Source organism: Paralichthys olivaceus, chromosome 15 (genome assembly GCF_024713975.1).
Source record: "Paralichthys olivaceus isolate ysfri-2021 chromosome 15, ASM2471397v2, whole genome shotgun sequence".
Classification (NCBI taxonomy): domain Eukaryota; kingdom Metazoa; phylum Chordata; class Actinopteri; order Pleuronectiformes; family Paralichthyidae; genus Paralichthys; species Paralichthys olivaceus.
In genome coordinates, this window is record NC_091107.1 from 10,612,827 (window position 1) to 10,750,911 (window position 138,085).

At 40.1% G+C, this 138,085-nt stretch overlaps 8 protein-coding genes across 18 annotated transcripts; 6 read left to right on the forward strand and 2 right to left on the reverse strand.

Moving 5' to 3' along the window:
• Positions 1-472: 472 nt before the first annotated feature.
• sar1b (secretion associated, Ras related GTPase 1B) lies at positions 473-8,842 on the reverse strand. The gene is made up of 7 exons (XM_020086022.2): positions 8,625-8,842; positions 6,203-6,278; positions 3,773-3,892; positions 3,435-3,500; positions 3,086-3,189; positions 2,554-2,685; positions 473-2,156 (listed from the first exon to the last, which is right to left on the reverse strand). The coding sequence occupies exons 2-7, from the start codon at positions 6,258-6,260 to the stop codon at positions 2,040-2,042; spliced, it is 597 nt and encodes a 198-aa protein (XP_019941581.1). The 5' UTR covers positions 6,261-6,278; positions 8,625-8,842; the 3' UTR covers positions 473-2,039.
• A 1,024-nt stretch (positions 8,843-9,866) lies between these two features.
• Positions 9,867-28,205, forward strand: sec24a (SEC24 homolog A, COPII coat complex component). Of its 6 annotated transcripts, none has more exons than XM_069539691.1 (25): positions 9,899-10,261; positions 13,118-13,684; positions 16,191-16,303; positions 16,334-16,430; positions 16,748-16,825; positions 17,361-17,423; positions 17,833-17,999; positions 18,552-18,739; positions 19,080-19,182; positions 19,703-19,829; positions 20,209-20,318; positions 20,443-20,555; positions 20,849-20,967; positions 21,697-21,752; positions 22,046-22,252; positions 22,689-22,812; positions 23,079-23,237; positions 23,384-23,557; positions 23,647-23,757; positions 24,675-24,850; positions 25,085-25,222; positions 25,519-25,623; positions 25,968-26,060; positions 26,286-26,389; positions 26,919-28,205. In XM_069539691.1, exons 1-25 carry the CDS (start codon positions 10,201-10,203, stop codon positions 27,031-27,033), a joined length of 3,468 nt encoding a protein of 1,155 aa, XP_069395792.1. In that variant the 5' UTR covers positions 9,899-10,200; the 3' UTR covers positions 27,034-28,205. The 6 variants fall into 6 exon arrangements, with proteins under 6 accessions (XP_019941399.2, XP_069395792.1, XP_069395793.1 ...); XM_069539692.1 differs by having other exon boundaries at positions 16,191-16,288; XM_069539690.1 differs by having other exon boundaries at positions 16,191-16,430.
• Positions 28,206-29,543: 1,338 nt separating this feature from the next.
• On the forward strand, positions 29,544-34,339 carry camlg (calcium modulating ligand). 2 transcript variants are annotated; one of them, XM_020086125.2, is made up of 4 exons: positions 29,544-29,866; positions 30,504-30,964; positions 31,327-31,392; positions 31,906-34,339. In XM_020086125.2, the coding sequence occupies exons 1-4, from the start codon at positions 29,716-29,718 to the stop codon at positions 32,095-32,097; spliced, it is 870 nt and encodes a 289-aa protein (XP_019941684.2). In that variant the 5' UTR covers positions 29,544-29,715; the 3' UTR covers positions 32,098-34,339. The 2 variants fall into 2 exon arrangements, with proteins under 2 accessions (XP_019941684.2, XP_019941683.2); XM_020086124.2 differs by having other exon boundaries at positions 29,546-29,866; positions 30,501-30,964.
• A 1,117-nt stretch (positions 34,340-35,456) lies between these two features.
• Positions 35,457-46,090, forward strand: ddx46 (DEAD (Asp-Glu-Ala-Asp) box polypeptide 46). The gene is made up of 23 exons (XM_020085849.2): positions 35,457-35,634; positions 35,855-36,025; positions 36,609-36,731; positions 37,071-37,158; positions 37,249-37,417; positions 37,680-37,921; positions 38,080-38,190; positions 38,302-38,467; positions 39,028-39,148; positions 39,435-39,610; positions 39,753-39,874; positions 39,980-40,058; positions 41,164-41,246; positions 41,433-41,597; positions 41,747-41,909; positions 42,111-42,304; positions 42,562-42,699; positions 42,891-43,040; positions 43,252-43,482; positions 43,734-43,952; positions 45,032-45,176; positions 45,297-45,370; positions 45,529-46,090. The coding sequence occupies exons 1-23, from the start codon at positions 35,618-35,620 to the stop codon at positions 45,574-45,576; spliced, it is 3,195 nt and encodes a 1,064-aa protein (XP_019941408.2). The 5' UTR covers positions 35,457-35,617; the 3' UTR covers positions 45,577-46,090.
• A 1,001-nt stretch (positions 46,091-47,091) lies between these two features.
• Positions 47,092-50,633, forward strand: c15h5orf24 (chromosome 15 C5orf24 homolog). 3 transcript variants are annotated; one of them, XM_020085850.2, is made up of 2 exons: positions 47,092-47,373; positions 48,938-50,633. In XM_020085850.2, the coding sequence occupies exon 2, from the start codon at positions 48,941-48,943 to the stop codon at positions 49,544-49,546; it is 606 nt and encodes a 201-aa protein (XP_019941409.1). In that variant the 5' UTR covers positions 47,092-47,373; positions 48,938-48,940; the 3' UTR covers positions 49,547-50,633. The 3 variants fall into 3 exon arrangements, with proteins under 3 accessions (XP_019941409.1, XP_019941410.1, XP_069395836.1); XM_020085851.2 differs by having other exon boundaries at positions 47,234-47,373; positions 48,935-50,633; XM_069539735.1 differs by lacking the exon at positions 47,092-47,373 and adding an exon at positions 48,105-48,334 and having other exon boundaries at positions 48,935-50,633.
• A 3,965-nt stretch (positions 50,634-54,598) lies between these two features.
• Positions 54,599-58,231, forward strand: txndc15 (thioredoxin domain containing 15). 2 transcript variants are annotated; one of them, XM_020085535.2, is made up of 6 exons: positions 54,599-54,822; positions 55,910-56,229; positions 56,581-56,727; positions 57,107-57,270; positions 57,645-57,784; positions 57,880-58,231. In XM_020085535.2, exons 1-6 carry the CDS (start codon positions 54,726-54,728, stop codon positions 58,074-58,076), a joined length of 1,065 nt encoding a protein of 354 aa, XP_019941094.2. In that variant the 5' UTR covers positions 54,599-54,725; the 3' UTR covers positions 58,077-58,231. The 2 variants fall into 2 exon arrangements, with proteins under 2 accessions (XP_019941094.2, XP_019941095.2); XM_020085536.2 differs by having other exon boundaries at positions 54,610-54,822; positions 57,645-57,775.
• Positions 58,232-59,030: 799 nt separating this feature from the next.
• LOC109628450 (pterin-4-alpha-carbinolamine dehydratase 2) lies at positions 59,031-70,821 on the forward strand. Its single transcript, XM_020085541.2, has 4 exons — positions 59,031-59,244; positions 60,425-60,556; positions 68,691-68,771; positions 70,532-70,821. Exons 1-4 carry the CDS (start codon positions 59,122-59,124, stop codon positions 70,625-70,627), a joined length of 432 nt encoding a protein of 143 aa, XP_019941100.2. The 5' UTR covers positions 59,031-59,121; the 3' UTR covers positions 70,628-70,821.
• Positions 70,822-81,720: 10,899 nt separating this feature from the next.
• pitx1 (paired-like homeodomain 1) lies at positions 81,721-93,691 on the reverse strand. 2 transcript variants are annotated; one of them, XM_020085312.2, is made up of 5 exons: positions 93,533-93,691; positions 92,397-92,451; positions 87,440-87,592; positions 86,137-86,339; positions 81,721-83,042 (listed from the first exon to the last, which is right to left on the reverse strand). In XM_020085312.2, exons 2-5 carry the CDS (start codon positions 92,440-92,442, stop codon positions 82,494-82,496), a joined length of 951 nt encoding a protein of 316 aa, XP_019940871.1. In that variant the 5' UTR covers positions 92,443-92,451; positions 93,533-93,691; the 3' UTR covers positions 81,721-82,493. The 2 variants fall into 2 exon arrangements, with proteins under 2 accessions (XP_019940871.1, XP_019940873.1); XM_020085314.2 differs by lacking the exon at positions 87,440-87,592.
• Between the last annotated feature and the right edge of the window lie 44,394 nt (positions 93,692-138,085).

Genomic DNA, 138,085 nt, shown 5'->3' on the forward strand with positions numbered 1-138,085 from the left:
ACAAGTCATCAGTTGTTGATATTTTCAGCTAAACCTGATATATAACTTATGATTAAACATTAGTCATCTCACACATGATGTAAAGTAACTATACTTACTCAAGTAATACGTTTAAGCACAATTTTGATATTTTACTTGTGTATTTCCATTTAAGGTCCTTACTTTTCAGAGTAATAGTTTACAATTTAATACACCAGCTTCTTTGTACCTTTCCTCCATAAACTGCGTCAACTTGGGGCCACTTGTTTCAGTTGTCATTGAGTTGTTAGCAGTTCCATCAAAATTGATTTTCTCCTCTTAACTATGGCACTATCATTAATTGCTGCTTATGCATTGATGCATCAATATTAATTCTAATTAAAGTGGGATTTGTTATGAACTTGTAGTGGATTATTTTCCATACTGTCGCACTGGAGCATCACTGATCTCACCCAAGACAAAAGTGACAAAAAGAATCAGTCTTCATTGTGGATCAATGTTAAAGCCTGTTATTCATTGCAAACATTTATTACATTTTTTGATGCAAACAACAGCAAGTCCCACCCTTGTTGGAACAGCTCATCACGTAGTCATGAGGGAATGAAAGAGACACAGAGACAGGGACAGAAAAAGTATGTATTACGCACAATTCCATTGTTTCCGTAAAAAAGAAAGAAAAACAAACAAAACATGATAATCAGCTCTCAATGTAAATTTTGGCATCTTCTTCCCTCCTGCTGTACTCTGGAGTAATGGTCATTAAAAATCAAAAGAACAAGGCATGCATAATAGGTTCTGGTAATGCACATAGATCAAAGGATACCACTGATAAATACAAAATCCATGTACGATGTTCGTGTACATTTCATATATACATGGTCCCTTTCTTAGAGGTGTCATAAGCCTAACTACCTGTTCCCACTATGGGATTGTGTCCTTATTTTTCTACCCTTAGTGACTAGATTCACCCTGTAAAAAGGTCTGCGCTGCAAAATACAACAGGATGAGCAATTAATGTCAACTACTACTTGATGTTACATCCATCCCTATTTTCCTGCCTTCATCTCTCACTGCATGTTATTATCTATTTATTCAAAGGCTTCATTTACTTAAATAGTTTTCTTTGCCTCAACTGACCACTGTGCTATCTACACGATTTCATAAAACCTTGCTTGGGTTATAGCCGGTAATTATTTTCTATTAAAATTCGCCACCCATTGCTTCGCTGCCACCCATGTGTCTTTTTTTATTTAAAAAAAAGGGAGCCCACAGTTCACCATTACTACTGTGCCCACAAGATAGAGGAGTCTGGAGGAATACTTTAACTTCCAGGTATCCTAAAGAAATGGATCACTGTGATAAATGCACTGGTCCATTTAAATAAATGTGTGAAACAGCCACATGTCTATAGTGAGGGCTGTGTATGTGACACATTTATTCAAATCATGTGGGGAATAAAGAAGAATAAAAAGGACAAAGAAAAACAGTGATTGAATACAATGTTGAATGAATGTCTTTACTGTTAAAAAAAGTGTGTGATGTTAACAACTATGTTGCTCTCTGTCATTGCTGAAGATGAGATGAGAGGGGGAAAGAGGCGCCAGAGGTTTCTGATATTTGTACAGATTTACAGTTATAATGCGTCTATCATCACACTCAACAGATGGCAGGGAGGGAGACAGGGCAGCAAACGACAATATAGAAAAGATTCATCCATTTAAATTTGAACACCCTTTGCTGTGGAACCAATGCTATGTTTCTCTCTTAAAACAGACAGAGAGATGGAAATGTGTGTGTGTGTGTGTGTATGTATGTGTGTATGTGTGTGTGTGTGTATGTCATGTGTGCGCATAAAGGTATGAATGTTGTAAGTGCAGAACCAAATGTTCGACCAATAAAAGTCTATTGGGATCAAGTTGTACTGGTTTCTCTAAAGGTGGAGGCATTTGTTTAACCAAACATGGGGCTGAGTATGATGGTACTGGTGGCAACAGTGGGCGTCTTGAGTGGTTGAGTTTAGCGCCCCCTGATGGTGGTGGTGTCGGTATGTTTCGGCTTCTTTAGTCGATGTACTGTGAGAGCCAGCGGAAGCCCTCGCCGTACCCCTGCCTCTTCAACACACTGCACATGAACACCTCCAGTGGTCTTGTGTTCAGCTCTTTCATTGGAATGTTGCCCTGAGAAAAAAAGCAGGAAAACAAAACATTTCTTGAATTTGTGAAATGGCTGTTAACTGATTCTTTGGCTTGACGGAGGGTAAAGACCGAAGCTCGTGCGAGGAACAAATGTCACTGTAAACTGAACTTGATACTTATTTAAGCCTACAGTGTACAAAATGGACCAGGCAGGAGTCTGTTTGAAAACCATAGCTCAAGTGGAGGTTTATTACATACACTCACTGTGTTAGTCTACGATGATTTACAACAAAACTAGAGGGTATCCACAAGTTGTTAAAAACATGTTTATACCTGCTAAAAAAGCAACTGACTCCTTTCCTATAAGTAGATAAGTTTAAGATTTCTAATATGAGGTACAATGTAGTGTGCTGACATAAAGCTGTTTGTGTCCACTTACCTTGCCTGTCGTCTGTCCAAACAATCCAAAAAATTCCCTCAGGTTCTCCTCACTGATGGCTTCTGATCTGTCAATTTTGTTTCCCAAGACCAGAATAGGCACATTTCCGATGGTCTCATCTGTCATTAATGCCTGGGAGGGAAGACAAAGTATGATTAATGTTTGGATTATAAGAAAATGACACATGATGTTGCATGTGATATTGTGTTTGTTTGAATAATATTAAGTGTCTTCTAGACGTTTTGTAGATATAATTTACTTCTATCGTAACAATTTCTTACATTTAAAGAAGATGGTTTTACATTAAATATTTTGTTCACTATACCGCTGTTTATTGATACAACTGATGAGAAAACAACACACAGAAGTTTTTATCTTTAAAAATCACCAAATTTAACACAATTCTTACAACAACTAACCCACCACTATATCACATTTAATGGTGCTATTAACATCAGTGAAGAAATAGTTCACCAATAATGAGTACTGATGGCATTGTGCGATGGTCACCAAGCAGATTGTGGGTACTTACAACAAGTTCTGCTTTTGATTCAGCCAATCTCACGTGGTCCGCACAATCCACAAGGAAGACAATGCCATTAATGGCAGGGAGGTAGTTTTTCCACACTCTGCGGGCTGTGTGAACAAAAGCAAACATGAATTTTATAGTCTGGTCTGTCTACTTTAGTCGTGTATTATATTGACCTTATATTAGCAAGTGTGTTGATAGAATCTTTTGTATGCTGTTTTTTTTCTGTTCGTGTAACTTTTCAGTCCATCTCTATAATGTTATTCAACTGTCCAATCAGTGGTGAAGAAGTGGTATCAGATCATCACTAATACATGTTGTGATTATATAACGCTCCCCCCCGTTCACACACCTTGTGCGTGGCCTCCCAGGTCGAAGGTGGTGAAGGTCATGCCAGCAATCGTCAGCTCTTCTGAGGCTGGAGGAGAGAAAGTGATCATCGACAAATCAGAAAAATTCAGCCTCTCTAAAAACTCACTGATAAACAACTGCTTAGTGTATTTACATGTGTAAATCATGAATTAATATAAGAAATTTCAACAGGACTTTTTAAACATGTTCATTCAAAAATTGATAAAAAGGTGTTATGAATAATCAGGCTGTTTTTTTTTTTTGCATGGGTGGCTTTTAATACATAACTGAATGAAACTGTGTGTAATGTGCATGTTTCAGAGAGAATCTCCAACTCACTTGGATGTAAAGTTGGCACATGCTGTCCCAATCTGTCATCTTTGAGCATGTGCAGTAGCGTTGTTTTGCCACCATTGTCCAGGCCAAGAAATACTAACTTGCCGGATTTCTTGTACAGTCCTGGAAAAAAAAGGGAAGCATCTCAGAATTCAAGCCTGGATAATAGAAATATTTTAGATGGGCCGCATCATAATATTGTCTTGTAACATCAGTCTTTAGAAATTTCACACATCAAGAAACCCTAACCAGATTTGAACTAATGTAATCAGTCCAATTTTCATGGTTTGTCATGGTTTTAACAGCACAAAATGCAACTCAAGGTAAGACTTGTTCTCAGACATGTAGTAGTTTTACACATACAGTATAGTGTCCTTGGTAAACTATGAGAGTGAAAAAGTTATTGATTCTCTTTTGTATAGGAATACCATTTAGTTATACTTTAAAAACTCTATTCTTCACCATAGAATTCACTTTGATTCCAAATTTAAGCTTTATATACATTTTTGGGCACCAATTCTGATATTAATGAGTAATACCGATAACAATATGTAATTTTTTGTTGTTGTCAATAATTTCTAAGATGTTTTCAAACCCTTATGATAACGAAATGTAATTGTAATTAAATAACTATATAAAAATACAAAAAAGATTTTGAACTTCATAAAGAAAATGTAATTGTTTGTTGCAAATAAATATCTTAATAATATAGCCTTTATAGTTTAAAGGGAAACTTTTTAGCCCCACTGTCCATTCTGACAGATCGGCACAGGACAGGTACAGGGTCACACCTTTCTGAACTTTAATGAAGAGATTAAAATGCATTGAGTTCAACTCTATGAGTCAGCCTGGAGATATCCAGTATATTTGTAAAATTTCTGACTGAGTGAGCTAGAATAGGTGTCACCATTAGTCAACAGCTCTATGCAACCTGTCTGACAGGGAGAACAGGAACAACTGCGTCACAGAAGCAGCTCTCACAGAAACTAAAGAGGAGCTGGTGAGAAGAACATCTGGTGAAGAGTTTCTAATAGATTTAAAATAAACACTGTTTCTGGAAGATGTTTTCCTTTAAGTGCCATTACCTGACACACAGAACTGTAAATCACATGTGTGGCTTCAACGGGAACCAAACCCATAAACCAGCTTGTGCTAGTGCTCGGACCAAGGAGGTGGATGCCCAATCAAGACACACAGAAAGGAAGAGTGTGATTGCTCCATTAATTTCTCAGCTCGTGGACCACATTAGAAGTTGGTCAGTGTGAAAGGTAGGGCTGCACAATATTGAGAAAAGATATTGCAATATATTGCGATATGCAATAACGCGCTTGAATGTTGCCATGATGATATGACTTGCGATAAATAAACAAACGCGCTTAAGTATACAGTGTTTAAGTCTATATATATATATACCTGGCTATGGATGCAGGGACCACGGACAGTTCCACAGCCCGAAGGAGAAGACGCACAGCCCGGCCGTGGTGCCAAAAAAAAGTCCACGGCAGACACCCAGGGAGCCATGCAGTCCACTTACAATGATCATTTATCGTCTTTTCATACATGTTTGGATCGTAAAAAGTTATGTTTCACAGTTTTTACCAGCTCTGTCACTGCTCCTCCCTATGTCTCTATCATTTACTCTGCGCACTTCCAACTGAATCAAATCAAACCGAGTGCGCTGCATTTCTCCGGCTCTGAAGAAAGAATTAACTCATTTAAGAGAAGTATTGATCATTATGTGATGATCAGTGTTGATATTGTGGCGTCATTTCAAACAAATCAACGTGTAGCGAGAGAGAGAGAGAGAGAGAGAGAGACTAGATAATCAAGCAGTCTTTTGCAATATGGATCTCGCTCATGTTGATATTGCGATGATGGTATATTTTAGATATAATGTGCAGCCCCAGTGAAAGGGGCCTTGTCATTTCTTTGATTGTGTAATAACCTTATGTGTTTTGTCGCAAATTTGCAGAAAAGGTTTTATTGGGTAACATTTTGTAGTGTTGATCTGCTGTTAAGGTGTGGCATCTGCTGAAGCATCAAGGTGTTTGTGTTTCAGATTTGTGTCTGCAGGCACAAAGTAAACAAACACTTTTAGAGAAACTTTACCTTCCAATCAATTTCCCCCAAAACAGGAAAGGATGTCAAGGAACAAAGCCTACAATCGTGCATGACAGTCTTAGCCCTGCATTGTGCTGTAATCCTGATCACTGAGGTATAAGACAGCCCAGTAGCTTTCTCAATTTAAGGTCTTCATGTAATCACTGAAGACATTAATCAAATTACAACTTCATTTGTTGTGTTATATCAGACTTTTAACATTTTAAGAAATGACTTAACCTACAAAAACAGTCAAAATTGTAAAAATTCGAGGCCTTCAATATTACATTCCTGTTTTCTTGTGAGATAGTATGTGTGTTCATCAGGACTCACCTAAAAACTGTAGTGCGCAACTGACTCCACTATAAATCCAATCCAATAGGGATGACATATCCAGAGCTGTTGAATCCTGAAAAATGGGAAAAAACAGAGGTAAGAAAACAAAAACTGACACAGTACAAGCAGAAAAATACCGAAAAATATACGAAAATTATATCTACACCTTTACCCATTGCTCCTCTGAATATGTATCAGTGGCTTGCTATGTTTATTTATTTTTTTGTACGCAGGCTTTCTGTGACATTATTCTTCATCTTTGTTCTCATGATCAGAGATATTACGTATGCTGCACAAAATAAATAAATAAAACGCAAGCATCACACAACAGGAGACAAATAATTAGATCATTAACTACCAATCAGCACCCCTCAAAAAAAGTGATGACACTTTCTATGAATACAAGTCCTACCATGACTTATCAGACAGCTATTGGCAAGTGGTGATAAGGACAATGACTGGCTCTCTACAGCCAATGATTAGCTTGTTCCAGTAGGAGTCTTTGGACAGGAGGACAGAACATTCAGAGCACTGATCACATCTGACAGCTCCTCAACAGGCAACATGAGTGTTTGATTCAACGAGAGCCATCTGCAAGGGCCTTGGAAATGAAGCCAGGTCTTAAGCCTTTCAAGATAAGCAAATTAGATTGTTTTTCAATCAAAATAAAATGGATCAGATATAGGATTGCTGTAAGTGTGTGAAATCAGATCCCTGACTTGCTACATGTAACAGCTTATTCAGCGCTTTTCTTTTGTTCACTAGTCAAGTTTTGTGGAAATCTGAGAAAATGGGTCAGAAAAAGTTAACAAACTTCCTTTTGTAACCAAAGGAAACATGAAACCACAGTGTTCAATCCATCAAAGACACAAACACATACAAATCTAATTTCTTCTATGACGGCTTAAGAGACAACAGAAAAAAGTAGGCATGTCCTGACCTCTATCCCTAGTTACGTAAAGTGCAAACAACTCCAGGACTAAAGTATAAAGTATACAAAGGTCAAGACCACACAAATACAGCTGAACTACACGTCAGCTGCAGCTATGCTGCTGTCCTATTGGCAACACTGTGGGCAGGCGTTACAGTCTGACGCTCCCACGTGTAGCGTGATGCAGCTGTGAATGTGAAGCAATTTTACAGTAACCGACAACAACCACCGTCAAACACGGGCCAAAATGTACAACAAGCGGAACCAACCACGTGAAGAAAAAAGTGAAGTGTCATTGACAGCATCCTAGAGAATAAACTGATGTCACTATGAAACATGTTTTAATCAATCAACAGTCCAAAACAAAAAATAACCAATATTAAGTTATTTAATATAATCCATCCATCATTACTTATACCACTTTTCCTTTGAGGGTCATGAGGGGAGCTGGAGCCAAAGTATTACTCTAATGTTATTTGTAAATGCTGATAATGTTATCAAATTATTTTCAGATGACTTTCACTTTAAATAACTAAATGAATAATCAAAAAATCATTGTGTCTCTGGATTAAAATGACGGTGAAAAAAAGATGAGATATACATTTCAGGTTGTCGGGTTAAGATTAGAGATGAACTTGACCAGAGAAGCCCTGAGTCAAACACACTGTCGCTATGTGTAAATATCAGAGATGGGCATTGTTTCACGTGTTCTTTCACTATAAAATCGTGTTGACATTGAAGTCATATTTATTGACTTCAGATGTTTAGCTCATGAATTATAATAAAGACATTTCCTTCCCTGAAGACAAAGTGTGCCTGTTGATTCTCAGGCCGTCGATAATGACTCCAAAATACAGTGAAGATACCGAAAGCAGTGTGAGTCGCCTGTCACATCAGTCCGGTTAACACAGCCACTGTCAACGTAGCAGTGAAGTTAGCTAACTTTTACGCTAGCGGCTAACGTTTCATGGATCGTTGATCTCCGCCGGGTTCTCCGCTGGGAGAACAAGGACAAAAGGCCCAAATACCGGAATAATAGCAGCGAAATAAAAGTTAGATGTGTTGAATTAGGTGTATTTCGTGAATAGCCGGGGAGAGGCCGACTAACGGGACGGCTAGCAGGAAGCCACTAGCTACGTGTCACAATCTGAAGAGGCGACGTTGCATCGAGTGGTTTCTGACTACGTCGGCTAATTAGCAGTTAGCTGGAGAAATACTCCCCGTTTAAAACAACAGAGTCGTGTGGTGGCGTAAGAGACATCTGTCTTATACTGATAAAGACGGGTATTAATAAAACATAAACTCGTGGCTCAATAGCTAACATCTGTCCAGAGGCTCTTAGATAATACGCGAGTTAGCCAACTTGGTGTTAGCAATGCTAACGTAGCATCGTTAGCAGCCGGGGTGATTCGCTAGCCGAGACACCGACCGCTCACATTAGACTTTTTTTTTTCAGGTTATCAGGAGAAAAATGTGTAAAACACTTACCCGTTGTTCAGGTGCAGACTAGTTCAACGTGTGTGTTTGCTCGTCTACACATGTAAGTTAGTCTCCCGGTCAGAAAAAGAGGGCCTGAGGGCTGCCAGGTCTTCCTCTGCTTTTTCGTGTTTTGTTGCTGAGCCACGAAGCTGCAATGGCTGAGCAGCTACTCCCCAAACTCTGCCCTGCCGCTTCCTGTTGTTGTTTCACACTCACCCCTCCGACAGGGCAACTGCACTACACAGAGGATCTACGGTTCCTATTTTATTCTTATTTATTTGGAGTCACTTATTGTTTACACTTCACGCAGTCATCATCATCTATGTACCTTTTACAGAGTGATACATTGCTCGGCTTAGTTTTAAAGTAAATACATGTAACAAAGGGTGTTTCTTTCACTTAAGTGTGGGGGAAATAAAACATTAACTATAATATAATAAAGAAATAAACAGAATACGCATACATACCCATACTTTCACACATAAATTGTTCTTTAGTGTGTAAAAACAATTTAGACAAAATAATGGCGTTTTAGGGAAATATAACTTTATCTTTACATATAACTTTTCTCCCAAATGTCCTCAAACTTGGTTTCCTGGAGCTTCATGGAGTAAGTTACATTAAATAAATGTCATAGGTGATATCCTACCAATCCTCTACTGCTAGGCAATGTGGCTTTAACCTACAGTTTCCATTTAAAGACACATATTACTCATATTTGATCTTATTATGCGATGTATGTCTTGTTTGAAGAGATTAAACAAAACCTCAAAAAGGCAGTGCCCCTGCTTGTTTGTGAATAGCATTTACTTTGCTGCTGGAAAAGTCAAGAATCAAATAATTTAGCCAGGCTTTATAAGACTTCAAGGGTGGGTATTACTCTGGTGATCGTATAAATCCTGGATGGGCAATTCAGTCACAACACACCAAATTTATGTTACATGTATATTTTTTATTGATGAGTTCATTCATTCATCAACCAAACAAAACAATTTAAATGTTCACACAAATTAGCAAATCTTGAATGAAAAGGAGTAGACAAGATCTGCCCCTCTTTCACGAGACATTCATTAACAAATCAAATAATTCAATAAAATTGACCAAATATTTATGAAAAATAGTGGTTGAGCATGAAGTCTGGTAATGAAGCGGACATATAAATCACCTCCTCTGTGTCCGGTACGCTTGTAAAGTCGGGAGCACCGGAGGAAATGCCACGTGTACACACTGCGCATGCCCGACAGTTTCTACGCTGATCCTGCTGGGTGATCCCAACTTCCGGCGAAAGAGGAGAAGCGTCTCACAGTTACTGACGAGGCCTCACCCGTAGCTCGTCCAACGGGGTTTCGATTTCAGGAGCCATGGCCCTGTGATCGCCAGCAAGTTAGCTCGTCAACTTTTTTGTTTTAAATAAAAGAAAGTAATAAACGTCGCTGTTAACGACGCTTTGACTGAACGCCACACCGACAGAGCCACAGGTTTGACCGTCACCCCCGCGACTGCCAGCTAGTTAGCTAGCTAAAGACGCAGCTAGCTATTTAGCCAACCCAGCACCTCTAAATTAGCTCCTGGTGTCCGTTTCAAGATGTCAACTGCGGGGTTCAACTCTCAGAATGGGACGGGGTCGGGACAGGCATATGCGAACGGTGAGTGACTTTTACAATTTAGTGAAGTTAAAACGAGGCGGCGAAGCTCTCGGCGTAACAAGCTAACACTATTAGCAGGTGTTGGATCCTGTCCCTGCGGCTATTTGCTAACAGCTTTGCTCAGTAACTTAAAGTAGCCGAGCAGGAGCTAGCTGTCAGTTGGACTCATACTGGGATAGCTTCGGTTAATCTCGACCCGTGTTACCTTAGTGACTTAAGATGACTAAAATAGTTGCTGCCACCAAAGTAAGCTAAGTACTGCTAACTTGCTCCCTAACTATCTTCTCCTTATCAACTGGTTTTGGTTCACGGAGTTGGGACACTAACATGTTGACGAACTAAACGGTAAACATGCATCAGGTGGTAAAAGCTAACATATGGGTGATTATTATTGCCACATTGTTAGCATCTGTAATCTCGTGTCAAGCTAACCGGCTAGCCTGTCGTTTCCTGTCATATTTAAATTAACGAGCTTTGACTGTTGTCTCCTGAGGTATTTTATTGTGAGGTTTCATTGCTCGTGATTAACTGTTATTATAAGAACTCTCTTTGTTGCGCAATTCGGATCTTTAGCAGGTTAAACAGCTGTTGTTCGTTTTACTGTACATGTGGCACATTGGGGATGATCCAGATATGTTGCTGCAGTGCTGTCTCCACCATCCTCCAACACCAAAACATCCAAGTCTGGCATTACTACCACACGTCTAACGGGTTCCCATAAACACTCAGGGGAAATCAGTCTGTGGCATCCATGATCAGAGTGTAATCTTGTACAGAGTCTGTTATTTTGTACACTGCACATGAAGCACGAAGTTCTTCTAAAGTTGTAGATACATTTGAGTCTCATGTTCCAGCTACATCTCCCCGTTATCTTTTTCTTATCTCCCTTTGATTGAGATGTCATTAAATGAAGCTAACCCACCTCTGATCAATCACTGAACAAGGTATGTGTCGGAGAAGCCGAACTTATCATGAATACATGTAATTAAATGTCATTGATTTTTTGCCCTTTATCTTGTTTTATTGAGGAAGCAAAATGGACATTAACAAATTATTATTTGAACAAACAGACAGACATCCAGCAGCTGTACAGATAAACTACACTTGGAAAGAATAACTGACAGCTAGTTTGTTGTTGTCACAGACTGATGGTTAATTTGTTGGAAAGGAAGAGAGAAATGGAAATAGTGAAACAGAAGAAGAGAAGAAAATCATGCAGCTATATTTGTAGGTGAATGAACACATCAAATTAAGCAGTCATGAGAAAGTCATCTGCATGTATGTGATTTATACAGCGCTGCATGTCGTATGTAATTACCACAATTGCTGACCATAACTTAATACAGCCTTAGGTTTCATAGACTGAGTGTAGCTGTAGTTAAGCTACTTACTATAAGCTTGCTAATGCTCACACTTACTCTCTTTTCATCTACTTACATTTTCTGCCCTACAATAGTATAGGCTTCCTCAGACATCTTATAAGTATGTACTTTCAATAATAATGATGTCAGTCTGCCCTTTTCAAAGTTCTAAGCTATTTTATTAGGTGTTTAATAATAGAAGAATACAAAACACTTCACTGGCAGCAGTTAAATGTTGACAATACTTTAAAAAATAATAATTTAAGTATCGCACCTTAAATCTATATGAGTTGGAGTTTAAGTTCTACCGACAGACATTTATCAAATACTCACTGTTTACTCTTTTTCCCCATTTATTCAAACTTCCATGATGATTTATCTGGCACTGGGCGGATTTTTGATTGGCTGAGAGGTCTGATTCCTCCCTACGGGATCTGTAACTGACGAGGAGCTTTAGTTCTTAAAATTTCATCGCTAACAGGAAGGACAGAGATTTGCATCGGATTATGTGTCTTCATCCATCTTTGCTCACTGAGAAGAGTTGTTTTCTAATCCCCTTTCACTCCACTGATTTAGCTTTGCTTCCATTTATGTAGAGTGGGATTCAAATGGAAAGTGGTGAATTGCGTATTCTTTGATTGGGTCCGAGCAACAGTACATTGTGGTTGCTGTTAAAGCAATGAAACCTGTTGGCTTATTTAGGTAATGCATTTATTGACTTGGATTGTCATTTTGTTTCTTTTTTCCTATTGATGATTTGATAAGAATTTTTTAAATCAGGTTGTTTTGCTATTGGCGAGATCTTGTTCCATAGGTCTTGGTATTTGCATGTGGCATTTGGGATATACCAAACAGATATATTTAAATCTATGAAATTGAAATCTGCTATCCTTATTTGTTCTGCTGCTGTGTTTAGTATGATAAGGCCAGACTTTGTTCAGAGCCCCACACCTTCTGTAATTGAGGGCAGATCATGTTGAATTAAATCCAGGTAAAGAGATTAGACCCTGAGCTGTCAGTTTATTGGTCATTGAGTGGATCTAAGGGCTTTTCACCCAGTGTCGTCACTACGTTTCTCTGCCATCTGTTTTTCATATATCCTTTTGAACATATTTAAACCCAAGGATTTGCTTTAATTAAAAGCCACTTACTTGGTTTACGAACAAAAACCTTTTTCAGACAAGGAATCTGTAATACTGTTGATCTGTCTGAAAGGGTAATGGCTTGATTTTTAAGCATTTTACCTTATAGAAATGGCTCTGCTCAAGCATGAGAAGAGTGCAACCTAGAAAACTGCAACCCTTGTGCACTTTTTGGCATCTGGTACATAAGATGGAGCCCAACTGTTTTTTTTCCTTCAACACAGTGACAGCACTGCTAGTGAATGGTTTGAAAGAAAGAAAAATGGTCAACATGATGCTGACATCTAAAGTTGCCCAAATAGTTTTTTGAAATGCCCCTTATTTTCCTATATTTGTCTTCTGTTTGTCTTTAGGTCCATCACAGAATCCAGTTGCCTTACAGCAGCTGCCAGGGGTCAGCTATGGCATGACCCACCAACCAATCTACAATCCAATGCAGTCCAAAGCTCCCGTACACCCTGGCCCTGGACTTTACCCCTCTGGCGCATATCAGCCTGCTCCCCCAGTCAGCTCCTACCAGCCTGGTCCACCACCAACTTCCTACCAAGCTCCCCCAGGTCAGCCATTGCTGACCAGGTCTCCAATGGGTATTCCTCCATCACAAACCCCTCCTCAGTCTGCCAGCCCTGGTCCCAGGCTGTCCCATGCACAGGCCACACCGCCTCCTTCTGCAGCATCCTCTAGTAGCTACTATCCAAACCCCCAGCAGCTGCAGCCCATGGCTCCATCATGGCAGTACAACACAGCTCCCCCACCAATGGGGCCACCCAATTCCACAAGCACGCCTCCCCGCGGCCCTGTGGCAAATCATGTGAACCCAACTTCAAGTTCAACAGTGCCACCGCCACCACTGTCATCAGCAGCATACAGCTCAGGCCCCGGGATGCCCCCTACCAGTCTGCAAGGATACAACCAGCCAGGTAGGAGCACAAAAGCTCCACTCAAAGCTAAACATGTTACACTAGCTGTAAGTAAATACACAACACAATTTTATTTTCAAATGAAGAGTGGAATAGTTACATGAAGATGAGTCAACACTTCACAGTTAGTAGTAATAAATGAGTTGATAATGATACAGGCACTCCTTAGGTCAAATCAATAAAAAGATAAATCATCCCTCACACCAGTGAACTTTAGCCAATTAATCTTGATGCGCCTCAACTCCTAACCAATTTATTTAATTGCATAGACTAAACATAGACTATATATTTCTAAATGGATACATATCCACCTTGACCCATTCCGATAATTGTATTACAGTGTGAATAGTGTCTTGTCTTCTTTCAGTGACATGCTGCAGATATTCATATCTAGAATGCTGATATGTTGGAGCTGGACATTGCCCTCTGCTCCGCCACAGAACATGTTGGCTGACTTCTGCCTCTGGCTCCCGCCCAGAAACTCTTTGACACTGAATTTGTACAAAGTTCAAATAAGAATTTTATTTTTTCTAGAGTGATTTTAATGTAGTAGTATGATACAGCTTTTTAGGAAAGAACCAAATCTCAAATTCAGTTTCTGCTGCGGTTGTATTGTTGAGAATTGTTTCAACTGATATTAGCAAAATGGTCACAATTATATCTCTTGAGGCTATTGTAGCATCATGTAGCTGTTTAATTTTAGGGTTTGAAAGGTACAGTCCACTGAGAAGTACTAGCTCGGTGTCAGAAACAAAAGACCTGTGAGAGAGAATCTTAAGAAGTAGTCATCATTGTTTTCTCTGAAGGATCAGGCTTTGCTCAGTGATATGAGCCTGATAGAATCTGGTTGTGTAATCTGTGACCACAGCATCTTGAATGATTTGTCATAGCATTTTGTAAGGAACCTTGTTTTTTTTGTGTGTGTTAAGACTATCCTAAGAGCATTACTTCCCCAATAGAAGCAGAGGTCACGTGACTGCTTCAGTCTGTGTGCTGCCAGCATGTCTCATGATCAGATTTCCTTGAAAATTCCTGCTCATATTCACACCCCCCACACCATCAATAAGAGTCTACTTGAGTTCGGTGACCTTTGCACCAGAAGCACCATCAGGATACATCCACCCAGTACAGTGGTAACAGTGAGAATGTATTTGGTCTTTGTGGAGACGTATACTTTGTTGACTTTATATTAAAATCTGTGACATTTTACAGCAATTCTAAAATATCAGACATTTCTCCACCAACCTCAATAATTGATTGAACGTTTCTTACTCTAAAGTGTTCTGCTGAACGGTCAATAATTTAGTTCCATGTGTTTTAGTCTCCAGTATTAAGTCAATAAGAAATTCTGCAGTAAGATGACTCAGAATAAAGCAAACCAATAAAGATTTTTGTAGACAGATGGGGAAACTAATGTATCAGCAATATATATTTATATATAAATTGGCACGATTCTTAAGATGTCTTTATAAAACCCATGTGGCAAATGTAGCATAATTTGTTTATGTAAAATGTAAACACAAATGCACATCTCTTCTGCATTGTTTATTTGGGGAAATACAGGTTTTTAAACCAGTGGATTTCAGTAAACCTAAACGCTGATACCGATGTCTTTGAAAGGCTCATATCAGTTGATTTATCGATCAGGCTCTAATTTAAAATAAAGGTAAAATGTCCCAGACCAAATATAAAATGGACTGTGCACAATTTGTAATAAAGTAAGTTTAGTGATCACATGCTTCATCTCAGTCTAATCTCTATTTTATAATCTAATGAATACATTATTCGTGTTCCCTAAAATTGGAGATGTTAGTCTAGAGATCCAATTTCATGTTGGGTTTCGCGGTTACAATTTTGTGTCACTACTGTTAGAAAGATCAACATGTGCATTTAAATATACCATGTCTGCAGTCTTTAGCTTCACTGTATATACACAAAAGTGAACATGCTTCTGTCCAGAGACTTTTGAACTGGCTGGTTTGTCAGCAGATATTGACGTGGCTGTCACTGTTCTCACATTAGTTGGCTAAGGGTCAGCAGTGCCATCAGCTGTTGTCACCTCCAGTCAGAGCTTCTAATGTTTCATCAACACGTTGATGCATGATATCTGTCTTTTACATGATATTTGGCAACACCACAGGGAGCGCTTGTTTTACATTTTAGATGTCGTAACTCTTCTTAAATTACTTCACTAACTTCCCAGTCTTACCTGAGAGGATGGTGGTGAATGTCACCAGAATTATGGCTGAAGCGATAAGTCAATTGACGAAAACATTTTCAGCAACTTTAGTAATTTATTTCTTCTCAAATACATTGAAAATAGAGAATTTCTGCTTTTTCACTCTGGTAAAGAGTAAGTGAGATTAACATTATTTTCAAATTTATAAAATTGTATACACTGAACGAGAAATGTATTAATCACAAAGGAAAATTATTTTACATCTCCTTTATTAAATAAATGTATATAAATCTATGAAGGAAGCCCTAATAAGGTCTTTCTCATCAGGCATGGCATCTCCACCAATGAATCCCATGGCTTCCCACACATACCATCCAAGCAGACCTGCCTATGGGCCCCCAACTTCAGGACCCCCACCCTCAGGACCCCCACCCACAGGACCCCCACCCACAGGACCCCCACCCACAGGCCCCCCACCCACAGGCCCACCACCATCTATAAGACCCACACCACTTCCCACTGGACCCCCAGTGGCCAATGCCACACCTCCTCCACCCAAAGCTGATGGTAATTTTTCTCTTATTCTTGACACTTTGTGCTTTGTATTGATTTACCATTTTGTATACTCTGTGTATTTATTTACATTTTTGGGTTTGTAACTTTGTAAAATGTTGCAGGTCAAGTTCAGCGCAAACTTTTTCTCCTAGATTAGGAAATGATTGTTATATGTGATGTTAATAAGATGACAGAAAGTGAGAGCCTTGCCAGCGATGATCATGAAATTATGACTTTGGGCCAGAAACTCATCATTTTTACAAGCCCGCCATTTTTTTCTGATCACTTTCCGTTGTTTCCCTCCCTCCCCTCCTTCCTTTACATGCCAGCTCAGTGCGGGGCGGCTGTTAACAGCACTCAGTCCCCCACTGAGCCCGACTGCCAGCAGGGGGATATTGAATGTCCAGGTGTGGCCAAATCTGTCAGTAGCTGTTAGATGCTGTGTCGGTGCTGTTGTGCCCATCCTTTCCTCTCCGTGCTGTTGTTGCATTGTAACCAAGGAAGCACTAATTCTTTTTTGTATTCACTAAAATAGAAGTTCTGCAATCTATTACTTTCAAGGAAAATGCAGAAAATAATGATTGAACTAATATTATGTTTTTTGATCTCTAAAAGGTATAGAGTTATGTAGGTCTATGGGGCTACTTCAGCCCAGTATCAGTGCATCCCTGGTCACATGCAGTTCTTGTTCATAGTTTATTTGTCTTTCCTTCATCCACTCTCACCCTATTTCCCATATGACCTCTGAATAAACATCCTACAAGCCTCGGCCATCATCAGTGTCTTTATTAGTATTGATGACTTATTTGGTGTTTTAGTAACCCTTTGTGTCCATCTTGTATCTTGCACCGTAGTTTATTTTATTTCACATCTATCACCTGTGGTAGGCACATGGGACAGAAATCCATTATTCATATCACATCTGTGTTTTCTTTGATACAGGAGCTATGGCCGGCAATGGTCCCCAATCATCAAACAGCTATAATCATGCTGACAACAAAATGGGTAAGGACACTTTCTGTGTCACACACACACACACACTTCACAAAGTGGAGTTTCATAGCAGCACCACCTGTAGTTGATGGGTAAATGTTCCTAGATGTTTCACATCATCAGTTTTTGGAGGAGGCAAAGCATTTCTGTATTTTATTTCAGAATCTTTTTTATCAAATCCCCTCAGTACTAATACCGAGGGGTAACATGACCATTTGTGCTGAATTGTATAAACAAAATTGCAATGATATAGTATCATAGGTTTAAAACACCACCAGAGCCACAACAGTATGAATAATTTTCATATAATTTTTTGTTAACATTAAAAAAACCATTAAAGCCTCAATTTAAAGATGCTACACTTTTTCAGGAATGCCGGCTTTTTAATAATTTCTCATATTAATGGAACTTTCTTCCACAGCTGGTCCTCCCCAGCACGGACCACCTGGTCGGCACTTGGGCCACTACCCCTCCCTCCCCCCTGGGTACCAGAACACAGCGGCTCCACACAAATCCACCTCCCCCATGCACCCTGCGATGCAAAGCGCCACACAGCCTTACACTCAAACACCTCAGCCATACCAGCAGGTGAGAGAGAAGTTACAGCCTGGTACTACTTGGTACTGTTAGAGCATTTTGCATGAACTGTACTGTCATGCATTTGCTTTTCACCTTGTACACTTACAAACCCCTCACATTTATGTCAACTATGGAAGCGTCAAGTTGTCATTGAGACACAGCTGCATTTGTATGTGAGTAGAGTATTTACACTCAAAGAAGCAAAGTCGACTAACTGAGGAGCAGTTCATTCTACTTTATGAACTACATACAGTTCAGTTTGTTTTATTTAAGCAATGCACTCATTATTGTTTACAGGAATATAAACCCAAACAAAGTTTTTGCCAGCAAATATATTTTTTAAGAACCACCATCACATTGATTTGTGGATATATCCGACTTATTGCTGGGCTTTTTTGGCAGCACAACATCAATATTCTTTAATGTAAAATCCTTAAGACCTTAAAGTTGTCACATTTGGAGGCTGTGATAGGAGGCAGGAGGCCATTCATGCTCAGTGACTTGGCAGTTGTATGTTTTCAGTAAATAAATTGACTGATCAGTTGTTTCCCCCTCTCTCAGCCACCTGGTGGCCCAGGGCCGGCCCAACTGAGCCCGTCCTTGGCGGCCATGAGCCTCCAGTCCAGTACCCCAGAGGCACTAAGAGTTGTCAACCTGCTGCAGGAGAGGAACTTGCTACCACCAAGCCCGACCCCTGCCCCGACACCCTGCCTTCCCCAGGACCTGCAGAAGATTAACTGCAACCCAGAGTAAGTCATGGTGGACTAACACCAACAGTATGTGTCTGTCTGACACACCTTTATTTGCTGATGTTATTATTCTTTAAAACCGATATTACTGTGATGTTAAGTATTTACAGTATTTCATAACCATGAACTTGCTCATGGTGATGATGTTCTGAGACTAAATTTTAAAACATGGCACTGAGAAATTTTATTGGATATAGACTTCATGATGATCACTCATACATTCATCCGTTAATGCTATTCACACCCACATACCATGCTGGTATGCTGCGAATCACCAGAGATGACATGATCTCTCTTTGTGATCATCAAGTGCATTGACCCTCTGTGCTTGTGTCTCCAGGGTTTTCCGTTCTACGCTGACCAGCATCCCTCAGACACAGTCATTGCTCAATAAAGCCAAGATGCCGCTGGGCCTCCTGCTCCACCCATTCAAAGACCTCACGGTAACACATTAGTTCATTGTACACGCATCAGTTAGTGTGTGTAAATCAACTTAGATAACCATGTAAATGTCAGCTCTGTATAATAACAGTATTTATTAGATGTCATATGATGTGAATTAATGCGTGAAAGAAGGTGGTACCAGGAGTAATGATTAGTATGTTATCCTCAATGAAACTCTTCCTGAGTAAGTTTAAATATCATCTATGACCTCATCAATTATGTTTCAGGGATTTTAATTCAACAACTACATCTGACTTTTATTTATTTAAACATTGACATTTCTCTCAATACTTCAGTTTTAGTATAGGATCAGACTAATTAGCCTTCAGGCAAAATCTGTCAGTGTCAGTCTATGTTTGTCTGTCATTGATTGAGAACAGACCACAGAAATGTTGCACAACTTGGACATTAACAAGAAAGTCTTTATTGAATTTCCGATTCCTGTGAACTGCCAACAAGAAATCGATTTTTGCCTGAGGCACTTATCACATGGGTTGGTTTTGTTTTTATTTGTTGCAGCAACTTCCTGTGGTGACTTCCAGCACCATCGTCAGATGTCGGTCCTGCAGAACCTACATTAACCCATTTGTTTCCTTCCTGGACCAGAGGAGGTGGAAGTGCAACCTATGCTATCGGGTCAATGATGGTAAGAGGGGGAGATGGTTGATGTCTTTGGTGTATAAAATAATAAAAAAATAATTATTCCAGGAGGAGTAGAAGCTGCAAATTTACAGAACGGAACTGTTCACTTTTAGATAAATTCAAGACATTTTCAAATAATCGTAATTATTTTAAGTTTATGATCATTCTGTAAACATCGACCAAACAATTTAGTTTGTAATATGTTGTGCAATGTCTGATTAAAGAAAATGACGTTTACTTTTTATATGATTATAAAATAATACAGTGGATAAAGAGATTTTAAATGGATACAATTCTTTAAATCGAGGATTAAATGATGCACAAAGTGGGCAGTCCAATATTTACCATTAAAAGCTTTCTGGGTCTTGTGTGTCTGACTGTAGTTCCAGAAGAGTTTATGTACAACCCAGTCAGCAGATCGTATGGAGAACCTCACAAAAGACCCGAGGTCCAGAACGCCACTATTGAGTTCATTGCTCCTTCAGAGTATATGGTGAGTATTTAGCTGGCTCATTTTCTACAACACATGGTCTCGTAATCTGAGTGTGTGATTGACAGTGTTTCTCTTGGTTGATTTTTTCCCCCTCATGTTATGTAACATGTTTGATTTTGTCCAGCTGAGGCCACCACAGCCTGCTGTTTACCTCTTTGTTCTGGACGTATCCCACAATGCAGTGGAGACAGGCTACCTGAATGTGTTCTGTCAGTCGCTGCTGGACAACATCAACACGTATGTATAATATCCAATTATATATAAACCAGTGTATTCAAGGTTGTTCATGAAAACAATTGTGAATGTTTTTCTTTATCTTCTCAGCAGTAGGCCAGCATGTTAATATTTCTACTAGAAACTGGGGAAATATAGGCAAACAGTTTTTTCTAATTATTGCTATAAAGTAAAGCAACATAACACAGTAGAAGCAGAATGACCTCTCACTGCAAAGTTTATGTGAGGCTTTAAAATTAAGATGATGGTAGTTAAAGTGCTAGATTTATTTAAGGGTGTGTGTATATGTGTCCTAGGCTTCCTGGAGACTCGCGGACAAAGGTAGGCTTCATCACCTTCGACAGCACCATCCACTTCTACAATCTTCAGGAGGGACTTTCTCAGCCTCAGATGCTCATTGTGTCTGACATTGAAGGTGAGACATGGCCAACTGTAAAAATTAACAATAGCAATAAGCATATGAATTATAAGGAAACTTTGGAGAGAAAAAATCCATCATTAACTGGAAGAAACCTCTCGCAGAACCAGACTTAAAGCCGAGTTTATGCTTCTGCGTCGCGTCGACGGCATACCTACGCCGCAGCCTGACGCGCACCTCCAAAAAATCCTAAATTAGTGTGGTCCGCCATCTGCCTCAACCTAACCCTAACCCATCTTGTTTCAGCTCTGACAGACTAGTTGCTATAATGAAAACAATAAGAGTTTTAATGATGGATGTAAATGTATCATTAATGATAGCACCAACAGTTAATGTAATAATAATAATACAGATAATATTAATTGTTGATGTCTGAATCTTGCAGATCTGGAGTTAGAGATACCTGCAGAGACAGAGAGAGAGGAAGAAAGAGAAGGAGAGAGAGAGAGTATTGGAGGGAAAAAACACAAAGTTAGTGACATGTAGTGAGGGCAGAGAAAGGGAGTGAGAGAAGTGCTAAGTGCATGATGGGAGTGCCGATAGCAGTATAACTAAGGAAAGGTGGAAGTAATGAAAGCTCTTATCAGAGAACTGTTACCTTCAGCATTTGGCGACAGTTTTCAGAAACGTGATCCATTTTAAAAATGAGTCATTACTGAAGTAACATGAGAAAGTTTTTTTGTGTATATTATGTCTGTTAAAACAATAACTTTTTGTGTTTTGCAGATATCTTTTTACCAACACCAGACAGCCTTCTAGTAAACCTCAATGAATGCAAAGAAGTAAGAAACCCCTTGATTAAACAAGCCCAATATTAAATTTAACATTGTAAGCTAAAATTTAAAGATGTGTTTTCTTCTCTTTCCACAGTGTATTAAGTACCGCTAATAATTACTGTTTATTTAAGACAGTGTTTCATCTATATTCACGGATCGTGCTTAATGAGACAGACCTTAAAAAACCTTGGTTCTAGGCTCTTGACTACCATGCAGATGAATGAAAGATGACAAACAAAAGTTTTCCCCTCAGGGCTAAATAATGAGTAATAAAACTTCTTCCTGTATTTGTTTTTCAGCTTGTGCAGGATCTGCTGAGGAGTCTGCCAAATTTATTTCAAAAGACTATGGAGACTCAATCTGCCCTGGGATCAGCTCTGCAAGCAGCCTTCAAGCTGCTGTCGCCCACTGGAGGGCGTATGTCTGTCTTCCAGACACAACTGCCAAACCTGGGTGTGGGGGCGCTTCAGTCCAGAGAGGACCCCAACCAGCGAGCGTCTGCCAAGGTAGGCGCTCTGATGATGACGTTTCTCCAGGACTTAAATGATGAGTGGGTTGGATCAGTCAGTATAATAAAATAACTGTACAGCAGCTTATGTTATTTTAAAACTCCCAATGTCACATCAGACATTTTTTTGAAATAAAACAAAAAATGTTGACCAAGCTCATTAAAGTGCTATTTTAACAGCTCTGTTTATTTAGGCAAAACATTATGATGCAGAAAAATATGTAATCTAAAGAACCTCTTAAACCACCCCAAAGCTGTTTTGTTAAAAATTGTGTTTTACCCCATAGTATTAAACTTTAAGGCATTTCAAGCCAGACCCTCACTGCTCAGGAAAACATTGACAAACATGGCACAATTAATGAGTTTATAAAAACAATAAAACCTGCAATATGTTCAGACTTTTTTAGATCATGCTCTGCCTGTTTTCCTTTCAGGACATCCAGCATCTATCTCCAGCGACAGACTTCTACAAGAAGCTGGCTCTGGACTGCTCTGGTCAGCAGGTGGCTGTTGACCTGTTCCTGCTCAGCGCTCAGTACTGTGATCTGGCTTCACTTGGTGAGTCCTCCACTGAATGAATGGGAAAGGGAGGGAAGAACAAAAGAGTATTTATTGGATTATTGATGTTTGTTTACATTAAAAGAACTCAATCTATGATAATTTGACATGTTTGATAAATCTTTACCTTCTGGTTATTTTCTGGTCGTAAAGACACAACAGGGATAGATACATTTACAGGAGGAGAGAGAGGGGAATGCTGGGTATATTTCTTTGTATATTTCTAAAAATGGACAATCATCTCATATGTGCCTTCTTTCTCTCAGGCTGTATTTCGAGATACTCATCAGGGAGCGTTTATTATTACCCGTCATACCACCACCAGCACAACCCTGCTCAGGTGGAGTGCTTCCAGAAGGATCTGAAGAGATACTTAACCAGGAAGATCGGCTTTGAGGCCGTCATGAGGATACGCTGCACTAAAGGTCCGTCATTACAGGAGCTGGAGTTTGGTCGAACATTGAACTAAATATGTATTTTCAGATGTGAAAGGAAAAATAAAGTAAAAATAATCAGTGTTCGTCATCCTGATTTTATCATGTTTTGACTGATTTCATCTGTCTCTCTGCAGGTCTGTCCATCCACACGTTCCACGGAAACTTCTTTGTGCGCTCCACAGATCTGTTGTCCCTCCCTAACGTGAACCCAGACGCTGGCTTTGCTGTTCAAATGTCCATCGAGGAAAATCTGGACGACATGCAGGCTGTCTCTTTTCAGGCCGCCCTGCTTTACACCTCCAGCAAAGGTACACACGCACACAGATACTGTTGTTTTATATATTTTTGAATCCAATTAATCTTTGTCTTCTATTGAAATATTTATTTTGTTTTACAGGAGAAAGGAGGATTCGTGTCCACACCTTGTGTCTCCCTGTGGTCAACTCTCTTTCAGATATCTTTTCTGGGGCAGATGTTCAGGCCATCACTGGGCTGCTAGCTTGCATGGGTATGTACCACATGTTACTCAAGGGAACAGCTCAGATGAGACTATTTAGGAATTTGTTTCTTCAAGTTTTTCTATGAAGCAGACTTTATGAGCAATGTTCTGATACTGTGTGTGTTAATTAACTACCACAACAGATTATTTGTTTCCATTCAGGTTGGTAAAGCTGCAGGAGCCCATAATTTGGGGCAAAGTATAATCACAGTTTATATATCACAATGAATGCTTTAATTTAATCATTTTCTATAAGTAGTATGTAGTATTCTATTGGTATTCCTGACTTTTTATAAGTGCATCAAGGATGTTTTATAAAGCATCAAATTGTTGCAGTAAATAGTCGGGGGTTTGCAGGGTTTTCATCCACTTCACTTTTTTTAGCACTGACAGATGGACATGAGTAGCGACAGCTGTGGCTGCCTAGCAACCACTGATTACAAGGCTCATCTCACATTCACTTTGAGAACAGGTGCTCGCAGTTTGCTTTCTTCAGAACATGGCACAGAAGAGTTTGACATTTACTTTGAATGAGTAACATCAGTTATTTTGAAAACTGCAACTATACATTTCAGTCACAAACCATGTGAGGTGGGTGTGATGTTGTTTGTGCCTTATTTCTACTGAAATCCAGAGCTGTACCGAACAGCCCATTACTGTGTACAATACTACAAGGCCCAATGTTACATTAAAAGAAATATAATGTACAGCTGATCAAATTTATCACATTTTCTCAAAGTTCAATGTCAACAATAGACTTTGAATGAATCTTTCTTCAAAGAATCACAAGAAGAAGAATGAGACTAATTCACTGTTATCTATGTTTGTCAGTTCTGTTATGACGTTTCCAAAATATCAGAAAACCCTTCACATAGCGACTTGAAACGATGTGAGATGCTCAGTCCTTCTCTTGTGTCTCTCTCCAGCTGTGGATCGTTCAGTGGCGGCCAGTCTGAGTGACGCCAGAGATGCGATGACCAACGCTGCTATTGACTCGCTGTCGTCATACCGACAGTCTGTGTTGACCATCCAGCAGCCCGGCCTACTGGCCCCGGCCTGCCTCAGACTCTTCCCCCTTTTCGTCCTCGCCCTGCTCAAACAGGTCAGCTTTTTCACACCATCCAGTCATTATACAGCAGCTGCTCTGTCGGGCAAAACTTTGGGCTTTATTTTAAATTTCTCTTTTGATTACACCCATGAATTTATTCCATCACTACCTTCACTTAGCCCAACCCAGTATATAAATGTGTTGAAGTATTGTCTTTTCTTTTAAGTGAATTTACTAGTTTAGCCTTTTATTGATGCAGTTGCATGTGTTTGTTTGTGACTCGTGCAGAAAGCCTTCAGGACGGGCACCAGCACCAGACTGGATGACCGAGTGTTTGCCATGTGTCAACTGAAGTACCAGCCACTGGTCTACACCTTGCTGATGATACATCCTGCTCTGTACCGCATCGACGACCTGACCGATGAGGTGAGAAGGATATTTACTCTCAGCACCTACACATCTCGAGCAGCTAGATTTCTGTGAATGCAGCAGCAAAAACAATATCCTGGATTTTTTTGAAGGCCAAAGAGTTTTTATTAATCTTTCGGTGTGCTTATGATATAGATCACATGATCAGATTGACACTGTTTATTTGGAGGTTAAGTTTTTGTGTTAATGAACAATTCTCAGTTCACCATATCAGGTTTTTTGGGGCAGTGGGCACAGTAATTCCAACAATTTTCCACTGTGACTGAGTAATCTTTTCTTCCCTGCATCCTCAGGGAGCTTTGAACATCAACGAGCGGACAATCCCTCAGCCCAGAGTGCAGCAGCTGTCTGTGGAGAAGCTCAGCAGGGATGGAGCTTTCCTCATGGACGCTGGATTAGTAAGTTTGACAATAAGACGTTTCAACAAACTCACATAAAATACAAAGCTAATATCTGATTCAAGGCTGAATTGTGAACATGTCCCGTGTAGAGATATAGAACATTTTCAGATGGATCTTTCTTTTATAAGACACCTGTTTTTATGAATTAATGTACTGTAAAACTGAATGTAAATTTACTTGGAAGCTGAAATATTATAAAAACAGTACAAGCTTCAGTTTTGTCTTATATTTCAAGCCCCCTGTAAGGAGGTGGGAAAGTGTTCAGAGTCATAGCACTCTCTTACTATACTCAAGATTTATATATGAGCATGTATGATATATTCCATATTCTGCTCCTGAAGGTCATTTATCTGTGGATCGGACGAAACTGCCATCCCAACTTCCTCTCACAAGTCCTGGGAGTTCCCAGCTATGCTGCCGTGCCTGAAAACTTGGTAGGAAATCTCATGTTAAAGCAGCTACATGCAGTTTCCTCCTGCTGTGGTCTTTGCTCCTTCATACACTTTGAGTGTAACTTTAACATTTCCTTGTGTGTATAGTGATTTTCTTCAAGGTGAAATACTGATCAAGCATTAAGCTTTAGTACAGCACAGTTACAGTGTTTTTCATTTCATGCACTCCTCGATGATGAAAAGTTGACCCTTGCTCTTCTCTCGTAGTATATGCTCCCAGAGCTGGACACTGCCGAGTCGCAGAGAACCAGGGCTTTCGTTGGCTGGCTGAGGGATCAGAGGCCGTTCTTCCCCTCTTTGCATGTCATCAGGTTGGTAACAAAAAAGAACGTGTATTAGAAACAGTAGTATGGGTACTTCTGAAACAGCTGATTTAATATCAGAAAGGAAATCCGAAAACTAATAAGGCACAGAGGTTATAGATGAGGTTTCATGCGACAGAATTTGAAGTCAATTTAAAAGAAAATAAATCAAAGGCTGCTCAGGGAGAAAGAGAAAAACCCGTATCCACTTGTTCGAGAGGATCTGCTGCTGAATTTAATGGGTTCCTCCTTGGCCCCTGCCCCAACCCTTTATATAACTTCATGGAAATGGGTTGTGTAGTTTTTCTGTAATCCTGCTGAAAGACAGACAGCAATGAAGACATCAAAAAACTACTAAAGGCTGAAGTCCAGCAGATATAAACATACAAGATCTAATGTGTCAATCAAAGGTGTTAAATCCAAAGAGCCTCTGCGGTTTCATTGAATGTCAAGATTTGAATTTCCTTTATTATCATTTTGAAATGAATCAATCAGTGTCTCTCTAATTGTCCCCCCCTCTTTTATTCTGTGTCCTCAGGGACGAGAGCCAGCTGAAAGCCAGCTTTATGCAGAACATGATCGAGGACCGAACAGAGTCCGCCCTGTCGTACTACGAGTTCCTGCTCCACCTCCAACAGCAAATCTCCAAATAATCTTCAGTGGGACTGTGGAAATGAAGGAACGCTGAAGCAAGGATGCCCATCAGTGTATGTGTGTGCGTATATATGTATATGATGTGTGTGTGTGTGTGTGTGTGTGGCTGACTCAAGGATGCCTCTTGCTCCATTTCCAGCTGTGATCCACCATCTCCGAGGAAAAACCTGCGCTGAACTGATGTGAAGTGTCACTCAAATCAAACAATGTGGCAGACAATGCAAAGACAGTCTGACAAAGAATCATGTTTGATGCTTTTTTGGAACTTTTTACCCAGCTGAAGCGATGCATCGGAAGAAAAATCAGCAAGAAATCCACACCGACGATAATAAGTTTGTTTGTCAGTGATCGAAAGGTTCAGTGTTTATTCTCATAGAACATTGCTGTCTGACTAAGGTAGTGCTTGGATAGTTGCAGGAAAGCGAGGGTGTCATGTGTTTTTGTTCCAAGAGCACACTCGTCTTTACCAAAACAAATCAAATGTATGTATGTTCGTATGCGTGTCTGCTTCAGGTTTCTAAGGAGGGTTTGTGTGTCTGCGCTTGAAGACTGTTATTGGGTGTCACCTGGAGTATTTGCATACAGAACACCTGAGCTCTAACAACACTCTGATATCATACCTAAAAGACAGAAGGTGTGCTTTTTTATTTCTCAGTCATTTTAAGTGTGTGTGTCGAACAAACCCATAGACACTGTCGGTAACAGGCTGAAGTGTGTGGAGGCGGATGGAGCTCTCTGTCACCGCTGCCTTGAATGTGTGGACTCAGCAGTGAAAAGTAATTTCATTGGTCTGATCTGACATCTTCTCCCTCTCTGGACAGGCAGAACACCTCTGATGACATCGTTGTTCTATTTGTTTATTTCTTTTTTTCCGATTGTTTAATTTATGAGACTCCCAATCTGATTAAATTCTATAATTGCCTTGTATGGGAACTCACTTTTATTATAGAACCTCTGTTTAAATACAGACTCTACATATAAAATATTTTAATATAATAGGATATGGGAAATTCTTTAACACAGACATAACAAAGCCATTGTTTTAACCATGCTTATTGATACTTGTATATGAAGAGACTGCATTATATGAAAGTGACAAAATGCGGATGATTTTAGATAAATATCAAGGTGAAATGACGCTAAGAAAATAAAATGTTTGGCACTTTTTAAATGTAGTTTGTGTGTTGGTGGCTTAACAGTGTTTATTCAGTGGAAATGAAGACGAAAAACCACAATATGGACCAATATTGTCAATATTTCTCTAGACTGGGCTTGAACAGAAGGTTTTTGATTTGGTCTGATTTCATACACGGTTTGTAATCTATGTATTATATAAGCAGAAATGTATTTAGGAGCAAACATATGTTTTGGTCTTCATGCACAAAATTGTCTTTCATAAAAAACTGATCAAAATAAAACTATAGCCTGTGTTTGTACAGAGTAAATCACAGACCTGTGGTCTTGAGTCACATGAGTTTGACTGGACAGGACTTAATATTGGACAAAATAGACAACAATGATAAAGTTTTAACTTGACCTGGATTTATACACCGATAACGTATGACTTCATGTGTTCACAACGAGCAAAATGGGCAGAAAAATATTTTTTTTTGTCTTGGAATGACTCAAAACCAAACAATGACTCATTAAAAAACATTCAGCAGTTCAACAGATTCTCATTTTACTGATGACGGATAGAATCAGTTTGTTGGCAGCTGAACAATTTGTAAGAGCAGGATGTCGAGGGACATTTGACAGTGCAGACCTACCAACTGATTGTAAACCTCAGATAACAGGGTTTTCTAAAACACTTCAGGAAACTAACTTCTTGTGTAAACGTCTTAAAGGAGCTCAACAAGACTTTTCATAAAACCAACACATGCTGACTTGAGAAGTGTCAGATATTTCAATCTTGAAAAGAAAAATGCCCCGTGTCAAAATGTGATGAACTGAGTCAAGTTTGCAGTGCAGGTCTTGGTGGAGGGGGAAATGTGTTTCCATGTCAACTTAGGTCAGACTTATCAAACTCATCTGAAAATGAATTACCTGAGTCTGATTTACAGTTTTCTGCACAATTTCACAGAAAACAGCAATTTGATTTTAATTTAATTTGTCAAAATCCCTCAGAATCATCATAGAATGCAAAACATTTAAATATAAAAATGGTCCTGAATTGATTGAACAGCACAAGTTTCAAACTCGGTAGCTTACTTTTTAAAGCTGATCAGCCATTATCAATATGTTTGTTGTTACTACTTCATTTCATTTTTTTATTTATTTGGAACATGTAGATTAAAAAACATATATATACAAGTGGGGGGAAAACTGATGATAAATAAATGTAATGCTGTGAACATGCCTCTATAATCAAACTGCAGGGTTAAATAATGTTTCTCTTCGAAGGGAACAAACGTCGATTTAGCCTGCACAGATCTGTCAGGCCTGTGTTTCCTGTGAGTCAACACCGAGGGACGATAACCCGCAGGAACCACCTCGTCATGCTCAACCTGACGTCATCACCGTGCGTCCTCTGTGGCTGCAGACCCCCTCTTGTCCATCCCGCGGTGTTTACCGTCTCATTCAGAGACCTGCGGCCTTTGTGTTGACCGCGGCGGACTGCTGGGTCGTTCCTTTGGCTCCACTGACAATAAACTGGTCGTTCGTCGCTGGTCTACTTCAACATGGAGTCCGGAGAGTCCGCGGAGGAGAAGACTGGTCCGGTGTCCGCGGCTCAGAGGAGAGCAGAGATCCGCAGGAGGAAGCTGCTCATGAACTCAGAGGACAGGATGAACAGGATCGTGGGCTTCACCAAGAACGAGTCTGAGATCAACGGTATGAAACAATATTAACATTAACGTCTGTTCTGCCTCCACCGGTTGTTGCAACCTGCGTCACCTGCTGTCGGAGCATCACGTCAGTCCACGAGCAGAGAACTGTCACATCATGTCCGTGTTTGTTTTGAATGTCTTTAACCGTGTTGGTGTGTAGCACATAGGTTCCAGCCTGGGATTCAAACCAGCAGCTCTCTGATTCCAGTGCTTCCTCACAGACCTGTTTGATTTCCAGTCAAACAGAAATTATATCAATTAAAAGAATCAATAGATCATTAAAGCAAATGTTCACAGATGTCTGGCTTCTATTTTTCTTTAATCAAGATATCAGTCAACATTGATAATCATCACATTAAATATCACATTACTTTCGTTTTTCTGCTTGACCAGTTTATATACTAGTTGATCTGGGATCAGATAAAAACAAGTTTGTCAGAGTTTTTTTTTTACATAGAAATAACACAAATTGGATTTAAGATTTAAAATTTCCTCATTAAAATACATGTTTTTAATTTACATTGATTTGAAACCAAGAAAAGCCGAGAAGTGTCACATTTAAAATTGGAATGTAAGTTTCCCTGATAAGTAACTTCAACAATTAAGTATGACATCACTGATGTTTCTAACTTCCTCAGCAGGAGCCTCTCGGCGTCCGACAGAACCTCGGTTCCACCTCGATCTTGACAGAACGGAGCAGTGGTCCTCTTCCGCATCTTCACAGAGGCCGTCCCCTTTCCTGCCGGAGGCTTCTGGGTTCGGCAGCCGCTCCCACAGCGCCACCCCAGAGAGGAGGGGCTCGCCCCTGCCAGACTGCAGTGAGCCACACGGAGGGTCCATAGAAGATGACATCATGGGGGTCCGGCAGAGACCCAGGGGGGAGCGGGCATCGGACGACATCAGTGGGTCCCCACGCAGGGGCCTCCAGAAGTACCTGTCTCGTTTCGATGATGCCATGAAACTGCGAGGTCAGCTGGCCAACGAGAAGCCGCCCCAGGACGGAGAGTCGGAGACAGAGGAGTTTGATCCCTTCAGAGTCTTCAGGCTCATCGGCAGCGTCCTCCTCGCCATCTTTGTCAGAGTGTTCGTCTGCAAGTATCTGGTGAGTCTGCTGCTGTCGACACCTTGTTGCTGTGACGACTATGTCGACTGTGACAATGGTAATTTAACATGATAGCAAATGACAACACAGACGCTAAAGGAATTTATGTGCATTGATAGATCCGTCACAAGTTACAACAGCTAACTAGTATCATCCACAGGTGACATTTAATATTTGTATTAATTGTTAGCTACCACCAGGCCACACTTACAGCAGATGCAGATGTTTTATCATCAGAATCAGATGTGCAGAGACAAATTCATGTTGCATTCAATGTGTTGTTGATGTTTCAATAATGATGAATCTGACTAACAGAAGTATTGTTGCTGCAGTGATGTGACTCATATTTTATTTCATTCTAGTCTATCTTTGCTCCATTTCTGACCCTTGAACTGGCCTACATGGGGTTGTCTAAGTACTTTCCAAAGGTGAGTTTGCTTTTGATGCCTTTTGTGTTATTTAATATGATATCAAACAGTGTTATTGAGATGCAGATTCTTTGGTTTTAGTGATGATGTCAAAGAAGTAATGATGGCTGTAGAGCTGTAGAGGCACTGGAAGGTTTATTTCTGAACTTTGGACTGTTTCCCCGTGCTCCCAGTCCTTATGGTGAACATGTCATCACATCAAACATCGATGTCGTGACATAAAGTTGTTAATCAAGCAGGAATGTGTGTCATTTTCTGTCTTTAGCTTTTCCAACACATGGGTTTGTTGCTTTGTCTGTTTTCCATATTGTCAATGAAAAATGATTGGTCCAATGCTGATGCTGATATAAGGGAGTACATTTTTTTTTAAGATATAAGATGTTTAGTTAAACCATAAAATTAATTATAAATAATCCATAATCAAAATCAAACAGGGTCTAACACTAAGAGAATTATCATTTAGTGCTGCCACGTGTTTCATAGTGTCTTTGCATCACACTCCTGTTTCTCCAGGTAGAGAAGAAGACCCAGACCACTGTGCTAACCGCTGCCCTGCTGCTGTCCGGCATCCCCGCTGAGGTCATCAACCGCTCCATGGATACCTACAGGAGGATGGGCGATGTCTTTGCTGACCTATGCGTCTACTTCTTCACCTTCATCCTCTCCAACGAGATCCTGCTCCTCATTGGCTCAGAGACTCCCTGATGGAGGGGCAGGACCTCAGTAACCCAACCCTCCTTCTTGTTGACCCCTCCTTCCGTTCCCCATAGCAACAAGGCATGCTTATTTACGTCCTCTGGTGTGGGTTTGCTGTCGACAGTCTGAAAATGAATCCCTGCCTTCTTTTGACCGGGGTCGCCCATCAGCTGCATGAGAGCTCATCTCGACAGCACTTCAGACTTTCACCAAGGCTCAGCTACATGTTACCAGAGAGGCCAGCGTTTGTTACAGAGCTCCATGTTATTTCTGCTCGCCACAGACGCTGGAAACTTAACAACACTTTGTGTTTATAATGACCAGTATTATTTATTTTCAGGAAATGGTAAATGTCGCACTGAAAAGTGGAAGATAATTGGTCTTGCAAAGGGTTCATAGATTCCATCTAACTTTTGTTCACCTCACATGACTCTGACATTTCTGATCTTGATTCATCATCTCGATAAAAATACATCAAACATATTCTACATGTGTGGAAAACAAAATCTTTCAATATACTGAACCCCACGCTCACAGGTTATGTGTTGTGTTGCTGCTCTCTCTGGCAGGATTTGTCAGAATTGTGTAAAAAGAGGTTCACAGTGCAATTCCACTGAATGCAAAGAGAGAGTAATAAGAGAAACTGAATTATGCCTGAGTCCTTCTATAACCTAATAAATCTAAATGTGTTGCATAAGCTGGACAAGGTGTCATATTCTCAGCTGATAGAAACCTAATACTGGTGCCTGACCTTAAAACCAAATCTCTAACAACACTATGGATGCCTTTTTTACTCTTAGCTGTGCAGAGGGTTAGAAAGGTTGGGTTCAGTGCGTTTTCAGTTCACGACATTTAAAACCTAAATCTAAACTGTTACAAATGTTTATGTATTTGTTTTATTTATATTTTGATTCAGTCTAGTTCCTGAACCAACTGAAACACAAATGAATTGACCGCAACCCTGGAGATGAGAGGGTTACTGAGGATCTTGACCTGTTGTGACAGGCTGAATACAGTAGTGGGCTTAATACAGGTGGTTTACTGTTAACTTTATAATTACATGGAAGTTTAGGAACAGTTAAAAAAACATGTGCTATGAGATTAGTTTCAATACTCAGAACAACTGATTTCTGACTTTGTTCTCAGGATTCTGATCAAATCTTTGGATTATTTTGTCATTTTTGTCATTTTCTTCTGTGATTAATCTGAGGTTCTGTCATATTTTGAATTTCCTCTTTCCTGCTGAACATGCAACAACTAGCAGGAAACGCAGAGGTTCAGACTAACAGCTGCATGATTTTTCTGTTGAGAAAATAAAAGGTTGAGGAAGTAAAAACACCCCTGAAACATCTTAATGGATCTGAGTATCTAAGAACAAAAGGCTGGAGGGGACAAATTAAACAAATTAATTTAGTATGAATGGATCTAGAACATTTAATTTTCTCAATTGTTATTCTGAGGTCACAGAACGAGGAGGAGAAAGATTAAAAAGAACATGTTTGTAGCGTTGTCATCGTTCACGTTCAGGAGATGCTGAACTCTTCAAATCATCCATCCATGATGATTTGAACTGATGGATATGAATCCTTCATATTGGTGTTATGATGGACTTCCTCATGACTTTGGTTTAGGCCTTCTGTTGCGATCTCACCTTTTTTTAAAGGGGTCCAACTACAATAAGTATTTTATTTTGTTTAAAGTCAGAAGAAGCATTTCGCCCTTGTTATTTTTGCACGGCTTTAAAAGGCAGTAAACAGCATAAAGTGAACTGTTGGTAATGAAATGTAGGATTGACGGGAATGTGTGGGGGTTTACTGGGAACCGCTGTCAGTGCAGCTTCAGTGGGAGTTTGTGCGCTTATATGTATCAATTAATTCATTGGTGACGTGTCGTGCTTCGCTTCCTTCAGGCCTCATTCATATATGGTACATACTTTATATACAGTGTACTCTCTGTGTTTGTGCTGTTGATGTTCTTTCTGAATACTTTTTATTTCATCCTAATTGATTTATTAATGTGAATATTTGTTTTTCATGTAAATTAATTGATGTGATTTACCGTATCTTACTACTTGTCTAAGTTACTTGACTGATTTTGATAATGTTTACAGAACAACTGTTAAAATGGCTTTTACATATTTGAACGTAACAAATTCAGTGTTGACATGATTTCAACAGTTTCTGCTTCAATAAAATACATAGGATGAAAAACTGGACCGTTCTTAACAAATAAATACAACTTGTGGGACAAACTTAAGACTCTAACTTCTCAATATGTATTAAACTGTTTTATGTAGCAGGGATGTGCATGTTAATAAACATGATGAGATGAGGGTATTTAGATAAATAACTTTATTGAGCTCCAGAGGGAAATGAAACTGTCACAGCGACAGCCACATGTATCAAAATACAATAGAATATTTTGTTGGTTGCAATCTGCACCCTCACCACTAGATACCATTTAATCCCACACACTGCTACTTTACCATCATGCTATTGATTTTGTCTTGAGAAATTATTTCTCAGCCATATTTAGAGGAAGGCTGAAGGGCTACATATCACTGTAATTACCATTTTTAAGTGGTAAGTATAGATTATTTTATTACATGGACAATGCATTAACCAGTACATGATATGTGTATTACAGCAAGTTGTCTCTAATTATATACTGTATATATATAATTTTCTCTGCACATATAGCAGAGTAAAAAGTAAACTATTCCCCTCTGATATATGATAGAGGATAATGAATTATATCACAATATCCTGTAGATACAAGACTTAAGTATTAGAGATAAATTACATAACACCTCTTCAAGATCATATTAGAAGAGATCTTGGACGAGGTTTTTATTTGTCTTCCTCTACCCAGAGGCACAGGGGGGAGGGGAATAATAGAGCTAAGTATATTGATGTAAGACTATTTCAATTATTCAGTGTAAACATTCTCACACTGTAAATATTTGTTCTTGGTTTTACACTGAATGTGTTGGTTTTTATTCCATACAAAGTTTTCTATATATTTTTTAACATTTTGTTACACTTAAGTATTATTATTCCTACACTTCGGTATCGCATGTTACTTATTATTACTTACTGACGCCTATTTTGACTCTAATATTGCAAACTAATAAAGGATTATCTTATCTTGTCATCAAACAAGTGTCTAAATGAATAGTTTGTGGAAATGTTTATTTTATCCCAAAAAAATTCAGAGCCTCTCAAACTATTTTTTCTTACAAAGAACATGAATCATCAGACTGTTGATGGTCACACGCATGAGTTTACACTTGATGATTGACAGATTTCATAATTGATTAATTTTGGCATCAACTGTGTTATTCCTCTGACCTCCCACCAGAGGGGGGCGCCCTCCGTTGTTAAGTTTGTGAATTGAACTGTCGCACTTATCTGTCGCAGTTTTCTTACGCGCAGGTTCAAAGACACCAACAAGCATCCAGCGTTCATCGATCGTCACAATCCATGACCTGATTTCCCTTTTTAATCAGACTCAGCTCGGTGGAACAGCGATGGGACGTGAGTCGAGGTAAGTTACAAGGATCCGTTTCATTCTGCGTTTCCGTCTGTCGCTGCTTCAGCTGCTTTCATTCCCGTGGCTAACATTAGCATGCTAGCCGAGGCGCCCGTGTGTTGGTTATCGTTCAGTCTCCCGCAGCTGTGGAATATGAATTAAAGAAGTTTTCTAACATGTAGAGTTTTATCAACACTCTGCAGCTAACGTGACTTTTCTGCTGTTTGCTCCGCAGACACTACAGGAAGCGCTCAGCGTCCCGCGGACGCTCAGGCAGCCGATCGAAGAGCCGCTCTCCGGACAAGCGCTCCAAGAAAGACGACCGGGACCGAGACCGGAGCAGGAGGGAGAGGTCCCGGAGCAAGGACCGCCGCAGGACCCGGTCCAGAGACAGAAAGCGAGCTAGGTGGGTGTTCTTATGTAGTCTACCATACCTAAGTGTTGAAGACTACAGTTGTTCATAGTTGAATTTACAATTTAAAAGTCAGGTCTCTGTTTTATTTTATTCAGTCCATTTTATTTGTGATGAGATCTTTGATCACAGTTTGTACGATACTAGCATCATAAATGTTTTTCAGAGCTGTGCACTCCCACAAAATCCAGATGAGACTGAAGAGGAGACTCTGATGAGAATCATTGTTGCCTAGCGCCATTAAAACTTCATTATTTCTACATAACAAAACTATATTCACCCCCTCACTACCTTTATGAATGTTTATGTTTGAAGATGGTTTAATTTAATGTGGGAAAACTAAAAGCTAAATCTAAAGTGGATTTGACCTTTATTGGGTTTTCAATGGCTGAATTTGTTACCACAAAACATATGGCATTAAAATAACTGTAGTTTATTTTAGGAGGGTTTGGATTTCTTTGCATGCACTTGTTTGAATTCCCTTTAGATAATGACATATCAGTTATTCTTGAAAGAGAGACCTTTTCCCCTCTGGTCATTTCTGTTTTTATGTCATATGATTGTGTTTGTTGTTCAGGCGATCCAGGAGCAGAGACAGGAGGAGGTCCAGAAGCAGAGAAAGAAGGAGGTCAGGCAGCAGGAGCAGAGCCCGGAGGTCCAGATCTGTCAGCCCCAACAAGAGCAGAAGAACAGATGAAAAGTGAGACATGACATTAACTAAACAAAAGCCCAGAGAATCTTCAGGATACATTTGTGCAGCATACACAATCCAGCAGTACACACAGGGTCAAAAATAAAACATGTTTTTATCAGATAAACCTTGTTTAGTTAATGTCACCAGAACATGTGGATGACTTGTCCAGTCATTTTGATGGCATATCATTATGGGGGTTAGGGGTAGGATTTCTGTGGCGTGCAGATTTTCTCAAAATGAATCCAAACAATAATCCTAAATTAATCTAAATTGTTAATGTCTGGGCGTGAGGGTCACATTCACTACACTTTCTATTACTCTCTTTTGTTGTTATCTTCCATGCAGATCAAGGAGCAAGGAGGAGGACAACGTTGACCCTTTATCTGAAAAGAAAAAGGTTAAAGAGGAAAAAGAGGATGAAAAGGTTGAGGACGTAAGTTCTGCTTCAGTTCTTGCCAGTCAGTAAAATGTAACCACATAGTAGAAGGAAAATGTTACAGATATTTCTTTTGTGACTGTGCAGCAAGACTTTGACCAGAACAAGCTGGAGGAGGAGATGAGGAAGAGGAAGGAGCGGGTGGAGAAGTGGAGAATAGAGCAGAGGCAGAAGGCAATCGAAAGCATCGGAGAGATCAAGAAAGAACTGGAGGAGATGAAGCAGGGAAAGAAGTGGAGCCTCGAGGATGATGATGGTGAGGAAGCACAGTTTAAAGTAACCTGCAATATTTATAATTAATAATCATATGCTAGTTATTATCAACAACAATATGCAACCTGTTATTTTAAATTATAAAAGCATCATGTATCCAGTCACATTGGTAATTGTGCTTGATAAGAAGTTAAATAAAATAGGTAATAATGTATTAATCTACTTTTATCATTTAACTGATCACTTGATCAATACAGACCTTAGCTTTGGTGCTGCAGAGCCTAATGATTGACTCTTCATTTCAGACGATGACGAGGAGGGTTCAGCGCCTATGGAGGGAGACGATGATGAAGATGGAGAAGGGAAAGGGGATATGAAAGAGGAGATTAAGGAGGAGAAGAAAGAGGAGGAGGAGGAGGAGGAGAAGGAGACTCCCATGGAGCTGCAGGCTGAGGAGGATGACGTTGATCCTCTGGATGCCTACATGGAGGAAGTGAAACAGGAGGTCAAGAAATTCAACATGGGAGGAATGAAGGGAAATGATCAGGTGAGTGTGAGAGGGATTTTTCCTGAGGTGTCATCTTTGTTGTCCAGTGTTGTACGTCAACATCAGTTTGTCTCGCAGCATTCAGAGGTTTTCTTCATGGGTGTTTTCCTTTGCTGTTTTGTCAGATAATGATGTTTGTGTTTTTTCATCCCCAACAGAAAGGAGCAATGACAGTAACTAAAGTGGTGACTGTTGTGAAAACCAAGAAAGGACCTCACACTCACAAGAAGAAGGGTGAGCTGATGGAGAATGACCAGGATGCCATGGAGGTTAGTTTTTTCCCCAGTTAATGATTTTTATTTGTTAGGATGTCACATGAACAGTAATTAAACCTGCTTTTCTGTTGTGAGAATGAATTTTTCTGCAATTGTGTTTGACAGTACTCATCAGAGGAAGAGGAGGTGGATCTGCAAACAGCTCTGACAGGGTTCCAGACCAAACAAAGGAAAGTCCTGGAGCCTGTTGACCACGGGAAGATCCAGTACGAGTCATACCGTAAAAACTTCTATGTGGAGGTGCCTGAGCTGGCCAAGATGACTCAAGAAGGTCAGTAAACAGGAAAATGGGAATCAATCATCATTTCAGTTTGGATCCCATCACAGAGATTAAATTAAAAACTGCCACACATCCCCTACCCTATTGTACATCAATGATTTAAATGTAAGGCTGCATCTAACATCATTGTAATACAAATGTAAATTTAGCTATATGCAGCCATATGACCGCTTCTGCTTAGTTTACCATAACACAATTTTCAGACATGACCTGCAGGTAAATTCTGGTGAACTGGGTCTGGAGTTTACCCAGAGTCTGCCTTTCACACATTCACAAGTGTTGGGGCCCCTTATGTGCATGACACCGCTTTTCACCGGGAGATATCGGTTTTCTTTTTGGTTTTTTAACAACAAAGTGTTGAAAGTCCGAAGATATTCTGGAGCCTCTCACTCGGACATTTTATCAGGCTGTTAATCTAGCAAATACTATACATACATATTCCCTGAGAAGTTTAACTGCTCCTTTATCAGATTATACACATGTATTTGTCTTTATCTAATCCCTCAATGCTTATTTAACGCCTTTCTGTTTTGTGTTTTTAATTTCTACAGATGTAAATGCTTACAGGTTGGACCTGGAAGGCATTATTGTTAAGGGGAAGGGGTGCCCCAAACCCATCAAGACCTGGGTGCAGTGTGGGGTATCAATGAAGATCCTGAATGCTATGAAGAAGTGAGTCTGATTGGTGGTGATGGTTGTGATGCAACATTCTGGAGGCAATATCAATGGTGATCACATTCAGTCAAAGATAGTTAGGCCGTCATCTTGTGTTTAAATGGCCTGAGCTCAGATTTGTGTTCATGTGCAATGAGTAACTTCCGTTTAAAAAAGGAAATAAATACATTCTTATTCAGCTGGATATGAATCACTCTTATTACATGACTATTCAGACTTGATTCTTTATGAATCAACACCAACAGTTTGTATTTGTGTTAATTTCTTTCCCAAATGTACCTAGGCACAGCTATGAGAAGCCCACCCCCATCCAGGCCCAGGCCATCCCTGCCATCATGTCCGGCCGAGACCTCATTGGCATCGCTAAGACCGGCAGTGGGAAAACCATAGCCTTCCTGTTGCCCATGTTCCGACATATAATGGACCAGAGGCCCCTGGAAGAGTCTGAGGGACCCATCTGTAAGTCATTCACGTCAATTTCACTTTTGATGATATACTTGGTAAATATGTTCCATCAAAGTTATTAAATATGGTGGAAAATTAGCGCTCGTTTTAAAACATGTTCTCTATTCTCATCCTGCATCCCCACCCCCTCCCATAGCTATAATCATGACTCCGACCAGAGAGTTGGCTCTGCAGATCACCAAGGAGTGCAAGAAGTTCTCCAAGTCGCTGGGGCTCAGGGTAGTGTGTGTTTATGGAGGCACTGGCATCAGCGAACAGGTAAACTTATTTTGAGCAAACAAAATTTGCAACAAACACTGCATCCTGCATTGCTGTTACTACCTGAACATGATATTAATAATGTCATTTGTGGTTGGGTTGCAGATTGCTGAGCTGAAGAGAGGAGCTGAGATCATAGTGTGTACACCAGGAAGAATGATTGACATGTTGGGGGCCAACAGTGGTGAGTTCATAAACTTTTTTTATTTTGATGAGACGTTGATGCAAACACCTTTTGATGCCTTGTGAACATTTAGTTAATTACCTTGCATGGAATTAATGTTACAAAATGATGAAGCACATAATGATCTAAGTCAGTACCACTTACTAAACTGTTGCACCATTTGACCACCTCTGGAATCAGTCATATCTACAAGACTTTGATGTGTCCTGAAGATCAGGGCAAGTACAGGTAGGTGAACCTGGTGCTGCCTCCATGGTTATTCAGTCTCGAAGCCAGGATGACCATAATATATGATATCTGTATCGTAATATGGATATAGGTAATTTATTATTTGAAACGGAAATAGTCTGAATGCTCAATCAGGGTTCTACAGTGTTGTTTTTAAAGTAGGCCTACAGATACTCTAATAATTCTTTTTTATATAACTGCTTAGTTACACATGTGCAGCTTCATATTCAAAGCACAAAGATTTTCATGCATTCATAATACCTCATCTGTCTCTTTGAAAATTTTGTTTCAAGGTTGATGAGGTTTCTGAAAAAAACGACCATTGTAGAGCCCTGTGAAGCTCTGACTATTCATATAAAACTGGGAATAAAGGCTGGGAATGTTTTCAGACGGTAGCAACTCTTGTATTTGCTGACACTTTAATTGTGCTTTATGTTGATGGTTGTAAAAGGGGTTTTTGTGGCTTCCACACATGCGAGGTAATCTGTAATATGTTTCCCTTGTAGGTGAAAAGGCGCTTGGTCAGATAATTCTTGATGGGGCTCCATCTCATGTATTGTATCTTGAGGCTGTTTTCTGACTTTTACAGGTCCCTCATGCCCCTGAGATGGTACGCAAGACCAGAGACAGCAAAAAAATATTATCATTATAAATAAAATTTAAATCCTGGCCACTTGAAATTAGACCACTGAAGAGTGTGTTGAAGTTAAGATGACTTGTTTTCTTGTGAAATAATGTGAACAGCTATATCCAGCAAAAGGTTTTCTGTGTTTATTTAATTACTTTCACGTGTTCTGAAGAAGACAGAATGTGAATGAGGACTGACTTTTCTGCAAGTTAACTTTTTTTCTCCATGCCCGTCTCCGTTGGTGTATAGGTCGAGTCACCAACCTGCGAAGAGTTACATATGTGGTGTTGGATGAAGCAGACAGGATGTTTGACATGGGCTTCGAGCCGCAGGTGGGTGTCTTTTATATTTATACTGTGGCCTACGTGGCCTCTCCATAATGTTTTTGTCTGTTGCTGTGTGTCAGTGTTTGGTGGCCTCAACAAAGCAGGAACTGTTTCCGATATTTTTTTCGTTAGCCCAAAAAAGGAATTGATAAAATTCACAAACCTCCATGTGTCCTCTTTTCCCTCCACCAGGTCATGCGTATAGTGGACAATGTGCGCCCAGACCGCCAGACAGTCATGTTTTCAGCCACCTTCCCCAGAGCCATGGAGGCACTGGCTCGCAGGATCCTGATAAAGCCTCTTGAGGTCCAGGTGGGAGGCCGCAGTGTCGTCTGCTCAGATGTGGAACAACATGTGGTAAAACATCTACATTTCATCTCTTTCTCTAAATGGAAAGTGTTTCTTTAAAAAATAAATTTTGGTTATTTGGTGTCCTTTTTTAAAATTCACACTGGTAACCCATCAGAGCTCTCACTTGTCACTGACTTCCTTCTTTGTGTCTGTAGCTGGTGATTGATGAGGACAAGAAGTTCCTGAAGCTGCTGGAGATTCTGGGTCACTACCAGGAGAAGGGTTCAGTCATTATCTTCGTGGACAAACAGGAGCATGCAGACGGGCTGCTGAAAGACCTGATGAAAGCCTCGTACCCATGCATGTCACTGCATGGAGGTCAGCCACTGATTACATTTATTTGTTTTTAAATATTTTCTGATAGAAATACAGGATTCCAAACCGAAATTAAACTGCAATATATGTGAAGGAATTAAAGAATACTCTGATCTGTTGTTGCAACAGTTGAATTAGCGACAGTTGATTTCTGATCTTGGATTACCTCGAGAAGTAAATGTCCTTTCCTTGGCTCCTCTGTAGGAATTGACCAGTACGACAGAGACAGCATCATCAATGACTTCAAGAACGGGGCTTGTCGCCTCATGGTGGCCACCTCTGTGGCAGCCAGAGGCCTGGACGTCAAGCAGCTGATCCTGGTGGTCAATTACAATTGTCCCAACCACTATGAGGACTATGTCCACAGGGCTGGGCGCACGGGCAGAGCCGGTAACAAGGTCAGTCACCTGAAAGGGGTTGTAACTTTACAAATCAGTGAGAAAAGTTGCATGAAGCTTAATCTGCTCGCAGAATCTCTAACTGGTAGTTGCATTGTGGGCAATGTAGGCACAAGGTTTTGACAATGAAGAAGAACATATGGAGTAATGATTATGTTATCTCTGCTTCTGTGGTGTTTTTAAACAGAATCAAAATCTCGACATGTTTTTTTTTCTACATCTTGCGCTCTCTCTCTCTCTCTCTCTCGCTCTCTCAGGGATACGCTTACACCTTCATCACACAGGACCAGGTTCGCTATGCTGGGGACATCATCAAAGCATTGGAGCTCTCAGGTTCTCCTGTCCCACCGGAGCTGGAGCAGCTCTGGGCCTCCTTCAAAGACCAACAGAAAGCGGTAAGATGAGGGAAAGAGGAATATCGTTAAACCTTTAAGAGTGTGTGTGTTTGCAACAAAGCTACATTCAATCTTAAAGCACAAACCTGAAATTTGTGACAGTCTTATAAAAATCAAATATCAATGTCACCATTAAATTCACAGCATCACTTTGATATTTTTTCTATTTTCCATCTTTTTCATCCAAACAGGAGGGTAAGATCATTAAGAGCAGCAGCGGCTTCTCAGGAAAAGGCTTCAAGTTTGATGAGACGGAACATGCTCTGGCCAATGAGAGAAAGAAGCTGCAGAAAGCTGCTCTCGGCCTGCAGGACTCTGATGATGAGGACGGAGCCCTGGATGTGAGTGACCTTTTAAATTTCATTGTTTAATTCATGATCTAAAATGTTGATGTGTTTATGGAACTAATTGTCTGACTCATCTGTTTCTCTGAATCATACTGAAGATGTTATCCATGTGCTGTCTTCCCCCTATAAGTACATAATCATTACCGATTAACCAATAACAAGGCCAACCCCACTCAATCGTCCCCTTACTTTCCCCCCTCCTCAGATTGAGGAGCAGATAGAGAGTATGTTCAACTCCAAGAAGAGGGTGAAGGATCTCTCTGCTCCCGGGGCGGCCACCGGTCCTGCAGGAGCAGTGTCCAACACCGCAGTTGCCAGTGGAGGGGGGATGCCAGGCCTTGGACCCACGTCTGCTGGAAACATCCAGAAACTGGAGATGGCAAAGAGGCTGGCGCTCAAGATCAATGCTCAGAAAAACCTGGGAGCCGAGGCTCAGGTATGTCAAGTAGATACTACAGAAAATAACTATAATATTTCATTTCAATATAGACAATTGTACTGATAATCGTCCCATCTGTGGTCAACTCCTCATCTCTTCATCTAATGTTTCTTTTTTGTTCATTTTCTATTTTTCATTTCACGTTTCTTTCATAGTTTTTATATCATTTCATTAGTTTGTATGCATCATGTTTTTTGTCAAGATTGTTTTTCAATCAAAAATACCAAACATGCCCTTTCTTTGTACAGGACGTGATGCAACAGGCCACGAACGCCATCCTGCGGGGCGGCACCATCATGACGCCCTCTGTGTCGGCCAAGACCATCGCGGAGCAGCTGGCAGAGAAGATCAATGCCAAGCTGAACTACACGCCCGTGGAGAAGCTGGAGGAGGAGCGGCAGGCGGCTGAACAGGCAGAGACCGTCAAGAGATATGAAGAGGAGCTGGAGATCAACGACTTCCCTCAGGTCAGCAACACACAGTGCAGAGCCCTGCTGAAATATTCTGCACATTTCTCTTCATTATGGGCTTTCATTTCACAAGAGTATGGGCTATCACTGAGTACTAAGTGACTGTAGTTATGTCCAGTCACATGCAACTTGCACAGGAGAAAGAAATAAGTGATGGAAATATAGATTTTATTTCACTTAATACATTTTGTTTAGTGCATAGTTCCACATTACTTCATCTTTAATCATTTGTGCGTCATTATTTGTTTTAAACTTCTAAGTTTCTTTAAAGCCCCTGAGAAGTTATCATAGTAATTTAACAAACCCCTGAAAATCTTGCCTTTGTTGATCTTAAGTGGTTTTATCTTGCTACTGTGAAATACTGGTGTGGATGATGGGTGTGTGTACCTGACCCGAGCCTGTTTTTAAACATTTGGGTTTGGATTGCTTGTGTTTGCTGGGCTGGACACAAAAAGACGGAATGCCGGCCGGGTTCAGTTCGGGCTGGGGTAGTTTTCCCTCTGACTAGGGCTCGGGTGGGTTTGGACACAAAAATTTGGGTGTAAGACAGCACATGTGCAGCACCACACCCAAATACACTCATTTAAATAAGCCTCATTTGTTTCATTAGTGCAGAGTAGAATTCAATTCAATTCAATTTTATTTATATAGCGCCAATTCATAATTTACATTATCTCAAGGCACTTTACATTTAAAGGTCAAGACCTTAAAACAATATTAACATAGAGAAACCCAACAGTTCCCACAATGAGCAAGCACAGGCGACTGTGGAGAGGAAAAACTCCCTCATTAACAGGGAGAAACCTCTGGCAGAACCAGGCTCAATGTGGGCGGTCATCAGAATGGGCTCAAGCTTTCAGCAAGAGAGGGAAATAAAACAGTTACAGCCTGAGACTTGTTGAAGAAGTGATTATTTAAGAAACTCTGCTTTGTGTTTTCATGCTGATTAAAAATAAAACAGCTAAAGATTTTAAATATGTTTTTATTAAAAACTCAGAGTAGTTGGTATCATCCACTGGAACAAATAAATAAATAAAAGTATTTAATATAATATTCCTTATTCTGTTCTTCTCCAGACGGCCAGGTGGAAGGTCACATCTAAAGAAGCTCTGCAGAGGATTGGTGAATACTCTGAAGCTGCCATCACCATCAGAGGAACCTATTTCCCTCCAGGCAAAGAGCCCAAGGAGGGAGAACGCAAGATCTATCTGGCTATTGAGAGTATGTGTTGGGAAAATAATATCTCACTCCTAATTTTATCCATCTCTTGAATATTAAGTGTTTTCCTGGTGTTAGATAAATGCACGTATACTGTATATTAATGTTATGTTTGTTTTCCAGGTGCTAATGAGCTGGCTGTGCAGAAAGCCAAAACAGAGATTACTCGGTTAATCAAGGAAGAACTCATCAGATTAGTAAGTATCTTTTGCTGCTTGAAATCAAAATCCAGTAGTGGACATCAGGTTGATATCATCTTAAATAGGAGCCTTTTCCTAGTGCTTAAATGTTTGAGTTTGTTCCCTGTATGTGTCATTGAAAATATGTTTCTTATCGTCTTTTCTTTTCCTTCTAGCAAAATTCCTACCAGCCGACGAGCAAAGGCCGATACAAAGTGTTGTAGAGGAGAAACCAAGGCCTGTTGGAATGTCCATTTCTCCACTGTCTCCTGTCATCTCTCTTGTCTCATCAGATTGGTTGAAGAATGTTTTATTCTATATTTTTAATAATGGCAAGTTTAGTGTATGTGTGTTTCTATTTTTCATCTGTTTCCTCCTAAAGCTGTTTTCAGACCTGAACTCCAGAGTATGACATTTTCCGGAGGCTTTCTTGCTGTACAATCACATGGGCTCACCCGGACATTTTATTTGCGGGGCCATTTGGAATTTTTTTTAGATTTCAGGAGCAAATGACTCTGACATTTGAGTTCTCACATACAGCCCCTGTGGAAAATGTCCGAACTTCAGTGCAGGTCTGAAGGCAGCTTTAGTTTCCAGTAATTTTTCATGAAAAAACAAATACCAAAATGTGATGCTGTTTTCACCTTCAGTGTCATCAAACCACCAGGATTCAACAACAAGCTAAATACAACATGTCTATAAATATTAGACAAAACCTGACGTTAATAAGGAAGTATACTTTTTAGTTTTTGTTTTATTTCCATTTCTCAATATTACCCACATCGACAAAACAATCAACAAACATATTTACTCCATACATTTAACAAACAAGCTCATTCTCAGTATTTTCATATTTGATCAAGTTTTTAAGGATATATTCAATCTAAATAAACAAATATACATCGTATATAATCATGTACCACATCTCTACTGAGTAATCCCACATTTTATCCTTCATCAGCAAAATTTAAGTCACAACATCCTTTACATTCATTCTTTGTCTCTGACAAAAAAAACCAAGAAACTTAAAACCAATCAAATCCAACCAACCTACAATCAAATTTGAATATAAAAGCCATTTTTCATGCACAGAATACTTTTCTCCATACATTTCCAAATTGTGTTGATTTGTTCTTTTCATGACTATTATCTATGTTTAAATAGTAACACATTTCTGTCTTCCACTACACTAATGTAAAGGGGGCTGTGGACTTCATATGTTTAAGTTTCAGATAGGAAGTAAACTTGATGTGTGCAGCTGTTGATGAGAGACTATCAGGGGCAGGTTAGGAAAAGCCAAAAACAAGGAAAAATCCCTTTGTTTAAAGTACATTTTGAGGGATGATATAAAAACAGACAACACAGTTTCAGGTCTGATTTCCTTACCTGAATGTGCACCTTAGTGAACCAGGTATTTCTGTGTATGGATGATGGACATATAATTAGTCTCTCAGTGTAAATTGTGACCCCTTTATAGCCCCTGATTTAGAAAACTGCTAGATCTGTCTCTGGATATTGTACATTCTTAATTTTTCCATAGGCTCCCATGTGTTTATTATTGTGGGCAGTGCAGCTGGACTATGTCTCAGCGTAGGAACAATAAAACATTTTTAAAAAGCAGTGTTAGTTGGATTAGAGCAGTGTGTTGGATGCAGATGTTCAGTTCAGAGGATGTCAGAGTGAAAACAGCTGCTTCTGGAGGGGAAGGAGGAAAACCCGCTGTGCGCATGCGCAGACTGCGCTCCTCCGTCTTATTAATTTTTAATGGAAAATGGCTGCGTTTCTTATCCAAACCTCTGGAGCTGGGAAATAAAAAGCCCTTCGTCTTTGTGCACCGTCCCTTCTCTTCTTCTTCACCTTCTTCACACTGAGACCAGCCGGTTCCTTCACGTTGTGTGACCGACGTCCTGCGGAGAGAGGAGGAAGATTTCTGAGGGAAAATGGATCCGCTCACGCTTTGAGGGATGAAAGATCATTTTTCTCTTTAACCCTTTCTGCTCCCGGATCTGCGAACAATCGAGGTACAGTCACCTCAGTGCGAACACTATAAATACACGATCCATGGGTTTGTTAGTGTGTTCTTTCAAATAAAGCGTCAGTCAGGCCGGCAGCAGCCTTTATGGTCTAATGTTACACAGGAGCTGAAGTGACATGCAGGAGGTGTGTGTGTGTGTGTGTGTGTGTGTGTGTGTGTGTGTGTGTGTGTGTGTGTGTGTGTGTGTGTGTGTGTGTGTGTGTGTGTGTGTGTGTGTGTGTGTGTTCGTCTGGACGCAAAATGCTGAATCCCTGTTCATCCTTTTTGTGAATGGGTGTTACTACAGACAGACTGTGTGTGTGTGTGTGTGTGTGTGTGTGTGTGTGTGTGTGTGTGTGTGTGTGTGTGTGTGTGTGTGTGTGTGTGTGTGTAGTAGAGTCCACACCTCCACCCTGCATCCTCAGAATCCTCAGCATCAACAGACTACTTTTTAAAAACGATTTATTCACTCACATTAGTAAACAGCTCTGGATTGTGTAAGCTATATTTGTTTTCAGTGAAAACGTCTTTTGTGTGTTGACAGATTGTGGAATATCATCCTCCACTGTTTCCTTGTCTTCTGAATTCTTCTGTTTTTTACAATAATATTAATAATGAACTTTTATATGGCACCTTCCGTGTTTTGAAAGTTGCCATTTAAATTCAGTTTGTAAATAAACAAGAAGAATTGAAGGCAAACAACAGGAAGCAGTTAAAAGCAATTTGAAGATCACACAGCTTTAGAGCACCAGTACAAGAAGAACTATGGTACTCTGTAGAGCACATTGACTAATGCTGCCAAGACCAACAGCCCTGAAACTTAATCTAGCCCAACCAAACACACACTCATAGTTGTCAGTTCCCTCAACATGCTTGTTTTTTTTCCCATCAAGACCCATGAATGTTTCCCTGACAAAATGGTGAACAACGACAAACCGACGGGTGAAAACATAACCTCATTGGTGGAGGTAAAAACTAAAAGAAATAAAACCTTGTAAAATGATTCCAATTGTCTGTAAGGTTATTAAAAGTAAATAAATTAATACAAGTAAAAAGTTGAAGGTGAATTCAGACCCATAGTTCTGAGAGAGCACACCTAAAAAAAAACTATAAAAAAGCCCAGACAAGTCTAAACTGTTCAAAACTGTCTAAATTCAAAAAGCTGAAATAAACCAAAGAATGTTGGTGTAATGGATAGATTTCAAAACTTGGCTTGGTAAACTGCCTGACACAATAGAGTGAAAGTAAATTCAGAGCAGCAGATTCAGGAAGAAATTTCCAGCAACGAAACAATACAGACTTTCTTCAGGCCAATGTGTTAAAAACTCTGGACACACTTAGGTCTCAAACTTGGGACTTAACATTTTTATTTTCCATGTCAAATGCTGCCGTCTGCATATTTTATTGCAAAATTGAGGATGTTTCATCATCTGTTGACTTCAGTTCATTTACATTTTTACCTGGCACTGTAGAACCCACACAACAGCACTTGGTCTACACAGAGATATTCCTTCTTTTGTCCTTGTGTGTGATAATAACACACTCACAGCTTGATTTCCTCCTCCCAGCAGACGATGATGCGCCAGGTGACCAGCAGCGACTTCTGCATGACCAGCCGGCCCTCGTGCCTCGCAGAGGACGGCCACCACCCCGCCTCCCACTTCGACCTGTGCGCCTCCCAGTCCAACAAGTTCTACCCTCCTCCCCCGTCGTCGTCCCTTCAGATGACCCTGACGCCCATGGTCTTACCCGCCCAGAGCCACAAGCCCATGGTGTGCCAGAGACAGGAAGTGCTCGGGGGTAAGATACCAGGCATTAAAAGCACTGATCAAACGCCAGATGACACCAAGAAGAAGAGCAAGGCTGCGGGGAAGACGGGCAGGCGTGGGAGGCCTTTGGGAACCACCAAGCTGGCCGGGTACAGAACCAGCACGGGTCGACCACTCGGCACCACCAGAGCTGCTGGTTTCAAGACGAGCCCCGGGAGACCACTGGGTACTACCAGAGCGGCGGGGTACAAGGTCAGCCCCGGTCGGCCCCCTGGCAGCATCAAGGGCTTCTCTCGCCTCAACAAACTGGCTTATGGTAGCACCTGCAGCGGAGCGGCTTTCCCCTATCCACTGCCGCACAAAGAAATTCTCTGTGAACCTTCCTGCAAAGAGAAGACGGCAAACGAGTGAAGGCTCTGTTTCTGCTCCCCCCAGCCATCAGTGGAATAAGAGATGCATGTGTACAGGTTGACAGATGTTGGTGGGTGTGACTGTAATCTTTTCCAGTCTGCTGTGACTGAGACGAGATGATTTTCTATGATTCGTGCTGGTGTCATCTGTGTGCCTGCCACTTGATATGTCACTGTTACTTTTACAGTGCTACTGCTGGAGCTCTATAAGCTGTGGAAGGTTTAACTACTCGACACTGTTTCTGTCATCATGGGGGAAAAGTGACTCCAGATGTTCATTGAGCAAGGTGCTTTTATCTTAGTAACGACTGTAGTGGTTATTCACTAGTTTAATTTACATTTTAACATCAACAGATTGTTGAAGCATCCATTTTAAAATGTTTATTACAAGTGTGTGAACTTTCCTGGGATGTTTACAGCACAAAACAAGGACTAATTGACTTTCTGTTATTGTCATACTACAGTTTAAATATCATATCAGCTTATGATGGACAGTCGATCAAACAATAGGAAAGAATTAAGGAGAGGGACGAGTATGTTGTTTTTACAGATGGAAGGTTTGTTGGAAATCTGGTCTTTTGTGTCACATTTGTAAAATCAAATCAAATATTTAATCTATGTCAGTTAAATCTTACAGAGGAACAGTTTGGGGTGAAGTGTGTTGCTCAATGGCACTGCAATAGATAATCAGGCACCTAAAACTGAAATAGCTAATACAACCTTTTCCGGTCAACCAAACAAATACTCCTGCTAATAAACTCGCTCATCACTGTTCACTCTCTAAAGGTCAAGCCACTAAATGTTACTTGCATGCAAATGTTTTTAAAGCAGCTGAAAGTCACAGATTCTTTGATCCAACGTTTTCACTCAAGAGTATCAAACTAAAAATGCAGAGACTCACTTTACCTCCTGCTTTTAAATACAACCTGCTACAGAGTGGACACTGTGCCCTGCGGTGGCCTCATCGGCTCATTAGTCCCCTTGGAAAAGTTTTGGTGTAATTGTGAATGAACAGTGTTGATATTTTCTGCTTGTCACTTCACAATAGTAAAAAATATGTAGTATTTCATCTTTGGTGACCAGACAGTTCGAAGCTCAGACTCACTGGTGGACTCACAGTCGAAATGAGAATTTGTCAGTGGACTCTCGGTTGAACTGTTCTATCTCGAGTGCCCTTGTCTCCTTACCAAGGGCTGGGTGCTGCTACACAAACCAAAATTACACATTTTTATAACAAAACCCCATTTTTCTTACCAGGACTTTTTCAAAAGCATCTGTGTCGGGTTTTTGTTTCATCTCAAAGTAGCAAAACAAATACTTTGCTCAATTCAATACACCAAAAAATATCATGTCATATGTTCTCAGTGAGAAAGTAATCAAGACTAAAAGTCTAAACCTATATTCAGTCTCAACTGTCAAAACCTGATGATTTTTGTTGCTACAGAAACATTTTGTTTGGTTTTTACTGTTGAAATTGTATGTTTAGCCTTATTTTTGTCCTAAAATGACAAAATAACATTTCAAAAACATTTATTTTGTGGTTGTCATCAAATCTGACTAAATTGTGTGTTCTTTGTCTTGTAAAGTCTGAACTTACACAACAAAAACCAATATAATCAGGTCAGCTTTGCCCTTTTGTGTCTTTTAATGCACACTGCTTTACATTTACTGGATGCTTTGCAAAGTCGTCTTGTCGGGAAAGTCGTCACCCAAAGATTTAAACCTAGTGTGCTACATCAAAACCATCAGTTGCATCATTTACTCTAAACAAGGATTAAAAAACTTAATTAAGCAGCAACATTAAAATACAAATAAAGATTTTAATTACCGTGAACAAATGACACCATCGCTATGAAAGCTCTCTGACATTACTGGTTTATATTCTGTGCTTTAACAAGTTGAGCTGCTAGTTTAAATTCCCTGGGATATCTGCATACAGGGGGCGCTGTTCCTCCAGAACGAGCCCAAACTCATAATTATCCAAAATGAAAAGGAAAACAATAATCAAAGGTTTAAGAATTTGGCAAGTGTGTGTTGACGTTTTTGTGTCTACATTACTTTTTTGCTTTAACCAGTCGCTTGCAAAATAATTGTATCAATTATTTTAATCAATCTGTCATTTAAAAAAAAAGATATAATTTAAAATAGTTATTTAAGATATAAAGTACATAATCATAACATTGTAAAGCACTTGAATCGGAAACGGATGTTTTTCTGAAATGTTGTAACATGAAAATATGTAGTTGAAACTACCTGATGGCCGAAATGAGGAAATTGAATTGTTTTATTGGTTTATTGGTCACATTATTTCACAGCATGCTCATTGCGTCGTAAATACAGTCAGTCACATGTAGTCAAATATAATTTTGATCTAAACTATTTACCACTGTAGGATTTTGTTCAGGAGTTTGATCTTAAAATTTGCCTGAAGAACATGCATTGGTATAATTCAGATGTTGGGAATTCAGATCCAGAGTGTGAAGGCATTTATTTAATTTGGTGCAATAATCTGTCGTATGTATATTGTACTGTGTAAACTTTGATACTACCACTTTATATTATTGTTGTATTTTGATACTGTTGTACAAGGCCTTTTATCACTTGTTAAGTTGACGTGTGTTTGTTTTAACAGGTTACTGATACGTTACATACAAACACTCTTTGCACCCTCTACCAAAGAATATGATGTTATCTAACTTTATTTGATCAAAGAAAATACTCCAATGTCTCACAAAGTAACCTGAGCATGAAAACTTCTGTATAAAATGTAAATGAAAACGCACGGGCCCACGAAAGATATTATGATTGTTTGGAATAATGCAAAAAGCTTTGAGTAATTACTGCGTCTAAAGCCTCGAAACACGCAGCTGGAATTGTTTTATGGACAGTCGATTGAAGGGATTGTAAATTTCAACACATTGACAATATAATTTCTCTTTTCATAGATTTCAGATGTAGCCACGTGTTTAATGTGTAACTGATCATTTTTTGTTGAGGTTCTGGCTGACGTGTTGCCTATTCCTGAGGTTTGTGTCTTCTTTTACAGTTTTAGTTTTAAATTCATTTGTTTTATATTTTTTAGATTCACACATTAAGATGCCTTTTTCACAGCAGATATTTTGACACAGATGTAAAAGTACATGCAGGCTATAGATAATAAAGTTAATGATGGTTTAGTTCTATTTGGCTGCTTGCTATTGTGCATGCTGGCTCACTGGCCTCCTGACACTTCAGTAGATCATCAATGTTGTTTGAAACACTTTGAGACCTGTCTGCTGTGAAAAAGGGCTTTTGTCTGTCTCAGTCATCTCCCTCTGTTGTAATAGCTCCTGAAACCTAATGGGCATTTCTTACTGAAAAGCTGAAACATGTTTTACTGTTTGTCTTTATTCTTGGCGAACTGGGTGTCTACCATAGACTGTATCCACTGTTGCTTCAGCAGTTCATCTCTATTGACCTTCTGACACTGTGTTTCTTTGCTGGAGGCTGCTCCACAGCTTCTCACAAAGATTCATAAAGGTCTTGCACTTATTTATAATGAGTCAAAAATGTAAACAAACATTTATTTACATAAATAAATAACATCAAAATTTGCAAGCTGTACCATCCTCATCTTCAGACTGACCAATATGATGTTCCATGGAGATTGTAACCTTGTCCTCTGTCCTTGCATCAGATTTGTTCAGTGATTCAGTGAATCAAAGTGGCATTTCAGTCTGAATATCAAACCTGAGCAAGGTTACAGTGATCTGCATTTAAAACATTTATTATTATTTATTATTTGGATATTTTGAATCATGTTTTCATTATCTAGAACAGAACATCACTCTAGAACAGAAAACATGTTTTGCTCTATGAGACTCACGGGGATATCTTCTTGTTGTTGAATTCTTATGAAATGTTTGTTGTAACTCAGGTAATATCAGGTTTTTATTCTACGATGTTTATTTTTCAGCTCAGTTGTGGTTGATATTCATTTAGTTGAGAAAATTGATTGAAAAAAAACATGAACATGTTTCAGCTTCAGCTCGATGAAATAAAAACGTATCTGTGATTACATATTATCACAGACATGTGAGGTGTTCATAGACTGAATGATACGAATCTAAGACCAGGAGACGATGACAGTGTAATGACTGATGTATTTGCCAGCATGTCAGGTGTAACCTTGAAGCACTCTCAAGGTCTTAATCTGTTTCCCTGCTAAGTTTGTATATAAAATAATTAGTTAAATGTCTGGACAAGAATTTTATGTAGCTAAAAATATTTGAATCCCTTTTTTGTTATTTTGTTCATTTGGTGGAAGGCACTGACATTTTGGACCTGGACCCTGATTGAAAGATGATTATTGAAGGTGGATTACTGAAAAACAGACTCTGTAAAGTGGTTAATTTATCGACCTTCATTGGTAGCTGTAATATTTCCAGTTAAATCAGAACTTTCTCATTTTGAGTGAATATTATTTCTCTCACCACCTTCAGCGTGTAATCCTGACCTGGTCCCTTGTCTGTAGATGACATTTGGAGTTTTTTTTGGGAGAAGAAGTGAAGCTCAGTTATTCCAAACGTGTGACTGGAGAGGCCTGTGAAGCTTTGTATCATTCCTACTTTATTCCTGCATGATTATTGTGGAATGTTCAAAAGTTGTTTAATAAATCTGAAAGTAAAAAAGAATCTGTTGAAAACTTTTCTTGAATTGTTGTCCTCAGTTAAACATTTCGAAAACTTGTTGTTTGTTAAAACAACAAATAACTTCCAGGTTAATTAATTTCCCCCACCAGTAGTCTCCATTATTCTCCAAGCACCTCACATTCAAATATAATCTTATCTGGTCTATAATTTTTTATTATGTAAGAATATTTCCATGGATGCAATATAAGAGGTGAAAAAATAAATACAAACATTCTAAAATATAGATTTAGTATAAAAAGTATTTAAAAGATAAATAATAAAACAAAACTGAATAAAAAAATCTTAACAACATAAACCAGAAATCTTGTTCACATGTCAATGAACTATCGAAGGGTAAAATAACTTCCGGTCTACCCGGAAGTGGGTTGTTTATTTTGTTCCGGACTGCTACAGCACATCACATTGGTTCCTACATCCTGCACAGCATGATCGCACAACATGTCGCTCTAACCGCTTATATTTGAGTGTAGCTGGACACAGTTTGAAGCCATGACTGGGGTTTGGAACAACCTTTACATTTCGTGCGTTTTATTATTTATTAGTTGTCATTCTGGTGTTTTAAAGTGTTCGTCAGTGACAGCACAAGGTAAGAGACAGCCGCCTGTTAGCTACACAGAGCTAGCATAACACTGTTTATAATCGGACATGATAACTACAGTTTATGTCAAGTAGTATGTGGAATATAATGTTTAAACATTTTACCATCTTCATTACCCCAAATTAGTTGAGTTTAAAATGTGGTACGCTGCTGATCAAGCTAATTATCGTTATGAATATATTAAGGAAAAGCTAGTGATGCACCCACAACAAGTAACACAACTAAACCAGAACATATGTGTAAGAAGAGCTATAACTTAGTTCAGGAAATTTGAGCTAGACCATCTAAACTGAACACCAGCTGAAAAGTTTTATTTATCAGCTCTATCAAATGTGTTGGTCATTTTTAAACTGAACTATTCAGTTCACAACAAATACTGAAAAGTGAAGCTTTCCTAAAGTTAACAATCATGCAGGGCTTTTATTGTAGACTGCATTCATTTCACAGCTAACACAATTATATGATTATTAATTTACTGATGGACTGACAATCAATCCACCATGATTTTGAGAGTCGATCCCTCATTTAGATTATTTTTCCAATATGTGCTTGGTTCTTTGGTTGTTGTTATTCCACCACTTGAGTGCAGATTCTTGGGAAAACAAAGTATGTCTCCTTCCTGAACCTAACTTCATCCATAACCCCATTTTATAACACTTAACTTCATCAGTAGAGTCAATACTCATCTCTGCCTGTTCCTGAGCCTCCAGTGTGAGGAGTGATGATCAAACAAACATGAAATTTGAAGGATCTACATTATCCAAATAACTAATTTATTAAATGAGTTGTAACCTGCATATCAAAGACTAAATTGATATTTATTTTTACTTCTACTTGAGTCAGATAAGGTATTGGCCTTGAATTAGGCTGGGACATTTTAGGTCACTCAGCAATTGAGAGAGTATTATATGGCAGAGAAATAACGACTGTTATTTGTAGTAAGATTATCTTCACAGATATTGCCAAGAAGCTTATATTTATCTGTGTTGCTTGTATCAAATATAATTCACACGAAGAACAGCAAAGAAAGAAAAGTCTTATGTACTAACTTATTTATCATAATGTTATTTTTCAGATGTTGATGAGTCGCTTGAGCTCACGCTGTCAGAGGGGGCAGTTTCTGACTTGGAGAACAGCCCCAAGTTTGTTGAAGCAGAAGACCTGGAAACTCTGCCGAAGAGGCAGTTCAAGACAGCTGAGATTGCAGATGCTGTGATGGGCACTGAAGCCCCCATTGATCCATCTGACATCGAGTCCCTTTTCCCAAAAAATGTGAAAGACTTCCAGTCAGGTTTCTCCCCACCTTGTGACGAGCTCAGTGCCCAGTGCGCTTCGTCTGCTGTGGCTGATAAAGGAGCGTCGCTGGAGGAGACGAGCACTGAACCATCTCAGCAGGTTGGTGTCTTGAAGAGGAGGAGGGGAAGAGATGTGATTATAAGTTGTTGCAAATTGCAAAAGAAATGTCTGGTGGGAGTAGGCACCTTCTCCAAAAGGCTGGTGATAAGCACATTTTTGTTTTCAGTATTTTGTTTCTGATCAAGAGACTTATGAGACACAGCAAAATACAAAAAATAGTTCTTAGAATGAGTGCAAAAGAGACAGGGGGCCTTACAGCTTTGTTCTGGTTTCAATTTTATATTTTCATGACATTCAAAGCATAGCCTGAGGGCCTCTGGTAAAATACAATATGCATAGTGAAGTGAGTAGTTCCCAGAATTTGACTTTTCCTTGGTTGTTTCCTTACAGGTCACTCTTGACATAGTGCACGCAGGTGTCGCAACCTCCGAGGAGCAGAACACCACAGAAACTGCCAAGACATACAAAGTGAATTGTGATAAGAGGAACTTCACAGGAACAGACAGTTTTACTGTGCATGTCCTCAACGCTTCGCAGGTATTCATGCTGTCCTCTTGAGGTTCACTAGTTGAGTTTCCTTGAACACAACACGTCTGATTGCAGTTTCCTTCATTTCTTATATATATTCATATTTTGTAATATAGAAAAATCAGAAATACATCTCTGTATTGTTGTGTAAAATCAAGCTTGGTTTGATTCTGATACACCAAAAAAATGGTGACGTATTTTAAACGTTCCATTGATGCTTGTGTGATGAGCACCTAGTTATCTCCGTTTCAGGATTCAAACGTCCAGTAGGTTCTGTTTAAATCCCTCAGATTCTCTTAATGTCAGAGTGGATTACTGTACCTGTTTCTCCCATGAGAAGAAATCGAAACCCATCCCTCCATCTGATTCCCTGCCGCCCCCGTCTTAGGACCTGATGGAGTTCCTGAATGTGAACAGCACAGAATGCTCGGTCGTGCTGTTCTTCACCGCTTGGTGCCAGTTCTCCGCCAGCCTGGCACCTCACTTCAATGCCCTACCCAGAGTCTTTCCCAGCATGCACTTCTTGGCACTTGATGCCTCTCAACACAGCAGGTAAATGGTTTTAAAACGTTTCATTCCACCATTTTTAATTTATGTGTCAACTAGAATAGGTTTACCTGCTGATATGCTAAAAATACACATTATTTGTCTAATACACATACATTCCTGCAGAGCCTCTTTTCACCCTCTGTCTGAAACGCTCTGTTAGCTCCTGGCCCGGCTCCCAAAAAGACCAGTCTGCTCTGATTACTTGGGTGTTTGTGTGTTTTTTGTGTACATCATTTCCAGCTTTTGTACAGATAATTTTCGATATTGATCCTTTTGACTATTTTGTAAACTAGACCTCAAATTAGTAACTCTGGTAAATCTTTAAAACCATCAACATTTGTCATTCTTTGGTCTCGTTCGGCTCCATCTTCCACCAGCCTCTCTACAAGGTTTGGGACCGTGGCTGTGCCCAACATTCTTTTGTTCCAGGGGGCCAAACCCATGGCTCGCTTCAACCACACTGACAGAACACTGGAGACGCTCACCTCATTCATTGCTAACCAGACAGGTATGAATGGTAAAGAAACATTCTGAAACATCTGTTTTTTATGTTAAAGACTTATCCCTGAAGGCATAAAGCACAATGCATCTAAAAGCTCTCGTCTGTCCCAGGGTTTGAATCTGGGCCTGACAGAAACGTGACGGACGCTGACCACCTGGGCCCCCTCCTCAGCATCCCGGTGAGGAGCATAGACTGGCTACTGGTCTTCTCCATCCTCTTCATCACAGGCTTCTCTCTATACGCCATCCTGAGAACAGACAGCATCCGCTGGCTGATACCGGGACAGGAGCACGAGCATCAGGACTGAGAACGTAGACGCACGGCAAATCATCAGATAAATATCATTTGATCAACAATTCAGTTTGTTATTTATCAAATGCTAATTTGTTCATATTTTACGTGTTTTATGAACAAAACTAAATATTGAAACCATTGTGATTTATAATAAAAAATAAATTATGATTATCTTTGTTGGGTCACTTTTCTCTTCTGCGCCCTTTATCACATTTTCAACCATAATCCTAAAGTCCAAATAAACAGAACAGGATAGAGCACTGAGGGTGGGCTGCTGGCCCGACTAGATATTTTAGATTTTCTGTTGGAAATTATGCATTAATGCTTACCTGAAGGTGTCTCCAGGACTCCGGAGCTGCATTATCCAGATCCTGCACTTCTTAGCAATTATCATTATTAAATAACATAATTGCACCTTATGTTTTTCACTCCAACAACCAATCTGAGTTTAAAGGGTAAGTTAATCCAAACAGGAAAATATCCTCATTATCTACTCACCAGTGTGCCAATGGAGGGGTGGGTGAAGTGTATGAACACCCACCCCTCCATTGGCACACTGGTGAGTAGATAAGAGTTTCAGGGGTAAACAGCATTGCAGCCAAATACAATATAATTAAAGTAAATGGTGACCGATTCTTCTGAAACGTAGACAAAAAACAGAAAATGCCTCCATACTGCTCCTGTAGTTTCATATGGCTGCAACACTATTAACCCCTGAGACTCCAAAAGTGTTGGACTCAAACACTCCATCCACCCCACAGGCATAGTGGTGAGTGGATAACAAGGAAATTAAAATCTTTCTGCACATGCACACCACTGCTGGAGGTGTCTCCTGTGCACCATTCTCACTGAATGAATTATACAAACACACTTGGGTCAGACCACAGACTGTATATAAAGAGGTCAGACCACAGACTGTATATAGAGAGGGTCAGACAGACTCCAGGCAGTAAAACGGTGTGGTTTTAATCAGGCAGTAAACTGAGCAGCTATGTCGCAAAGTGAAAGGACGAGCAGAGGTGAGGGGCAGAGGGAGGACAGCGGACAAAGCGCTGACTATGTTCGGGTTAATGTTTAGCCTGAGGACGGGCAGCTCATGGCCCCGCGGCGGTCACCATCTGTCCGGGCTGTGCAGTCTGCTGCTGCCGCCCCCTCCCTCCAGGAACCGCTCGTCGAAAATGGTGAGTGACAGTTAGCGTGTGTTAGCTTTAGCCTGTAACCGCATCTTATCATCGCACACGAGGCTGGAAGTGACACAGGTGCAGCGGTAATCTCTCGAGACTCGAGCCGAGCACAGTGCAGACCTGTGGGCGCAGAGCCCGCTGCAGCGTGGGGTGCAGGGTGGAACACGCCAAACTCCATTCGGAAAAACTCAAAATTAAAGGTTTCCCCGTGTAGCTGTGAACCGACGCAGATATGTCGCAGATTTAATGAAATATTCCAGTTGTATCATGTACATAGCTCAATTCGGCGTAAATTGTTTCGTGGATTGAACTTTCTGAACAATGTTAACTTGAAATGTACACGTCTTGAACGTATTCATTCAGTGCTCTGTCTTCACTAACGCCTGGTAGTCATTACGTGCTGAAGTGTGATGTTGTTTTGTTGAATATCTTGAATAAAATCTGTTGCGTTGATTGTGTCAGTGCCGAAGTGAAGCGTAGTCTGTAACAGGTCAGTCAAGGCATAAATCCATATTGTTGTGTACATGTTTTGCTAAGTAGCAGAACATCATTAGAGTGAATCAGAATTATTAATGGAGTCTGTGTTTTGATGAGTATGTATTGAGTTCTCAGGAGTAGCTGTGACCTGTGCAGGTATCGCTTGTTTAGTTGATAGTGAAGCCGGTGTAACTCATTTTTAGTGGTTTGCTGCCGCTGTGTGGACGCAGCAAAAGTAACACCCAGGTTACTGCTGCAGTGTTCAAACTTTACTCTAAACCTGTGGTGTTTTTTTATAATAATACATTCTGTCATACAAATGAAACTAAACCAGACTGTGTATTTGTAATAAATACTAATAAACTCTGAATAACTGCATGGTTTAATGTTTAACATTGATACACTCCATTTATGTTATACACTGTCTTTTCGTCATATTGTGAATATTGTTGTTTTGTTGATGTGCTCTCTAACATGCACCATCTCTCCGTCCTGGGAGATGGATCGCTCCCTTGTGACTCTCCCTGAGTTGTCTACATTTTTTCTCACCCTCGTCGAGAGGGTGTCGCACCTTGTACAGATCGTTAAGACCTAGGAGGCGAATTGTAAATTGTGAATAATTTGTATGAGTAAAATTTAAATTTGAACAGCTTTGAGAAAAAGGACTATAGGATGCACTTTGTGTTTGTTGTGTCTCCAGTCATCGGACGCCCACTGGCTCTCCCCTGAAGACCGGGAGGAGATGGTGATGGAGCTCAGGGCCACAGGCTGGATGGAGGTGGAGGACCGAGGTGCCATCTTCAAAGAGCTTCACTTTAAAACCTTTAATCAGGTGTGTATGTGTGTATGTCTTGTTGATAAGATGTTGAATCGCTTCTTTTCTGACATAAATTGAGGTCATTATGTCACGGTTTTTGTGTTTTGTTTTGGCTTCAGACCCTGATTTTTATTTTGGTATTCACATTTTTTATTTATCAGTGAGACGGTACAAAAGTTAACACAGTAAAACTATTCACAACAGCAAAGGTCATGAATCAAATGTCAGCTAGTTGTAGTTGATGGTTGGGGTCAAACAAGTGTTTCAAAATAGTCTTTTTGTTAAAACTTGGAATTAAGGCACAGATCACATTTGGGCTCGACTGACAGTTTAGTCACTGTAGGCAGGTACATGGAGATTAGCTGTTAGTGAGTCTGACTTCTGGTTTCTTCCATTGACAATGAAGAAGAGTAAAAATGTAAAAGTAAAAATAATTTCCTTCCACACCAGTACAACAACAAATCATGTCCAGCACTCTCCTGTTGATGCAAAGTGTGTGTAGGTTATATATCTTCTTAAAGAAAGAACACGAGTGCACAAACACACACATGCACGCACGCACGCACACAAACACACTCAGACTCAGGCAGCGGACATCTGCTTCAGTGTTTGTGGTGTGTTATTCCAGACGGCTGGTACAGTCCGTGATCAAGTGTTTGTAGTGGTGGAAATCAGTCTGCGTCTGTGATCCGCTGTGGTCTTCAGGGGGCTGTTGTACACTGGTTGGGGGTTTGTTTGATGGGGATCTGGACGCAGACCACCACATGCATGCAGGCCAGCTTGCTAAACATCAGAATCACACAAATTCATCTGTTTATACACTGATTGGTTGCAGGTGTAGAGAGTTCCTCTCCGCTTTCACTGGTTCCTTTTCATTCCATTTTTTTGGGTTCCTACCTATAAATAGAAACATTAATGAATATTGAAAAGTTTTTGTTTTTGAGAGAAGCCTCCATTCTTACATACTGTTGTAGTGAAAGTAACATGGATGATCTGGCTCTAAACTAAGACAGAGCATATTGGAAACCTCACATGAAGAACTGAAAAAATAGAAATACTGAAAGTGTTACTGCATGTTAATCTTAATGTTGATACAAAACATAATAGTCAAGTAATTTTTATTTATTTTAGTGCTAATGTAAATAACTGGAATTCTAAAAGGCAAATGTTTTGAAAAGGTTTAGCATATCTTGGATTGATTTTTCAATAATAGTGGTTTGTCATATCTCAGAACTGTCTTATCTTACACTGGATTACATGACATACAATGACACAGCATGTAAATAACAGTTAACAGAGACAAACCATGGCTTCATACCACATGTCTGCTCCTAAACAAAGAAAACAAAAAGACAAAATGACTTACACAAGAAAAAACAGAATTTGTGCCATTTGATATTGTATTTTTAGATTATTATTAACAAGGACACTGTAATTAAATTATTTTAATCATAAACCAAAACAAGGAAGAAAGTAAAGAAGAGAAATATGCAGTTATGTAAATATACACCTAGATGTTTATTTACAGTTGGTTCATACATTTTGTGGTCCTGATGAGTTGTGAGAAAATGTGATGGAAATGTTTGAAGTCTTCAGCACTTTAATAATTGTTTCTGGAGCTTTCTATGGTAATAGGAACCTGTGCTGGTGTTGGTGTAACCCAAGTGCACAAATGACCAAGTGTGATATGACTGAAAGCTGAGATGATAATATTTTATCATGGATTCCTTTTCCCACAGAAATGCATTTTTAATATGTGTTTCTTGCGAAAATAGTAATTTTTTTCAGGATCTTCTAAACAATAGAGCTGCATCAAGAACTACTGGATAGCAGACAGACAGAGTTTATCAAAGCAGGGCGAGTTAGATCATACTCTCTCTCAACAGTATCATAGATTCTGTGCCTTTTGTGGGAGTTGAGACCAATTCTGACACTTCTGGGGATAAAAGAAAATCTTGAAGAAATGTTTTTTGGCAGAGTGCTGATAGGCAGCTCAATAGTTTGCTTCAGCAGCAACTGTACTGCAGCGACGTAAACTGCAACATCTCAAGGCCACTTAGCGGACTTCCTCTAATCCTGTCGTTAGTTGTTTTAGCCCCTAAAATAGTCTGTTTTTACACTTCCCTGTGTTTGAAGTTGGGGGGCCGAGAGTTGACCTCCCCCATCTGCTCGTCCTGGCTCTAAAGCCTCTCCTCTTACCCCGACACGTCAGGCAGCATTATGCTGACACACGCCAGGCGGCCAGTTGGCAGCAATTGGGGTTTCGATCAGAATGATTTCTTTCACAAACAATCAAATTGGTTAAAATGTTTCATCTGGCTCACAAACCACTAACAACCCCATCATTCCTTTTGGTAGATGTTCTCTTTTTTTTATTTTCTTGCTCGTTGCCACCCTCCGTTCCCCACCTCTGTCTCTCCGTCTTTGTCTGTCTCTCATTCCCATGCTGTGCCCCATGTTATTGGGAGAATGAGATCACGTTGTTCCAATTTTACATGTTGGCAACTCTCTCCGTCTGTCTCTCCGTCTGTCCTTCTTTTTCACCCTCTTTTATTCTCTCTCCAGCCACCACCACCCCCCCAAACATTTTCACAAACCTTCTTGCTGGGTTTTCGTGGCTGTTCTTAAAAGTGCTTTTACCCGAGGGGAATGGAGATGAGGATCGACGTGCTGGCTGATTTCCATTCGCCACTTATCTGCGAGTGATGGGCTCGAGGAAACCAGATCCCTAAGAGTTTATAATGAGAATAACAAATCCCCCGTTCTGTGAGAGGAGACATGTCCTCTATTGGTCTCTAGGGGGCGATAGAGCTGCACCCATGACTATGTAAATGCACAGTTTAAGTCTATTGAAGTGGAGCTGAGGCACTGCGCCACCTCATAGCTGCAAATGAATTTAAAAAGAACATGACAGCTTGTTTTTTTTTTAAGTTTATTTTTCTTTGATTATGGCAAGTGGAAAGTGTTATGATGCTGTTGTAACCAGCACAGTAATTTATCTGCGGCATGTGGGTACACAGTGCGTCGTTAGTGGCAGCAGACTGAGGAGTAAATGTGAGTTATTTTCCTTGTCAAGTCCAGTGTATTTAATCAGATTTGAGTGGTGAAATCCTCTCTCTGGAGTCCCTTTGGTCAGTGAGAAGCCCTTCAATTATATGTGGAAACGTGTGTGTGTGTCTTTAATACTGTAAATTCTGGTTGGAACTGTGCATGTTTTGTTTTTTTTGAAGTTGCAGGCACTGATATTGTTTACATATCAACATTTATGTCAGAACTGTTTACAGACTATGGTCTGCTTTACGTTTCAGAGGATGAAGTTGGAAACATTGAAGTAAAATGGTGTGTTTGTGTGCATGTGCGTGTGCGTGTGTTGGGAAGGTGAGCTGTGAATGCTCAGCTGTTGCGGGGTTGACAATGATGACGTTCCTCCTTCCCCCCCCCCCCACAGCACTTGAAAGCTACGTTCTAGATGGAATGGCCGCTTGTTTTCTTCAGTACTTTTATCCTTTGCACAGGAGCAGAAACTTTTCAACCAGGCAAATGAGTATTGATTTGTATTGATGGGTTAAAATAGGAGAAGAAGGATGTCAATCAATGAAGAACTCATTTCAGTTTTCCAGATATTTACAAGTGATTAGCAGACTTGACAAAAACATGGATGGTCAACATTTTTTCTAATCAGTGTCAAGTCATCTAGACTTGAATGGTGGGTTTTTAGATAAGTTTGAAGCTGTTGCTTAAAATGAATTTGACTTTACCTTGGGCTTTGGAAAATAGTGATGATATGTTTGCTGACTTGTTCAATTGAACAATTAATCAATAGATCAATAAGTTTTAATTCTATTTTGACAAAATCATCCACAAGTTCACCTTGTTAATTCATGTCAATACTATTTGTCATGATGATGATCAATTATCATTTTCATTAATTAATTATTTACTTAAAAAACAATTGCAGGCTCCAGCTCCCCTCAGAATTTTGTCAGACAGTTTTGGTGTGGTAATGAACTGTTTCAATGGCTTTTCCACCATGACAGAAAGAAAATTATAATGGAGATACAGACGGCTGCTCATTTTCTGACAAGACAATGTTCTAAATGGTTGCAATAAATAAACATGAATATATGTCCAAAAATGTCACCTTAAGCTGATCTAACACACTGTCCCTATAGTGCTCTCACCATATACCCCCACCAGCTCAGCGGTGTTCAGTTATCACCCGTCTCCAAAAGGGAACTGGAGGCGCCCACATTCATATCGTCTCGTGGAAATGGCTGGAGGGAAGCCGCGAGGTGTGGCGCCCGAGCGGAGTTGGTTAGGTAATCTGGCTATCGGTTCTTGAGTAAGATAAGATGGCCCTGACGTCTGCTGCGCTTTTGACGAGCCCAGTGTCTTTTTAAGCCTTGGCTGGAAACCCTGCAGTTAATGATGGGGTTTGCATTAGTCAGCCTTAGCGCCATGCTTGAGCATTACATGACACTCTTTACATAAATAGGAGGTGACATGCGTGAACATTTGTTACACAAGATATTAGTCACTTACAGAGTCTTCGCAGCATTGCGGTGCATGCATCGTCTTTGTCAGGGTATCAAGTTGAGTCTCTTCACTGTGTTTCTCCACTTTAAGAACGATAATTTGAGAAGATTAATACCTGACGATGATGTTACACATGCCGAGCAGAGCCCTCGCTTCTACATGAAAGAAACTCAGCACTTGGCAGCTTCACTTCATCATTATTCGATATTCTATATTGAAGTTACATGTCAACTTAGCGGGCATCCTTATCCGGCCAGCTGGAAGCTTGTGTTTGGGTAAGAAGAGAAATGAGACATAAGAGGTGTGGTCATCATCATCATCATCATCACCAGCACCACCGTGCAATTCACAGCGTTCTTGCCTTTCACTGCAGAGGAGCAAAGGTTTTCCAGCGGACCGATGCTGACGCGGGTGATGATGGGGCTTGCACAGTAATCATCGGGTAGTCATGGCGGTGTGTAATGGAGGAGAGCGGCTCGTCTTCTTGTGTGTGTCGGCGCATACTTGTGTGCAACGCCAGGGAGGTTCGCATTGTGTGCATTCGTACATGCATCGGCGCGTGCGTGTGTGTCTGTCAGAGGCAAGCAGAGTAGGCACAATCTGCATGCACTTAGTCCTGGCAAGGCAGAGCAGGCGTTTCTAAGCCCCTGGACCGCGCAGCAGTGGAAAACCGATCTGTAAATAACAGACACATGTGTTTGAAACTGAGTCCTGTATTCCAGCCCACGGCCGCAATGGGAGAGAGAACACCACTCTGCTCCGACGTCAAATTGTCTCGTCCAGTGTTGTATGACAATCATGCCGTAATAGCACCAAAATGACTCCTCAAAAGCGGGCGCATGGGGAAAGGAGCATAGAGGGGGTCTGCCTTCGGGTGTTTCTGATTATTTGAGATGGGGGCCTGCATATTGTCATGTCAAATTATTTAACTCTGACAGCTACAGCTTGTTGGGCCAGTTGGAAAGAATGGCTGCTGGCTGGCTTGGAGGATGGATAGCCGCCCAGCCGGCTGACATGTTGACTCGAGACGTGTGGCCCCGTGCAATACAAACAGGGTAAACAAAGCACTCAGAGAGGGAGAGTCCTTGACCTCTGTTGACATAAGACCTCTACTGGGAGTTGAGCGTTGGTTTTATTTTCTTGTTTGGCCCAAGTGGAGGGCGTTGAGGTGACCCACAGGTGACAGACAGGCGCTGCACCAGTATTGTGTCCTGCCCCTGAGGGACCACCACCTTTCCAGTATTTCAGCCTTGTTGGACATTCAACTCCAATTCACTTGTAGAGGGAGATTACGGCTTTCTGTGCATTTTTGTCTTCTTGAGAAACAAGAAGTCCTTTCTCAGGGTTCATGTCGCACACAGACTGAACTTATCGTCTTCTGTTTCACATTCCCTTCTCCCCAGGAGGACTTTTTGCTCTGTGGTTCTAAGCAGGGTTGGAAAGTGTGACACTTCTCTTAACAACAGCAATGCAGCAAGTTTGGATAATGAGCCCAAGCTCCGGTTGGGGTTGATTCACTCAATTGATTCAAAATTTAAATAAAGAACACTCTTGTGTGGAAGCTAACACAGCATTTGTTCTCGATCATCGACGAGCTTCATCGTGCCCGGAGCCGGCTTTGGAAGAAAAATATACTCCTTGAATTAAAACTGAAGTGAAGTGACCAATTATTGGTCCAGACTAGAAGCTCCTTCCTCTGCCAGGTTTTGGAAATGCATCACACAGATGTGACTGCAGATGTTTGCAGTTACAGGCCCGTCATAATATCAGGGAATCTACAACTGTGTTATTTTGATAATTTTGCTGTAGAGTGTTGTGACCCATTTGGCAAAAGAAGGAATCCTCCCTGAACTAAAGGGGGAAGGACGTCCATTATTCACACATGCTGATCAAGTTCAGAAACCAGTGAAATGCAAGAATATTCTCCTAAAGTTATGAGCCCGTCCTCAGTCAACATCCAACATTTGGAAGGCAAATCAAAATCCTCAAAATTAGTTAAGGCATTAAATAATTATTGTTGGTGTAAGACCTGGAGTTTTTGGCCACTCTGTAGCAGCAGAAACAGGTTGTGAAGGCAACATTGGAATTTGGCTGTTAAGCTACTAAGTTTTCCCACTATGTTCACCTGTTAGTCAGTATCTTTGTCTGTCTACAGATTGGTGCACAGTTTCTTTTGATTATTTTACACTGAAAGCAGCTGCAGAGTGCTGCGAGTGAATCAAAACAGTAAAGTTGTGGGCCAGAAGGGAGCTGCAAATTCAAGTGGTAAATGTCGCCAATACGATCGAGTCCTTTCATGTAATCAGATTGTTTTTTGTTATTTGGAAAATAATTATTGTGAAAATATTAATTGTGTAACAGCTTTACGTTGAAACTGATGGTGGATTTTTGGGGCAGACACTAATATGTCTCCCTCCTCAATAAGTCAAATAATCGACGCTGATGTTTTTCAATGGGAAATGGGACAATGTGCATGAACCATTAAGTTTTCGCACTGAATCCTTTAACCTGTCACTCAAAGTTCCTCAGCAGCAGATTAGCCTGAGCTCTGCCCTGAGAGAGAGGGAGAGAGAGGGGGCATGTTCGGACAACACCTGACATGACAGGCTGCCTAACCATCTCCATTAGAGCCAATGAGAGTTGAGAAAAAGCAGACCGCCTCAGTCTCTAAATTGGTGCCAGCGGGGTCAAGTTGCAGGAATATGCCAATTACTTAAATTGATCAGGAGACGGTTTCCTTGATAAGCAATTTGATCGAGCTGCCGATCGTGTTACACGAGCTGCGCTGCATGGCCAACGGACAGGACGTCTCAGAAATTGGTTACAATGCACTAAAAAGGCTCAACGCAATTTCCTCTGTGAGAGTAATTCTATTTTGTCATGTCAGGTGGTGGACGGGGCTCCAGCCACGGCCTGTAAACAATGGCGTTTCAGTTGATTTAATTAGGCAGGGAGGAAGTATTTAGGGGCTTAATTGAGATTGCAGTGGGAAATTGCACTGAAATAGGTCCACCAGTTTTTTTTTTCTCCTCTCACAGTGGGCATGACGAGGGATTTCACTCTTCTCTTTGTAGATAATTAGAATAACCACAATCACTCCCTGGATGTCCTGTGATTGGAGAGGGCCACATGCCCAACTTGAAATATGAAGTGTGTAGGTTGTGTATGTTGTGTATGTTGTGTATGAGTACGTGCATGCAAGATCTCTGCACTCTGGAAATATGCACTTGTGCATTCACGGTTTTCTACAAGTGCCTCAGATGGCAGTGTTGCTCCTTGGGCTGTGTGTGTCTGTCTGTGTGTGTGTGTGTGTGTGTCCAGCGCTGCATGTTTTAATTTCTTCTGGTCAGTTTACTGACTCAGACCTTGAGTACTTTAACACATAAACTTTTATTAAATGGCTAATAACAAATTTCAAATTTCCCCTAATGGGACAATTAACTACTGATCCAAACTTATAGTGGTGTTGGTGCTTGTGAACTGTATTGCATTGTATTTGGCTCTATATCATGAAACTAATTGCATAAAGAAGTCTTTTTATAGCGTTAGCTTTGCAGATTTTGTAAGAAGAGACTTGTTTTTGATTGACAGTCGTTTGTTTCTTCCTGTCCAGGCGTTTGGCTTCATGTCTCGTGTGGCTCTGCAGGCGGAGAAGATGAACCATCACCCAGAATGGTTCAATGTATATAATAAGGTAATAAATGTTTCCACATTATGGCTTGAGTCACACTCTGGTAACTGAGGTTTCACTCACAGTGCTGCTTGTGTGTAGTATCCATAACAGAAATCGCAGCATGTAGAGTCAAACAATGTTATCATTTCTGTGTGTTTGAGTTACGGCCATATTTACAATGCTGTGCTCAGTTTATAACAAATTACAGACACATCAAGATCAGTCAACTCTGGATAAAGTCAGATTTTTTTTTTGATGTCAAACAATCTGCACTAGTTCTAGATAGCTCTGCACACAGAGCCTGAAACACACACTTCATTTGTCAGAAAAAAAGAAAACGCAGTAGCTTCACACTGTAATCCCATCGTTTTTCTTGAGAAAAGCTTTGCAGATATCTCTACCAAGCCCTCCACGAAGCCCCCGCAGCCCCAACACTCACTCACTTTCTCTGTCTTCGAAATAAAGTAATGGTTGATATGACAAACCCAGTCCCTGAAAATCTCTCAGCATTAGGCTGCAGCCACTGAGTTACTGTGTGGTGGAAGCAGGCTGCTCTGAGAGGAATGCTGCTCCTAATCCACTCTTTATTAAAGTGGCTGTAACACAGTGCTACAGGTCTCTGGGCCCCACAGCACTTTCCACCAGACACTTACACATAAATCCCACAATGACTGAGCTTCAGCCTTGACAAAATAGATGCTGTATACTGAGCTACTGCTAATATTCCAGTCTGTTCTGTTTGTGTCTGTCAATGTTGGAATATAGTTTTCTGAGCCACACACCCCATTGGCTGACTCACACCTCTGTGGGTGGAGCCAAAAACATCCCCGCAAATGTTTCTGAATGCGTCGTGAACACTGACTGTATAAAAAGCTGGACGACAGGATCCAGTGGGTGGCTGCAGCATCAGTCATAAACCCCAGATGGGACATGGACCAAACAACAAAAAATTACAAATATACGTTTGGTTGTAATTAGTTATTTGATGCTATAAAAACTGGGTGAAACGTAACGATGGTCAGCTGAGACTGACACGTGATTAGTGGAGTGCGTCACTTTTTGTGAATCAAGTCTCATTGAAATATTTCTACATTTGGGGAGATATGTTTATTCGCTTTCTTTCTGAAATGAAGATAAATGTCATGACTGTGCCTTTAAGTACAGAGGTGGAGCCGCTGCACAGAACGGAGTTGTTACATAAACTGCTGTTAGTCAAGAATTAAGTCCAACACCCAACTGCCCATGAAAGTAAGCTTTTAAGTCAACAACAAAAATACGAGGCACATTTACAACCACCGGCAGAAAATATTGTTAAGTTATGCTTTTACAAGCGAGCATAAAAGCATAACGGACCAGTTTATTTCCTCAGCCCAAGAGGTTATGTTCCCTTTGCTGTCTGTCTGTGTGTCTGTTATGTGGCAGGGTGGGGCACGACCCTTCCATTAAACTGTGGAGTGGATCTGGTTAAACTGGCAGATCCAGGATTTTTCTCTTTTTTCACTTTCTTTAACAAAGCGAAATAGGACATTAGACATAGCTAGTGTTAACTTTTTTAAGTTAATTTTAGCTTATAACAAGCTCAACATGTTTAAAAACTTGATTTTCACTGGAAGGGGACTTTAAAAGTAAAAAAAACCCACACAGACTTTTCTACTACCAGAAATGCTCACCTCGTTAAGATATGTTTTATTAAAACTACTTATTAATTACAACATAGTTTATTTTTCTTGACCTTTGTCCCTGATTTTGTTATGGGAAACAGTGGTTACTTGTCCTCACAGGTCCAGATTACACTGACTACGCACGACTGTGGAGGACTGTCGAAGCGGGACATCAAGATGGCCAAGTTTATCGACAAAATTTCACTTTCTATGTGATATTTTTTGTCTTTTAATCTGAAAGTTTAATTTTCTTTTTTTCAGTCCCAGCTAAGAAATGCATTTTGCCTCCTACATGTCTAGAACCTGTCTCTGATTTTGTCTCAAATAGAATCTGTGAAAATATTCTATTTTCATGTTTGTATTTTCATTTTTAAATGTTTTCTATAAGAATAAAACACAGTGAAATCAAAGTTTGTTTTCTCTTCATTTATATATTGACTTTGTAGAAAACCTTACTCCATCACTACTGTTCTGGCAGATTTCATTGTGTATGTCACCGTGTGGTTTTCTTGTTTTCACCAGTGTTTATTTTCACACATGGAATTAGGACAGAGTGTAATTGCTCTGCAGAAACTGTGTCCCAATGATCCAGAGGATACTTTTCCTTGTCAGTCCTCCACCAGGCCACATGTTCTCCTCTGGCCCTGGAGAGTGGAGCAGAAAGAAGAAGGGGTCAAAGTCAGTAGGAAGGGGATTTATTTGATTTATGGTTTGGTGGGGGATGAGTTGAATAGGGCTGCTGTGTTTTCCGGACTGGATCGCCATCAGGAGAAGATCAGTAAGAAGGAAAGGGAGAGATGAAAGCCAAGTCAGTAGGACTGTGTTCACGCTATTTGTTTCTTTCACCAGCTCCATGTCTGCAATATTTTCATATTGTACGTATTTGTACATCACGTATTGTGTAAGTCTTTATTGCACTTGCCTCTTAATATGATTTATCTTCTCCCTATTTTTTACTCGGTATGTTTGCTACATGCAACACATACCAAAGCAAATTCATTGTAAGTTGACAGTAAATCATAATTTCCAAACCTTGACTATCCTTACCAAAATCCTAATGGAGAAAGATAAACTAAAATCTTAATTACTACCTGAATCTGTTGCATGTGGTCAATGTTTTACAAGATTTCTGTAAAAGGATATAACATGGATTGCTCATGTTGAAAAGCTAATGGGTATCAGATGATCTCAGTTCAGTTCAAACCCATGAATCTCAAAATTCAGTTTACCCATTTCTTTTTGGCTTCAGCTATCAAGACATCTGGAATTTCATACTCTGTTTACTTAAATTAGATAATTTGTCAAATTTTCAAAATGTTTTACAGTGAAGGACATCCAGACCCACATACACGTTGGTTGCATTAAATCACCACTGAAATGGGAGATATATCACGTCGCAGATGATTTGCAAGCACTTAGGCCCCTGTTCAATTATCCGAAGAGTAACTTGCATCTGATATGTGTTGAATTGCACAACACTGATGTACACAGCAACTCTGTTTCAGGAAGACAACTGCGAGGCTATAGAAAACGTTTTTATTAGCATTATCATGGCTTAAAATGAAATACCTGCAAAACAAATGAGAGTCATCATCAGCTACATTTTGTTAATAGTGCTTATGGAAATGTTAGCATGCTAAGTCAAAGTATACTACGAAGATGGACAACAAGTCTCCACTTCCTCCCACTATCCAGAAATGACTGTACTTTACTTCTTTAATAGTACAAACCACTTTGGACCTGGCTGGATATTACTGGGCATCCTATTTGTATTGTCTCAGGTGGACATACCAGCATGACAGCTCCTTCACCTGCAGCAGCTCAGATGTTTGTGGAATATGTGTAGGAACCATCTTACCAGGGATGGAGCAAACAATCATCTAAACGATTGCTGATCAATTACTTTCAGTTGATCAAATTATTTAGAAAGTCCAAGACCACTCTCTGACTATAGGTGACCAGACAGCCATTCCTACACAAGGCCGAGCCAGGCCAGATGTGGCCCCTTCAGATAATTGGCCTCAGCTGATGGCTAGAAGCAGCAGGCAGCCAAGTCAGCCCTGCCATTACTGAACTCAAGGCATATACTGTTGGGAGGGCAGTTGACAAACTGAGAGAAATGAGATGAGTGCAGGACAGGTGGTGATTCCTTTTTCCAGGACCTTGAGATGTAAAAATAATAATTCTCCCCTACATAAATGCCTCGTGCCCTTGAGAGCAACACCAGTGAAAAGAGAAAGATGTAGTGGGACCTTCCTTAGTGACAGAAGAAACCACAAGCAGGAAAGAAGCTTTCTGGGCTTTTTCCATGTAGCCACTGTATGTGATTGCCGCCCATATTTCTCCTGGAGTGTGGGAATTGCGATTTCACGCCCTAGCCTTGTGCGTACATGGTTGGAGGGCTGGTAGTTGCAATCTGACACTTCCAAATAAAGATAACGATGTCATTGAGAGTCAATCTTGACTTAAGTCTGCTTTGGGAGTCTCCAGGGGCCAGTGTTTAGCATGTGGGCTCGTCTGTTGTGGGTTTGGCTGCAGACTCACCACTGATAGTAATCACGGCTTTATGCCAAAAAGCAACAGGGAGCTTAACATTCGCAGACATTTGTATGGAATTTGTTATTTGATCAAATGCACCCTGTTTGTACATTTCCCATGTGGCTCAGCGGTAACTACTGGATGATCACTGACGGTTCTCAGCTGTTTGAACAGAAACATATTGTTGTCTGTATTACTGATAAATGGCAGTTTCACGCTGTCTTCTTCCATTTACAAGACAAGTTGTCAGTACTACTTTTTTTGTCAAAAGGAAAACAGACTTTTCTCTGGATATGTGGGATATCAGTAATGGATGTCATGCTGATTCCAGAGTGAAGCTGCCCAAGCAGTATGAAAATCATGTACAGTTGTCGGTGAGCCGCATCTCCAAAAATCTAAACCCTGCTTTTAGCTCAGTGATTTTTTAATAAAGGGGTTTTCTTAAAATTGTAAAATCACTAAAGGTGATTATTTTTGTTACTGAGGCAACAAAATAGTGAACCAGTTTTTTTTTAAGGTTAAGTTTGTCTTTTTTATGCTTTTGACTGTAATCATCTGGTAACATGATCAAAATAGTTAAAATGTTTATCCTGTTGTTGAATCATTGACTGCGTATAAAGATGCACGAAATGACAGCTCCCCAAAAGTGAACTCAAAATGTCTTGATTGCCCCCTGATAGCTGACTGCAGTATAGGTCGTTTACTCTACCTCCTCCATGTTGTCAGATGGGACATGAGCCAAACTAAAAAAAGTCCAAGTACATGTACAAAACATTTTCAGCTAATTCATATAACTGTGATTTGATTCATGATTGACAGCTGAGACTGACTCGTGATTGGTCAAGCACCTGTAACGGTGGAACCTCGATCATGTGGCTCTATCACCTGATCACTTCTGTGCAGACTCCGGATGGCACATATCTGCCTTATATCTGGACAGTGGGATGAAGTTGATGCATCATCCATCTTTATACACAGTCTATGGTTTGATTTAATGTTTGTGTTCTAACATTTCTTCATTAGCACTAATCACAAAATGCAGCTGAATGACTGCATGTCATCAGTTTCCCAGGTATTTGGTTATAAACCTGAAAATTGATCCTAATGATATTAATAAAATTGATATTATTAAAGTTTATCCTGAGGCAGACATGAATGTCGATACCAAACATAATGGGAATCTATTCAGGCTGCATTTTACTAAAAACTAAAAATTTCAACTATCACTGTTACAACATATTTTATTATTTTGTATTATGTATTTCTGTGCACACATTTATTACATTCACATAAATAAGTTCTTATCACTACAGCGCACAATGATATTCAAAACAATAATCTGCCTGACATATAAATTGACTGTGTCAGTATATATATTGTGTATGTTTGGCAATGTGTTTAGTATTGTCTAATTCTTTACGTAAACCCCCAGGAAGTTTCAAAGAGAGCAACAGTTAACCTGAGGAGTTTTTGTTTCCCCGCCTCTGAAATGACAGCATCTGTGTGCACCACTACCATTTAGAGGTTTTGATGAGTTAAGAAGTGAGATAACTGGCTCACTCTAAAATAAATAAAGTATGTCAAACCAGATCCTGCGTACAGTTAGAATCATTCTTCACTCAACCACCCACAGCCTCTCTGTAGTGACACACACACACACACACTGTAGTAAAGTCACTGCAGCTCGATTCAGCAAAGTCACTAATCCTAAAATGACATGTCATGTGTCAGCTTTGTGTTACTGCGGTACAGAGCTACAGTCTTGGTGGTAATTACACCATTTTCTCAGGACACATATAATTACAGTGATTTATGCTGCTGTACTCAGGCTTGTAGCAGCATGTGCTATTGGCCAAATGCTATTTTGATTGTGAATCAGTATGATGCGATAAATATTCAGCTACATTAATCAAAGTTGATATGAGAAGCATCAGGCAGCTGTTTGCTTTTAAAACACCTATCAGTCACACTGTAGGAATTAAATCCATGTGTATCTTTTTCTCGGGTTCAAAAACTCTTCTTTAAAAATTCTTATGATTGGTTTGATTGATTTGATTCATCAAAAACTTTATTATAGAAACTTGATCAAACTTCAAAAGGATTAGTCATCGGATGTATTTTCTTTCCTGACATATTTCATGTTGTTTTAAACACTCATAGTTTATTCATAAAATCTGCCCATTGAAATAAATGGATGGAAATTTCAAATCTTCAAAAACTTTTACTTCTTTGAAATTAAAGAACCCCAGCATACTTTCAGCTTTAATTTTGATTTATGCTTTAAATGAGTCACAAGACTTTAAGACATGATATTTGTCTAAATCTTTTTGTTATTTTGTATAAGCTCACAGGAGGTTGTTAGGGCAGCTCTGATCTGAGGGGATCTCTGGCTGTGCCTGCAAAACCCCAGCAACAAGACCACCCCTGGAAGAGTCTATTACTAACTATGTGGGTGGATCAGACCAATAGTAGAGGAGCTAGCTGTAAAGTAAGACAGTTTGGCCTCATAGATATTTACAATTTATACAATCTTGTTCACACTAAATCTAATGTATAAATAATGTTTCTAATGTATATATAACCACCAGCTACAGAGAAAACCCTTCCATCCAAACCAGACCACCCCCCCACCCTTCTTCACAGATGGTACAACCAGGAAGTAGAAATAGAGAGGGGGATCCAGGTCAACTCCATTTGCTTGAGGACCACAAAGGAGTTTGGTCACAAAGGTAAGAACATGGCCTTGATATCACAAGTGTATTAGCACTTCTTAGCTTATACTGTGAACCAATAGAAAGCCATCATGATTGTGTTGTGGCCCAGCTGGTTGTTACTGACTTTAGGCCTGCCAAGAACTGCACACCTGAGAATCCCATGTCACACAAACGTTCAAGCACACGCAGCATGAAATCTAACTTCATGAAATAATAAAGTTTCTTCGTCAGCCCTAAGATGTTTCACATCACAAGTTTTCTCATCCCACAACTTAAAACATGCGCTTAAAGCAAGTCCTAATTAGAAATGTGTTAAGATGACACTGCTGTTAGCATTAGCAATGGACAAGGGCTAATTCCAAACATTTTGGAATTGATAGATATTGTTATTTCAGTACTAAATGTAAGGTTCTTTGTTTGCTGTTAGTTAAAAGCTCACCTCAGTAAAGTTTCTCCCAGCACCAAATGTGATTATCATGTGATATCAGGGAACAATGTCAGTATAATGTGTTGTGAATGAGAGGTTTACGGAAAATCATCCGTACAACACCATGTGGGTCTGTTACAGTTCAGTTGGTGCTGTGAGGGTGAAACTGTTTTGAACTTTATCCCTTATGTCCTGTTTTGCTTTAGAGTATCACAGCAGACTTGATCTCACAGTAGATATTCTGTTAAAATAATATTTATGGATTGTGGTAATGCTGAAGGTGAGGTGTTTCCTTTAATTTGATGAATACTTGAAATCTTTACTGGCGATGCATGTCTGCGAGTGTGGTTAAGCTACATAAATTGCTGGATTTTTAAATGGAGCTTGGTGTGGCAATGTCTGGACTAAAGTTCTTTTGAAGCATTTGCAGGAGTTTTCTGAGGACAAAAGTCTTTTGCAAGAGTATCAGCTGTTTAAAACATATTTATGCTCAAGATAATCACTAACAGTGTCTTAACATGTTTGTTCCACTCGGCTATAAGAGTGTGGTTAAGGAAAATGCCATTACCTAATAACTGTCACGAAATGAGTTTATATGCTGCTGCCTCATTTGATTTTTATCATAGTAATCATGATATCAGTATTATAAACATTATACAAAGTATATATGGACACATCATGTGAAGCACTGGCATTAATCTGCTGCTATATAACTCCTCTGGGAACCTGATTTGGAACCTATATGGCTGCAGGGATTTTCTCCCAATTAGCCACAAGAGCATTAGTGAGGTCGACCACTGATGTTTGGTGATAAGGCCTGGCTTGGGTTCCAGTTCATCCCAAAGGTGATGAGGGTTTTGAGGGTAATGTGTCTGTGCAGGCCAGTGCAGTTCATCCACACCAAACTGGGAAAAGACTCCTAAATGGAACTGGCTTTGTGTAGTGGGTATTGTCACTGTCTACATACTTTTGGCCAATCTTTTTCAAATGGTATTCTTAAAAGCTTTTACAGTTCATCTTGTCTTCCACTGTATTTACTTTGCAAACGATTGCCTTATTTTTCACAGTCTAACAGGTCTTATAGTTTACATCTGTGTGAGCAGTAAAAACCTGATGAATCTGAATATTGGGAGAACTAATTCAAAAGAATCAGTTATCCTGTATATTGATTACATTTGAATGTTGAATTCAGTGTGGTCAGTCCTCTGACACTCAGCTGTGGTAGTTGTCTTAAGTTTATAACCCATGACAATCCTGTAAGCCATGGTTAACTTGCACCAGAGATACACAACACTGTACAGCCAAACAGTAACACTTAACTGTGCGTGCAGGTTAGGGTTCGGACGCAAGCGTGGGCTCTTTTCGTAACATCTTTGCATTATTTGTTTGTGATAAGTGTCATGGAAACAGTAATCCAAAGGCAATCAGACGTCAGCAGCAGTTTCAGCCTGTTAGTTCACTCTTGCACGAAGGAGTCTCCTTTTCTGCAGATTTGAAAAACCCTTTGTAATTGTAAATTGCATTATGCAGCTGCGCAGCGAGTTTAACACCACTTATAAAAAACATATGGATTTTAGATCACTGCCAAACACTTTTTCATACCACAGGTTTTTGGACTGAATGCATGTTTCTTACTTTCCGAGCAGTCGTTAACTTTTGATTAATTTCAGTCTGGTATCAAAATCAACCAGCAGAGACACACTGGAAATATGAATGTTTTATAAAGCTTCATCTGTCACAACATCTGCCTTTATTGACTGATTGGTACAGTTGATCCTTATCTTCAATAACAGCGAGGATATGGAAAACAGACAAATGTTTATTGTGATAGATGATATTTCTCCCTCAGCTTTGATTTCAGATTTGATTTTCATACCAAATGGTGTCATTGAGATTGGAAAAACATTTATACTTGGAAAACCTATACTAGAGTGTTGTCTTGTTTTTGAGGTGCAGCAGCTGCTGAACACACAGAGAGATAAACATCACTCCTGTCAGGAAGGCCAGTGTTGCCATGTTGTCCCACTAGACCCCTGCTGCTGTTCTTTGATTACAGGGTCAGTGTTGTTATAGGACAAAGTCCCAGCAGTGCTTCTGGATAAACTACAGATTGAGACATAAACAGGGAGTTGGTGTGTTTATGGGACGCAGCAGCTGTAGCACAGGTTTCAGGCTCAGATGAGCTGGACCTGGCGGCAGCGGCCACAGCAGCAGCAGAAAACGAACAGAAGCTGCAGTCATCCCTGAAGGAAGGCCTCTGTTTTGCAGAGCTTGTTAATTAGGATACATCAGAAAGGGCGGGGCTGTAGACTGTTCAGATGTCAGTCACAGACATGTAGTGACATTTTAAATACAAATTCCAGTCTCTTATTACAGTGGTATTAAATACTGCCTGTCAAACATGAAATACTAATTTGTGTGCCACCGTAATGAAAATAACTGCTGCCACCTTTTTCCAGCTGTTAAGCATATTTACAAATACTATAACTCTGGTTTGCTTTGTTTTCTTTACTATATTTCCTTAATAGCCCACTCTGGTATAACCCCAGCCATGGTCACATTAAACTCAAAGGGGGCCTTAGGTCATAGAATATGCTGGACCCAAGGCCCCAGACCTATATCTTCATTCATCGACATGGAGTCCAACAAATGGGCCCCAGGTTTTTGTGTATTAGTGAGTTCATGGTAAGTGTATGAATTAAAAGGAATAAAACCATGTGAGGACAATAACATTTTTAATAATTAGTGCCAAACTAGGTTTTAATGACTGGGCCATGTGGGCTTCAATGTGCAATGTGTCTGAGTAGATATTTTACAATTGCAAAAACCCATTTCATATACCCTGGTAATTCAGACGCAGTGAGGTTTTGTTGATGATGATGATGGTGGTACATATAAAACCAGAGTTTGAGCTGATTGAGTCTCTTAGTTACTACAGGACTAATTAGAAAAGTCTGTGATGACATCAGCAAGATTTCTTCTTCATGTCGCCTTGATCATAGATTGCAGTTAATTTGCAGTAACAGTTTGAGTCCAGTTTGGCTGCAGCCCTCCCTCCATGAGACCTAAGGATAATCTGCGGTTTCTCAATTCATCAATAAAATGTATTTCAAAGCAAAGCCTTAAAAATAGATACTTTTAATTTGTTAGTCCCCCATGGAGGCTTCAAATTGTCATAATTTAGATTTTTTTTCCCCCTTAATTTAGTCAACATGATTCATTTCTTATCTAACTTTCTCTCATCCCCTCATGTGAAACCTTTTGCTCCCAACACAAGTTCACAAAAGCAACACATCAGCTGTCAGAGCTATTCTACTCTATTCTGTTCTATTCATTGGTATCTCTAATAATTCAGCAGTGGGGGGGAATTCCTCACCAGGGAAACTGTAGTTCAAATATTTACCGGCTATAAAGTGGTGAGTTGAACTTTGCCCTCCAGGATCAGTTGCGTTCACGACATCTTATCTGGAATGAAGAATTATGGGTAAACTTTACAGCAGCGTGATGCGCAGTTTGTTTTCATTACGAATCACAATGATCCTCGAGTCACTTTGTTCTCAAACATTTTCAAACCACAGCGGATTTCTGCTTTTACAGCCAGTGCGCATGCCCGCCTTGAGTAACCCCCCCCCCTTCCATACCGTGCACGCAGGCGCGCCCAAGGAAAGAATTCGAGTCGGCGCGCTGCTGATGTTACTGTTGTGACTTGTTGTGAGTGATGGAGGAGACAGAAGAGCTTCAGTTACTGTGACAGAGTCAAACACAGAAACCTGTCTATTCATTTAAATATAGACTGGATTAAAAATAGACATAAAGTGTTTGAAAACGCATCTGAGGAGACATCCACTCATTTTTAAGAGTCAGACTCACTGAGGTCTTATATTACAGGAGTGTGAAAGTATGAAACTATCATGAGCCACCTCAACGCTCATTTAGCCTCAGTATCAGTTACTATATAAGATATGGGCTACAATGTTAAAGGAATGTACATCACCAAAGACCAGCACCCAACTTCTGTAGCCACATTTACATATATCACAGAGCCATTACATTTTCCAATAAAGTTTCTTGAAAGGTTGGACACGTCCCCACTAGTAGAGGATGTGTCCAACTGGCATCCACTGGTGTTGAAATAAGAAAAAGTTGAAATAAATGTATTATGATATTAAAAAGTTATATTATCGACTGTTGTTCAACAGTTGTTCAACTTCTACAAATCCTTCATCACCCAGGATATGTCTATGTAGCACTGGTGTACTTTAAAGAAACTAAAAACAATGTTAAAGTAAATATTTTGCAGTAATTTCTTTAAATAGTAATCCTGTTTTAAATTTGAACTAACTTCTGTGTCAGAGGTGAGTGTAGGTGGTAGCTGCTTTATGGTAAAAAAAAAAAAACTGTTGGAGAAAATTTCCATAATTACATTTAATTCAGTATCGCAGACGCATCACACGCTAAGATCAAATATTATAGGAATATTGTTGAATTGCCAAAATGCATGCATGTCTTTTGAGTGTCAGAAAATGCTGCAGAGGATATTTTCCAAAGAGGCATCTTACTTTGAACTATTGTAAGTTCACTGATGCTCACTGCATAATGTAATAAAACATTACAGTAATAATTTAATGGTAGCCTACTACAAGAGAATCATTTCCAAACTGCCTCTAAAGGCTGGAGGCCAGGATTTGCTAACGAGTGTCACACAAACTTTTTGGATATGGTCAGTTTATAGGATAATTAAAACACAAGGGTTGAGATGAACTCACTTTTTAAGTAATATCGATGTCGAAAATGTAGATAAATAGGCCAAAAGAAAAAAATATAAACCTTGAAGTATGGATAGTAAAGCTGGAAGAGCCTGTAGAACACACACTGGAGTTTCTATTAATTATTAATAAAGATGTATAGGTTGAAAGATAAAAAAGCACAAAGCAGACACTGGTTTATACCTTGCCGACTTGAAAGACTGCACAACAGTAATTATGTGATCATTCTGTCACAGGCTGTTTTATTAGTGATTCAACTGTTTTCCATAAAGAGCCTGTCATCCTCACGTCCTCCCTTCACTGTGCAGATTATCAGCCAGGCTCACAATCATGGCTGCTGCACTAATATCAGTCTAATGGTGAGTAATATAGATATGAGGATTTCTGCAGGTGTCAGAAAACCAGATATGGTATTGATTGAATTCAGTTTAAGTGTGTGTTCGCGTGGACGCACGTGTCCGGGAGGGCAACTCGAATAAAAGCTTGTGTAGCCCATGCACTTTTTTTAAATACAGCGAATAATTAAAAATGTGCAAACTGGCAATTATTATTTGAGGTATTTTCATTAAAATGGGATTCCATAGGTACACAGAAATGCGCAGGCGCCTGTATTGAGTCCAAGTGTAATTGTGTAAATGTAAAAAAATAAAAAATAGTATAGAATACGATTAATGACAGAAAATATATCGTAGGAAACATCCGGTTCACTTCTGGCTCATCCCATTATTCCTTTAGAAATCTCTCGCAGGTCATCTTGGATCAGTGGCTGCGCTGATATTGTGATATGTTATTTAATTTTGCGCAACTTTGGGGAGAAAACCCACTGCGTCTGCTCTCCTTTAAAACACGTGTGAAATAAACCTCTCTTTTCCTGGAGTTTATTCAAACAAACATGTTACCATAAACACATGAGGACTTGGGAGAATCACCTTTCTGTACAGTTCAGGCTGATGAGCTCACTCCTGCAGAGTCTTACATTAGAAAACACGTCAAGTTTAAACATGCGGGGTTTTTTCTTCTTTTCTCTATTTTCAGCAAACAAAATGAAAAACATTATTGAAAGTAAAGTGAAGTGAACGGGAGGCGTCGTGGAGTCAGACCCTGCAGAGACGGTACATACAAAGCACACAGAAGCGGTATAAAATATTTACAAGATAGACAAGATTTCTTTCTTTTTTTCTGAGTCTGGACAGGCTCGACACTTTATTATTATTATTAATAATATTATTATTATCATTTCTTTTTTTTTTTTGCAAACCCTAATTTTGGTCGAGAAATCGCCCAAATCCAGTCTCCAAAAAGCAAGCAAGCGCAAAAACAAAATCCCATCGTCAGTTTCATGTTAGGCCTGTATATATATTTACATTTAGAAATGTACAATGCAGCAATGGTACACGTCTTCATTATTTAAAAAAGGACATTTCAATTGCTGTGCAAGTTCATTGGTAAACACACAAAACCCGCATAATCCATGTTTTCTTTTTTTTTTGAGAAATGATAGCAACTCATCCAGTTGTCTTTGATTTTTTTGAATCCCCCTCCTCCGCAGGTCGCCTCTATAAGCTCTGACACCGTGTCCCTTCATCACATATATATGTAGATATATATATGTATCTAGACTTGCATGTGCTGGCCCGTCAGCTGTTGTACTGACAGGCGTTCAGGCTGGAGCCGGGGCTCTGCAGGCCGCTGTATCCAAACGTGGGGTGCTGTTTGGATTTGAGTCTGAGGGTCGCCAGGCTGGAGTTGCAAGTGTCCCGGTAAACGCTGTACGGGGAGCCGGGGGGCCCGTACGGACACGCGGACGAGGACATGGCCGTGTTGATGCCGGACGTGCCGATGCCGTTCAGATTGCTGATGTTGTTCAGGCCCGGGGTGGGCATGCCCGGCACGGCGGAGTGACCCATGCTGGAGGCCATGGTCATGGAGGAGATGGAGTTGGGCGCAGAAAACATGGACTGAGAGGTGAGGGGGCTCATGGAGTTGAAGAAAGTGAAGTTCTTGGTGGACAGCGGCGCCGGGGTGAGGCCCTTGTTGGTCCAGTTGTTGTAGGTGTAGGCCGGGTACATGTCGTCGTATGGCTGCATGAGACCGCTGAACTGCGGCAGGTAGCTGTTCTTGCACAGGTCCATCTGCTGGTTGCGCTCCCGCTTCCTCCACTTCGCCCGGCGGTTTTTGAACCACACCTACGGGAGACGCACAGGTTGTTGTTATTATTATGATTATTATAGGGAGAAGTGTCATGGAGTCTAAAATGGAAAATTATTATTGGTATTCTTTGCTATTCCTTAAAACGTATAATCTCCACATTCAAAGAGCCTACGTGGCATGGGATAAAATAAAACTTTTAGGTAACAATCACATGATGCCTTTTCCTGCTGCTGCCTTCAGGGCGTGTTAAATTAAACTAAATTATTGTGTGTGCCATTTAAAACTCTAAATACGTTTGTGAGTAATGGACCATTAATACAATATTCCTGGGATAAATATTTTCGAGGAACAATCGTAAGACCTAGAGTGAAATTGAAATAGTGAAGCTGCAGGGCTGAACAAGATTGACAGCTCGTGTAATAAATCTTCATCTGAATAAAGTTCTCAGATGTCTGAAAGATTTGTTTAAATCACAATATAAACACAGGAGAAAAACGCATCAACTGTATTTAGTCTGTATTTTGGAAAACACACATTAAGACTTATTTTCAAAAACATTTTTTTGGTGAGGCTACATTATGCCAGTAGTATTTTTTTAAACTCACGAAAATGATGTAGCCAAAGTGAAGTGTATCGAAAGTCTTGACTGCAGTAAAGCTGTTATATCTCTTCTTCTGTTCCTCAGTGAACTTATTCCTAATCGTTTTTTTCATATTTAATCCACACAACCAGTCCAGTTTGCTGAAGCAGGACACTGACGTAAATTAGAATCAGTGTTGAACAGACATAAGATTCAAATTCATCCATTATATTTGCACAAAATCAGTGTCTGAAAACTCCATCTTCATTTCGAATATCATAGTTTTAAACTTTTTCATTTTCAAAGTCATCTTTAACAACCACATTTACGTTTTATCAATGTTTAATTATTTACGCAATTGTTGAGTGCGTAAATGTAGACACGATAAATATCCAACCTTTCTGCACAATAAATAAATATAATATTTGTCATGAGAAAGTTTATATGATAACATTATTATTCTTATTTTGGATATTGCATTGGAGATTTTTTTAAATGAAATAATTTTAAAGAAAAAATTGTATATCCTAAACATGAATGTTTTTCAACTGGAGCTCGAGGAAAGAATGTGTTTATTTTTATTTTGTTATTCTGCTACAAATATACACAAGAATGACTCTTCATCTGGGGAAATGAATGACTCCTTGTGTCTGTTAGTATGTAGGTCAGACTGGCCAAAATAAAACCAACAGGTTTACACCAAGAGTCAAACAGGCGCAGTGGGATGACTGTAAATGAATCAGAAACGCGCCTCTGGAAAACCTCAGCTCTTATCGAAACCTGACAAAGGAGCCGCTCGTTGGCACTCTACGAGTCATTTTTAATTCATAGTAGAAACAGTTTACAAGTGGACTCGTCGGGACGGGCTATTTATAGCGGCGCGGGGGACAGGGTGCCGCGGACAAATTGTCCACAAAGACGTGAGCGATGTGACGGAGAAGCTGCGGAGGAAGCACGAAGGGTGCGTTTCACTGAGTAGCCGCGACTGCAGCTTCCTGAACCGAGCAAAATGAAAAATATAATCCGATTAATGTAGTGTTTTAATTTCATTAACGAGCTAAACCATGCAACACCTAACAAATCCGATAATATAATCCAGTCTCATTGCTCTATCTGCCAGGCTTGGTTAAACACGGGAGGCATTAAAATATCAGGTAAAAACACTTTAAAATGTCGAATATATTGTATGAGTTAGTCAGATATGAATATGATTTTACAGTCTTTATACTTTTTTCTTTTTACTCAGCTTGAATAAAAAGGCTGCATTGTTGGGAATCTCAACCCCAAAGAATCCAGCACACTGAACTTGCTCTGAGGCTTTAAAAAAAATATCTTTTTTTCCCTGCACTTTAAATAGCTGTATGCATTTTTATGCAATATGAGACGGTGGATTTAGCAAGGCCCGGCCGTCAGGCGCCAGTTGCTGTAAATGAAAACCGAGTGCAATTGTTTTGTGTTTAGCGCCCGGTTCTCGCATCAATCCAGCATTATATACCTGTGCGTAAAGACAGTAGTGTCTATTTTCTACTTCCAATGATTCCCATAGTAAGACTTCACTCATCACCTGTGATTAGATCCTGTTCGAAAGGTTTTATGTAAAAGTTATAAATGTATCACGGTGCTGGCCACCAGTAGATCTGACGTCTCCTCCACGGGGGGAAAACCATTTGCAGATACTACTTTAAAAACCGTGCGTCATTTACAACAGTCACAGTAGACATAATGTATTTTCTGTAGAACATGAACTATGACCGTGTGTTGGAAATAACTGCACAGTTTTATTGTTGCATTTGCTTTAATATTGAGAGACTAGATGGATGCATAAAGCTGCCAGTCAGGACTGAAACTTAACATCTCACACCACAGTTTTTTTTAATCAAGAGTTTTCTTCAGGGTCTTTGCATGATACCATACAGTTAGTGTCTATCGGGGTGAATTGTTTTAAGTCTATGCAGTAGTTTACATAAACTGTCCAAAAGCTGGATTTTCACTGAGCACAGGTCGTTGGAGGAAAAGCGACGTAGAGGCATCGACCTAAATGTCAAACATAACAATAGTTGTTGTTATCGTTCTGTCCTGATATAAAACATATGCTGGGAGAGTGAGTCTGTGTTGACAGAGTTGATAGTGGATGAGATTGTTGTACTCTGTTTATTTAATTAATTCGGTTTATGCAAATCAATGGAGAATTAAGAATTAAAATATATTGGAAACAAGATATTATCATTTGAATTAATTGAATCTACCAACGTGACCTTGACGCTTTCTTTCTTATATATTTAAAATGTTAAAAACTTTAAAAACTATTTAAAATGTGTAAATCTTCTTATAGTTTAATTTCAGGGCTTTGGCTTAGCATTTCATTCTTTACTTGGTTTCATGTGTCTTAGAGTTATTTCATTTATTTTAATTATATTTAGATAATTACTTCAAAATGTTCCTTCCTAAAAGAAGCACCAAATGTGCTCCAGTTTATTTGTAAAATTGCTTTCACGCACGCTTTACGCGCACTTTACGCACGGTTAGCGGCCTGTCTGCTGGATTCTTACCCGGACTCTCGCCTCGGTGAGGTTTGTCCACACGGCGATCTCCTCCCTGGTGCTCATATCCGGGTAGCGGTTCCTCTGGAAAGTGGCCTCCAGCTCTTGCAGCTGCTGGCTGGTGAAGTGAGTCCGCTGCCGCCGCTGCTTCTTCTTCTTGGGGTCGTCCGCGTTCCCGTCATCGCTCCTTTGTTCGGCGCTCCTCTCCTTTTCTGTGGATCAGACATCAGGCTGAAATTACTGTAGGTTGCAGCAAAACACTTCGAATTCACATATGGAACATTTTGCATTCACTGTGAAGTGAGAAGCCTGCAATTAAAAGCAGCAACATATTTACAAATGAAATCTGTGGGTCAATGCAGCAAGTAACAACCAAAGCTTCATAATAACAACTTTAAGCTGCCTAAAGCCAAATATTTACAAACGTGTCTGAGAGTTTTGTATCGATAGTTTGAAACACATCAGATCTGCTTTCAGTCAATAACTCTTTATGACGAGCTCTGACCACCCTTATCTCTGCTATCCTGTATCCGTGTCATTAAACTGAAGCATCAACACGTGCAAAGGTTAATCACTAAAACGAACTCTCTCTTTGAGTGTTTGCCAAAAATAAAAAGCAACTTCAACCTAATCCTACAATACATATTTAATTTAAACCCCATGCATAGGGGATTGTGAATACATGACATCCAGACTTTGTTTGTCACCTCTCCCTGAAGACGACTGAGACAGGGAAGAAAGGGTCATTGTTTTAAATAGTGGAAAAAGCTGAAAAACATAAAAAAAAACTTCTCCCGGAATTTTTAACACAGACATTCTTTGAGCTTCAGTTGACTTTGAGTTCAGATTGGTGGATGGGTCCAGTATTTATAGTTTGTTTTAATGCATTTACTGACAGAAGGCCAGGCTGTGCTGCACATTTTTCTTTGACAGACCTCAGGATCCTGCCAAATATGTGGCTCAGCCTGCGCAATAAACAAAAAATGGGGTGTAACTGCGCTAAAACCTAACAACTGTCCATATATTGTTGTATTTCTGCATAATAAACTAGAGAAAATAAAGATTCGACTAAGATTAACTGGGAAATGGTTTGGATATTTACACGTTCATGGCAACACGCGGACATAACTCGCCATTGCAGTGAGAATAACTTAACACTGGAACAAACAAGTTAGGTACAACATTTCTCCTTTTTCCCCGTATGCGTAAAAAGTGGCCTGGCTTCAGTGACAGTCCCGCCGCAAACCTGCGTAAGAAGACGTGAAGAAATAAACTGAAGAAGAAGGAATGCTGAAAGCACTCTGACGTGTACCTGCCAACTCTGTGTCTGAAGACTCGCTGCTTGAGTTCTGTAACGTTTCTCGGCTGCTGTTTGACGCTCTGGGTAAATGAAACGCGGGGCCCACGTCGCGGGACGGCGGCGCTGCTCTCACTGCCTCTGCGATTCTGTCCAAATTCATCCCACCTTGAAGAGAAGGATGCGCACAGAGAGGAAACGGTGTGTGAATCCCGGGGGCGCACAGAGCTCCCCACGACTAGTACGCAACAACAACCAGAAGAAGTCCACCCGCTGCCAGACGCACACCACGACATGAGAGGATGAAGAACCATGCAGGGGAGAGAATTTCCACGAGAGATCCTCCACGAAATACAACTTGGAGAGGAAGAAAATTAAAGTGACACACACAGAGTTCTTCCTCCTCCTCTCAGTCCTGTGCAGCAGTGACGGCCCAGTGCGCACTCCCTCTCTCTGCAGCAGAGAAACGCTTGTGGCCGCTGTGACTGAGAGGAACCCGCACATGAGACCCACCCATCTGCTGCGTTCAACACCCCCAAAAAGATCAGCCCCACCCACTTTCACGCTGCAAGAAAAGCCCTCCCAAAACACGATACTTAGTCTGACGTCAAACTGGAACCAATGCAAAAAAAGTGTCAGTAAACTTTACGCATGCAAATACACAAACGAAACGTCTTTAATTAGGTTTATGCCGTAAGAAATAGTGACGTATCTTCGGGAAAGGATTATTCCTAACATCTGAAAATGGGTGATTTATTAAGACTCAGTATTAGATCGCATTTCTGGTCAACGTGGATATTTTTTGCAGTGTGCAATCGCGTTTCTTGTCGGGAGCGCGCCTTGCAACTCTTTGCTCTCAGAGTAAAATGGGCCTTTTATTCGTGCAGGCATGTTTGAAAATGTACACACACGCACACGCACACACACGACATAGGCCCTACATCTCGGATATGTGCTGAGCTGAATGAACATTTGCAGTCACGGCCCTGCTCTGTTTCCTCAGTATTAAGCGCGTGCACGGTGATATGAAAGATTACAGTGTGTTTGAGTGACGCGCACTGCAAACTGACAAGTGTCGCACTGGTGCACACTGCGACAACTGGACACTCAGGACTAATGGAAGCCAACAACACTGAGGATGTCGCTCTTATTACTCCACACACGTGCACTCGTGTTTTTCTTGTTGACCAACACCAGGCTTTTTTTCTACCAAACAAGTCTGATACATTTTTGTTCTGTTGACATAACAACTGTCTTTAGCTAAATAACCACCGCTGCATATTCAAACTTTATTTTAAAATGTCTAAACAGTAGTGTTCTATACATTCCGGTTTTACGCGCACAGCTGGATCCAAACCTTCCAGCACAAATCACATCATGATGGATGATCCGGTCATGTGATTTGTTTAAACATATTCTAATGCTGAATTTGACTTCTTACGTTGACACATTAGCCTTGAGTGAGTTTTGTAGATTATGATGGATAAATGGTAGCCAGTAGTGGTTTGTTGCAAACATTACTAAATAGGTAGTTGTCTGTTTTACCTCGTGGAGACTGAGGCTATATATTTAGGCAATTTGGAACCAAGATTCAATGAGGTCAAGTGGTATAATTTTGATAAAACTGTCAAAGAGCCACGTGTGAATTTAAAAACCAACATTCAAAATCATATGTTATAGTGTCAGGTGTCATTATAATCTGTCAAACTGACTGCATCCCTCCGAACATTCATGTCTGTGTCCAGGTCTGTAGATTCTCCCAGATGTTGAACATGTGCTGCAGTGCAGAGGAACATGCAGTAAAACCTTCAGCAATTAGACGTTTTTGCGCAAATGTCCGTGAGAAAACGCAATGGCGTCTGCTGATGAAAAGACTCGAGGACGAAACATAATTTCAATTAATTTTAAGTCGTGATAGCGTCTGGTGAGACTTCATTTTAATTCATATTTAAAGTAAGGATGATGCATTTATAGTCAGATGGTATTTTTATTTCACACCAATACAAAAACTATTTTTGTTAGTTTAGTTATTTCTTGTTCATGCAATATGGAAATATGGACTCTGGGCGGAGATATCAACGTAATGGACCTATATAAGTAACATTTGCATGTGCTAAAGTGTGTTTAGTTGATGACAGTTTAAATCGTATGAATTATATTTACACTATTTTGATATTTTAAGAAAAGCACCAATTTTGGAATAGGGACTTTTGTCTGTGATGATTAACAAGGCCAGAAATATTGGTACAGCCAATTTACGGGTCGAGCTGTGGTCCTGTTTAAACATTTTTTTAAAATCCTGACGTAAGAAGTATTTTTCTTCTATAAATTGAGGCGAGTCAAACTGTCCAACATAACAAGAAAAAAAATCGCTGAAAAAAAATGGCTGAATGACCATCATTAGAGGACAAATGTTTCCTTGTGCCACTGCGCACTGGCGCCTAGGGGGTAAATTAAATCTCTCCAAACCATAAAAGTTACGTCTCCTTTTGCATTTATAGGTTGATTTAAAACTACTAAGTTTTTAGGTTTCTCCTGCAACCTGAGACCATGCGACCTCCGCCTGTAGCCTACATGTGTCAGGTAAACGCGCAGCGGCTCAGGCCTCAGACCGTTTCAGACTCGGACTGTCACCGGCGCCAGTCTTGAGCGTTTTCGGCCATTGTGTGACAGGAGATCCCGGTTCGACCAGAAAAGTCCCCCTGAAGGCTCCTTCAAAAGACAATTGTGCAAGCGCTCAACAAGCATTTCTTTTTTTTCTTTCCTCTCTCTATATATTTGTTCAGTCTCTGTGCACAGGAGCGCGTTAAAGAGGAGGACTCAGGCACAAACTTGTATTAAACACATGAGACCTGCATGTCATATGACTTTAATGAAAGATCTGGATGTCTAGAAAATGGATTAACCATTCTGCAAATGTTGATTTTAAAAGTCCAACATGAGTCATGGCGGCCTGTTCTGTTCGGTCTGCAACAAGGTCGACCCTTACCACTATACCGAAAGAACCCCTGGGCAGGAAAACTCTATTCGCTACCTGTTTTCCGCACGTTCTAAGCTGTAATCACGTGCGTAAAATCCAGCTTTTTGGAGACGTTTGGCGCAGGAAACCAAACAAACCCAGCTGCAGCATGTGACCCAAACAATGGAGTGAGTGGAAAAGCAGTAGAAGATGTATTATGCAATGATTTGACCTCGACGACCTGGTCATCCAGTGTCAGCAGGTGGTTTTTACTATGCAGGCTGCCAAGGTTGAACCGGGTGCACGTTAGCTGGGAGTTAATTGGTACACAGGATGCCTCCGTGAAAATATAGGGTGATTTTTAAAGTGCATGTTGTATCCTAAAAAGAACTGAAGCCACCCTAGAAAATACACTCAGTGTATCCTAAGAAGTCCTAAAGGTCAGTTACAGGAGGATCAAATATTAAAGAAGAATAAAGAAATAACACTAAGGTCACCATAAACCCGATGACCCCTGGAGTCTCCACAGGAATATTATGAGATTTACAGCACATCATTTTTCCTGATGTCCTCCGGCAGATATTACAGGCTGATAGATGGGGGGGGGGGGGGTAATCTAAATACTCCCCTGCCTGCATCCCTGCGTCCAGCTCCTCCTCTGCTCTGGAGGGCACTTGCGTGTGATGGATGATTTAAAAAGCCTTTCCATCCGGCAGGATAGGTTAAAGGCCAGTGGCAATGCAAACACTCATATTTTTCCTCTAAGAAGTGAAAATAAACGCGGCGAGCGCCGTTAATCAGACACCACCAAACACAATTTTTGTGTGTTTTCCCCCCCATCCGCTCTTTAATGTATGGCGAGGGAGCAAGGAGAGGCTGTGGCCCAATAACAAAGCATGATATATAAAATTAAAGCTGTGGAGAGACTCGGGTGGCAGGGAGGGCAGTGGAGATGTAACTGGACACGGTGCGTAACTGGAGAAGGACAGAGCTGATTATTGCCTTGGTGATGGCTCCTCTGCTTTGGTCCAATAATAAGGCCTGTTTGACCTGCAGCCTGACAACCAACAAACAACCTGACAGAGGATGCAGGTGTAAATAAAACAAACCTCTCATGGCCATCACATGCAGGGGAAACACCCTCGGGGAAAAATATGCTAAAGATTGCTTTTTTTATTTTCTTAAAGACGACTTTCTTTAGTTGAATTGAAGTCTGCATGACATGCATTAATTCATCATAGCTTCTGCCTACTGAGCCCCGCACGCTCTCTATGGGTTTATAGACAATTAACAAATACTGATAAGTTGAGTTGAGATGGAATCGGTCATCAATTTGTCAATTCATCAAAAATACTTTTAAAAAATCCTAACTGTCCATTTAGAACTTTATTTAAATTCAATTGTACCCACTTTTTCTTTATGATAATAATACTTCAATTTCAAAGTTGTGTCGCACTGTTTTGGCATCTGTTATTTAAACCTGCTTTATTACGATAAATTATTTTTACTTTTAAAATAAACAGTTTAAATATTGTCCACAACCAGTCTCATCTGTCTGGCATTTAAATGCCTGAAAACCCCTGATATATCTTTCGTGTTCACGTCTCTCTTTCCTTTGTCTGTGATAGCATGCATGCTCAAGAAAATATTTTTATTAAAAAGCCTTCATCAGAAACCAGATACAAAAATAACTCAACCGTATGTTACATATTTGTAAAGGTTCTTTCAGCCTGATTTCCTTTGCATCTCATTATCTGATACTTCCATTTCCTCTGTGCAGCGTGTTGTTATGAATTCAACACATATCACACATGTTGAGCCTGAAAGCAGATTCCCCAGAACACGCACAGTCTGTGTGCGTGAGATTTAGAAGCTCTGGCCCTGCTACACAACAGCAGTGCAGCATCATATTGTTTTCCATTGATTCCCTTACTAGTTTTATAACGGATGGTGTTTATCATCAAACTTTAAAAACTCCAACTCTTTTAATGTAGAGCAGAGATGGATTCATACCTGGCTCCCCACAAGAAATCACATTCTTCGACAGATTCATTTCCATTCCAGTTGCCTGAAAAACAAAACGAGAACACTTGCATCAGGAGACATGTTTCTCAATATCATTCAGAATTTTTTTTTTATGAGAGTAACAAAAAATCTACAATTTTCCCCTTAAACAGTGTTATAATAAAAAGTGAAATACATTCTCCCTCTCTTCACCCAGACGGTGCTAGAATTGTAATCCATCTAATTTGCGCAGAAGAAATTGAGTAAATAGACTTTTGTTCATGTTCTTTCTGAGTTATTATCTGAATTATCAACACTTATTTTTAGAGAGTTAAACAATGCATAGGCCTAACAAAAGACGTGATAATTATTATTATTATTTATATTAAAAACGAAAAAGACACTGAAGCCATAACGAAATAATACAAACAGCCTTTTGCCAAATGCCTTAAACCGTTATACTTATTCTTTTAATGATGATTTTACGCAGATATTTACATCTCGAACCTTAGTACCAACCAATAACACAACATCGTGGACATTATTAAACACGGTTACACACACACACACACACACACACACACACACACACACACACACACACACACACACACAAGCACAGCCCCTCTTATCTGCAGGAATCCCTTTGCTGTTTTTATGTCCTCAGTAAATCTTCACAAAGCTCTTCTGACCCATCCTGCCTCACTACTATACACACACATGTGCGTGCGTGTCTATAGTATAACATGCAGTGTACGTTTACCACTCTTCAGTACAGACTGAATACCACAGCAGACATCTGGCTACATCTGGCTGATACTGATGCGCAGACATAGACTTTAAAGCGGTTAATTCCACAGATGATCGCTGCGCTCACTGCACTTTCTCCGGCCTCCGTGCGCCCACTTTCAGCCTCTCTTGACCCCAAGTAACCGACAATATGCTCCATTTATGCTCCATCCTTTATGTACCCAGCACTTTTCCCTCCATCATGCTTAACACGCGGCTCATGCCTAGCGCCTCATATTTGCAACATCCAAACTCTAAAGCGGCCAATGGCGAGGCGCCATGCAGCCAAACTTCTGACCGACTCCCAGAGCTCAAATCCGGCGACTCCACTAAGGAGCCGTGTGTGTTTTACTCACCAGTTGTTTCCCAGCAGAGGCGGTCGACAGGAAGAAAAGAAAAAGACGGAACAAAGCCTCAGAGTTTCTCCATGCAGGTGTTCAGTAAATCCACTTTATGCGTCGGCTGCGCGTAAACGCTGCGTCCGCGGTAATCGGCGCTTTGGTTGAGTCCCCGCGCCGCTGCAGTGGTTTTCTTCTGCAGCGCTCCGCAGCACGCCTCGCGGTGACGTCACAAACACCGCGAACCCCCTCCGCTATTTACCCCCCCATCTCCCCCGTTAACTGTCATCCTCCTCATCCTCAGGGAGCCTCAGCCTCCTCTTCATCCTCTTCATCCATCGATTTCATCCCCTTCATCACAATCATCCTCAACTGACGTCATCCTCATCATCACCTTTCTCCTCATCATCTTCATCAAAACTAAATATCGCTTCATCCTCAATATTTCCCATCCTCTTCCTCCCATTCACAGCATCGACAGCAGGGAGGAGGGTAAATTAAAGAATATGAAAAACATAACAATAATAATAATTATTTTTAGTAACATATATATTTAAATACAACCCGTCTCTGCTCACATCTTCATCAGGTATTCGTGTGTGTGAGCTGTGACAGCCGCTGTGAAGAGAAACACTTTCTGCGTGAGAAATCGGGGATTAAGGGTTTTTATGATGCGCATTAACGGAGCCCATCACATGAGTCTAATCCAGTTTTTATCTCTTTAACAGCCTTTCAGTAAACTCACACTCAGGTTTTCTTAGACTTAAAAAAACCAGCCAGACTGCATTAAAATATAACTGGAGGATAATAAAATACATGTATTTTAGTTTTCACTGGACTATATAGTGTGGACATTTATTTATTTTACAAAGCTCAGAAACGGACAAAAATCTAAATTTATAGTTCTGAGCTTTTTGCTTTTCCAACTAAATCAAATTATTGTTCTCAGACATTTTGCAGTGTTGCATTACTATAAATAATCAAAATTTTAACCTTGTGTTCAAGCTAATGTTTGTCTTTTCGATATGAGTACACATTTTATCTTAAATCTCGTGTTAACAATTAACAACAATTAATGGTTCTAATATTTGTAGTGCGCAGTTTTGTTCCGCTAACAAAACCATTGGGATTACAGTGCCAATATATTTTGTTGTTGCTCCAATTCTGGACAGTAAACTTGTGTATAAAATATATTTTTAAAAGCAAATTTTTAACTCATAAAAATAATTTGTTCTAATGATGCGCATGGGAACTTCGAGGCCCCTGTGTGTGTGTGTGTGTGTGTGTGTGTGTGTGTGTGTGTGTGTGTGTGTGTGTGTGTGCGTGTGCGTGTATGTGTGTGATGAGACAAAACACAATAAACGATAAAAACCATGACCACAAACAAAACAAAAAATGTACTGAACAGAAAATCAAGTAATGAATCAGGTTAGATATTACGCATTAGAGCATCAGTGTTGTAGACTAAAGACCTAAAAGGGCAAAAGAACATTTAGTCACAAGTAGCCGAGAGCGAGATTAAAGTAGATGTAGACGATAAACTGCAGATGAATTAAAACTCTTAATAAAACAGTGACAATCAAACAAATGGAATAAAATCATTAAAATAATGTACAAATCCAAAATCTGTAAAATGTGCTTTGCGAAGTGGCTCTTTGAGACAAAAACACTCTTTCGTGCCGAATCCACATCATCCAGGCTGCAGCCTCCTTCAATCCCACCAACCAGCTCAGCGTCTGTGTGGCAGAGGAACATTTCCAGCTCCACATACTTGCTTTACAAGCTCTTTCTTTTTGGCCTGAGACATAATGGGAGAAAGTGTGAAATTTGTCCCACCCTTATGCGCTTTTCCTTTTTAACTCGGCCAAGAGCTGCGCACGGAGCAAAGCCCCGGCTCTGAGAGAGGGATCGCTGGGGGATTAAAGGGGAGCTGCGGGCCTCCCTCCAGGACACGGACAGACCCTCCTTCCCATGGTGCCTCTCGACACCGAAGGCTCTCTCCCAACTATCCTTATGTAAGCTGTTTTTTGTCTTATCCAGAAGAAAACCAGGTGACTCCTGTATCAAAATGGAGTCAATGTTTGTCCTGTGCATGCAGTGGTGTCATGCTGAGACGAGCCTCTGTGCAGAAACATAGTTTGGAGGCTTCATTTGTCACAAAATGATGGTCAGGAGCTGCTCTTTCTTAAATTTCATGTTAAACAAAGTCGAAATGAAGCTTCATTCCCTTAAATTGTAATAACAACGAGCTGAAAACCACTTTTTCTGCATTTAGGTTTATAATTTAATTGATTTTAGTGAATCAACTCCAAGTCTGCACATGCCTCAAACATACAAATATCATCCGGTTCCAATGAGGACAATACAAATGTGCGCTATGCTCCCATCAGGCCTCCATATACTGACCCCAGCTCGTTAATATGCAACTGTATCCACCAAGTAGTAATGATAGTGTAATTGTCTACCTGTGAGGCCTGCATTGCTAAATAATGAGTCTTACACACACGCACACACATGCACACACACACATTTTCTATAATTAGGCAGTAGGCAGGCAGGTAGGAGAATGCTGTGATTACTCAACGAGTGACTCAAGGAGTTAAGTAGTACCCTGAAGGTGAGGCCGTGGCCTCATCTCTCCTGTGCAAATAGGTGGAGGGATTATTTAGCCCGTTTGGAGTGAGTGTGTGAAAGGGGGAGGAGGTGTGTGTGTCTGTGTGTGTCTGTGGCCATGCAGGGCCTGTCTGATGGTCACCTCTGCAGCATAAATAGTTATTCCTAAATAACAGAATGGCTGGTGCATACACTGGAAGGGTGGAAAACAAGCTCACACCCTGTCAGAAGGGTTTGAGTTTGGAGGAGGCGTCTCACACACACTTGCCAAGTTGTGTGTCTTTCTGAATCAGCAGAGTTGGCTGTTTTTGGTCAAACCTGCAGGAAATAAAACGTATTTTCCGATCATCCTCTTTGCCATAGCCCTCTAACCATTGACTCCCATGCAGCGAGCTCCATGCGGGACAATCATAATAAAGCAGAGCTGGTGGCATTAGTATGTGAGGCCTGTTTCCGCTGAGCAAAGAGCAGTGAAGTGCTTTTGAACCGTGTGTCGTCCAGACTCTGTAGAATCAATCAGGTGGGGTTTGCGAGCTCGATGCCGGGCGGCTCGACAGGATGCAAAGCCTTCTGTAGCATCGCAGCCGTTTTTCTTACTTGGAGTCGAGCCGTGGAGAGCCCGCCCGCATGTCAACAAGCCAAACACCCAACCAGCCAGCATGCCAAGACGCTCAGACAGACAGACACACAGACTGGGATATTTACTGCATGTTTCCACTACTATGGATATCGCTCCACTTCAAAACATGTGAGCAGCCGAGGATGAAGTCACCCTCTCATCACTGGTGCTATTATAAAGAATAGATGCTTCCCAGTTAGATTTTTTTAAGCAGTCCCCCTTGAAGTATGCTGAAAAGGCATATGTCACAGATTCCAAACAGCAGTGAAATTAGTGATGTTTTGATTACACAGGGCCCAGAGATTACCAACGTAAACAGGTCTTGTGCATAGATCATTGTTTCAAGAGGAGGCATCATCCCCGTTTTCCACTTTCTTCAAATTCAGCAGGCCCCTTTGGCTTAGTGCTGATGAGAGTCGGACGTCCAGCTTCCAGTTTTTCATCTGCATAAACCTCACGCTGGCTAAAGTGACATTTCCTTGTGGTAGATCATTTAAATGGCCAACCACCAAAAAACAGCTGCTTTTGGCTCCACGCTTTAGACCGAGCTTGTCTAAGAAAATGTTCCAGATTTGTTCCCTTCCAGAGAGTTTTTGCTGGCTTTTGTAGATTTTATTACGAAGGATCCCGATGTTAGAGGTTAAACACTCCTGAACCTTTACACTGAATTTAACCGTTTCAAAATAACACACAAAATTACAACTTCACTCCTCAAGTTATTGACCGTTAATTTGAAAATGAAGAATATGTTCACCTGAAGACACCTGATTCTAAACTAATTCATTGTTTGGTTTAAAAACTTTTTTTTTAATTCACTTCCATTCATTTCTTTCACACTACTGACCCATTAATTTCTGAATTAATAGAAATTGAGTTCTAGAAATGATACAAAATTCTAGTGGAGATATCAAAGAATCTCCCAATATGTGGGAATACATTTTCTTAACATAATCTGCGGAAATTAGTTGTCTAGAGATTATGGATCAAGTTATACATAAATCTTATAACATTACTACTAAAACAAAATCATTTTTTTTAACCATTTTAGCATTTTTAAATACTAAATGCTAATATACTTGATATGTTGTACCAAACTGCATAATTCCAGTTTCTTCTTGTATTTGAGGAAAGTCAGGTACATGAAAACTTTCAAAAACCATATTACTATACTTCTACTATACTACAGACAAGCGCATACTTCCATGAATTGTCTTGAAATGATAAAAAAAACCTCGATCCACTCCCTGATCTAGATCCTTACCAAAATGTTAATCAGTACAGTAGCTTTTGCTTAATCTTGCTTAAAATCTAAAAAAGCAACAATCAAATGGACAGGGGTCAAAACACAATCTTCTTGGTAGAGGTACAAAGACAAAAATCAGAAAACAGCTAAATTGGCCTGAGACTCTTAAACCTAAGAATAATAGTGGTAGGTCTTGAAAGCTGAACCAGGCGTCTGTGCTTGGTGGCGGCTCCTAATGGCAGCAGCACGCAACTGTTTGACCCTTCGAATTTGACGACTTTAACCTGCATGGCTCTGATCAACCTGGTTTGTCTGAGATCAGTTTAGAGACATTTTCCACCACTGATCAAACCTGACACAAGAAGCTCATTGCGCAGTGCAAGTGAATCTGTTGCGACTGTAAATCCGAAAATCCCCTTCATCCTTTGTGTTACAGCGAGAAGTTAGATATCAAAATGTTCTGATGACGTCTGGGTCATGTTTGGTTTCATGTTTATCAAACCATCTGAAAGCTGAGAAAGAAACAACAGCAGCAGCAGCAGCAGCAGCAGCAGCAGCAGCAGCAGCAGCAGCAGCAGGAACACAGGATGCAAATCCGTCCTCCAGGTTTCAGTCCCAGGCCGGCAGCAGTTCATGTCCAGAGGCAAAGGTCTTACAGAGAACCATCACTATGCTCTGCACGATTAGATTTTAAGCCGTGGATATTTATTCCACAATGAGATTTCTATATCTGTTTATCCCTTCAATCCACCTGCATCTATAAATGATCAGAGCTAATCCAGAGGAACAGGCCTGTTTTGTATTCAGAAACACCTTGAGCTACACCAAGCAAATGGTGCTATAAGATCTGTGTTGTCCCAAATGGGATTAAAGTACTGATTTCACTCAATGAGAGTGTGTGTATTGGACATGGTGTGTGTGTGTGCTTGTGTGTGGTTGGTGCTGTGTATCCGATGGTTGCTTAAAACAGGTAGTTTTCTTTTTTTAATATCACTTTCACAAAAGCAAGTCTCAATTTTTCCTTCTTCAGTTTTGATAGATTGTTTTATTTACCGACTCCCTCCAACATCTGGATTCTGGCCTCTGGAGCGGCACGCAGCACTGAACAAGCTTGGCTGTGGCTCAGCGAGCTCGGAGATTTATGGCGGAGGCTTATAGCACTCTGCTGTGTTTGGGATAGCGTTGCCCTGCGCGGTCCCACTAAGATCACTACTCTCTACCCCCTCCCCTGTGTCCCCCCTTTTGCTTTCAGTCCAGCCACTGGCTCATCGAAGGAAAACTGTCCACCCCCTTCTTCCCCTCTCCGTCTGCGTCTGTCACCAGCGAGGGACAATAAAATCCTCGAGGTCATGTGGCTGCTCTGATTACAGGAGGATTCTGGCTTTTCGGTTTGTAACGAAGGGGTCCGGCTGTGCTGCATGGTGGCCTACTTCACAGTTGTTTGGTTTAACTGATATTTAAGCAACACAGCTAATAAAATAGGATTACTTCACCATACTTAACAGCCAGTCATCTTTTAGATTAAACCTTCAATCGGCCCTAGACACAACACAGATAATCACCCATTATGTTGATATGGTGAAAAGCAAACACTGCTTTTTTTTAAAGCATTTGCAAAATGATCATCCAATAAGAGTTATGTTTAAATGCCTAAATCCAATCAAAGACTAATACTTACTTTCCTTTTACTTTGTTTTCAGTCTTTACAAACTTTTTTAATTGGCGAGCTCTAGGGGTGCCAGGGGCCAAATTTAGATCTAAATCTACAATATGTTGGAAAATCAGAAGAAGGTTCATTTAAACTTAGTTTGGTCTGATTTTGGAATTTTAAATTACAAATGACCTAGTTCGTCATTTAGGTTGAAAAAACCTGCTTCTCTTTGCTTCATGCAAAGTTGTGTTGAACAAATGGATGAGATGAAGAATATTTAAAGGTAGAAGCCTGTGTCACTTGTTACAGCAGACAGAAACGGAACATGTCCAATTTTCCTCTTAATTCAACTGCCTGGAGTATCTGTAAAAATATATTTGGCCCATTCAAAGAATTCCCATAATTAGATATGTGTTAAATATAATAGAATTGTAAATGAGATCTGATTTTTAGATAACTTTTTAGCAGTATTGCTGAGAGCTTGAAGCTGACTCAGCACATAGCTTTATAATTGGATTTTTTGGCACATGGCCCACCACTGCTAATATTAGATTCACCGGCCGTGGATCATGTTTGGAATGTATGACAACAAGGTGTTTGTAGCATGTGGATATTGCACATTGTAGATCTTTGCAGATTCTCAGCACCTTGTGGTTACTTGTGCATGGGACTGCAGCAGGAGGCAGGGCATGTGAACTGCCAAAGGTTACTCAGAAGAAGGTCTGTGCACATGGTCTGATACATGTCTACATAAACCTAGTGACAGCAGGCTGGAAAAACAACCTGAGAGAGAGAGAGAGAGAGAGAGAGAGAGAGAGAGAGAGAGAGAGAGAGAGAGAGAGAGAATGGAAAGTAGAGTATATGCAGGATAGAGAGAGCAAGGGAAAGAGTGTCCAATCTGACCCACCCAGGTTTCGACCTATAGCTCTCTTTGTATTCCCCTGACACAAAGATTTATTATGCAAACATTACCGTTCCCAAAAATACATATTGAAACAATTTTTGGACAAACACGGCAGACAAAGTGAGCGTCCTGCGCTGTCACGGGAGGCTGGAGCTCAGGGCGGGCCGGTGGGGCGGTGAGCGGAGCAGCAAGTGCATTAGTAGTCTCGCTTCAGGAGCCGTGAAAAGGTAAGCAGGTCGGGGCGGCAGTGCAGGCCGTCACACAAGAGCGAAGGACTGTCAAAAGAGAAACAAAAAGGAGGGAGAAATGATTAAGAAGCTGCCACGGCCTCCCTGCCTGCTGGTGTACCTGCCCGCTCTGTGGAACCAGGCTGAGCAAATGCTTGAACCCGGAGAGTGTAAACAGTTATAAACACGCTCCCATGTGTGTGAGCACAGACACACATGCATTCTACAGCTGTATGTCCTCAAAGCACACACACTCAAATGCATGCACATACTGTGTATATCACCGCAGTTTTAAAGTCATTCACTGACTAGGTTACACCACAGGCTGATTATTCATCTGAATTATTGTGGTACCTGTTGAACAGGTGGTCATGTTGCAGGTGGGTGAGTGACTCGTCCACATATTTAAAAATAGGTTATTCAGCTACGCAGAGCAGAGAAATAGATTTCTGCACACAGTGTGAGATTCCTTTGGAGGTCATCGCAAAATTCACCAACTGAAAACAAAGGGGGCATGGTTTGTCTCACATACTCAACGTTGTGACACAGCAGTGGAGAACCATAGACTGTATATAAAGATGGCCGACCTGACAGCTTCCCTAAAGTGAAGCCAAAGCGTTTCACCTAGTGGCTGGCTGCAGTGTAGGCCATAAACCCCCCCCCTCCTGCATGTCAGTGGATGGGGCATGGACCAAAGTAAATAGATGGCAAGATTGCAGCGTTTGTATCTGGGATATTTTTGCTTCATTAATTATATCATTATATATATCATTCTTTATATATGCTTCGATCTATGGTCTTGTAACAAAGCTGCTTTGCCCTGGTACTATTTCCCCCTGCTTTGAATAAGCAATATAATATAGTTTTTGTTTTTGCCGAATAGAAAGAAGAAGAACTTTCATATTTGTTGAATATGAGGTTACATCCAGGTAACCATTAGTTCACATGAGAACTGGAAACGAGGGGAAATGACTAACCAGGTTTTGCCTAATGGTAAAAATAAATCACAGCCAAATCTCACTTATTGTTTTATTGATCCATACAAGAAGCAAATTGTAAAAAAATATGATATTATGATTATTTCTTGTTATATATATTTCCTTAAATGTCTTTCACTGAGGGGGCACTGATAGAGGTCTGAGTATTGCTGCTGCTTTGATTCAAAATGTTTCTAGTTAAAAGCGCCACATACGTCACATTTTACAGGTTAGCTGCATTTTAACTTGAGTTATACATATGGAAAAACCTGCACCAGTGTCAGTTTAACTTATGGACCTTTTATTTAGTTCAGCCATTGGTTGCACACAACTAATCCTGTGCAGGTAAAATGAGTCTGTGAGTCATGAAGTCACATGTGGGTCTCAGATCCAGTGATGGATGAATGCAGTACGCTGACTTACATCTCGGCCCTCAGAGGGCTGACAACAGGCCCTGAATTCACCACTGCATCGCTTTATAAAACCACCTGTGGATTTCATTTCTCTCTGAAAGGTTAATACATCAAAAATGGGATCCTGCACTCCAAGCTAACAGAGGTGACATGTCCTTGGCGACGTTTCGCGGCGAGTAAATGTCACGTATTGATCAAGGGAAACCACTGAGGTTGAATGAGCCTCCTCTACATATTTGCTCTGGAACCTCAGCCGCGTTTGTCCATCAACAAAAGGTCAACCACATATTTCATGTCTCACAAAGCAACACACTCCCTATTGACTTCATCCTGGAAGTAGTTGGAGCTGAGAAAGTCTGTGGATTGAACAAGTATATTTACACACACATGCACACACAGACCTCGGGCTCATATCCTCCCTTTAAAAAATAAAAAAGTGATGTATGTGTTTTTCAGAAAGGACATGTAGGTGAAACTCAACATGCCTCCTTTCTTGTCTCTTTCTCTCAGAGCGAAAGGTATTCAGGAGGGAGCGGACGACGTCGCCCTTTTGGACAATTTACTGCCCTTCTCTGCAAATTCCACATGATCCAGGTATGGGAATGGAGAGTGGGAAAAGCTGCGGCGGTGAACTAACCGTGGCAGTTTTATCTCAATTGTCAGATAAAACGGCATCTGCGGCCCTAAAACCACATGACATACAAGAGAGTCTTTAGCAAAGGAGCACTTTAGCTCCTTCTCACGTTCTTGTTTCTGATAAAAATTGCACAAACACACTGTCATTAGCGGGGCCAATAAAAGTGCACAGAGGCCTGGAGCTTCTTCTGAGGACTTCTCTGTAAAGCGGCAACATACTTGTGGAGAAATAAAAAGCTCTCTGTCAAGTTCATCAATCAACTCTCTTAAATACTGAATCTCTGCTCTGTAAAAGGATCTAAGTTTGGCAGCTGAGCACTGCATCCTAATATAAGAGCAGGGATAGACATGAACACTCTCAAAGATTTAAAACGGTCCTGATAACAGTATGATTAAAAAAAAACAGGCCATAAAAGTTTGATCTATGACAGTGTTTCTGCCAGATGCTTATTTTTGTCTTGAGTGCAAAACCTAATAAAATAAAATTTTGGCTGAACTGAAACTCTCCTCTGAACCCAACACTAAAACCAGATATTGAAGAAGTGAACACATTGCATGATGGCCCTGAAGTGAAAATCACAACAACAAATCACAAAACATGTTTTGTAAGCTTTTCCTTTGAAATAAATAGGACAATCCATCTGTCCAATCAGTGACCTGCCTTGTCCAGAGCAGGTATCTACCTTTCCATTGTGTTCTGTGATTTCTTGTTGTGTTCTTATTGGCTGTTGTGTTTTGTGATTGAATGTCGTGTTTTGTTAATCAAAATGTTTTGTGATTTGTTCTTATTTTCCATTGCACTGTATTTTATGATTTGTTGTTGGGATTTGCATGTCAGAGGATGACATTTGAAATGACTTATTCTTAAATGACACAAAAGATCTGGCATCAGGATCTTTTTTCTAAGGTTTGCTCTTAAGGCACAAATGTTATTCATAAGGAGTTTCTCTCATAGCTCTTAATGCCACAGGGAGCAATGTGCTTCCTCCTTTTCTAGAACTTTCTCTTCTCCATTCTTTCCCATGCTTAGCCAGACACCCAGACAGACACAGGTAGATTAACACAGGTACACACACACACACACACACACACACACACACACACACACACACACACACACACACACACACACACACACACACACACACACACACACACACAGTAGCCTGACCCAGGCCAGGTTAAAGAGGAGTTAAGGGGGGGGAGGACGGACCTGTGGGACTCTGGTTATCCTCAGTCAGGGAAGAATGTTTTCCCACAGTCGTCCACGTAAACAGCTTCATATGGCTTCACGTGCAACACAGCGCTCAACTCTCAGCTCCTCTGTCTTCTCTGCTCTCCTCTGTCAGTCTTATCTGATGATGTAGTTTTCAATAAAAAGTACAACATATGGAGTCTCGCTGGCAAGAGGTCAAATGTTATACAATCACTTAAATAACACTGTACGACTACATCTCTGTTACACTGCACTCTATAGTGTTTTCTCCCACGTGCATCTTCAGCTCAATGAGCTCAATGTGCACTTTCTAAGAAAATGAATAATTATAATATTGTCACCTCACTTCCTCCTTTGTTGCAAAGAAACACGGTTTATTAATAACATGAACTGCCAGAGAGCATTTAGAGGGACAGCTTTGATTTTATTTTACTTTATATTATATTTTTAAGTGCACTTAAAATAAGCTCATATCTTGTGAGGCTGTTACTTAATTCTTTAGCAGGACACATAAGTAGCAGTCCACAGTGTCAGAAACAATCCCAGGACAATATACCTGTACACAAGTCATCCAACACAAACCCCAATTATTTATTATACTGTATATACTTTATATATTGTATAATATATAAAGTATATATTTCAATTCAGGTTTACATGTACATATTGGCACTGAGTAACTTCTACTGGACACCAGCCACCATGGCCACAAGTTTCAATGATGATATAACGGTCAATGGAAAAAGTTGTAAAGTGAGACTTGGTTATTGCAGTTACACAACAATATCTGTCTAAAGTTGGCAAACATTAGCTGCCATAAGCCAGCAGCCATACCTGACCATGTTAAGCTGTTGAGTAAAAGTCCTGAACAAACTTTCACAAAACTTGGTGGAAGGATGGGACGTGGGCCAAGAAGAACCCTTTAGATTTTTGTGTGAATCTGGGCGTCAGGAGCAGATCCGGGAATTACAAATATTGTGATAAAGCAGGTGTGGGTGGTTGTTGTTAGACTCTTGTCTTGTGCTGCAAGACTTTATTCCCAAATGTTCTGAACTGTTTAGAAAGTCTGAAGTTGGCGGGGATTCACTCTGTCAGCTTGTGTCTGTGTGTGTGAATGATCACTGACCAATATACTGTATTTGACAGAGCTATTGTTGGACTGGCAGTGGAAATGATATTGTGCCTGATCCAGTGTATAGTGAGTGGGTATCGTTGGGCATTACTTAGCAACACATCTCTTTACTTTTCTGTGTTTATTCATAAGCAGTTGTTTAAGGGAATTACAATTACATTACAATTTAAATAACTCCACTATACCAGTATCTCTTACATTTACATTTTGGGGCTTGTTCTATTTGAATAAGAATTTGATTGAGGTTTCATATCACTTTGGTCTCTGTGTCTCCAGTAGAGAGAGAAGTCCAAGCTGTACCATCTTGGTGCAGTGGCTGGAATTAGCCCAGTACCAAGACAGGAGATGTACGGTTATATTTTGTACATGTTATTGTTATTGAAAGGTAGATGGTCAGTAAGTAACATTATGTTGGCTGCATAAACCACATGTTAAACCCAACTGACATGTTTATGCAAACATGTCACTGTGACCTTTTCTTTCTTTTGGAAACTCTTTAAATATGTTTAAGGATTTTGACTTTGAATGAACATTTGATGACGCTGGTCTAAGTACAAAAAAAAAAGGGATGTGAATACTTTTTTCAGTGATTAATACATACTGAGTGATTTATTACATTTTTCAATTGACTTCCACAACCCTGGTGGCCCAATAAACATGATGCTCAAGTCAGTCCAATCATTAATGATACTTGTCCTAATTGCTGTATCATTGTTGTCTTTAGAATTTGAGGTATACCACCTTCAGTTTGAAAGACAGAGGGTCCAAAACTGTTGGTGGAAAGTTTCATTTAATAATATTACATCACACATGAATATTTTAGGACAGCATGTTTAAATTCCTGTTTCAGTCAATGTGACACAAATTGTCTTCTATGTTGTTGCCAGTTTATTTTAGTTAGCTAATATCATTAGCAATTAGTAGTTAGAAGACACATTTTAACTATCAGAATTAGTATGTATGTTGCACCATCTGTTCATTATGTTTCATGTAAGTTTATACATGTAATCAATTGACCTCCAAAATGGCTGCCACAATCTCTAATTTGCTCCCCGACTATTTTGTATGACGATTTTGTACGATACCTCAGCATTTCTGTTCGTGCTTTCAGACTTTTCAGAGCAAAGTTAAACATTGTATGTTTGAGATCTAAGACTCGGGGGAGGACCGGAGACAAGGACACGCAGGTAGAAACATCGCCAAAGGAAAAAGCCGCAGACTGCAGGGAGGCGGGAGGCGGGAGGAGGGTGTGTTGGGTGAGGCTGAGAAGGGTGAGAGCCTTTCTCAGGTAGGTCTGCCCAAACATGACGGCTTGTTTACCTGTCAGGTTGTGTCTTTTGTCAGGGCCTCCCACGAGAGACAAAAGAAACAGAGGTTTAGCTCCTCTCCAAGCAGGACCACCAGTGTAGTGTGTGTGTGTGTGTGTGTGTGTGTGTGTGTGTGTGTGTGTGTGTGTGTGTGTGTGTGTGTGTGTGTGTGTGTGTGTGTGTGTGTGTGTGTGTGTGTGTGTGTGTGTGTGTGTGTGTGTGTGTGTGTGAGTGTGTGTGTTCTTTTGTAGAGAGTGCTCTTGTTAGCGTGTTCGTCTTCACGTGTGTTCGTTTAAGCATCCGCACGTGTTCCTGTTTGTGAAGATGTGCGCATGAATGTAATAAGAGCGGGTTCATACATATATGCATATGCTGCTGCATGTATGTGTGTGCGCATGCGTGTATGACCCTGAAAGTCTGTTGTGTTTGTTGCTGGGCGGGTTTGTGTACAAATGCAAATATGTGTGACTAATTTGTTTTTCGGAGCAGCAGACAATGTACACAGTAGATGGCTGTAGAGATGGGTTTAGGGTTTAGGGTTTGGGGTGTGTGTGTATGTTTATGAGGGTGTGTATGTGTTTCTGTCTGTCTATATATGATAGGGTATGTGTGTGTTGCAATTCGAGCATTCAAACAAGCACGTTGATTAAGTCTGTCCACTGACTTACTCTTACAGTCATGTACAGTATCATGCAAACATAATGTAAATAATGATCTGATGGTAAATTCGACTGGAAAACAGTTTGAACAAAAAAAAAAACACAATCTCAGGTTTTTATTCAAATTTTGTGATGTGAAAAAAGGAGTAAATCCACATTTAATGACAAGAAAAAGGTGACACAGGTTACCATTTACCATTTAGGATGACAGATACTAAATTATGTATATTTGCATTGTATACGTAAATCCCTTTTACAGTGTATTAAACACACAACCTTTATAGTTGCTTATTGTACACTTTCTTTTACACTGGTTGCAATATCTTGGGCTGTTTTAGTGTAAGAATAATGACAATAAACTTGGAAGTGAATTACATAAAATATAATAAAACATTGAATTAATTATATGTACAATTAAATCAATTATATCGATCATGTGCAGTTTTTTTTAGTAATGTAGGGAGACCACACCTGTCCAGTAACAGTAACAGGATACAGATACAGTTCTGCTATCAAATGAAGTATTTTTCCACAAATTTATCCACGACAGAATGACATATTTGTGCAAAGTAACAGGTCATTAGGTTCACCTGACAGTTTTATGAGACAGGTCAGATTTTCAATCACTAGCTGACACATTCTCCATCAAAACTACTATTTTGTCATATTTTTTTCTCTTTACTGCAAGCCAACCTGGGATCTAAAACATCATCTATCCAGAGTATATATATATCTTGAAGAATTTTAAATAAGGACAAAATAATACAACATAATGACCATAGCTCAGCAACAAATGTCATTTGATAGGTTTTGGGTACATGAGGAAAAAACAAATGAATATTACAGGTTTATATTAGGTCACTTTGAGTCCTGAGACAGTAGTAAGAGACTTTTGGTGAAATGTACAGGAGACTGTGAAATCGAAGGCAGCCAATAGATAGGACAAATGTATATCCTTTAAAATATCAAATAAGAAAATTTATCCATCAAAATATTTATAAAATACAGTGTCGTTAAAGGAATTTTTCTTGTGACCAAAAAATACAATTGTATAAAATGCAAGTAGGAAAATATGTGTCGTATCAGCTCTTACCAAATAGTCTAAACCACATCACAGTAAGAAAGGATGAAAAAGACGAGACAATTCCTTCTTCCAGCTGAGTCCAGATCTTTATTCTTTTTGCAAAACCCACATATTTTCAACTATAAAACTAAACCAGTTCATTACAGAATTTGACATCTAGGTTTGTTTATGTCACAAATGTTTTGTCTACACTGTCTAGTCTATAAAACAATGCCAGTCAGATTTCTGACTGAAATACTGAACATAGAGAGACAATTAGCGCCGGGCAATAGAACCCTATTAATAATTAACGTTTCATGATTTTCACCATTAGCAGTACAACAAAAGTCAAATATATATTGATACTTATTGATACTTAGATGTTGTATAAGCACAGTGAGGAGGTATAACACAAAATTGATCTACATCAGATTTGTTAAATGTTTTGCTATTTATCATTCTCTGCCCTTAAATCCACACTCAGGAGAAAAATCCGGCTTTAAAATGAATACAAATGAAAGTAGGACATTTCTCATCGTTAATATTGACATCGACTGGTGTGAAAATGATTACCTTGATGTGATTTCTGGCCATATCGCTCAGCTCAAGAGATGATATTCAGTTTTTCACAGGATCATGTTTGGCTGAACCGGTCGTTAAATTCTCATCAGTAAAACAGCAGAATTGAAGTAGTGTTTTTTTTGCATCCTTCAGTTTTACGCCAAGAGTAAGCAGCAGTTAAAGTGATTGCAACATTACCAGCTTGTGTTTAATTGTGTGTATCTTAAAGCTTTAGTTTCTGTCTGCTTCTGCTGTGTGTGTGTGTGTGTGTGTGTGTGTGTGTGTGTGTGTGTGTGTGTGTGTGTGTGTGTGTGTGTCCTTGTATGTCCTGAATGTGTGTTTGACACATGACTGTCTACCTGTGTGGCAGCAGGTAAGCCCAGTAATCTCTGTTTGTCTCAGTCTGAGAAGTATAATGCTGTGACTCATTCCTGGGACGGGAGTGCTAAAACCCAAAGCACTCTATCCATCATAGAAATCAACAGTCGCCACTGTAATTTAACAAACTAATCCTCAAATGCCAAATTAATATGTTAAGTATAGGTGTGATTAAATGATATGAAAGATGCCTGTGGACTGCAAATGTTTAGTGAGTGTTCTCATCTGTAGCGAGTGAGGGTGAGTTTAATGTGGTAATCCCGCAGATATCATCCTTTTCTTTCCGTCAGGACTGTGTGGGCGATGCTGCACAGTCTCTTTATGGGAATTATGTTGATTAGAGGTGGCGCTCTTTTCCCTTTTAGCTACTGGCAACACTAACAGTGTAGTTCTTCTGTTCATCCGAGAAAAGCGGCTTGCTTGGCTCTCTGAGCAAGAGAACGGAGCCTAAACTGCATCTTTATAGCTCTGATCTTACTGTCAATCCCATGCTCTTCAGGAAAATGACTATTTCCTGACCAGTTCTCAATGACGGACATAAAAAATGAATTGAGAATACATTTTTTTACATCATTTAAACATCACACTGGACAGATCTTCTTTTCTCCGTCCAAATTAATGAAGGCTATTGTTCCGTTTTAAAATACTTGATTTCATCTGGCCACACAAGGATCTTTGCTTTTAAACAGTCTTCTACTATTGTAAAAATAAACTTATTTTTGTCTGAATATGTTGAGGACACACTGTTGAGAATTTCTCTAGCATAGACATAACTCCTGCCACAGGAGACTGGGCTGACATCTACCTTCAATTGGTCCCACATCCTCTGTGTATGTCTCCCTCTACTTTCTCAATTTTCTGTCCATTGTCCCTCTCTCTCTTCCTCTGTCACCCTCTCTCAATGTTCTCTGCTTCCTATTCCCTATATCTACCTGCTCAATCCCCCCACCCCCCCCCATTTCCTCTATCCATCTATCGCTTCCTGTTGTTTTGTAGAACCAGCTGCTCCTCTTTCTCTCTCCTCGATTGGTGAACTGAGCGGGTAGAAATCCAAAACAAATCCAGCATGGACATATTTCACAGGAACAGAAAGGGGGAGAAAAGGGCGAGGTAATGAAGTGGAGATTTGGGGACAGAGGAGCTAGAGCTAGGTGAGAAGGTAAGAAATGAGGGAGATTATGAAAAGATGGTGGGGAAAAAGAGAAGCAAGGCCCAGAGGCCCAGAGACATATTTCAGGCTGTGGAAGGGGGTCTGCGGAGGTTGTCAGGCTTTGATCTGGCCTACACATTGTGTGTGTCAGTGTGTAAGTGTGTGTTTGTGTGTGTCTGGCCTGTGAGGGGAGCTGATTGCCAGAGGCCAGGGCTGCAGGATTAGGGTGCAGCTCTCGTCTTCTGGCACAGAAAGCAGAAAAACTTCCCCTCTTTTGGTTTCTTCCACTTCAAACTGTTTCTTTGAATCTTAAACGTACTGAGGGAAATGTGCGAAATGGAAACACAGGGATACTCATACAAGGCACTGAATAATGTTCTACAACCATATGAATCCGCCTTATACGCTGATATGAGCATCTCCTTAATTGGCCAGACATTATATGCCACATATAAATTGTTAGAAAATAAATATGATTTTTATTTTATTTGAGAGCTCACTTAAGATTTTGTTTATTTTAGTCACAAAAACAACTTTACTAGATTCAGAGAAAAATCATGGTTTGGATTAAGCTAAGCACTGGGTTTGAAAACAGGAAATGAACGGCAGTCTCTTGTTAAAGTCAAATTTTTTTGTTGACACATCTGGTAGAGTCACTTTAAAAAAAAAAATGGAAGCACAGTCTCATATAGTGGAGTAAAGTACAATTTATTTGAATTGATAATGCTTTTTTATATACCTGTGAAAATGATTATATAATGTCTCTTTTAGCTCTGTCAGATTTAAGAAAGTAATGAAACAAGATATGATTGGTTGCATTATGGGAAATGCAGGATCCAGTGGTTTTGCTTGTTGAGATCTCTCTTAGCTTCTATGACCTAAAGTTTTCTCTGCATAGGTTTGGAGAAAAGGAGCTTTAGGCATCCTGAAGCTGAAGTAAGTAGATTTGTAAGTCTTATTCAATATTTCCTGACTTGCCAAGTATGTTTCACTCAGTCCCAAACACAACGCATTGAAGAAGCACATCTTAACAAAAACTCACAAATATATAAATCACACATATAAAATAGTTAATAGTTAATAGTTTCTGGAGATTTGTTTTTGCTGACACCATTTTTGCAGAGCAATTGTTTTTACAAGCTTATATTCAGGAAAAAAATCTATGCTCATATAAACTGATCATCTCCAACAATTATGGAGAAGCGTCAAGTGTAAAATAATTGATTTAAAAAAGCAACACATCTTATCACAGACGTCCTTCCTGTACCTTTCTTCTGGTGGAGATATAATTTAGTTTTGGTCCAGGTTCGTTTTCCTCTCAGACAAACGCCTGAGTTTCCTGCCTGGTCAGTGGGTCTAACCTTTGCTCTATTTTAATCAGGTAAAGTAGTCCTGCAGTAATCCACTGCAGTGTGTGTGTGTGTGTGTGTGTGTGTGTGTGTGTGTGTGTGTGTGTGTGTGTGTGTGTGTGTGTGTGTGTGTGTGTGTGTGTGTGTGCGCGTGTGCTTGCTAGTCAGACTGAGGTCTTGTAGAGATTGGAGTGGCCTTGAGGTCAAAGGTCAGATAAACACAGCTGGCACTCTCCTCCTGGCTAGCTTAGAAAAGCTGTTTCTCCTCTTTGCTCCTCCCTCTCCCTCTGTCTCTGCCTCCACCTCCCTCTTCTGTCTGTGTCGCTCCGATTTCGCCTCTTTTCTGTCTCCCTTGTGATCTTCATTTCTCCCTCTGTCTCTTCTTTCATTCGCTTTGGCAACCTTTCCTGTCTCCCTTCTTTGTTAATCCCTTCTGTCCTTTCCCACTCGTCTCTCTCTTCTCAGCTTTTTATCTTAACTTCTTCTCCTTTTTGTGGCCTTTTCTTTTTTGTTTGTTCTTCTCATCTCATCTCTTGTCAGTCTTTTTAAATTTTCTCTCACCAAAGTCTTGCTTGTTGACCTTTGTCTCACTTTCTCCTCTTGTCTTCTTTTCTCTCTCCATCATGTCTGTTCAGGGAGGGATGCTCAGATCCTTCACATCTCCACATTGCTGTCAATAAATCAGCCTCTTCCCTCTCTTTTGTATTTCTGCCCTGCTTTTTCACATGTGACCTTTTCAAGCTCTGTTTGACCAAAAGAATGTAGACACCCAAACTTTTACTTTGGACGAAGTCAGTAAAGTCCAACCAGAAAAGGACTCAGATAGAAAGTCAGTAAACTTTTCAAGTGTGCCAACTGCCCAATGAGCAGCTTACATAGGAATGAATGGACGGCTATCTTGGAACATGGTATCCACCTTCCCAAACTGTTACCACAAAGTTCAAAGCACACTATTGTCTAAAATATATTCAGGAGTTACCTTAAGGCTCTTTACCCAAACCTACGGAAATCAGCTCAAAACTATTAATATGTCCATCTAGTCCTTGGGAGGGTAACGTCAGACTAGATAAGGCTTGTGTCACAGTTTGGTGTGGCCCATGAGGCAAGAAATACGGAAATTTCCCATGACAGCACTACCGTTTTCCTGCATAATGGAAAATAACATGAAATAGTAGGCAAACGTGTCCTTCAGAGTGCTGTTCTTATCATTACTGACAAACATAAAGTGCAATCACAAATTATAGAATCTAAATATTGTCCTTTCCAAGATAAATGAAAAGATAAGCCAGTGTTCCTGGTTTCGCAGGGATGTGTTTGCATTAACCAAAAGGCCAAAGTCGAGCGCCACCACAAAAAAATGGGTGTTTTTGGCCAATGAGCAGCTGAAGCAACACCACAAAGTAAATTCTGTGGTGAGAGAGCTGATAGCTGAGAAGCTGAAGTCTCATTAAGAAGGAGAATTTGAGAAGTGTATGGTTACCTCTGTGGAGCTGCTTGATCATCTCTATCCAACTATCCATTATTGTTTGTGGGATCACCACTGAGTCCGGTATCAGGGAGGAATGGCTCTTTCCAAGCCATGCATGCTGTGGCAAGTGTATCCTCATCTCCCTACTCTGCAAGAACAAAAGCCTATTATGACATCTGAATATGTTGCAAAACTCTTTTTGGCATTGAGTGAGATGTTTCACGACAGGAAAGTAAACAACAGTAAAAGAATTTATTTGCTAAGTTGTTTAATGTGAAACCGACTGACTAACTGACAAAAAATCATAAAGCTGCAAACCAACAACAAGCTCAGAGCAGAGTACAACAACCTTCTTCTGCTTGAGATCTATAAACTATATGTACGACCTGAGGATTGTTCTGTCCTGAGGTGACTTACATTCTCTGTATCTCTGTTTGAGGCAGCCGTCTGCTGTGAGCAGATCTTTTTTTAAATCGACTATTGCAAAAAAGTTAATAGAAGTTTGCTCAAGACTGAATTAACAAAACCTGAAACACCAGCTGTGAGTAGCATTATCAGTAGCAGTTCCAGTCAATGCATCAGAGAGTGTGATATGTGTTAAATAATTTAGAATGGGCAGTAAAGGTTTTTATTGAAAATTAATTGTCCCTTGAATGAAAAAAAGGATCCACATATCTGATCTATAGCCCAAGATTTGATTGTTCTGCCTGTATGGCTAACATCGAAACACAGCCAGGCAGGAGGTGACAGTGGTACTTTGAACTAAATGCTAACATTATTGAGCTAACATACTCATGGTATTGACAGTTTCTGTATGCATGGGTTACTGTTGAAGTAAAAGCCATAAAGTTGTATCCCTCATGTGTTTAGTCTTAACACCACCAGGGGCACTTATTGTGGAGCTTGCTCAACGTTGACCTCTCTTTAACCCTTCACCCAAAATTATTCTAATGTTCTTTCCACTTGAAACTAAACACAAACTTGTAGCCCAAGTAGATCTTAAAAACATACTTCTCATAAATCTCATTGTTCTTAAGTTCAGATCTCAGACTAGTTCTGTCATGAAGAGTAGTAGATACCTTGAGCCGTCTATCACAGGTTTCTTTTTGAAGCTTTCCCCCTTCAGTCAAAAAGATTATGATGTCAGTGCACAAGATTTATTTGAGTGTTTCAGCGTGCATCTGCATTGATGTGTATGTGTGCATAAGAAATATTTGCTGTAATATTTGTCTGCGAGTGTCTTTGAAGGATCTGTGTTATGCGGCCTGGAGTTTGTAAGGAAGGTCTAATTGTCCCTTCTGGTATGTTCTTCCATCATCAGTCAAACACCTCCTCTGGTTGATTAAAGTGTCTCCACAGTAGCACCAGAAAGTATCTCGCTCAGTTGTGCCAGTTTCTTTGGGTCCAACCATCATTGCTTCCACGTTTCAGTGTCATAGGTGAAGATGTGCGTATGCAGGTCTCTCAGAGAAGCTATTGTAAAACTACAGGTTTAAGAAGTAGGGTTGTGATTGGAAGCTGGGGTGTGAATCCTCATCTTGACTGGGACAATCATGACAGGAGACAAGAATGTGTAAATGGTGGTTAGCAGCACGCAATTGTGGGTTTTTAATGTATGTAACACAATGTTGATTATAAATCAAATAACAGAATAAAAGAGACAAGATTTATGCAGAAGCTGTGTGTCTACCTGGATAAATGTTGAAGCAGGGCGGCCTCTGATTAATACAGGTTAACAAAAGGTCACATTTTGTGCCGGTAGAAGTCAACTGAGAATATTACCTATTTGCTCTTTTGTGGTCTAATTGAGTAAAGCACACACGGATGTGGCGATTGTTCTCAGAAACATTGCTACGTTAGGTGTGCACAGTTTCTACCTCTGGGTGTATTCATCATTAGCTGTAATGAATTGCTGCTCTTTTTGTCAGCTTTCCAAACACAGGATGTGTCACCTTCATGCACATTTTTTTTTCCCCGTCTCAGGAGGTTGTGTACTCTTGTTTGGCACTGCCCATGGCTTAGGGGCATTTTTCACATCTGCGCTCTTGTGTTGCTGCCTACCTGTCTTTGCAGTAGCATGCAGCTGGTCTGATTACATTGTTCTATGCAGATGTCAATACTTTTCAGAAGCACGGATGGAATAATTCATGCTCACCCCTCCCATTCCTACTACCACAACTGCACCTCCAACCAGCTCTACCTGCTTAATATGAACACTGGCCTGCTGCAAGGTAGTGCCGCGATGTCCACATCGCATGCAAAGGAGTTGGTTGGCTCCTGACAAGCGGCCACAGCTGCCAAGTGAGAGACAGCTTCATCATTGTCTTCATGTTACAGATGGATGGCAGCGCTGACAGACAGGCAGAATAAATTGGCGGGGATATCAAGGACAGACGAGCTTACATTTCAGAGCTTCTCTTTTTTTCTTGTAGCGCTCGTTCTTTTCAGCGTCTAGGTGCATTTTTATTCAAATGCAGAGAGAGGCAGGATAAGACAGACAGTTGACCCAGTGCACGTTTTTTAAGGTGATTTAATGCAAAGCAAAGCATTTGCCTCTATCAGTTGCTGTGTATACAAAAGATTGGCCTCTGCATAGCTGGACTGTGTTGAGCAGCAGAATAGACATGAACAGCAGGAATTAAAATAGTGTGGCTTCATGATGAACTAATGCAGAAATAAACAGCTAAAAGTCCTCCTTTACTTTCAGGATCTGTAATTTTCTCTCTGTGTAGAGAAATTAAACTTGAACTCTCAGCTCTTTCTGGTCAGATCTCAGTTGTGTTGAATGCGTTGAATCTTCTGGAACTATGTTATCACACTTCCATTGTTACATTTTCACATGCATCCTCATTTTCTTGAAGCCAGATCACATTATATCATATCACCTCACATTACATTACATCACATGTTTTTTAAACACATTTTTCATTCTGGGTCTCGGACAAACACTGGTGAATTACAACTCTGAGGGGCTGTTCAGCTACTCGGGCAGAAAGGGGCAGGCAGTATATTAAGTCCAATTTCCATAAGCCTAGCTCTAAATTAGACATTTGGTGGTGCTTTAACTAAAACCTGAAGGAAGCAGAGACCAGAGTGGAGCCAGAGAGATCAGGAAGATATATGGTGACATCAAAGCTGTTCTTTGCACCCCACAAAACCTCGACAAAATCAGAAAAAAAAATCCATGCACCTTAGAGGTGGGAGGTGAAATCTGTTTCTACACTGTGTGTGTGTGTGTGTGTGTGACTTTTGTATGTTTACAATCTGTTCATGTACACACAGATTGAGATAAAGTCATATGCACACAAATAATATTGCTAAAATATTGGCCCCATGCTCAGCATCAATACCACACATATATTCCACATATCATGAATGTCACATGAAATATGTCTGCATGCCTGAAGTGAAACTGAAAGTTAATTTGTTATGAAATCCAGTCACCAGAGGGGATGACTGTGTTCCCTCAGTGAAGAGGTAAGTTCGGGCTCCTTAGCAAATTTCTGTCCATCCTGCAGGATTTAAGTTGAGCCGTTTGGTTTCAAATGAGCCAAAGTGTGAACCACATTCCTGAGAGAGACATTTATGCAGCATGTGTAAGGCTGCACATGTCAAACCTAAGGAGCCAACATGTGCTTTGTGACAGGTTTGGTTCGGTAAGAAAAATAAAACGAGGGGGAAAGATTTAATCATCTTGGAAGTTTTGAGCAGTTGGAGGTTTGACGTCAAGTGTGCAGGAGAATAACTGCTTTGTTTTCTTCATAGCTACAAAAATCAGAAAGAGGTCTCACATGACACCTCGAATCTTTGTCAGAACATTGCTGTGATCAGGGTCTTTTCAATCATGCTGTATTTATGTGCCATTAAGGAATGATAACCTCAAACCGCCTCGCTGAACCTGAACTTTATAAAGAGGTTACACTCTACTTTGATTTCCTGTGCCAACTCTGGCAATGTTCATGCTGTAGGAGTGGGTTGTTGTGAGACGGTTACAGCCCACCATGCAATCACACATATAATTAAAAGTGATTATATACCTGTATCATCAGCCCTGCCTTCCCCACTGATTCCTTGTCTTTCTTTGATGCTGCTCTCTGCAGGGTTTTGAGAACTATGGATGTGTGACGAGAACTTGCTTATGTTGCTTTTCTCGCCGAAAGAGAAAATTGCTCATGATTAAAGAAGAAAATGTCAGCATTTGCTGCCAAGTGGTAAACTGTGCCACATCTAGAGCGTTAGAGGTACTCTAATAAAAATAGAGATGATTATAAAATAAAGAGATCGCTCTAAATTACATTTAAAAAGTGGCTACACAGCATCTTGCAGTATCGGCAACTGAGATTCTTCAACATTAGTTGTATTTTTCAGTAAATACATTTTCAGCCGTTGTAACCAATAGGGGATTCTGGAATCTGTAAATACTTGGACTGGACATTAAATACAAAAATGCTTTCAGTGTATTTCCAATTTCTGTTTCAACTTTTACTTTTTCAGTGGTAGTAAAATAATATTGTACTTTAAATTCAAATCACCTGATTTTTTTCCCCTCAGCTATAGTTACTATTTACTTTTTAATATCTTACACCAACCTACAAAAAAGGGGGTGAAAGGTCATGATTCACAGCTGAGATGGACTTGTGATGGGTCAGTTGTATGATTCAGCGGGACCTGGATATTGAGGTTCCATCCCCCGAATGCAACTAAACAGACCTTGGCTCCGAGTTATCACAGCGCAAGATGAAGGCATTTGTGTTCGGGATAATTACAGCATTCTTTTTTTTTAAATGATAAAGTGTTTTTAAATATCTAGTTTTCATCCATATTCAATCAAGCCACTAAACAAAGTTTCTTCACCTGCGTCTCAATAACAAATTCAGAATTGTTGTGACAGAATGATTGTGCAGTAAATCCAGGGGGATACAGGTGCGACAGCGATACTATTGTTTTGACAGCGTTTTAAAGTAAAGTCCCACCTGAATTATTCAGACGTGGCAACTGAAGTCATTGCACACAGACTTCGCATGAGCCGTTTGTAAGCTGCGACTGGAGAGGAGGAAAAAGAAAGAGCAGAAGAGAAGAGAATTCAAGGGAGAACACATGAACAAACTCAAGATGGAAAGAGAGGGAGACAGTGAAGAACAATAGGGAAAAAGAAAGAAAGACAGAAAGAGAGATGGTGAGAGAGGACGGACTTACTGTGGACTTACTGTAAGTCCTCACCCTGTCACTCTGTTACCTAAGCCTAATGCCGACACCTAAGTGGCCCTCATTTAGTCCGTTAGGAGCCACCCCAGTCAGCATGTGTGTGTGAGTTGAAAACAGATACAGCACACGAGGGGATGTGGAGGTTAAAGTGGGGATTGGCTGGATTTGGTGCAGTGGAGACGTAAACCTGTCTCTCCGCCTGCTTGAGATTCGACCTCTGTTTAAGAACCTACACGCTGAGATTTCCGTCCAAACCCGGAGATGCTTCATCTTTTTGAATTGGTTTCAAGAAGCTGTGCCATCAATTTGCTACAGGACAGTGAGGCAGTGCGTTGCGGAAGAGAGAGTTCTACATCCGTGTCCCTGTCGAATCCTGTTCAAACCCCCTCTGGGGAAACAACCGGTCATTTTTGTTTCTTCAATGCTCGGTTTAAGGTCCTGGCTCTGTGTGTGTGTGTGTGTGTGTGTTTAGAGCAGTAGCAGCAGTGGCAGCTGCAAACACAGCCTTACTGTCTTAGCAGCCTTCACAGCGGCTACACACACAAGTGCAGACAAAAGCCTGAGCTTACACCTGTAAATGTGCCGCTCTGAAACGGCCTGTTGTAATCCCGTGAGCCTCCACAATCCGCCGGCACAAAGGGAATTGATGATGGGGTATTATAGCAGTATAGTAAATACGTCCCACCTTTAGAAGTGCCTGAGATGATATATTAACACTGTTTCCCTAAATGCAACTGTACCAACACTGAGCTGCTTTTTAGTTTGTAATTAGATGAAGGATTTTTAGATCAATGGTTAGATGAAGCTGGGTTGTCATTAGGGCTCTTTGTCTATATTTGAACAGGCCAAAAAAGAATAATTGGTGTTTAGCCCAAAAGGTCCATAAAAAAAAAGCATATTTATAAAATATTGCAATGATGCTAATATCTCACTGAAATACATGTTCATTGTTTTAAAAATGTAGGCAATGTTAGGATGGTTAATACTGTGACCGATGTTTAAAGTCATAGGGCCTCATGTTGGAAGTATCATCCTATCGGAGATGGTGAATTAAAAACTTATATAAATACATTGTAAATCATGTTCATCCCAGAGCAACCAGCAGATAGAGTTTATGGGAAATTCAAGGCTTTCAATTATATATTTTTTTCTTTAATTGCCATCCTTATCTAGACATATGGAGTAAACCTTATTACACTTTTGAGTAGAGATATCTTTCAAGCTGAATTTGCATCATCATCATCATTACAATGTTATTTTCTATGTTCCTAATTCACTTTCACTGGTCAGAAAAGCTGCAATTTTATAATTATTTAGTAATTCCAGACTTCCTGAGTACTTCAGTCTGTGAGATCCATTCGCTGTGAGCTACTGTTGTCAAATGACACGTGTTCTGCATCTTGCAGTGTGTTTGTGTATTTGTGCTGTACTTTACATCACAGCCGGTAACAATCCGGAAATTAGTTGTCGCTCAATGTTTTATCCAACCAGCAATAACATTTCCTGTGTTCTGGTGTGTAATGAGTGCTACAGCCTTGTGAGGCCTATAGAAAGTAAATGGACTGAAGAGTGGATGTATGTAAGATCAACATTCCGACAGGAGAAATCATTGTTGTGTGACTCATTCAGATTCTTCCTGCTGGGCCTGACAAGTCACTCACAAAGTGGCTTTTCTTTAATTATGTAAACTAATGAGACTCATATACAATTAGCAGAATTTAAGTATCAGCAACATCAAACAAATCCTGACGACTCTTGTTTGTATCAGCAAAGCTCGTGTGCAGTCCAACAACAACAAGCGTTAATAACTTGCCAAACCATTTAGTACGAGTTCAGTGCCTTCGAATGGCTGCTAAATCCAAGTTACACAGAAACAATAGAGGCTTCACTCAGTCTCATCACAGCCTAGAGTCAAATATTTCCCCTGTTTGTCACAGAGTCACTCAGACAAGGACGAGTTTTGAAACACACATAGACACACACCACACACAGAGCCGACAATGACACACCACAATCACACAGGTAAATGGGCATGTGCATACACAAAGAAAAACCTGACCCAGAATACACACATCATGGACATACATGCACATGCTTGCACACTCGCTCTCCCTTTCTCTCTCTCCCTCGTTCCGTCACAATTGGATTGTCAATGTGTCAGAGGAGCATTTGAAAAGCTGTAGTTATAACAGTTAAGGCAGGGCATCAGTGCGACGCAAGACTGACACTCTTAACCTGCCTCCATCAACACACACAAACTGCCTCACTGGCAGTGCAACAATTCTCTCACGGCACTAGTCAAAACAAAGTGCACTATTCACCGGCCAGAAAGCTCCGCTCCTCTGCACACAATGCTTGTTTGTTGTATCCGCATACACACACACACACACACACACACACACACACACACACACACACACACACACACACGTAGCACAAAAAACAACATGCTGTTCTCATGAAATCAAAAGACCCCCTGAAATCCAGGTGAAAGCCCTCATTTCCTATTGATCTCACCTGGTAAATCCAGCATGAAGGGACGGAGAGGGGAAATCAAGTTTACAAAAGGATTTTGAAAGTCCTAAGAAGATTTGGGTGGAAATAGTGAAGAGGCTGCAACTCAGTGCTGGAAAGATGGAATTAATAGTTGTAAATTCACCATGGAGAACTGCTGTGTTTTTCAACATCTGGGCTGTGTCCCAGAGGTGAGTCAAAGGGAGATTAAAATGGGCTTTCTGAATCAATCTTGGGAAATTGATATTACAAAAAAATACTGGCTCTAAGATATGGTCAGAGCTTTTTAGACATTTTGTCCAGAAAAGCCCAGTGAAGTGTATCATGGCGTAAAATCAGGGTGAATAGTCTTCAATGAGCCTCTTGCCCACTCGTCTATTCAATTTTTTCTGTCTAATTATCCAAGATTTATGACTTGTTATCATGGCAGCAACTCTTGTTTGTGGTTTCCCAATCAGCCACCATCTTGTTTTCTCGCCCTTCACAAGGGTCAAAACCAACTAGCTCCACCCCTTAAAAAAAATCACGCGAAAAACAAAATGCTGACCCCACAGGGCAGTCTGCATTTTTTCCATTCCTGAAAGATTCATCAGGTTATTTAACACCCTCATTATGTGTACGTTAGGAAAGTGGGTATACATGTAGCGTTGCTGGTGAATGTTTTATGAATCTATATCCCTCTGGTGAGCCACATGTGGTAAAGTACACACTGCCAGGATGTAATGAGGGATGATGATAGCCTTAACAAGTCAGAGGAGGGTAATGAGGCCTGGCCCGGGTTGCAAACACTTTGTGCAAAGCTCTGGCACCGTTAAGATGGGCGTGCTTGTGTAAGATGCAGCCGACTTTAATCGACAGTCAAAGCTACTGAATGTAGCTGTTAAAATCTGCTTGTGATTGGATTTGTCTTAACACGTTTGCTGATGTTTTATCACAGTTATTTACTGCGTCGAGAGAACGTTTAATTTGAGCTGTACACTGGGATTTTGTGGTAACTCTGTTTTCTCATTTGTCCAGATTGTGTTGAAAAATAAAGTCTGTGTATTTATGCACATAATGTATTGATAAGAGATGAGTTGTTTTTATCCATTTCTAGTATGAGGTTTTACAGTGTAGGGAAGAAAGCACACTAGTAAATCAGCATTTAGACTCCATGAAGGCCATTAACTGTGTTTCCATGGGTCAATCTCCTGTGAGTACTTAGTTTAATTTCTCAGAAAACGCTTCCTGTAGAGTCACAGAAAAGATTTCAGTTGACGTCTTGTCGGGAGTTAAGTGGAGGAGTGAAGGTGAAGGACGGCGTGATAATTACCACACAGGTTTTCCCTGCAGCCCTCTTCACTGACTCTCTTTCTGTCTGCCTTTCCTCTCTCGACATGACAGTTGCCCTGCAGGGGGACCTGCCAATCACTGCTGTGACAGTAGCATGTAGTATTCTATTGTTTTCAATAAAACATGAACACAGTGGAAATGTGTGAGAAAGTGCAGCTCTTGACTTTGAACTTTTTCATTGTGTAACACCAGAAATAACAGCACACCTGAGTGACTCATCGTGACGTGGCCATTAAGGGAAACAGTAAATTATCTTTTGTCTGTTGGTTGCTGTCTGAGGGGATCGCAGTCAATGCTGGAAATTAAAGTTTCCATAAAATAATTTGGTATTAACATCATCTTGAGTGAACAGCTTATTAAGAAGCACATTTATTCATAGTGCATTATCATACACAGAGGTCATTCAATGTGCAACGTTATAAACATTTATAAGTAAAGAAAAAGCTCAAAAACACAAGTTATGAAATAATAAGTTAATTCAATGAAAGTGCAGGCGGTGCGCCATGCTATGCAATTTTTATATTTAAATGAACCTATGAGGAGGACACATTTGAGATCTGATCACTCAGACTAGCTTTTGTGGTGGTCACATCCTTTAAGCAGCATGAATGCAAATGGTTAAATGATCTGTATATATGACTCCTAACAGAAGGTTTGTTATTCAATTTGGGCAGTAGTATCTTGCCCAAGGGTACTTCGACCGAATAAGGAGACTAGGATCGAACTGACGACTTTCTGGCCAGCGGATGATCCGCTCTATCTGCTCTACCACCTGAGGCACAGCTGCCTCTTGTCCTAACACACGTTGATGGATCGTCTACTCAGCTGATGTCACATTGACACCATCTATATCTTGGGACTGGCTAAAAATGACACCATGTAATCTTTCTGAAGAGAAATGACGTATGTGTTTATTTGCATATATTCAGCGGGGATGTGAGAGCCGATCACAGGTAGTCACAGAAGACACATTTTGGACATTTTATACTTCCAGATGTGATAAGACGAACTTGGATCTCTCTTAAAGGATGTTAATACCAGGTCTGAACAGGGCCAACAAGACATCAGTTAGACAGAGACGGGCAGTTTGATTTGAGGGTCACGGGGGCGGGTCTGTTGAAACGAAAGCATGAGGTCCCCTTTGATGATGTTTTCTTTTGTAGGAAATAAGGAGTTTCCAGTATTTAAAATTTTAATAGGACTATACCTACATATTTATATAATATGTCCTTTCTTCTGATTTGAGAGGTCAAATTTTTAATCATTAATCCTCTTTGTATATTCTGCAAGTTACTCTACAGGTTTAACCTGCTCATGTTTTCTGTCTGAGACACTGACAGCAGCCTGTGAGCTCTACACAGAGACGCCATGTTCACTTCATTAGACAGACAGATTCCTGGAGAAACCCCTCTCAAATATCATTCTCTCTTTTTTTTTTTGTAATAAAATGCTGCTCTTATAAGGCTGCACAGCCAGCAGTTACAGGCCTGAGCCATGCAGCTTGGAAACTGTTTTCAGCCCACAGGCAACATGCAATGAAACAAAAGCATGTCAAGTTTAATTTTAGTTCTCACCAAGAGCATAACTGGTTTGACATCTGTGGTTGAAGTCAAATGGCATATTCTGGAAGATTACAATGAATAATAACTTCATGTACCTTAATAATCCCTATTTATAAGTCATACTTTCCAGATAATGCCAACTAGCTTGTAGCTACAATAAAATGGGGTGGAAAAAAACCTCCATAATCTTAGTTTATGCTGCAAATAAAAATTGAATGCATAAAAGTGTGGCATGACTTTATGATTTCTATCACAGTGCAAATCAAGACTATTCAAATCAAATCAGAGTAATGAAGCATATCAAGCTGTTTAATTTAATAAGCATGTATATATTAATTTGGTCAATTTGGGTTTTTTTCACAGCGGGCCTTTCTGTGTAGAGTTTGAACGTTACCCGGCGTCTGTGTGGGTTTTATCTCGGCGCTCCAGCTTCCTCCCACAGTCCAAAGACATGCAGCTCAAGTTTATGGCAACGCAGCTGATCATTAAAGACGGGCTAAAATAGTGATAGAGTAGATGATGCATCAGAGAGATCATAGTGAAATACAGTAAACTTGGATGTAGGTGCAGAGTAGGTACAGTTCAGTTTGTTAACCCCCCCACCCCCCAGGTCTGTGAGTCACTTCCAGCTCTACTGGTCGTGCATGGTCCAAATCTGCCTCTCACACTCCTTTATGACTCATACATCTGTCATTACAAACTGTCAGGACTACACAACCGTAGCGATTTAACAACGCGTGCCAGGTACATTGTGAAGGTCAGCCCACAACTTTCCATAAGGTTCCTACTGTTATGATGTTTCCAGGAGTTTGTTGTGACTTGCTGATTTTCAGGTGTTTAAAGTCACAATGTTATATACTTTTTACTGAATGATGGTTTGTGTGTGTGTGTGTGTTTTAAAAATACTCCTATTCCTAAAAACGGCAACAGTTACTAATTCTGAATTACCATCTTCTCAACTGCAGATGTAAATTATTTACTTCTTTAATTTCAGATCTTTTTTCTTCTCTGTCACTCTCAGTGTTTGGATCTCCCCGCAACTCAGAACAGGAAATAGCTGCAACAGCCTGGGCCAGGATTGTTGTGACGTCCTAAAATCTCTATGTCAGGTCCTTGAGTTCACACCAAACGTGAAGCTGATTTTACGCGGGTTGAGATCACGTACAAGTCAGTGCAAAGATGTGAATTTCAACACTTTACGAAATGATGCCATAGATGCATACAAAGTCTGCGTAATTCACTTTATTTACTTCAATCACCTCACTCGCAGGATTTGCAGGATTCGTGTGGATGGGCAAATATTTGCAGGTTTTGTCTTCTTGCCTTGCTAGAGCAAGTAAATAATACTGCGGCCAAACTCATTCAACTGAAGATTTGCTTCGTGCTTGTTGTGAACACAGCATTAAATTAGATAAAAGTAAAAGTTAATCTGAAATACTCAGTTTCTTCACATCCACTGAATATTATTTTTTGCTGCTGTGTTAGTGAGAACGGTATATATAAAAAATAATAGATATTACATAGAGAACTAAATTCTATTAGTGTGTGGGACATTGAATGGACTTTTTGCTTGAATGTTGTAGAAAACCTTGTTTTACCACTAACGTCACATGAATATCTGGTAGAGATTTTGTTGCCGTCAAACCACAAAGTCATTATAGAAATTTGGTTTTACAAACTACAAACATGGTATGGGCAAAGGAAGAACTAAATTCATTGTGTTGCAGATCTGGACAAAAAAGCAGATTCAGGATTTATTTTCCTTTTTCTTTAATATTGAGAGATTATTAGACATTTTCAATGGATCTTGATGAGAGAATTCAGACATGTGTAGGGGACGGATATTTATGAGTGTGTGGAATTTTGTGCAGATTCAAATAAAAATGTGGATCTAGTGGATTTAAACGTGCTTATTTGAACTATGACAACTTGTAAACATTGTTTATCAGTAGCTGCTTTGGCCCCTTCACTTCAAATATAATGCAAATAACTCCTTATCTGCTAAAAGCTCAGTAAACTTTTTGTCTGCTGATTCCTCACAAACTTCTCTTTCTATTCTTTGTTACATTTTGTGTAACTGAACACATGAGGCAGAACACATTGTCTTTTCTGGTGACTCAATGATGTAAATCACATCATTACATGATGAGTAATGATCGAATCTCCAAACCGTAAACAGGTTGAATTCATTAGCTGCTCCTGAGTTGGAGCACTTGAGCAAACAATCCTCACTGAAAAAAACTAGGGGAGATTTAGGTAAAAAATATGGAAATATTCATGCATGATACCCAATCCGTCCAAATCTCCAGAGAGGTCAGGTCACGTCTAAATACACTGCACCCTAATGGGAAGAAATTGTGATGGTTACAGTTCATTGGCTCTAAATCCAACCTACCGTTACCAGGTATGATGGGAGGTGACTATAATGTAAAATGGAGGCTGAGTACAAAGTGTGTGGACTGATGAATATTGTCTTAATGTCTATGTCTACATTGGTTAAAGGCAGTTAAAGCTGTATATGTGCCAATGAAAGAAAAGTCAAAAGTCAAGAAGTTGTTGGAACTCCAACAACTCCAGTAACAAACACCTTTAACAACGTCCCTCTTGACATTCACTTCCACATCTCTGGTGTCAAACTTGTCCTTTAATTTCCTTGAAAGTATACGTCTATATGCATCTTTCACCCTTAAAAAAGTTCCCGTCTCCTTTAATTGACTCATCTTGCAGATGGGCTGTCATGTCCGTCTCTCTTAACAACCGCATCCACAGTTCACCCACTGGAGGATAATGGCCAGGAGGAAAGGTGCCTTTGGGTGCCTCCGAGCCCTCTCTTCACAGCCCTGCTACCTTGGCCTGATTAAAACAACTGAGGGGGAACACACAGGGTACTTGACCCAAACGTTCTATTGTACCAAATTGCTTTTGTTAGGTGTACCCAGCGCTACGCCTGGCCTGCCTATCTGCCCGTGTCTAGGGGGGATTTGAGATGCATATACATGAGTGCAGCAGGCTGGGAGGGGAGTCAGGTGGAGACCTGGAGGCCAATTTAGGCCCAGTGGAAGAGGTGAGGAGGACAAAGGAGAATGGAGAAGAGAGCAGGAGGCGAACCTAATGGAGCTTCCTGCTAACAAGCCCCATCTCTGGGCTTTACGTCAGATGTCACCACATCTTCTTCTCCCCCCTCCTCCTCCGGTAGCTCTCACTGTTTGCCTCTGCATAATTTCCCACACTCATTTTGTTGCGCTGTTATGCCTCTTGCTCACCCTTTCTCCTTTCACACCAATTTGGATGAGCAGCAGTGAGTTAAAGACTTTTTCCTCTTTCTGCCTCATTTGTGGAGGCATAGAACGGGGCAGGTTCTGCTGTTTGTTTGCATGTGTTTGTGTGTGTTGTCTACCCATCTTTGTCAGACAGGTGCTTTGTTAAGCTGCTGCAAATCATTGTCTGGTTTGTCTTCCCCTCCTTAGGGGCTGAGTTTCTGTTTTTTTCTCCTCTCCATGCACTGTTTGCGGGTGTAACCAAAATGCGGCAGACAAGTTTAGAGAGGAGATTACATCTCTTAAGTTTTCCTTCCTTTTAGACATTTCTCATGCGTCCCACGCTCCAGACAGTCAGAGGAGTTCATTAAGGTGGAGTTCCATTGCAGCGCTTCAGGCCTGGTAGGTAATAGGTCAAAAAGTTCCCCCAGGCAGTGTCTAACCATTTAACAAAGTCACAAAGACAAAAATCTTCTTTTTTGTTCTTATTCAAGCAAAGTTACATTTCTCCGTGTGTGGGCATATTAAGGCAACCTCTTTCTGAAACATTACTATTATTATATGTTTTGACAAATCTATTAAAGACAGTATCTTTCACCAATGTCACATCATTATGTAAGTCTTTAATGTTGCATTCAACCCCACTGTTTTGATATGCTACCAGTGGCTCATGGAATACAGATGGCAGTCTTTCTTTCACTTTGGTCCAAACAGAAATATTCTAGAAAAATAGATTGTCAGGGTGAATAGTCTTCAATGAGCCTCAATCAATTCTGGCTGCGAGAATGAAAACAGAAATACCAAAATAACCTGGATATCAATTCTGCCATCTTGTCTGCGCTGTAGTGATTGGGAGACATGTCCTTGACCAATTGCGAGTCAATTTATTTGATCCATTAATTTGGTCCATGTTCCATCCACTAACATCGAGGATGTGAGATTTATGACCTATACTACAGCAAGCTACCAGGTTGCGATCGATGCGCTTTGGCTTTGCTTTCAGTGAGATCGCATATCGTCCATCTTCTTACTGTGCTCAAACCTTTTTGATGGATTGTCACAAATGTGCACACATGCATAAATGTTCCTGAGACAACGATTTCTCTAAATCCTCTGATTTATATTCCTGCAACACTGAACATATTCCCACCAGCTTCATATTTTGATTAGAGAGGATTAGCAAAGGTTGCTATGCTAAGATGCTGAACTAAGCATGATGGAACATGGTGAACATACCTTTTTTATACCTGATTACAATGATGTGCTGCATGTAGACAAGCATGTAGACGGTCTTGTTTGTTTAAACGTCAGCAGACTAATGTGTTGCACTGTTTTACGCACTGAAATTATGTGGAGGTGGCAATGGCTCAGAAGGTAGAGTGGGTCACCCACATACAGAAGGTTGGTAGTTTGTTCATTGGCTTCTCCAGTCTGCTTTTATCATTGAGCAAGATACTGAACCCTAAAGTTCCCATGATGGCAGTATATGAATGTGTGTTATGGATAAATGTGGCTCTGCGCTATGTAAATTCAGTCCAATTTACCTTTGTCTTAATGAACATGAAAACAACTTTAACTTACCATAAGAGTCAGGGACATTGTTGTCTGATGCTTAAATCCGATTTTTACTATGCGCTCTGATCATAGCTGCTTTTATGACAGGAAAAGTTTGGTCTCAAATTAGTTACATTCACACTATACAACATTTCTGTAGAGGTGCTGTAAAGGTGACTAAAAATTTCCACAGCCTGCACCTCAGAGCCTCCTGAGCCAACGGGACATCATAAAAGAAATAGTGTCAAATTCAAATGAAAAACCCTTTGACCCTGCAAAACCTCGATAACATGAACAGCTGCTTAAATTGAGTTGTGTTACCACTTGATCATTCAGGGGAGGTTCTGTCAGACATGCAGGGTTAAACTGAGAGCTTGTCTCCCTGTCAATCAAAAGCAGCGTGAGATGAACATCTCAAAAATCAACTTCATCCTCCTCCCACTGCGCCGCGCCGCTCTCATTTTGACATCTGTGTTAAACAAGGCCGCTGACAAATCCTCCCTCTGCAGGCTTAGAGCAGCTACCTGGGGAAATCACAGCTGTCTGGGTGTGTGATTGTGTATACGCCTGTGTCATACATATCCATAATGCCACTGCTCCTCTGCCAACACAAGTAGGTGTGTGCATGTGTATGTTGAGCAGCGTCCGAGATGTTTCGTGTACCAACTCCTGGGGGTAATTGACAGGCTCAGGCTCCCTTCTTTAGGCCAGTCTCGGGGGAGGCAGTTAGGTTGCCAGCGCTCTGAGCTTGCGGACCTCCACTCATGGAGAATGCATAAAGGCATCTCTGGTGAATCTACGGATTAGCTGCATTGTGAAGGGCAAGAGGGCAAATAAGGTCACAGCAGGTGAAGTTATATGTCAGACTTTAAATGTGCGTATATTAAAGTTTGATTTCAAAAACTGATCCAAGTATTCGAGACAGTATGAAAAATACATTCACAATTGTTTTAAATGTGACAATATAATAACAATGCAGGATATTTACTTCCTCATGATTGGTCAGTACTGTTCTGCTTATTATAGTCTAACAAGGTAGTGGAGATATCTTGTCCCTCAGCAAGAAAAACTAGAAAAACTTCCCACCACAGAAATAGAAACAAATTTTCTCTTTAACATCTGGATATGTGTACACATGACCAGATGTTAAAAGATTCATTCCGCTGATGAGGTCAAAAGTAATATCTTCAGGTAGCTATCTGACCTCAGAACATTTCTAGTGAAAAATTATTTTGGGAACACTAAATATTCAATAACTTTTTTGAATTTAAAACTTTGATGGGAAATTTGTGAACGAAGGCCCAAGAAAATCTTGCTGCTTAACAACACCATCACCAGACATTGCTGAATTTGGATAATCTGCAAAAACTGCACTGCACTTCATTCAGTGATAAAACAGTTTTTACGTTCAGATTTTCCAATTTTTGATTTGCAATATTAGTTCTCAGAATTTGTGGTTTAGGGAAATGTTTTCACTACAGTTGGGCAGCTTGGTGGTGTGATGGTTAGCACTGTTTCTGGTTCCAACAGTGTACTTATTTTGTAGCCTGTTTTTACTGTATGTCTATTTGTATTACTGCACCTGCTTGGTCACAGAGGTTTTGCGGTAATTGTTTTTGTAAAATGTAATATTAATATTGGTTGTAGTCTTACTGGGTGTTGCTGCTTATTTGAGTTAACAACAGGGATGTTGTACTTAACAATTTAAACTCTTTGTGTTGAGGTCATGTTGTCTGTGGTTATGTTATTACTACTACTACCAGAATCAAGGCTGTGTAAATCAGTCCTGTACATGGTGTAAAGCTTTGTGCTCTGAAAATAAAAATCACATTCTGAAAGTCACTGAGGATACAGGTGCTCATCGAATGTTTTTAAACACATCCTCAGTAACAGAAGCTAACCTCTCCCCTGGTTCCTGCTGGAGGCCCTGCCTTGTTTGATGTTCTGGATGAGTGCAAATGTTTGTTAATGCTGCCACCGCAGGTAAAGACCCAGCAGGTCAGAGCTGCCGCAGGCTCGGTCATGTCTGCATCACTGTGGGTGGGAAGCATCAATGAGGAGACGATAACAGAAAGGGAGAGGAGAGGATATTCTCCATAAGCAATTTGCTCTTTTCTGACTTGGTTTCTATGGGATCAATCAAGTTCCATTCGGCTTTCACTGCTGCTAGAAGCTAAGATTTCCATTCCTATTATTACATTATTTATGCTATTGCTACCACTGATATATTCATACTATTTTACATTTCATCACATCACATTTTGAACGTACAGTATTATATAACCATAAGAGGCATACATGTCTGCATATGTGAAGCTGCTGCAGTGATGGAGGTGTGTAAAGTGTTTGGGTTGTGTGACACAATGGATTCTGACCCCTTGTAAGTGTTCCGTGTTTCAATTCGGCTTATTTAACTTATTTTAATATGTTATTCAACCCTCCATAAATTTGGATTAATTTTAGTTCACTGAAAAATAATATAATAAAAATATGAACCCTAAACTTAAAAAACATATCTTTATTTAGATAAACATATGTTGTGCAACCACTTGACATGATTCAATTGAGTAAATTCAATATTTTTATCAGTGTGAGAATTTTGGTGCATGGTACATTAAGCATAAAGACTGTTATTGTCGTGACCAGACTTCACACAACTCTCTGCTTCTCCTAAACACAACACAATTAACTTTTCATCAACTTGACAACTCAAAGTCTCACCTGATCTACTGACAGAGCAGTAGAGAGGCACATCGCAAGTTCTGCATCTCACACTTTATTGGATTTCACGTCAGCTATCAGACAAAACTATCTGATGGTTCTGTGAAATGCTGCGTGTCGTCAGTGATAACCAGGCATGAGAGATCACACAGGAGGTGCTTATTCTCCTCTGTCTCAGCCTGACAGACTCGCCCACATTTACTGAAACTCCTCAAGTAGAACGTGCTCTCGTTAGACGGCAGTGATAAGTTGATTACTATCTGACAGCGTGTAAAATCCGCAAAAACAACTTAGAGAGAGAGAGTCATCGTCTAAAAATTCTAAAGACAATGCAGAAGTTTTTGACGTGGATGGCTGAGCTTTCATCCTGGAACGGTATTTTATTTTGTTTAACAGATGCGTGACAGTGCAGAACATCTCCTCCTTCACATTTTGCTCTGCTGCACAGATTGGCCTGCTAGATTTATGTTGATATAATAGTTCTTTGATTATAAATATACAGGTTTATTAACTCGTCTGTCACAGATGTTGGGGTGTCAAGCCAAAATATACACAGGCTCATACGGTCGTCTTTATTTTACAAATGACATAAACATGTTTAGATTTGCTTAAGATGGATATAATGCACAAAATGATATACGTATCTGGTCACAAATATCTCTGTGCTGATGTGTTGCATTATCAATGTGCATATGTCGATACGTCAAAATCACTCATCACATGGTGTAAATAGTTTAAATTCCTGCCACTGTGACTGATTCATGTTTGTTTGGATCACTCAGGTTATGATGTGGTCTGCAGGTTGAGGGACTCAGCAGCAGATGCAGCAGGCCTGTACTTTACAGTCTTGGTCTACAGTTTGGGTTTGGCACCTTACGGATGGACCTTTTCCTGGAGTAAACAAAGACATAATCTCTCCTGGGTATGTGTGGCATTAATCTTCATGATTTGATTGTACACTGTGGCACTGTAATGACAAACATGGTGTGGTGGTTTCTGTCTCGGGTCACACGCTGCTAAACCCAGAGGTGTGGCTGCCTGGTGTGACTACCTCCACTGCAAACAGCTGTTTGGTTGGTTTGTTGTCAAAGTGACTGATGGTTTGGTGCCTGTTGAGTGTTACTCAACAGTTTTGTGTGATAACTGTAACAATGTTTTCTTGTTTATGTCATTATTTGATTAGCATATTAGCTGTTTTTTGTTCAGATTTTTTTTCTGACGTCAAATATTTTGAGTGGTTAATTGGTTGAGATTGTCAGACTCGTTCACAACAACAACAAAAAAGAATGGAACACTGAAGTAAGGGGTGGAGCTTAGATAGAGCATTAAGGAGGCAGGACATGACGTATAAATTCGGCTGCAGATATCAGATGTTTTTGTTTACAGCAAATCAATACTGGTGTCGCACTCTACCACCAAAACATCATCAACTCCAAGAAAATCTCCCTTGCTCCCTTCAATTTCTCTTTCAGTGGAAAGACAGTATCATATAGTCTATATTAGTTTTTTTTTTCTCAAAATCATTTTTTAATCTACTCTAGAGTCTGGAGTTTTTTTTAAATTTAATTTGCAAACGCTGGTGTCTGAGGTGACGTGTGCACTTTGTCCACCTGCCAGCCACCCCAAATACCTTGTGGCAACTTTGCTGCTTATAAATCTAGCACTTATTTATTTAGAAACATAATTTTTAGGAGGACAAAGATGATCCTCAGATCTCACAGGTGGTCTCATTCAACAGTTTCATCTCACTATACCCACCTCAGCTTCAACCAGGCTTTAGTTATATTCTAGCTCTAGTAACAGACAATAATCGCTGTAAAAAAACAAAAAAACACAACTCCTTCCAGGCAACTGCTCAGGCACTTTAAAACACAAACTGCAGCTAGTCCAAGTGATGTGAACCACATCTGGTTATACACAGGAAAACCAAACCGTAAGCAGCCAAGCAAAATCATACACAAACTCGGTAATTTGTAATCTCTGTCAACATACACAGGAGACAGGCAAGAGATCAAGATAATGGTTTATGATCTGAGTGAGTATTGGCTAGTGTTTCCCATCGGACAGAGAGAGAGAGAGGGAGAGAGAGAGAGAGGGAGGAGAAGGAGGAGAAAGAGGAGAAGGAAAGACAGATGTTGTTTAAAAAGTCTAATCCAGCGTCTCTGACTGGGGTGTGTGGCTCTGCTGTGCATCTCCGCTCAGGCTGTAACAACGTATGGCAGCTTCATCGAGCCTCAGCCACAGGCATCTTTTTCCTTTAAATTTGGTCTCATTCTTTGTTCTTCAGCTTTATTTACATGCTTGTTTGTGCAGCATTCCTGCCTGTAAAATACAGTCACCGCAAGACTGGAGTAGAAAAAGAAAACAGGAATTAGCTGAAACTGCAGCATCGAGAGGATTAATTCTTCTTAAATAAAACTTTGTCTGCATCTGTCATCCATCTGTTTGTGTGTGAGAGGAAGCTGTGAGTTTCTAAACTGTATTAATACATGTCCAGCTACCAGAATAGATATAAGATATATGAATTGGACCTGTAATGGATATTTGTCTTAAAATTTAAATGATTATTTAGCTCTACAACAACAAAAGAGCGAAAGTTTGAATCTATTAAACACCTACACTGACACGCAGCATAATGACACCAGCAAGTATGTTCTGCAAGAAACAACAGCAAAAATATTTTCATGGCAACTTTCTAAATAGGATGCCTTACATCTCTCTCTCTCTCTCTCTCTCTCTCTCTCTCTCTCTCTCTCTCTCTCTCTCTCTCTCTATATATATATATATATATATATATATATACTATCTCTCTCTCTCTATATATATATATATATATATACTATCTCTCTCTCTCTCTCTCTCTCTCTCTCTCTCTATATATATATATATATATATACTATCTCTCTCTCTCTCTCTCTCTCTCTATATATATATATATATATATATATATACTTTATCTCTCTCTCTATATATATATATGAGTAAAGCGCATTACTTAGTGACAGGCAAGAGACTCACGATCAGTTATGACTCAGACTCATCCCGGTAAGCCCGACTTTCATGGATCATCAGCAGCCTCTTCAGTTGATCCAACATCAGTCATGAAGTTCATGGGTGGGTTGTTGTCAGTCGCCACCACCGTGTAGCTTTATCTGCTCCCATTAGCGCCACAGAAAAGAAGCTTTAACAAATCAGCCTCAAATCTTACACTGAAACATTTTAGTAAGGCTTTTAAAATGATTTGAAAGTTATAATGATTTAATGTAAGGTTTATTATATTATATATTCTATTTTTTAAATTAGCTGTGTATTTTGATAACACAACATTACACTACGGCACAAATCATTCATCTTATTGCTTGCTTTATAAGACAATGCTGATTTCATTCATGTTTATCAGACCATTTGAACATGGTTTATGTTTGCAATCAAACTTTATTGTTAAATGAATAAAGATTCAAATCAAATTACAATTTAATCACTTATGTGTTATTAATGGAAACCATTTTAGTGCATCACAACTCAAGATGTTTTTTATTCAATTCATGTTTATCTGAATGGATGTTTCAAATATACCAGTTCACAAGCAGCCATTATCTGAACATTGCTGTTTAATGAAAACATGTATTCTCATAGCTGGCAACCTTATTGTCACACATCTCATTGTTATTGAGCGAACCATTCATTCATTAATCTCACTATCCTCAGTCAGGTGTTTGTACAGACAGAATAGAGGATGAAGATGTGTGTGTAGTCTGAGTGTTACTTCCTGTCCCATTGTGTGTTGTCACACAGAGACATGGTGGGAACTTCACAAATGCTCTCTCGTCTTTTCACAGGAGTGTTTGTCTGTGTTTCTGTGCGTCTGTCTGGCTCGGTTTCCTCACACAAACTAGTTCCTGCTTGTCTCACGGCGACTTCTGAAGTCAGGAGTGTGTGTGTGTGTGTGTGTGTGTGTGTGTGTGTGTGAATTGTAGACACGTGTATTTGTGTGTGTGTGTGTGTGGCGTGAAGTCTCAAAGCAAGTTTAAATCCAGAGGTAAAAGGAACAGGATGTCTTTTAATTGCAGTGAAGGATTCAGGAAATTCAGATCCTCATGAATGATCATTAATTATTTACATTTCAGTGAGCGAGTAAGAGGACTGACGTAAAAATGAAGCTATAAGGGAAGTGAAGATAAAGAAGAAGAAGTCAAGAGATGCTCAGGCTGCAGGATGGAGGAGGGGTTAAAGACGGAGACGGTGGTTGCCACAGTAACGTGGGTATGTAGTATATTGTTTAAGGGAGAGGCTGGAGGCAGACAGGTTAATCCTCTCTGGGCAACCAATTACAGACTTCCATCTCCCATCCTTCCTCCCCCTTAGAATCTCACTGACTCACCCTACACTCCCTTCCTTCCAGTCTACCTGACTCTTATTCCAACCACTGTTCTCTCTCTCATTTGCACAGTGCAGCCATTTTGCAATTTATGTGTAGTTCAAATGTTGCAACACGGATGAATTAGGGTGTGGATTAGATTGTGTCAGATGTTCTTAAAATGATCATATAACTTTTTTCAAGTGTTAAAACTGAAATATTTGCTATGCAGAGATATTGTTACAAAAAGGGATTTTAATGATGTAGACACAGGACATTAAAACTATATGAATGTTATATAGAGAAATGTTAAATTACCAGTAGCAACCATGGTGGGTGCATTTGTGGGGGGCCACTTAGGAAACTTTGCTGTAGCATTCGTTAGTAATAACTGTTCAGTTTCGATAAAGTGAGACCAGTATGAAAAACAATGTCACAGTTTGGGTATAGATCCATTTAGCAATGTGATGTAATGTGAAATTAGTTATTAATCATCTACAGCTCTGGGGGAAAAAAAATATTATTCAGTGCAAAATTATCCATTTCTCAGTCAAATTCAATCGATACTGGAATGAAATGGCTCCCGTACATATTCATCTTAAGACAAATCTGAAGTTTTTTCTTCCGCTGCTGTAAGTGCAAGACAAGAATAGAGCGCAGACCTCTGCAAAGGCCAAAGTGCACTTTTCCCATTTGAATGTAATGGAAAGTATCTCAGCTACACACTGGTTGTAGTTGTAGATTTCAAGTCCTATTTTGTGCTGTACAGTGGCTGAGAATATACTGCCCCCTTATGAAACATATTTAAATCAGCTTATTCTGGAGTTTTATTCTGATCTGCACCTGATTGATACCCACCTCCTCAATATGCCAGATCTTATTCATCAAGATTCATGAATTATTCCTCTCTCAAAGTTAAAGAAAGTGAAAAGAAATCCTGCCTCCAAACCAAAATTGAATTAGTTATTTGCTGACGCATCCTGCATCTTTCTACCAAGTTTACTGGATATTCATTCAAGTTATTTTTGTGCCATCTCGCTGATAAACCAACAAACAACCGAACGGACCGTGGTGAACATATTCCCTCCTTGGCGAAGGTAACCAGAACTGATCACATTATGAATAAATCTGATGATATGTCAAATCAGTTGAACAGCTGACTTCATTATGTTTCCTCAAGTCCGACTGTTTACACATATTTCTCAGCTCCCTCCCTAATTACATTAGTAAGTTATATACAAATGTGATTTGCAATTGACACATTTGATTTTACAGTGTACTTTATGTAATGCAATTTTTTACAGTGTGAGTACTAACTGATTTGGTGAACTTTTTATTTTTTATTTTATGGTCCTTGGACATCATAAAACAGTGAGGGGCAGCAGAGGCGATGTACTGGAGTGGACAAGATACTCTGACACTTTGATCTGTGCAGCAGCAGAAAACCACCTAATCCTTTAATGGGGGGGTGCTGAGTCATCCTGACGTTCCTCACACTGAAACCATCTGTCTCACACACACACAAACACACACACACACACACACACACACACACACACACACACACACGGACACAGCAGCAGGTTCTCAAATCAGGCTTTAACCACACTATGAATAAATGTGGTGATAAAAGTAAGTGCACACAATTTATTTATCAACTCAATGAGGTTGGTTATGATTTCTCAAAATAAAAGTAACAGCTGATTTTATTAGTATTATTAGTATTTCATCATTTATACTCAAACTGACACTTCATTTTTCTTTTGCCAATGATAATGCGGACTCACTCAGTTTGACTATTTCTGCTTTCAGAGATGTAGAAACCTCTTTATTCTGAGGTACAGCCAATATAGATTACATAGTCAGAAATGTGCTAGTTTTTTATTGTGGGTTTTATTGTGTTAAATCTGGGTTTATCTGCTTTTATCATTCATCAATGATGAATGATAAACGACATCTTCCTGGCTTGCCAACATCTAGACATCATCATAACTGTGGTGAAACATCTATCAGAAAAACACAGATGTAACACACATATTGTAAATGGGTCCAAAGAAAACATAAAAAGTCAGAATTTAATCTAAAAAAAATATTTCTGCTGTTGGACTGTGTGCTGATGCTGAAACAGATCCTCTGTGGAGCACAAAATGTGGCTACAAGGGCCCCAATTAGGCCCCTGCTCCTGGGTTGAGAGCCCCCAGGGGAGGCCCTCACCCTGGAGGCCCCACCCTCCCCTCACCACTGAAATCCCTGCGCAGGGATTAAAGATGGCTGACTGCAGAAAAAAGATGATCCACAAGGCTTCTTGCTCTTTTTTTGTTCCTGTGTGAGAGAGTAGGTGTGAGGTTTGTGGGGGAGGGATGGAGATAGGTGTGTGTGCGCATGTGCTTGAATGCATGTGTTCTGACAGTCGGCCAAACATATTGTATCTATATATTCCACATTGTGCATGTGGCGCTCTTGTATTTGAGCTGGGGTCACAGAGTTGGGTAAACTTCTGCAC

Coding starts and splice junctions, on each gene's coding strand:
- sar1b (XM_020086022.2), bottom strand. CDS start 6,260: ATGTCATCCCTATTGGATTGGATTTATAGTGGAGTCAGTTGCGCACTA. Junction 3,190..3,434: donor CCTGGGAGGCCACGCACAAG/GTGTGTGAACGG, acceptor TTGTTCACACAG/CCCGCAGAGTGTGGAAAAAC. Junction 2,686..3,085: donor AATCAAAAGCAGAACTTGTT/GTAAGTACCCAC, acceptor CTTCCCTCCCAG/GCATTAATGACAGATGAGAC.
- sec24a (XM_069539690.1), top strand. CDS start 10,201: ATGTCAACTGCGGGGTTCAACTCTCAGAATGGGACGGGGTCGGGACAG. Junction 13,685..16,190: donor GCAAGGATACAACCAGCCAG/GTAGGAGCACAA, acceptor CTTTCTCATCAG/GCATGGCATCTCCACCAATG. Junction 25,624..25,967: donor TCCTCATGGACGCTGGATTA/GTAAGTTTGACA, acceptor CTGCTCCTGAAG/GTCATTTATCTGTGGATCGG.
- camlg (XM_020086124.2), top strand. CDS start 29,716: ATGGAGTCCGGAGAGTCCGCGGAGGAGAAGACTGGTCCGGTGTCCGCG. Junction 29,867..30,500: donor GAACGAGTCTGAGATCAACG/GTATGAAACAAT, acceptor TAACTTCCTCAG/CAGGAGCCTCTCGGCGTCCG. Junction 31,393..31,905: donor TGTCTAAGTACTTTCCAAAG/GTGAGTTTGCTT, acceptor CTGTTTCTCCAG/GTAGAGAAGAAGACCCAGAC.
- ddx46 (XM_020085849.2), top strand. Junction 41,598..41,746: donor CAGATGTGGAACAACATGTG/GTAAAACATCTA, acceptor TTGTGTCTGTAG/CTGGTGATTGATGAGGACAA. Junction 43,483..43,733: donor ACCTGGGAGCCGAGGCTCAG/GTATGTCAAGTA, acceptor TTCTTTGTACAG/GACGTGATGCAACAGGCCAC.
- c15h5orf24 (XM_069539735.1), top strand. CDS start 48,236: ATGCTTGTTTTTTTTCCCATCAAGACCCATGAATGTTTCCCTGACAAA. Junction 48,335..48,934: donor ACATAACCTCATTGGTGGAG/GTAAAAACTAAA, acceptor TCCTCCTCCCAG/CAGACGATGATGCGCCAGGT.
- txndc15 (XM_020085535.2), top strand. CDS start 54,726: ATGACTGGGGTTTGGAACAACCTTTACATTTCGTGCGTTTTATTATTT. Junction 56,230..56,580: donor GCACTGAACCATCTCAGCAG/GTTGGTGTCTTG, acceptor GTTTCCTTACAG/GTCACTCTTGACATAGTGCA. Junction 57,785..57,879: donor TAACCAGACAGGTATGAATG/GTAAAGAAACAT, acceptor CGTCTGTCCCAG/GGTTTGAATCTGGGCCTGAC.
- LOC109628450 (XM_020085541.2), top strand. CDS start 59,122: ATGTTCGGGTTAATGTTTAGCCTGAGGACGGGCAGCTCATGGCCCCGC. Junction 59,245..60,424: donor GGAACCGCTCGTCGAAAATG/GTGAGTGACAGT, acceptor TTGTGTCTCCAG/TCATCGGACGCCCACTGGCT. Junction 68,772..70,531: donor GGTTCAATGTATATAATAAG/GTAATAAATGTT, acceptor TTGTCCTCACAG/GTCCAGATTACACTGACTAC.
- pitx1 (XM_020085312.2), bottom strand. CDS start 92,442: ATGGAAATGAATCTGTCGAAGAATGTGATTTCTTGTGGGGAGCCAG. Junction 86,340..87,439: donor TTCAGACACAGAGTTGGCAG/GTACACGTCAGA, acceptor TCTGATCCACAG/AAAAGGAGAGGAGCGCCGAA. Junction 83,043..86,136: donor TCACCGAGGCGAGAGTCCGG/GTAAGAATCCAG, acceptor CGTCTCCCGTAG/GTGTGGTTCAAAAACCGCCG.